The sequence below is a fragment of the Ceratotherium simum genome, chromosome 6 (assembly GCF_057802395.1).
Source record: "Ceratotherium simum simum isolate JZ-2026a chromosome 6, ASM5780239v1, whole genome shotgun sequence".
NCBI classification, from domain to species: domain Eukaryota; kingdom Metazoa; phylum Chordata; class Mammalia; order Perissodactyla; family Rhinocerotidae; genus Ceratotherium; species Ceratotherium simum.
The window spans coordinates 63,487,299-63,596,395 of record NC_141905.1 but is presented as its reverse complement, the minus strand read 5'-3'; the positions used below and the strand labels follow the sequence as shown (position 1 = coordinate 63,596,395).

General features: G+C 46.8%; 6 protein-coding genes across 9 annotated transcripts; 4 read left to right on the top strand and 2 right to left on the bottom strand.

Annotated features, from left to right (window-relative positions):
• The first annotated feature begins 8,732 nt into the window (after positions 1–8,732).
• CALHM3 (calcium homeostasis modulator 3) lies at positions 8,733–14,951 on the top strand. The gene is made up of 3 exons (XM_004428037.3): positions 8,733–9,159; positions 11,132–11,387; positions 14,060–14,951. The coding sequence occupies exons 1-3, from the start codon at positions 8,873–8,875 to the stop codon at positions 14,549–14,551; spliced, it is 1,035 nt and encodes a 344-aa protein (XP_004428094.1). The 5' UTR covers positions 8,733–8,872; the 3' UTR covers positions 14,552–14,951.
• Positions 14,952–26,810: 11,859 nt separating this feature from the next.
• On the top strand, positions 26,811–30,014 carry CALHM1 (calcium homeostasis modulator 1). Its single transcript, XM_004428036.3, has 2 exons — positions 26,811–27,362; positions 29,532–30,014. The coding sequence occupies exons 1-2, from the start codon at positions 26,811–26,813 to the stop codon at positions 30,012–30,014; spliced, it is 1,035 nt and encodes a 344-aa protein (XP_004428093.1).
• A 3,131-nt stretch (positions 30,015–33,145) lies between these two features.
• Positions 33,146–39,919, top strand: CALHM2 (calcium homeostasis modulator family member 2). Of its 2 annotated transcripts, none has more exons than XM_087432540.1 (3): positions 33,146–33,518; positions 34,840–36,277; positions 37,618–39,919. In XM_087432540.1, the coding sequence occupies exons 2-3, from the start codon at positions 35,723–35,725 to the stop codon at positions 38,032–38,034; spliced, it is 972 nt and encodes a 323-aa protein (XP_087288666.1). In that variant the 5' UTR covers positions 33,146–33,518; positions 34,840–35,722; the 3' UTR covers positions 38,035–39,919. The 2 variants fall into 2 exon arrangements, with proteins under 2 accessions (XP_087288666.1, XP_087288665.1); XM_087432539.1 differs by having other exon boundaries at positions 34,790–36,277.
• A 41-nt stretch (positions 39,920–39,960) lies between these two features.
• Positions 39,961–86,152, bottom strand: PDCD11 (programmed cell death 11). Its single transcript, XM_004428028.3, has 36 exons — positions 86,034–86,152; positions 84,573–84,685; positions 83,320–83,451; positions 82,133–82,300; positions 80,478–80,639; positions 78,427–78,550; positions 77,749–77,930; positions 73,579–73,686; positions 71,928–72,134; positions 69,487–69,611; positions 69,245–69,305; positions 68,441–68,587; positions 66,852–67,103; positions 66,130–66,264; positions 65,384–65,578; positions 64,271–64,441; positions 63,024–63,243; positions 62,060–62,209; positions 61,526–61,641; positions 59,397–59,938; positions 58,163–58,225; positions 52,921–53,029; positions 51,425–51,514; positions 51,112–51,214; positions 50,173–50,350; positions 47,433–47,489; positions 46,687–46,809; positions 45,676–45,798; positions 44,977–45,274; positions 44,654–44,770; positions 43,810–43,959; positions 43,339–43,589; positions 42,437–42,605; positions 41,690–41,843; positions 41,069–41,234; positions 39,961–40,309 (listed from the first exon to the last, which is right to left on the bottom strand). The coding sequence occupies exons 2-36, from the start codon at positions 84,672–84,674 to the stop codon at positions 40,138–40,140; spliced, it is 5,622 nt and encodes a 1,873-aa protein (XP_004428085.1). The 5' UTR covers positions 84,675–84,685; positions 86,034–86,152; the 3' UTR covers positions 39,961–40,137.
• A 101-nt stretch (positions 86,153–86,253) lies between these two features.
• On the top strand, positions 86,254–91,717 carry ATP5MK (ATP synthase membrane subunit k). Of its 3 annotated transcripts, none has more exons than XM_004428034.2 (4): positions 86,254–86,372; positions 89,975–90,070; positions 90,161–90,253; positions 91,615–91,717. In XM_004428034.2, the coding sequence occupies exons 2-3, from the start codon at positions 89,984–89,986 to the stop codon at positions 90,248–90,250; spliced, it is 177 nt and encodes a 58-aa protein (XP_004428091.1). In that variant the 5' UTR covers positions 86,254–86,372; positions 89,975–89,983; the 3' UTR covers positions 90,251–90,253; positions 91,615–91,717. The 3 variants fall into 3 exon arrangements, with proteins under 3 accessions (XP_004428091.1, XP_087288664.1, XP_087288663.1); XM_087432538.1 differs by lacking the exon at positions 86,254–86,372 and adding an exon at positions 86,936–87,030; XM_087432537.1 differs by lacking the exon at positions 86,254–86,372 and adding an exon at positions 88,446–88,529.
• On the bottom strand, positions 91,713–105,709 carry TAF5 (TATA-box binding protein associated factor 5). The gene is made up of 11 exons (XM_004428030.3): positions 105,143–105,709; positions 102,624–102,861; positions 99,062–99,377; positions 98,145–98,308; positions 97,904–98,039; positions 96,817–96,937; positions 95,942–96,071; positions 94,298–94,462; positions 93,449–93,626; positions 93,088–93,265; positions 91,713–92,769 (listed from the first exon to the last, which is right to left on the bottom strand). Exons 1-11 carry the CDS (start codon positions 105,699–105,701, stop codon positions 92,552–92,554), a joined length of 2,403 nt encoding a protein of 800 aa, XP_004428087.1. The 5' UTR covers positions 105,702–105,709; the 3' UTR covers positions 91,713–92,551.
• Positions 105,710–109,097: the final 3,388 nt, after the last annotated feature.

Below are 109,097 nucleotides of genomic sequence, written 5' to 3'. Positions count from 1 at the left end.
GCACTGAGGTACAGCACTAGGATGGCACGAGTCTGAGTCCCTGCGATATTGCACCCACCCCAGAATGAGATTCCTTCAAGTGCCCAGCCTGAGAAAGATACCTGCTGCAGAGAAGTTGTCCTCAGTGAGTTCTTGAACCAGCTCCCTCCTGCCTGAGACACCCTTAAGACTCCCAGAAGTTAGCCAGGGAGCACACAGCCACTAATGAACACGAAATAGATTTAAAATAACAAAACTGAAATCAAATAAAAATGCTCAAAGTGGTGGTAATACCCCAGCATCCTTTTTCTCTCATAGATGTTTTAAATGACCTTTACTTGGCAGGAAAGCCTTTCTAAGAATGTTACAAGGACCAGAGAATCATAAAGGAAAAGTATGATAAATGTGACTACATAAAAATTTAAAACTCCTTCATGGCAAAAGTTGAAAGACAAATAGGAGTCAGGAGGCACATCTTCAATAAGCCAACAACCTTCAATCACTTCAAATGCCCTTCATCCCTAGACTCAGAATGGGAAACAGACGTTTCTCCACGACTCCTAGCACTGTGACATCTCACTTCTATTCACCTTTCCCAAGAGAGGTCCCAGAGGCACTCACTTGTTCCAACCTTCATCCAAAGGTGCCTCAGGGGGACCTCTCTTCCCAGTGAGGGTAACTTGTGGAAAGTTTTCTCTCAGCAGAGGAGCAACCCTCTGTGTCCCACCATCTCTTCCCCCTCCCGTCTCCTCCTCTCAATTTCTCTCTCCAGCCACACCACTAGGTAGCGCTAGAACTCCATTTAGAATTCCCTTTGCTTCTGGCAAACTTTTTTGGGGGGCCCTCAAGTCAATCAAAACACCTTAAAAATGTTTACAGGTTGCTCTTTCCCTCTTTCAAAACAAAAGGAGCTTTTAGGGGGGAAATATATATCCTTATAGCTTCCATTAGCTACTATGTTGTAAAGAAAATATTTCAGTGAGGAAATTAACCCTACTCTTTAGCGACTGAGATGTTACCTTCTGGGTATATTTGCTTCACTGAGGCCACGTTCTCATCTTTCACCCTGAGATTGGTTGGATCTCCGGAGGATCCCTCCCTGTCAAGGTTGCTAGACCAAAGAAGGTCACACCCACCAACGGAGACTCTTTCCCAGGACTGAGGGAGAATCTCCCCAAACTTAAGCCAAATCGAGGTCCTCTTCAGAGTGCCCAGTCTACATTGAGATGCCCCACTGGCTGCATCTGGTCCCTGATGTGGCACCTGTGTATGCCCTGCACCAGCACAGCCCCTGGCACTCTGCAGATGCCCTGTGAACATCTGTTGCTATATGGCCAGAGCTTGAGGGTGTGTGGCCAATAACAAGGGCACTTGCTAGCTTGACCCTCTGAACACCCGATTACCCTCAGAGCTGGGACTTGCCACTCCCAGCCCAGCAAACACCTCTACGTTTACTCAACCACACTAGGCAGTCCCAGAAGTCTCATGAGTTTGTGCACGCAGGCGCAGGGAAAAGTGGGGCCCTAGAGTCACTCTGACTTTGGTGTTTATGGAGTAGAAGTGGTAGAATTCAGAAAATCCAGCTAGATGGGTGCCCCTCCCCCCAGAGCAACCCACCTGTTTTTGCCCCCAGGTCTCTGCATTTGGCCCAACATCTAGTGTCTGATGCCAGCCCTGGTAGAATCTCCACACCAGAAAAACAGCCCCCTCAGCAGGGTCTGGAAACAACTTCATTTCAGTCGGGTCAGAAAATCCATGTTTGTAGCTTGTCAGTCACGTAAAGAAAAAAAAAGAGAGCTGATACTAATATTTTTAAACCGGCTTACTTGTTTCTTCTCCTGAGAAAAGGAGTGAGAAATGTATTGTGAACCAAGGAAATTGTTCCACATTCTGTAACCCGTGGGGTGAAGACCAAAAATTTAAGTGTGGAAGAATGTTCAGGTTTTAACTTGGTTATTTTATTTTGTGTCAGTCATATATTTTAATCCTGTTTCTTAAAAATAACGTTTACCTATTTACATATGGAAACATATTTTAAAAATTCATAGATCCACTGCCCAGATAACCTCTGTTGATCTTTTAAAAATAAAATTCATATGTACGCATTGTCTGAAAAGTCAAACAACACAGAAAGGTATAAAACAGAAAGAAAATAAAAGTCCCCCCTCCCCGGCCACCCAATGGTAATACATTTCTTGTGCATCCTTCCAGCAAAAAGTGTATGCATAACACCAAAATTTTTACATATTTATGTTAGTTTTACTTAGAAGGGATTATATACTATGCATGGTATACTAAACTGCTTTTTTTAACTTATCAGAATCTGTTAGAGATCTTTTCATATGAACAAACAGATTTGCTTCATTCTTTTAATGGCTGCATAGATTCCATTTTATAGCCGTGCCATAATTTATTTAAGCAGTCCTCTGTTGATAAAATTCAGGTTGTTGGCCGGCCCCGTGGCTTAGCAGTTAAGTGCGCACGCTGCGCTGCTGGCGGCCTGGGTTTGGATCCCGGGTGCGCACCAAGGCACTGCTTCTCTGGCCATGCTGAGGCCGCGTCCCACATACAGCAACTAGAAGGGTTGTGCAGCTATGACACACAACTATCTACTGGGGCTTTGGGGGGAAAAAAATAAATAAATAAAATCTTTAAAAAAAAAAATTCAGGTTGTTTACAGTTTTATTGCCATTGAAACAAAGCTATAGTGAACACCCTTGTTCATTTATCTTGGTTACTTCTGCAAATCTATCCATAGGGCAAATTCAGAGCTACGTAATTGTTAGGTCAAGGGGCATGTGTATTTAAGTTTTTGCTTTAAATATATTGCCATATTGGCCTAGAAAAACTGTACAAATTTGTATTCCAACCATTGGTGAATGAAAGTGACTGTTTCCCTAAGCCCTCATTGACACTGGGTATTATCAATCTTTTAGTTTCTAATAACTTGGTAAGTTTAAAAAGGCACTTGGTTGTTCAGATTTCTATTTAATTATAAATGAGGATTAGAATCTTTGCAGGTTTTTGGCCACTTGTCTTTCTTTTCCTGTGAATAGCCTGTTCACATCCTTAGCCCATTTTTCCATAGGATTGTTCATTTTTTTATTGATTTGTATGATCCTTCAGCAAATTAAGGAAAATAGGCCTTTGTGTGGCAAATACCTTTTTTCAGTTTGTTATTTTTACTCTACTTATTGGTATTTTGCCCACAGAAGTTATGAGGCCTACTTTATCCATCTTCTCCTTCATAGCTACTGAATTCTGTGCTCTGTTCACAAAGGCCTTCCCTCGCTTCTGATTATGAATCAATTCACCTACATTTTCTCATAGAATTTTTTTGATTTTAATTTTTATGTAAATCTTTGAGCCATTTGGAACTTATCTTGGTGTAAAAACGAGGTAGAGATTCAGTTTAAGACTTTCCCAAATTCTCAGCCAGTTGTTCCAATGCCTTTTGTCAGATAGTCCCTCTCTCACTTTCATTCTCCTTCCAGTCCCATAGGGGCCACATGGCTCTTTATAGTCGCCAGAGTGGAGCCCACATAAGTGCCACATTGCTTTTCCCCAGGTCTGCCAGAGAGGGACCAGAAAGGCCTGTCACCCGGATCCCACGGAGGCCTCTGTCATCCAGGTAGAAAAGAGTCCAGTCTCTCAGGGATGAAGAGGGCACCACGGCTCTGCTAGACACGAGGGAACAACAGTCTCCCAGTCCTGAGAAAGAAGTGGGACACCCATCCAATGTCTTTCTTTTGAAGGAAAAAGAAGAGAAAGAAAAACCTCAGGGGAGAGTGTACTCACTATATAGAAAGATGAAACACAACCACACCTGTATTTCTGAAAACACACACTACACACATATGTACCACACACACGTGTACACACATGCAACCACAAGTACACACACCAGATACACTGAGTTTCTCCAGTAGGGGGCACCCAGTCCTAAAGAGCCCTCTCAATCACAGGATGTCTAAGAATGGTAAAGCCACTGTTTCTCAAATAATATCCAGACTCCTTTTAAAGGAAAGAAATCTGAAAGATTCCCCAACAACATATCTGCAAGTTCCCAATTTGAGAAAGGAAAACAAAAAAACCAAAGACTTGTTCTATAAAGATCTTCCAATTGCAAGTCAACACGTTTAAAACTGCTAAAAAGATTTGTCATCATTAAAATGAAAATGTGAATTTAAAAAATTTTTCCAGAATTAAAAGACCCAGAGGAACACAGCTGCAGACCCCTGGGGCGGGGTAGGGAATTAAGCAAGTCTGGTCTAAGGCATCACCATGTAGCAGATATACAATTTAACGTCTTTCCACACACATGAGTAAAGTAAGCCTTTCTCCCTCTGTTCTTTCTTCTGTTTCTGCCTCTCCTGGTTCAGCAGGTCCGGGCTCCAGGCAACAAAACGTGATCCTCTCCCCTTTTAGCTTGTTCCTTAATCCCTTTGAGCTTTTCGAGTAAAAAATATTTTTGATTTTTATAGGTAAATTTGAAAAATCATTATAAAAGTAGACCATTTAGAAAATACAGAATTTTTTTTACAAAATGTAAAGCTACCCCCTCACCCTAAGAGATAATATCCCTTTAAGTTGTGATGGGCTTTCTTCTTGCCTTTTTCTTTGCTTGAGTATTTTCCAGTAAATACCCAGCAAGGGCCAGTGCAGTCACACAGCACACCATTTCCCTGGGGGCCCCTGGGCCCCAGCCTGACCCAGGAGCTCCATCTCACCTCTCAGAGGCTGGAGTTGTGGCCAGGTTGGCCTGGGAGAGGCTCTGTCCTAGTCACCTGCAGTGCTCTCCCAGGAGCACTGTTTGTTCTTTTCTGGAGAGTCCCTAGGTTAGAGGAGACTAGAATGGGAGAGAGGGGTACTCAGACCCTCTCAGCCTAGTTCTCTCTCCTGCCTGCTCAGGGCCCAGCTCTGTGGTTCAGGGTCCAGAAGCACGCCCTTGGGCCAGAACATTTCCCTTCCTGGTCAGCAGCCCAGTGGGTGACTAGGGCTGGAAGGCACAGAAGGAGGATCCCCACCAGGCTGTGTGACCTCGGATAGACCCACAGCCTCTCTGGGACCCGCACCCCACCTGAAGCCTGTGTTGGTGGTGGTTCTCTGCTTCATTAGGAGTCCAGGAGAATGAACAGGCTTGAAGGGTTTCTCCAGAATGCCCCGCCCTCTCCTTCACTCAGAGCCATATTCCCAGGCATGCCTCTGATGGCTCTCCCACCTTCTCTGGCTCCATCCCCATGTTCCCTCACACAGGTAATCCTGTCTCATAGGACCCGGACTAACACGCTAATTAGGTAAAATACAAATAATAAATAAGACCCAGGTTTCTGTCTGTTGCTACCTCTTCAGAAGTATAGATGCACAAATAGTTATGAAACTTGCAGGACATATTTAGGACAGTCTGACTTAAAATACAGGCGAAGTAACCTATACAAAATTTATTTTGCAGGTCCCAGGGGTATCTCAAACAGCTGGACTGTGATCCTTCAGGGAAGCTGGAAAAAAAACACAGTGAGAGGTGCCGGCCTGGTGGCGTAGTGGTTAAGTGCGCGGGCTCCGCTTTGGCGGCCCGGGGTTCGCAGGTTTGGATCCCAGGCGTGCACTGACGCACCGTTTGTCAAGCCATGCTGTGGCGGGGTCCCATATAAAGTAGAGGAAGATGGGCACGGCTGTTAGCTCAGGGCTGATCTTCCTCACCAAAAAAAAAAAAAAGACACAGTGAGAGACCCATGTCACGAGTGTTAAGAGAGGGAACAGACATGCCTCAAATGGAAGGTCACATGGGCAGCCTGAGCTGCCTCTCCCGCAGGCAACCCCGGTGCTCCTGGGTGCATAGCGGCACCCAGTGGTTAGTTAACAGTGGTTCACAGTTCTCCCAAGGAACACCAAGCAGGCCAGCCAGCATGTGTCTGTGTGGGCCCTGGAACAAGTCTGGAAGGACACACACTGAAGCAACCACAGGGAGACTCTCTGGGAGTTGCAGTGAGGGGAACACTTTCACATTTTCTATTTTTTAATTTTTCATAATGGTGTGTTTAATCAGAAAAAATGGAGATATTTCCATTTTCTAAAAGTTCTTTGAGAATATGGAAACAAGCGTGATCAGTGCAGCTGCAGTAGCCCAGGCAAGCTCCATGGAGATGGGACGGCTGGAGCTGGGCCTCTGAGGATGGGAAGGATTCAGAAGGACGCTTACCGCACGTGCTCTAGAGGGTTGGCAGGAAGTTGTGTTCATGACCATGAGGGCCCAGGGTCTGAGGAAACGACAACAGTGTTGAGGCATGAATTTAACTAAGGACGCCACTTGGAGTCCAGGAAGCCTGCTGGTCCAGGCTGGATGGAGCAGAGTCAGTGGGGTCAAGGCCATCCCAGATCCTGAGGTTTTCCTTTTCTCAGGGGTAACCCTGGGCTGAGAGCGAGGGAGACAAAGAGATGAAGATTGAGGCCCGAGTAGTCGGGGTCTGGATACCTCACCGGCCCCCAGCCCATGCTAGGGCCCAAGGCCCACTGATCTGTGACCCCAGGAACAGATCCCTGGGCTCCCGTGGCTGCCTCCACAACACTCCCGGAGCCAGGCTGCCAATGTCAGGGCTGGTGGCCAGTAAGACAGGGATGCTACAAGGTGGGCAGCAGGTGAGGAGGACGGAAAGATAGACAGGAAGAGGCAGCAACACAGAGAGAGGGACAGACAGAGAGACACACAGAAAGACTCGGAAACACACACTGAAGGACACAGAGAGTGACACACACACACACACACACACACGCAGAAAGGTAGAGTCTGAGAGACAGAGAGAGGGACAGAATGAGAGAGAGAAAGGGAGACAGACAGAGACAGAGAGAATTAAGGGCACGACCTACATTCCACTCATTTGCTTCCTAGGAGCAGACAGACAGGCAGGAAGGGACAGGTCAAGATGTGGGCGGAGAGGACAGAGGTGGAGATGAAATAAAGGGAGTCTGAGCATCAATGTCACAGAGAACAAACATTTGCTATCACGTGCTGTGTGCTTAGCACCATGCTGGATGCTGCAGGAAACAAAAAGGGGCAGGTCCGGGTCCCTGCACTAGTTGGGAAATCGACTCCCCCCACCTGGGAAAGGTGAGTAACAGGCAGAGGCTGCCTTTCCAAGGGCCACGTGGGAGGCAGAGGCTCCCTCGAAGCTGAGGTCACCAGGGCGGCTTGGTAACAGTGAAACCAGTAAACAGCCATTGATGATTAGGTAGCTAGTAACTACAGTTTTTTTTGCAATTACTAATTACAGCTTTTAGTTGTACCCCCCGACCCATTGTTAACTGTGCTCCTTAGGCAATATGCTATCTGACTCCCACTAGGTCCTAAAGATAACATCTCCCTGGCGCCTGGGTCACCATGGTAATGGGTGTTTGAGCTGTTTTCTGGAATTAGGACCCTTGTCCAGTTCAGGCCGGTTGAGACCACCAACCCATCAACTGGGCCCGTGCAAATGCTCGACAAGTGACCTTGCTGAAGTCAAGGAGCTAAAACTCCACCCTCAGATCACCCTAACGCCACCATTTTGTGAACACGCGTCCTATGAAGAGGCACGAAGTCTGACTACACTTGCGCAGATCAATTACCTCACCTCTCCTCACCTCCAATCATCTATCTCCACGTTTCAGACCACCTTGCCCCCCATCCCATAAATATCCCTGAGTCCCCATTTTCAGGGAGGCGGGTTTGAGACTCGATCACCCGTTCCCTCACTTGGCTGCCTGGTGATTAAACCCTCTCTCTGCTGCAATCTCATCGTCTCAGTGACTGGCTTTCGGGGAGACTGGCAAAAACGAACTGGGTTCGGTAACAACAGGGCTGCATTTGAGCTGCCTCTTGAAGAGCAGGTGGGAGGAAGTGCACAGGTTTTCAGTGGGGAGGACAGTGCCAGCAAAGGTGTAGAGGTGGGAGAACACATCTGGGTTCAGTTAGGAGGGCCTTGAACGCTGAGCTAAGGAGGCTGAGGGACCCTCCAGTCACATTTGTGCAGAATGATGTAGTGGATGCTGTGCTTTAGGGAGACCTGGGCCAGTCTGTGGCCAGACCTGGAGGGCAGTGGAATAAAATGGAGGAGAGGGTTGCAGGCACCTACTGAGCCCTCCCGCCCCCTCTCCTGACTGCCCCTGCCTGATGCTACATGCCAGCAACCCCAGACTGCTGGCCCACATGAGGCCGCTTCTCACTTCCATGCCCTTGCCCGTGCTCTGCCTGGAAGGCCTTCCCTTCCACAACCCCTATCACTGGCAAACACTGAAACATGGTTTAAACATTTCTCAAGGGTCTTCTCTTCCAGAAAAGGGTAAGGTGCACCCTCTGGTTCCTCCCAGCATGAAAGCCAACATGAAATCTCCCTGGGCTCAGCTGAGTCAAGTCATGTTTTTGACCAAAACCAGAAAATATAATAGGCTCCACCAGGGTTTTGGCCTTACCACACCCAGAATTTGCTTGTCCTCATGGGAAGCCCCACCAGCTAACAGGGCTCAGTATCCAAACCCTGAAGAGAGGAGGGAATGGGCTGGGGAGGGATGGAGTGACAGGGTGGGGCACATTTGCCTAGAGGTGCTTTGGGCTGGCTAGTCAGGGAACAGTGACTCACTCCCCCAGAGTGGAGGGGAGTGGCACTGGGGGACAATCAGGCTGGGCAGGGGAGCCTTTGTGGAGAGAGCCTGCCTGTGCCTGACGTCCTTGGCTGGACCCCAGGAGGCTGGGCTGGGAACTGGACACCGCCTCCTCCTTGTCCCCTCAGGCCCTTGAAATAGAAGAAAGAACCTCCAGAGGACCCCCAGCTCGCCCCCAGAGTGGCCTCGCATTGGCCAGGAAGGTGGCTGCAGCCTCGCTGCCCACGCCCACGGTTGCCCACGCACCCAGGCCGGAGCCATGGATAAATTCCGCATGCTCTTTCAGCACTTCCAGTCCAGCTCGGAGTCGGTGATGAACGGCATCTGCCTGCTGCTGGCCGCGGTCACTGTCAAGCTGTACTCCTCCTTCGACTTCAACTGCCCCTGTCTGGCACGCTACAATGCCCTCTACGGCCTGGGCCTGCTGCTCACACCCCCACTCGCCCTGTTCCTCTGTGGCCTCCTTGCCAATCGGCAGTCTGTGGTGATGATTGAGGAGTGGCGCCGGCCTGCAGGGCACCGGAGGAAGGACCCAGGCATCATCAGGTGCGGTCCCACACCACCCAGCTACCCGTGGGCATGCCAGGGGCTCCCCCACCTACACGGGCACTGCCAGGTGCACCTTCAAACCCTAACCACCCCTGTGGGCATCGTCAGGGGCTCCCTCAACTGCACAGGCACTACCAGGGTACCCCGCAAACCCCAATCCTCCCCTGTGGCCATTGTCAGGGCCTCCTCCACCCATTTACCCCCACAGACACTGCCAAGTGACCCCCAAACCCCAATGACCCCCATGGATATGTCAGGGCTCCCCCTCCACCCCCACAGGCACTATCAGGTGTGTGCCCTCCTTCCCCCAACTAGAGCATCATCAGTTCACAGAGACTCATTTGTCAGTTTCCACTCTGGAAACAGCTATTTCTGTTCCTGTCATTTGTCACCTTTCCGTGGCCAGTGCTGGAGACACACGAATGATACAGGATTCCCAAGAATTACCCAGGTCACATCTGTCATGCTGGCCGTGGATTATAACCCACCACACACATGAAGGCCATCCCATGACATGCGTAGGCAGTTTTTGCATGTAGCGAGAGGCATGATTGGCTTAAAGGCTGCGTCCCTTCTCCTGTAAGCTCCCCGAGGGCAAGGACCTCACCTGTTGCACCGCTGTGTCCTCAGAGCCTTGCCCCTGATTGGTGCCCTAGATAAGGTCAGTCGATGGAGTTTAGCAATTCATAATGATCCCCGGCCGACAGTGGTGCCAAGCTCTGTGCCACGTGCTGTGTGTTCACGGCCTCTTCATTCTCACCTGGGCCCTGGGTCTGCTCCTGTAATGGACCCATTTTTAAGGATGAGGGACCTGAGGCACAGAGAGGTTAGGTAACTTGGCCGAGGTCCCACAGCTAGGAAGATGCTCAGATTCAAACATAAGCGGACTCACAGCCCAGCCTGGAACTGCTGCCCTTAGTGTTTTGGACAAAATATCCAAGTGCTCTAGCTCTGCAGGCAGTGGCAGGAGGGGCTTGGTGGGTTTTGTTCTCCACCCCTCCCCTGTTCTTTGGTATGGACAATTGAGGTGTTCTCACACATATGTAATGTAACTTCATAACAAGGTCTCAGTTCCACCTTCTAACCACATTGCTGCCATAGAAAATGCTGGAGCCATCTCTGTCTACAATGCATTTATAATTCAACACTAGGTAAGCCATGCACACACACAGCATACACCATTTTATGTTTTCTTTACAATCCAAGTTAGAAACAACATCTGCATCCTGTGCATAAGCAGCCTCTGTTTCTCTGTTTCGTGTTCCATGGGGGTTCCATGCTCCCTGTGATTCAGCCACGCAGGGGGGTCACATGCACTGGGTGTGCCCTTTGCCTTCCTCTGGGATCCAGGGCATGCAGCTCCACTGGGCTCCTGTCCTGTGACCAACACCCAATCCAGGCCACTAGAGGGGCCGAGTAGGTCAGGAGAGGCACCTGGGGACCGTCGGAGGGTGGGCTCCCCAGACGCTGGGGGGAGGTGTTTGAGGTGCTGCCGCTGGGAGGGTTATTACACAGAACTGTCTTAGCCTGGGCTGCCCCCAAAAGCAGGCTCTGGGAAGAATGTGATAATGAGCAGGCAGCTGGGGCTCAGTCCTTCTGGGGACCTCTGAGAGGCAGGTAGAACACACCTGAGAATTGTCCCACTGAAGGCCTAGGAAGCTGGGGTGTTTATCCTCCAGGCCCCATCCCTCTTGGTTTGAAGGTTGATCTGGGGGTTGTTAACTCGCCAGCACTTCCAGCCCACCCCTCTGGGAGCAGAGCCTCTTCCCAAGCCCTCAGGCAGAGCCATGAAGGTGGTCGAGGTGGGGGGGTGGGGCCTGCAGTGGGAGCTGCAGCCATTCTTTTGATGTAACCACGCCTGGGATTTCCCAGCTCTCCTGGGAAGTCCATCCTTGCATCTCCCCTGTAGACCTCCTGCTGCAGCTGAATTCTGGCTGCCCTTGGTGACCCCTCCCTTCCTCTGCTCCAGGTATATGTGCTCCTCTGTGCTGCAGAGAGCACTGGCCGCCCCCCTTGTCTGGATCCTGCTGGCCCTCCTTGATGGGAAGTGCTTCGTGTGTGCCTTCAGCAACTCCGTGGACCCCGAGAAGTTTCTGGACTTTGCCAACATGACCCCCAGCCAGGTGCAGCTCTTCCTGGCCAAGGTGCCCTGCAAGGAGGATGAGCTGGTCAGGGACAGCCCCGCGCGAAAGGCAGTCTCTCGCTACCTGCAGTGCCTGTCACAGGTAATCCAGGCCGTCCCCTCCCAGCCCTGAAAAATATCCTGCGTTGGTTCCGAGGGGCGTGGGGTGAGGAGTTACACGTGGTTTCCTGAGGCCCCACCTCACTGCTGGAGACACAACCAGGGGGATCAGGAGCGAGATCCACGTATAGGACAGTGTAGGGCCTTAGGAAGTGGGCACTTTGCCATCAATGCTGACTCGCTCATGGGCAGAGGCCAGGTGCCCATACCCTCCAGGAGTTAGTTAGGCCCATCCCCGGAGGCTGGATGGCAGGAAAGCTCTGGAGATGTACTGCTCTGCCCTGCCCCCACCCCATACACACATTCTTCCCACCCCTCAGAAATAATACCGATTACCACTTACAGAGCTCTTATGTGTCAGGCCTTGTGATAAGCATTTTATATGCATTACTTCCTTTAACTCTCAGAACAACCTTATGAGGTGGAGGCAATCATTATCATCCCATTTTCCAGATAAGGAAACTAAGGCCCCGAAAGTTTAGTTCACAAGGCCAAAGTCACACAACTTGTAAGAAGCAGGGCAGGAATCTGAATATATGCGTCTAAGAATTACTCCAAACCCTCTTAATGACCTCCCTACAAAGCAGGTCCTCCCCAGAGACCTGGCTCCCCACAGGGCACCAAGTCCATTATCCTGGGAGCAAATCCCAGCCCAGACTCCAGATTCCACCACCACCACCACTCCCCGAGCCCCAACCTTGGGCTGTGTCCCCTAAACAGTATTTACATGAACCCACACATGCAGAGGCTCAAGGGGGCTACAGGGAATAAAAACACAACCCCTGCCCTTTGGGGAGCTGAGACAGGCTCACGGCAAATGCAGGCCCGTGGTGCAGCGGACAGAGGACCAGTGCTCAGGAAGCGCTTAATTCTGGGTCAGACTGTGATCTTGGCCACCTCACTCTCCCTCTGGGCCTCATTTTCTCCTGCACATAAAGGGAGGTTTGGTCTCCTCCACCTTGGTGGTCCCTGCGGACTTAAACACTCCAGGCTCTCACCGGTTACACTGGGATGAAGTGGATTTTGCCGTCAGAACACGGTTTGAATCCTGACTCAGCTGTAAGTTATCAGTCACGTTAAATTTAGCAAGTTGTTTGGTCTTCTGCTCCTTGTGTGTAAAATGCTCACACGAGTATTTTCAATTGGTAGGGGGAGGGGGATCCTGTGAGCGGCCAAATGAGAGAGCTTTATAAATCAAGGAAATCCCATCTACAAATGATAAGGATTCAAATACGTCTCTGCTTGTGGTTTAGAGGAGTGACTTCTCTGCTCCAGGTCTGCGCAGTTGCTCTGGTCTTAAGCCAGGCCTTGCAGAGACTATAGCTTTGGATGGGCAGACAGCAGGGAGAAGATCGGCCTGGTATGAGCTCCAGCCTTAGAGAACAATGTCCAGTATCTCGTCACTCTTGGCCTGGAACACTGTTCCCTGTTCCTATCCTGTCTATTATTCATCCTTCAGGTCTCAGCCTAAACCTCACTGTTTGCTGAGCTCTCAAGTTCAGGTTGGGTGTCCCTCCTCTGAATTCCCATGACTTCCCATACATCCCTCAACATGGCACTTAGCAGTCATCACCTATTTAATTTTTCCTCCACTAAAGTGTGAGCTCTATGAGAGCAAGACTGGGTCCTCACTGCCTCCTCCCAAATACAGGATGGACAGATGCACAGATGGGATGGACAAATATGTGTGAGGATGGATGGATGGATGAATGGATGGGAGGGTAGGGAAGGCAAGACTTTACCTCCACCCATCTTAGGTTTTCAGCTGCGACTCTTAACAAAAAGCCAAAATTATAAGAGGAAAACAAACAGTTTATTAATGTGTGCAGTGCACATCACACAGGAGAAACCTAAACCAAACAGTAATTCAAAGTGGTGGCTTAGAATTCGGCTTCTGTAGCATCTTCAACAAAGAGCAATACCTTTGTAGAGAAATGGCAGGACAAAGGAAAGCAGTTTTAGGCTTCTAAGGGTGGAAACTGTGGGAAGGTAAACACATGGGAGGAAACTAATGGAGTAAGGATTGTTTGACGATTCCTCTGGCGCCTCTCTAGGCTGAGTCTGTCTCCAATAAAAGGAGAATTTACATCCTGCCTTTAGCAGAAAAGGGGAGGGTAGAGAGAGCTTTTCCTATCTTTGTTGCTTCTTGTCTTCAGCTCAAGATAATTCTTATATTAAAGAGGCACACTTTAGGTTGACATATTCTGGTTTCCTTCAGAAGGAAGGTTGGAAGGATGGATGGGTGGGTGAATGGATGGTTGGAGAAATAAATGGATGGAAAGATGAGAGTATGAGAAGATGAATGCATGGGAGAGTAGATGGCTGGATAGGAGGATAGATGATGGGCAAATGGAAGGATGGTTGGGAGGATGCCTGCATAGGAAGATGATAGATATACAGTCAGATGAGACATTGGATGACTGGATGGATGGGTGGAGAGAGAGTTGGATAGACGAATGGATGCGAGGATGAGAGAATGAATGGAAGGGAGGATGGATGGAGGTGGTCGGTAGGATGGATGACTAAATGGGAAGATGAATAAATCTGAGGAAGGATGGGAGGGATAAATAAAGGGAAAGACTCTAGAATACCCCTGCCACACCGTACAGCACCAGAGCCCCACCCACACCCTACCTCGTGCTCCCCATCCTCCAGGCCATCGGCTGGAGCATCACCCTGCTGCTGATCGTTGTGGCCTTCCTGGCTCGCTGCCTGAGGCCCTGCTTCGACCAGACAGTCTTCCTGCAGCGCAGATACTGGAGCAACTACGTGGACCTGGAGCAGAAGCTCTTCGACGAGACGTGCTGCGAGCATGCGCGGGACTTCGCGCACCGCTGCGTGCTGCACTTCTTCGCCAGCATGCAGAGCGAGATGCAGGCGCGGGGGCTGCACCGGGACACCGCGAGCAGGGGCCCCAAGTCCCGCGAGGTGCGCGAGCCCCCCGAGGCCGTGGACGGCGGAAGCCGGAAGGCCCACCTGCGCGTAGTCTCCAGTAGGGAACAGGTGGACCGCCTCCTGAGCACCTGGTACTCCAGCAAACCGCCACTCGACCTTGTGGCATCCGCTGGGCTATGGGGGGGCGGCCTCAGCCACCGCGCCCCCATGGTGGCCCCAGGCACCAGGCTATCCCAGCACACCGATGTGTAGGGACCCCGGCAGTGTCCCCACGTGACATGCCCCTGCTGACAAGGGTCTGGGGCCTTTCCAGGATGTGAGGACCCAAGGCAAGGCAACCTAACCCTTGTTGGCCTCCTTTCCCCAAAATAGCCCAATCTCTGACCTAGTTTCTGGGCGTGGCCTCCTGTGTGCTCTAAAGCAGTGCTTCACAAACTTGAAAGTGCTCACCGTTCACTTGGGCTCTTCTTAATGCAGATTCTGATTCTGTGTATCCAGGACTGGGTCTGAGACTGCAATTCTAATAAGCTCCCAGATGATACTGATGCCTCTGGTCAGTGGACCAAACTTTGAGTAGCAAGAGTCTAAATAGGTCTGCCATGGGTTCTGGGTCCTAGATGTCCAGATTCTAAATTAAAAATAATACAATAATGACAACAACACATGCTTATAAGGTGCTTACTGTGTGCCAGGCAGTGTTCTGGAGTCTGTTAGTCTGCCCTCTAGATAGTTTGTGTATTTGTTTTAAATGCTCTGCTTGGGTTTCCTGCAGCTTCCAAGGTTCTCTGAGTAAGCTCTGCTTGTTGAGTTCCTCTTGAAAGTACTAATTAGTGCCTCTTGCTGTCTACTGCAGATGAATGGTTTTCTATTTTCCTGTTGAGGGGATTCTTCTGTTTTTGAATGTCAAGGGGGCTGACTCTTCCAGCTCCCATCTTCCGGAGTCCCACCAATTCTGTTTCCAGCCAGCCAAGGCTGAGTGGCACTGCCTGGTGCAGCCTCTTTCTAGATGCAGCTCCTTTCTCAGCCCAGCCTTCTGCTCACCTCCAGCTATCAGCGCTGCCTCCCTCACCTCTCCACTCACCACCATCCCCACCACCTGCAACCTGAGCCCTGAGCTCAGCATCTCTTCCTAAGGCTGCCTCCTTCCCCAGGCATCCCAGAGAGTATCTACGCCCTGCCCTCAGCAAGAAGCTGGCACCCTGGTGAGGATTTTCCCGGGCATATGGTGTATGGGCTAGATCTGCAAATCAGGGTGGGGGCAGATCTGGACGTCTCCACGCTGAACAAGCACCCGAGGTGATTTTATAAGCTCCAATGTTTAAGGACCTCTGGGCCAAGTGTGGGGATGGGGTCTGGCTCAGGAACGAAAACCCTTGAAACACCAGGGTTAAGTCTTGCTGGAAAAACTCCCACTCGATCTCTGGCGGCCCAAACAGGAAGCGTTGGGGAAGATCTAGTCGGTGAGTTCCTCTGGGCCTCCGCCGCTCCCTGATGACTCAGTCACTCACCACACACACACACACACACACACACACACTCACACACACTCACACATACATACACATCCTGCTGTTGCCTTCATCTGCACAGATGGTGACCACAGACATGCAGGCCTCGGTTCACCCCATGCTTTTCTGGGCCTCAGGGCCTGGGGTGGGACAGGGAACAGTGCAGGGGCCCCTGGATGCGCCCTGGAGCCGGCCCCTCCATATCGGGTAATCTCTGCTCTCCTGGGCTCTTACCAAGTGCAGCTCAGCCTCCCCCCATCTACCTTGCTGTGGTCAGGCCATGCAAATGTCTGAAATGGCACTGGGGCGGGGCGAAATTTAGGCAAAGTGTTAGCAGGGATTGGGGGGGAGGGAGGAGGGAGACCTCAGAGGTGGCCCAGTCAGCACGGGTGAACTCCCAGCCTGGGGAATGGAGGCTCAGGGACCCCACTTTGGGCTGCAAGGAAGCAGCATAGGGGCCAGTAAAAATCCACTGACTGCAATCAATAGGCTAGCCTTCTTCTACTGAACGCCTATAGAGCACCTACTGCGTAGAAAGCACTGTGCCAGGTGTGGATGCAAGCGAATAACCATTCTATAGATAAGAGAGAGAAGGTGAGTTTTACTTGAGCCAGGGTGATGATTGTAATCCAGGAAGGCAGTTTCCACAAAGGAAAAAAGCATTCTGGAGAAGCATGGTTTTCAGTGCAGTCTTATACCTTTTTAGAACAAAGAACATAAGCACACCCAGGATACATTTTCATCAAAGTTTCAAAGGGGTATTCAGTTGCAAATTAGCAGGTCAACGCGACCCTGAGGTCAGGAAAGGGACTAATACCAGTGTTAACAATAGGGCGTAGGAGAGAAAGTATGCATTCTCGTCTTGAGAGAGTGCATTCTTTACTGGTTAAAGCAGATGTACAGTGTATGTTTGATAGGACATAAGTCAGGCTTCTTTAGTTCAAGTTGAATCAGTTTTAAACCAGAAGTTACCCCATATACCTCAATATGTGAAAATCTCTTGTCCCAGGGAATAGGGAAGAGAGAGCACAGAGATGATGCGCCCACCCTCAAGCAGCTCACTGTCTAATAGAGGGACAGAGATGGGTACAGAAATAGTTATAATCCAAAGCTAAAGGTGTAAGGGATATAGTATAGGCAAGCCACGTACCACAGAGATTTAGCATGGAGAATAATGGCTCCAGGCTGGGGAACCAGGGAAGCCTTCTTTATGAATGGGTCTTGAAGGATGGGGAGTGTTTTAACAAGTGGAGGGAGAGATGGGGGTGGGGGGCAGAGCACCTTAAGGGAAGAAACAGCAAGAACAAAGGCATAGAGTTGGGAAAGGGGCAGCGCATGTTTCATTTATTCCTTCAACAAATATTGATGGAATGCCTAGAGTGTCAGGGAGCAGGACAGACATAGTCCTGTCTTAGTGGAATGTCCAGTGTCCAGGGGAGATAGGACATGAGCTAGTGAGCAAACAAGCAAGTGGAGAGGTGCACGGTCCAGCCTGGAAAAGTAAAAGACCTTGGCCAGAGGGCTGAGGAACCCGCTCCAAATGAGTCCCACCAAGAGATGCTCCCTGATCCGTGCATCTAGTGACACATTCTCAGGACTCTCTGCTGTTGACAGCTCTCAAATGTGTCCCCACCCTCTTCAGTCCCCAAATGATGTGGTTTCAACCCCCCAAACCTCTTTGCCATCGTCCACCCATACCACTATTCATTCACGTGCCATGAGAGGGAGATGCTGATACCAGCTCAATACAGGGTTGACATAAGGGAAGCCATATTGTAGAGGGGAAACCATGTTGTGACTTGGAATGACCTCTGACTAACTCTGGACTTTATGGCCCCTCCCAGCTGCTATAAGTTGATAACTTTGTTCTTTTGAGTTCCTTAGGAATGTGATGACCCCCGGGCAGAGACTCTATGATGATAGCCATCATCAATGCCAACTGAAAGATCAGAGTATAGGGCGTTGCTCCAGTCTCTGATGCATATCAAGTGAAACAAAAGACTGCCAGGAACTAAGATGCGCCACCCCCCCCCCCAGACCAGATGCCTCCACCCAGTAATCAGATGGATGCCCCCACCGTGGGACCAGATGCCTCCCCTACCCGGAGACCAGCCCTCTATATAACTGGCCTGTAGTCTTTGTTCTATAAGATGGTTCTTTGAGACATTAGTCGGCCATCTTCCCCCTTGCTAGCAAGCTGTAATAAACTGCCCTTTCTTTTCTACCATCTTGCCTCTTGACGATTGGCTTTTGTCTCACAGAGAGCAGATCATGCCCTTTGTGCAGTAACAGTGCCTGGAGCAACACACGCCACCCCATCTGGCAGTGAGAGACACAGGTGGGAGGCTTCCACCTGCTCCTAAATACCCTCCCCTCCCAAGAGAGCAGCTGTGCATTGCCAAGCTCACTCCCCAAGTCTCAGCCAACTCTGGGTGATAGCCCCCCTGACCCCACCTACACATAGGGCCTCTTTTGTGAGAGACAGTGGGAGCTGGACAAGGCAGAAGTGTACTGGAAGTGTGGCTTTGGCTGTGTAAGTCCCCCGTCTCATACAGCCTGGGCAGCTGCAGTTCTGCATGAGAAGGGGAAGATGGCAGGAGCCTTGAGGGTTTAGCTCAAGACTTTGACTTTATCCTGCAATTGGAGTGAGAGGAAAGTGCTTGCAGGCAAGGTCAGGAGGAGGGGTGATACTTGGGGTTCATCCACATGACAGTGATGCCTGAAGCTGCAGGAATGGATAGGGCCAGCAAGAGAGAGGCTTGAGGGAGAAGAGGAAGGACCAAGACCTTTAGACTTTTGGAGGAGCAAGAGGAGCAATCACAGAGGCGAAGAGCCCAGAAGAATGCCAGGGAGGAGTGAATTTCAAGATGGGGGAAGGATGAGCAATAAATCCAGAGCTTCAGAGAGACCCAGGAGGGGGAGGACTGAGAGAGAATCATTGCTTATTGGCAACTGCCCAGGGAGGTAGTCCCAGCGAAGCAGATGGGTGGGTTTCTGTAGGATTCATATAAATCCCTGGGCACCTGCCCCACCCAGGGTTATAAAGGAAGGGTGGGAGGTTTGGAACCTGCCGCAATTTAGGATATTGATGTGGGAGGGACCTTCAGCATCCCTGTACAAGGAAGGGCACCAGGACCCAAAGACTACAAGGGGAGCAGAGGACTCTTGTCTACACTAACATGCCTCCACTTCTAGGGTCTTGTAGAAGATGAGGGAGTCCTCTCAGCTCTGCCCAACCCTTTGAGGCCAAATGAAATGACCTTTCTTTGCCTCTGCTTGATCCCCCTCTGGCAGGGGGAGGGCAGAGGGGGCTGTATGAGGGGGAAAGTACCCCTGAGGGTCTAAAGAAGAGCAATGGGAGATGGTCTGGGGTGGCAAATGGTAGCAGAGCAGAGTGACACTGGTGTGCTGGTGGCTGTTCCCATGGCAGTGAGCTTTCCATGAGCACCAGCCCTTCCTGCCCACCCTTCCCACCCACCCACCTTCACCTAAAGGAGGAACTGCTCTTATCCCTCCCCACTCTGCTCACGGAACCTAACCCTGGAGGCAAGCCGAGAGCCAGGGTGGCGAGGACTGTCTCCTATTTGTGACTGAGTTCCTGTGTCCTCACACATTTATCTTGGTCCAAGGCTCTCTTTTCTCCTTTATTCACTTATTCATGTATTCATCCACTCAGCACTTACTCACTGAGCATCTACTAAACCAGGCACACTGTGGGGCCGGCCCTGTGGCTTAGCGGTTAAGTGTGCGCGCTCCGCTACTGGCGGCCCAGGTTCGGATCCCGGGCGCGCACCGATGCACTGCTTCTCCGGCCATGCTGAGGCCACGTCCCACATACAGCAACTAGAAGGATGTGCAACTATGACATACAACTATCTACTGGGGCTTTGGGGAAAAAAAGGAGGAGGCTTGGCAATAGATGTTAGCTCAGAGCCGGTCTTCCTCAGCAAAAAGAGGAGGATTGGCATGGATGTTAGCTCGGGGCTGATCTTCCTCACAAAAATAAAAAAATTTAAAAATAAACCAGGCACACTATACTGAGCACTGGGAACATAGCAGTGAACAAAACAGATGGGGACCTTCAGCTCTTGTCGTCCAACAGGAGCCCCAGATATTAAACAAACACACCCCTCCCAAACAAGCCACTGAAACTGCAACCAGTGCTGTGAAGGGGAAGTACAATTGGGGGCTAGGGAATCTGTATCAGCCTGAGGGTTCAGGAGCTTCTCTAAAGAAGGGACCATTAAGCTGAGATCTTAAGGATGAACAGGAATTTCTCAAGGGAAGAATAGGGGGAGAAGCATTCTAGGAATGTGCAAAGCATGTGCAAAGGGATGGAAAGGGGTTTATCCTGTTTGAAGAACTGAAAACTGGCAAGTGAGCTGGAGAGGTGACTTCGGGAGGAGAGTGGCGCCAGGGTCAGCTCTCACACGGCCATATAGGCCCTGTTAAGGGTTTTGGACTTTAGCCACCAGAGGAAATTAAGTATGTGGTAATTTAATCAGATGTCTGCTTTTAAAAGGTAACACTGTCCGCAGCCTGGCCATAGCTTGATGGGGACCAGTGTAAAGTGCAGGAGGCAGGCAAGAGCTGACGGAGCCCGGGTTGGGGTGGAGATGGAGAGAAGTGCAGATCAGAGAGATTTAGGTGGTGGAATGGACTCTGGATGCTCTTGTTTGTCAGCGTCCAGCTTAAAATGTAACCCACAGAGCAGACCACGCTGAATTAGTCAGGTTAGACCGGGTTGTAAAAATAAATGCAGTCAAAATAAACCCAAAATGTCAGCACCTTGACACAACAAAGATCTATTTCTCACTCAGGCAAAGTCTGAGGTAAACGGCAGAGGGAGGCTCCTCTGGTCACCTGAGGACTCAGCCATTGGAGGATCCCCCATGGTGGGACCCACCAACCAGACACAGGGTATTCCCCAGATCCTGAGACAAGGGAGTGAGTGCAAGTAGTTTATGTGGAAGTTGCTCCCAAGAAACACCAGGAAGGAACAGGGGAAGGAAAGGGAAGGAAGCCAGTAAAGGGTGCGGAGCCAGCCAATTGCCGCTGTGGGCCACTCTGGGAGCCCACACCCGAAGTCAGTCAACCCAGGGTGGAGGTAGGTGGAGTGTTTATCACCAATCTTCGACTGTCATTGGTTGGGGTGCTAACTGGGGCACCTCCAGCTTGCCTCGGGCCAAATGTCTCAGGTGTGCTGTGAACAGCCTTTGAATGTAGAGGTGAGTGCTGATGGGGATGCGTGGCACAGAGGCACCTGTTTCACTGGCGTCCAGGGTCCGAGAGGCAGGGAAGAGAAAGAGCAGGGAGGGTGGTAAGAGGTGGGGAGTTCTCTGCCAGAACGCAATTACATGGCCCCGACCTAACTGGGACAGGGGCTGGGAATTGTTAGGAAGCCCATGGAATATTTGGTGAGTGCTACCTTTTTTTGCCACAATATACAACCTCCCAATACAGTTTGGCCGATGCATAAAAGAATAGCACTATATCCTTCTTAGGTAAAGACCTCATACCTCTGGTAACACAGCCTGACAATACTCAAGCTGCCTCAGCAGCCTCCTCTCACTGACTGCTCCTGCCTCCTCCACTGCCCTGTTCTCTGGGTGCTCCCACAGCTGCTGGCTGAGGACAGTGCCCGCTGGAGCACCACACACTCGTGCTCTCCTACGCAAATCGGGAATTTTCCTAAAGGTACGGCACCTGCTCCCCAGAGGCCCCCTTTGCATGCTACTTTTCATGGCGCTCTTAACTCCTCCAAGCCGGGGGGGACTCACCAGCACTGGGGTGGGGTGGGTGCCAGGACAACACTCCTGAGCGCAGGAAGTGAAGGGCCAGGGCACATCCCACAGTGGCAGCTGTGGCTGAGTTTGCCGCCAACGCAGGGAGAAGTTTGAGTGGGGTCATGACATCCTGCTTTCTATTTACACCAAGTCACAAGTCACACTCCAGGACTTACGGGGGAGGGGCGGAGAAGAGCACTGCTACCTGCTGCCGAAGACCCTACCGGAGTAGACGGAATAACGGGACCCCAGAGGCCCCCTCCTGAACTCCGGAACCTGAGAGTGTTTTACCTGCACAAGGGACTTTGCAGATGTGATTACGTTAAAAATCTTGATATGGGGAGACTATCCTGGATTAGCCCGGTGGCCCCCGTGTAATCATAAGTCCTTATAAGAGGGAGACAGGAGGGTCTGAGTCCCTGAAGGAGATATGACTGCAGAGGCAGAGGTTGGAGCGACATGGGGCCACGAGCCAGGGAACGTGCGTGTCCTCTAGACACTGCAGAAGGCCAGGAAGTGGATTCTCCCCTAGAACACAGCCTGCCACCCCTTGATTTTTAGCCTATTGTGACCCGTTTTAGACTCCAGACCCCCCAGAACTATGAGAGAATGAACTTGTGTCAAGCCACTAAATTTGTGGTAATTTTCTACAGCAGTAATAAGAAACTAATACAAATGTTCAAAATGGGCTACTAACGCACAGGTGCAGAGACGGGAATTATTACTATTACAGGTGATAATGGCCATTTACTGAGAGCACACTGTGGGCCTGGCCCTGCGCTAAACTCTTTCCCTGCAGCATCTCCCTGACTCCTCATGACAGCCTGAGAGGTTAGCTCTTCTATTCTCCCCACTTCCCGGATGAGAAGACTGTGGCATCCAGAGGTTAAATTACTTGCCCAAGGTCCCAATGGTCTGTGGCAGAGTTGAGACCTGAACGCAGGTCATTGGCTGGGTTGTTCTTAACCATTCTGTGACATGGTTTCTTGCTAAGAAAAAAAACTTGACTGTTCGGTGAAAGAAACAATAAGCGAATGGGCAGGGCCTTGAAGTGGATTTGGGTGGGCAGAGTGAGGGCGGATGGTATTATAGGAGGGGGACAGCCAAGTAAAGGGGTGATGGCTTAGGAGTCTCCCCCAGGCAGCTTTGTGTCCCCTCTGTGGTGACTGACACAGCTCTGGCCTTACCTGGTGCTCAAGAGGCCAGGGCCGCCTTCTCCCTCACAGGCACCCGCCCCTGCCCCTCCGTCCTTCAGAGGCAGAGCTTCCTAACCTTCTTCACATCCCGGGGCATGGAGACGTTGATGACATTGGTACATGACACTGGGGCAAACTGAGGGGATTTGGAGACATCTTCATAGAGCCTGGCAGAAAAAAACAATTACATCTTCTTTATCTTATATAATTATGATAAGAAAGATGTAGTACAAAGCATTAGGAAAGATATTAAATACCGAATTGGTATAAAACATCCAGATGAAATCTCCCAGACTTCTCAAAATGAGAAACTTGAGCTTGCTTCCGTGAGCACAACTTTTTAACATCAGATTTTTTGCATGAAATGACCACAGCAATTCCTAGTCAAGGCTTTTTTTTTAATTGAGATATAATTGACATATAACATTGTATCAGTTTCAGGTGCATGACATTGTGAATCTATATATGTATATATTGCAAGATGATCACCACAATAAGTCTAGTTAACATCCACCACCACACATAGTTACCATTTTTTTCTTGTGAAGAGAACTTTTAAGATTACTCTCTTAGCAACTTTCAAATATACAAACAGTATTGTTAACCAGGGTCATCGTGCTGTACATTACATCCCCAGGAGTTGTTTATTTTATAACTGGAAGCTTGTAACTTTTCATCCCCTTCACTCATTTCGCCCACCCTCCACCCCTCAAGGCTCTTTAGTGATGATCTCTTCAAATGTGTGATCAACACCACCCACAAAAATCTTGGCCTAATGGGCTGGTCCCGTGGCTTAGCGGTTAAGTGCATGCGCTCCACTACTGGCAGCCCGGGTTCAGATCCCGGGCACGCACTGACGCACCATTTCTCTGGCTATGCTGAGGCTGCGTCCCACATACAGCAACTAAAAGGATGTGCAACTATAACATAAAACTATCCACTGGGGCTTTGGGAAAAAAAAAAATCTTGGCCCAAGGAAGTGATAAATTTAAAACTAATTTTTACAACCATTCAAAAATTTACAGCAGTTTGAATGATATGTAAAGACTCTGACACTCATCATTTCCTTTCAATAACTGTAACCAAAATTCTTGTGAGAATGAGAAGAATGTGTTTAGAATCCAATCAATTTGTTTTATATCAAGCATTTTAAAATAATGTCAAAGTTAGGATTTGCAGAGTGTATACGTGGTTAGAGCAGGCCCCCTGCAGCCAGCTTGGGTGCCACTAAAAGGGCCATCAGCGACAAACAGGGAGCCGCGTCCCCTATAGAAGACAGAGATTCCAGGCGGCCTCCAGAGCCACACTCCTCCTGGGTTCCTGGGCTCCTGCACCACCCCACCCCACTGCTCCACACCTGGGGCTGTGTGTCAGGCTCTGCCAGCAGCTCAAAACCCTTGTCAGCCATGCACATAGACACTGCAGTAAATGTCCAGAGCAGACAACTCCTTGGCTGGATCTCCCTCATCCTGCTCTCCACCTGTGGGTGCCCCTCTGCGGAGTCCCCAGCAAGGGTCCTCTAGAGGCCTAAGGGCTTCAGCCTTCAGGGCTTCAGTTGCCCCAGGCCCAGCCTGAGGGCCAAGGGTAGTGACATCCTTCTCCACCTATAACCTATTTGTGACACGCTAGTGTTTCCACCCAGAGTAGTAGAACAGGAGAACCTGATTCAGCTGGAGGAGAAAGGCCAGAAAACACTTCCCTACCTCCTCCTCCACTCCCCTACTCCCATCTAGCCTGGGTTCAAATCCCACTTCTCCAACTACAAGCTGTGTATCTGATGCTAGCTCTGATATCTGTTCCCCGACATTAAACCCAGCATATATGGAGTTAAAACCAAAAGCACCCATCCCCTTTCCCTGCTTCTCTAGTTCTAATTATGGGTTCTTGAAGTTTATTACAGGGAAACTGATATGCAGAGAATATCAAGAAACTGAAGCTTTCCAGACCCCAACTCCTTGGCTTCCTGACACCAGAATCCACTATCCACCACGGAGGCAGACAACCAAGGACACCCACCTATGGATTCCCTTATCTCGCCATCCCCCACCCTGCAAGCAGCTTCACAAGGCTAAACGCAGGCGGGTGGGAAGGCGCCAACCAGCAAGGCCACGGGCTTCCCCTCTCTACAAGCAGCCACATTCCTTACAACCTTTAAAAACCCTTGCCTCACATCTTCCGAGGAGACAAGTTTGAGGGCTTACTCTCATCTCCCAGCTGACGTCACCCAAAATAAACCCCTTTCCTTGCCATAAGCCTGGCATTCCAGTTATTTTGGCCCCTCTTGTGTGGTGGGTAAAAGAGCCTGTGTTTGTAGCCGGTTAACATAACCTCTAGCTAGTAACTTAACCTCTCTGAGCCTCAGTCCCCACCTCTGTAAAATGGGGATAATGGCACCTATCCCATAGGTTGTAGGAAGTTTACACGAGGTGATGCATGTAGAGCGCTGGTGTAGGGCCTGACCCAGGGGAAGCCCCGGTCAGTGCCAGTTCTTGTCGGTCATACAGAGACACAGAGACACAAGATCACTCATGCAGTCACACGAACACATGCAGATACACAGACACTGAAGCCCAAAGCCACAGCGAGCTCACAGGGGCACACACAGGATGCACTGATCTGAGGACCCGCTAGAGCCGCCCTTTCCAGGCTCTCGCTCTGCTTCAGTCCCAGGCCCACCCGCTCACCCCAGACAGGAGCGATCTGGTTGGAGCTGGGTCTGACCTGCTCTTCTGGGAAAGCTGGCAGCATCAAAGGGCGCCGGTTAAGCTCCTCCCCACTTTGACATGCCGATGGAGGGGCCCTGGCCTGGTTCCCACAGACACTCTGGAGGCCCGAGCTCCAGGCATGAAAGCCCACTGCCCCACCCTTCATTTTTGTTTTGTTTTTTGTTTGTTTTTTTTGGTTTTTTTCCACCCTTCATTTTTTTTTTCTCTGGGAGTAGAGGTAGGAGGTGGAGCCAGGAAAGGATTTGTCATCCACAATCCACAAACACACTGACGCACCCACAGAGACACAAGTGGACCAGACCAAAATGTACCTGCATTATGCTCACAGGCTGCAGCTCCCTGCCTGGCAGGAGGAGACGTGGCAACCTCCCAAATCCAAATCCTCTGACTCCAACTTCAGGGCTTTTTACTCCATGCCATGCCGCAGTAGCACTATCTCCACCACCACCACCACCACCACCCCCACTGTGACCAATATCACCACCATCACCATCATTATTGCCATCATCACCACCATCACCACCACCACCACCATCACCATCACCATCACCAACATCAGCACCACCCCTACCACCAACATTGCCATCACCATCACCAGCAGCACCAGCAGCGCCTTCATCTCCATCACTGCCATCAGCACCTCTATCACCTTCACCTCCAGCAGCATCATTCCCTCCACCATTATCACCCCCATTACAGCCGCCACCATCACTGCCATCACTTCATCATCATACCATCTGAACTGATGGAGGAGACCTCTTGAACCCTGATACAACGTGGAGGAAAGACCTAATGGGAAGGGCAGAAGGAGGGCGACATTCTTCCTAGGAGCCCAGAGGACACGGTCCAGAAGCTCAGGCCTCTGCAGCAACCCTAGGTTCTCCTAAACTCCAGCCCTGCTGGAGACAGTGTCTTACAACTGCGTCTGAGCCTCCTTGCCCTCTCCTTCCCCTCCCTGCCACCCTCCCTCCCTCCCACACCCACAGAAAACCGGTCCCCATCAGGTGCAGCTTTCATGGCTTCCCAGTGCCAGAGGCGGCTGTGGAGAGAAACCCGGGAAGCGTGGGGAGGGGTGGGGCAGCACCCTGGCTGTACCCACGGGATTGGCCAACCTGCACCCTCTCAGCCAGCACCTGACTAGAAGTTGCTCAAAGAGACAATGACCTCAGCCACCACCCTGAGCTCTGCCCATCTCAGCCATGAGGTGGGCACCCAGTGTGCGGAGTGGGCCGCAGGGACCATCCTTGAGGCAGTGGTGAGGTGGGAGGAGGCCACCGGGCCCCGAGGGGGCTACAATGGACAAGTTCCGGATGATCTTCCAGTTCCTGCAGTCCAACCAGGAGTCCTTCATGAATGGCATCTGCGGCATCATGGCGCTGGCCAGCGCCCAGATGTACTCCGCCTTCGACTTCAACTGCCCCTGCCTGCCGGGCTACAATGCTGCCTACAGTGCTGGCATCCTGCTGGCACCACCGCTGGTGCTCTTTCTGCTCGGCCTGGTCATGAACAACAACGTGTCCATGCTGGCCGAGGAGTGGAAGCGGCCCCCGGGCCGCCGGGCCAAGGACCCCGCCGTGCTGCGCTACATGTTCTGCTCCATGGCCCAGCGCGCCCTCATTGCGCCCGTCGTCTGGGTGGCTGTCACACTGCTCGATGGCAAGTGCTTCCTTTGTGCCTTCTGCACTGCCGTGCCGGTGACTGTGCTGGGCAACGGCAGCCTGGCGCCCGGCCTGCCTCCGCCTGAGCTCGCCCGCCTGCTTGCCCGGGTGCCCTGCCCCGAGATCTACGACGGTGACTGGCTGCTGGCCCGCGAGGTGGCCGTGCGCTACCTGCGCTGCATCTCCCAGGTGAGGGGGCCGGCGGCCTTGGGCTGGGTCTCCCCTCACAGGCCGGGGTCCCTCTAGAAATGGGGCATCCTCACGGCACAGTCACGTTTCCCCAAAAGACCAGGGCTGCCCAGACAAGGCTGGGTCTCCCCACTCAGACGGAGCTCTGTGGGGCAGGGGCATATTTTCCCAACTGCAGTCCAGGGCTTCTGAAGGCACAGCGGTGTGTCTTCCCTCAGATGAGTGCCACCTGGAGAGAGTGCTACGGCTACCTCGGTCCAGAGGCCTGTGCCCTGTCCTGAGGTTCCCAGAGAGGACCCCAAGGGCTCAGCCAGCCCCACCTCCTCCATCCTGAGCTCCAGCTCAGAAGCCCAGGGGAATTTGCATCCTTTTCCTCTTCCAGGTCTGGGCAGTGGTGAGGCCGGTGGGTGGCTGGGCCATTTGGGTACATTTCCCTGGCAAATGCCCCCAGCTGGCGCCGTCCTGCTAGGGGAGCAGGAGCTGAGGGTCTGGGTGGCCCTGGAAGGGAGGGCTTGAGTGAGGGGGATGCACTGCTGGGATGTGCCCTAAAGGCAGGGTTGGAGGGCCCATTGAGGGGAAATCCAGAGCTCGGGTCCTCCCCAGCCCCACTCCCACATCCTCTGCCCCTCTGGGCCCTCACTCCTCGCTCAGGCCTCCCCTATAGTCATTGCAGCAAGGGGAGACCGGCCCGGGCAGCATGCCCTTGCAGACCGTGGACCAGGACATGTCAGGGGAGGGGCAGGGGGCTGGGCCTGCCCTGCAAGAACTAGAGAAACATGTACACTCTGCTCAGGCAAGTCCAGACACCCAGGCGCCCCCTCTCCAACCCAGAACTCTCTCCTGGGAGGCCTGCATCACCGCCAGACGCTGCATGTGAGTCTCACACTCTGTGTCTGATCTGAACTCCACTCCCTCCAAAACCTGTACCTCCTCTCCCGTGGGCACCTATGCCATCGTCCCAGGCTCCGGGCCTGGGGCAGCTGTCCCTCTACCTGATCTTTAAACCATCACATCGTAAGCCAAAAGGGCCCCCAGTTGACAGGCTGCCTGGCCTATAGGCATGTTTCATTTGGCCTTCAGAGGTTGATTTTGAAATTCAATTTTAGAATTAGTTGGCATCATCTAAAAACCAGAAATTTTCACATAAAAATCAGACTTCCAGCTTTACCTGAAACACTGGGAAATCCAGCCCCACAGGGCCCACATTTCCTCGTTAAGAAGCATTGGAGGTGCCCCCCAAGACCAAGCACATGCTCTGCAGCTCCCCACTTGGTGTCTGTTCTGCCATTACCCACCAGCCCCCATTATTGGTGTTTGGGTTTGCTCCGTGTCCCCCATCCTGATCTGGCCAAACGCTTCTCTGTGCAGCTGGGGCTGGCCCTGAAGTGCAGGTTGGGGGAGCATCCTGTCCCCATCCCACAGTGAGTTATTGGTGGAACAGAGCTAGGACCCAAGTGTCCAGTGCTCTTTAGCACAGAGATTGAGTGATTGCCAGATTTGTCTCTGTGACCCCTGAGGGTGAAGCTCAGAGCTCACACAGAGAAGGTCCCATTTAGTGCTGGCGACTGAAAGGTAGACAATATCAAAGCCAAAGGAGAGGTACAGAACTCAGAGGAGGAAGGGTCACTATGGCCCAGAAGGTCAAGGAAGGCTTCCTGAGGGAAGAGGCATGGTCAATGAGGGCCCATTGGCATAATAATAACGGCTAACAGTTACTAAGCACTAACTATGTACCAGGCACTGTGCTACATTTATCACAGTTAGTCCTCACAACAACCCTATGGGAGAGATACTATCACTAGCCCCATTTTATGGGTGGGGAAACTGAGGCACAGAGAAGTCAGATACCTTGCTCCTAGCCAACTAGTAAGTAGTGGAGAAAGGATCAAAACCCAGGCAGCCTAATCCGGGGTCTGCCCAGTTAACTCCTGTGTGTTAAGTGCTAGGTCTACATGCAGGCCTTTTACTCACATGATCTTATTTCCATGAAATGGGTATATCTGTGCCCGTTTTATGGAAGAGTAAATGGAGGCCAAGAGGTGAAGTTACTTGCCCAGTTGGTACTCTTTTCCCTAAAGGCCCTGCCATCGAGAGTGCTTTGTGGGGTCTGGACAGGCTTAGGAGGCCAGAGGGCAGCGTCTGGCTGACTCTCTCTTCTCTCCCCTGCAGGCCCTGGGCTGGTCCTTCGTGCTGCTGACCACACTGCTTGCATTCATCGTGCGCTCTGTGCGGCCCTGCTTCACGCAGGCCGCCTTCCTCAAAAGCAAGTACTGGTCCCACTATATCGACATCGAGCGCAAGCTCTTTGATGAGACATGCACAGAGCATGCCAAAGCCTTCGCCAAGGTCTGTATCCAGCAGTTCTTTGAGGCCATGAACCATGACCTGGAGCTGGGTCATGCCCACGGGGCCCTGGCCACATCCCCTGCTAGCTCGGCTGCCCCGGCTACCGCCAACAGTGCTGAGGAGGAGAAGGAGAAGCTGCGTGGCATCACCGATCAAGGCACCATGAACAAGCTGCTCACGAGCTGGCACAAGTGCAAGCCGCCTCTGCGTCTGGGCCAGGAGGAGCTGCTGATGGGCAACGGCTGGGCTGCAGGGGGACCTCGGCCTCCACGCAAGGAGGTGGCCACCTACTTCAGCAAAGTGTGAGCCGTGGCCAGGTGAAGAGGCGGGAATGGGGGTCTGAGCCCACAGACCCTCAGACCCCCAAACCAGATGGAAAAATGAAGGCTGCAGGTGCTGGGCAGTAGGCCCCTGTGGGAGCAGACCCACAAGCCCAGGCATTCACCTGCCCATTTGAGGCCGGAAATTTGGAGCTGGAAGGGGACCTCCAGCTGTGCCACTGCCCTGGAAGGCCCTGGGGCAGCGGGGCCATGAGCAGTATTAGTCAGAGGGTTCAGACTTGGCTTGGAGGAGGCAAGCTCCCATCTGCCCAGCCCCTCCCAGGCCACTTCATCCTTGGTTGTCTATCTCCTCTCAGGTTCTACAGACATCCTTGCCCCAGTGTCCATTCTTGTCTGTGACTTTTTACTACCTCTATTCCCTTATGCTCAAGGGACTGGGAGGGCATCCAGCTATCTCATGAAGCAAGAATCCCTTGATTTTGGCCACTGTCCTGAGCTAGGCTGAGTGAGCGAAGGTGGGCCTAAGGACGTGACACCCAACCTTACCTGTTGGGATACGCCTGGGGTGACAGGTGATAAAACAAGATGCCAAAGGTTAGGTCCATTCAAGAGAAGCCAGCATGTGTGGTCACCATGGAGGCCACTCAACAATTGTCAAAGTGGACTACACATTTATTTAGGACCAAGCACAAAAAGCTTCCTGTCTTAGTCTGTTTGGGCTACTATAACAAAATGCCACAGACCCGGTGGGTTATAAACAACAACTTACTTCCCACCGTTCTGGAGGCTGGAAGTCCAAGATCAGGGTGCTGGCATGGTTGCATTCTGGTGAAGGCCCTCTTCCTGGTTTATAGGCGGTGCCTTCTCAGTGTCCTCACATGGCAGAAAGGGCTAGGGGTCTCTCTGGAGACTCTTTTATAAGTCACTAATCTCATTCATGAGGGCTCTGCCCTCACGACTTAAGCACCTCCCAAAGGCCCCACCTCCTAATATCATCACCTTTAGGGGTTAGGATTCAACATATGAATTTAGAGGGGACACATTCACACCATAGCACGTCTCATGGAAGGCTTCTGGAGCCCGCCTTGACACCCCGCTTCCATCCAGGTCTCAGGAGAAAATCAGACCATCTCTGGGACTTGAGCAGTTAGAAACAGGTCTTCCCATTTTCGCAAAGACCACACCCCCTGGGGAGGGAGCTCTAAAGTCTAAGAGGCTCTACCTTGAAGTGGAGATGAGGGTGGAAGGGGGTGAGGGGAGGTAGCTATGTGGAAACCGCTCAAGACTCCAGAGTGAGACAGAACTGGCTCAAATGCTGGCTCTACCACTTCCAAACTGTGTCTCTTGGGCCAGTTGCTTCCTTTTCTGTGCTTCAGTTTCCTCATCTGTACAATGGGGATGAGGGCACCTACCTCCTGGGGTAGTTGTGAGCATTAAATGAGTGAAGTGGATAAGCACATGGCCCATGCTGGGCACTCAGCACGTGGTGCTAACATGTTTGTGGATTTCTGGACTGAGGGCTTAACCTCCCCCTGCCCCTGGACATAAGAGGAGGGGGACATCAGGAAATGGAGCCCTTTGTCAAGGAGGAGGATACAGGGCCAAGAATATAGGTTTCTTGCCCCCTCAGATATCTTTGAGATGTAAGTCCCACTTTGCTAAGATTTCATTTTGATCTTGAGCCTTATAACGTTGTTTTAATAATTTCCATTCTTCCTTATGCACCCTTCCCTCTATTCCCACTTCTGAAATCCAGTCTCCCTCCTTTAATCATTTGTGAGGAGGACGAGCCCTGAAGGCCAAGGTGCACTAGAGGCTCCTCCAGGAGATGGGACTTTTTTGTGTGTGTGTGTGGTGAGGAAGATCAGCCCTGAGCTAACATCCATACCAATCCTCCTCTTTTTGCTGAGGAAGACTGGCCCTGAGCAAACATCTGTGCCCATCTTCCTCCACTTTACGTGGAGGAAGCCACAGCATGGCCTGGCAAGCGGTGCATCGGTGCGCGCCTGGGATCCGAACCCAGGCTGCCAGCAGCGGAGCGCGCGCACTTAACCACTACGTCACAGGGCTGGCCCCCAGGAGATGGGAGTTGATCTAGGCCCTGAGTGAGGGGGAAGATTCAGATGAGTAAGGGCCAGGTGTGTGTTGGTTGGGGGAGGCTTCCAGTGGGAAAAGACAGCCCAGAGGTATTGGGAGGTACAAATGTGAAGGAAAGAGTAAAGCTTTGGGTCAGGCAGACCTGGGTTCAAACACTAGAGCTGTAGGACCTGTGGCAAGTCACCCAATCCCTCTGAGCCTCAGTGTCTATCTATAAAATGGATATTAAAAGATATGCTTTTCAGGATTATGGTGAGGATAGAGGAGGATAACTTTTGAGGAAGAATCTGGAACAGTGTTCGGCACATTAGGTAGGATATGAAAAATAAACACTGGTCCTTTTCCTTCATACCACACATGGACAAGTCCAGCTCAGGGAGGCCACTCTGTCACTCAGCAGTTCCACTGTCATAGAACCACAAGCATTGCAGAGCTGACAGGGGTCTGGGAGGGTGGTCTCTCCCTTGATCCTAAGGGTCATCTAGCCTGTCCTTGCACAGGGTTACCCCTTTCAGCATTCTTAACCTGTGACTTTTCAGCCTCAGCTTGCACAATCCCACAGATGGGGAGCTCATGACCACTTTCTGGGACAGGCTGGGCAGCTCTGATCATTATAAAGGGCTTCTTCAGAAACCTGCCTCCTTGTAATTTCCACCCAACAGTTAGAGCTCTGCCCACAGGAGCTCAGAGAATCCCTAGACTCCAGAATTCACTCATCAGCCCTCCCAAGATCTGAAGCAGTATGAGGGGTGTTAGCTGAAGTATGGATAGAAGAGCCAGCAGGGTAGGGCCTGTCCAGTCAGTGGCCAGATGGCTCTGAGGGAGAAAGGCCAGAATAGGGTAGGGGGGCTCCTGGCCTTGTGTCTCCTGTTAGGAATCAGCATCGTGATGGCATCTCACCCCTAACCCTGCTGGGCTCTCGTTCTGGCAGCTTCTATCTGGTGGGAGTCAAGCAGGGGGTGCTCTTGAAAGTGGCCTGGAGGGCAGGCCCAGGCCAGATCTCCCGGAAGGCCCCCTGCCTGGCCCCTGAACTGGTCCAGCTGGTGCGGAGCACAGCAGGCCGTCCCAGGCAGCTCTGCTCAGGAAGGCTCAGAAGCCCCGACTTCCTCTCCTCTCGCACCGCCCTCGCCGCCCGCCCGCCTCTGCCTGGCGCCTGGGAGCTGTTTTCCATTCGCTGGCACTCACGTTCCATCCCGCTGTTTCCCCTTTTCCGGAGTTAAACTTTTCTGAAGACACCACCTACCCCAAGCCCTGCGGGTCCCAAGCGCCCTGCTCCTGGGCAGAAGCGGGAGGGAGCCCCCGCGGACGGCACAGCGGCGGCACTTCAGGCGGCCCGCCCTGAAAGCCGACGCCCCAGGGCTCCGATGTCTGCGCAGCTCTGAGAGCCCAGCCCGTGGAGGCCAAGGCCACTGGTGCCTGCAGCTGGCCCCAGGTAAGGAAGGGCCCCTCCCTGGGGTGTGCCAGGTGAGGCTGCCCAGAGGGATTGTGCGGGGGAGTGAGGCCTCTAGCTGAGGCCCCCCACTCTGGGCAGGGCCAGTCCTGCCCCCCTTCCCCGGGGCCTGTCTCCTGCTCTGTTGTTGGAGGAGGTCCCATCCCTGGCCTGGGGAACAGGGGCAGAAGTCTTAGAAGATGGCCTGGTCCCTCCTCTGCTCACCACCCACCAGTGTTCAGACATCTTGTACCCCACTTTGGGCGGTTTATGAATCCAGGGTCCCCATGGGGAGCTCATTAGGAGCCTTGAATCCAAAAGGGGAAGACAAAGAGGGAGAGGGGTTTCCCTTTGACCCATGCATCCTCAGCAATATTACAAACTCCCTTTCCCAGGGAGTTAGACTGGAGCCCCGGGGCTGTGAGCTGGGGAAAGAGTCAGATCCTTCCTCCTCCTCCAGCTCCTGGCACCCCACGTGGCCACCTGCTCTGCCCCGGCCCATCTGGCAGCCTTGGCAGAGACTGTGAGGGGTGGTGGTATAGAGAGGAGGCACAGAAGGAAATATGGGGAGGTCTCCCCACCTTCGTTTGCTGCCACCCCATCCCTCCACTTCCCTCTGTGGACTTTTGCTTTTCACCCACGGGATGGGGAAAAAGACATGGGGCCACACCCTGGCCTGTCTCTTGGCTTGTGTAGGTGGAGCCTGGGAAGGGAGTTGGGGCAGATCATGGCTGTAGCCTGAGGTCATGGCCACTTCCTGGCAGGCTGCCAGCACTGCTGCAGCCCAGGCCAAGGCAGAGCAGGCTCAAGATGGGCTGGTGGACACGGCCGAGCCTTAGCCTTCATCCAGGCTTCCTGTCGCTGGCAGGCTGGGCGCTCCCCAGGCCCAGGGCCCTGGGTGGAACAAGGCTGCTGGACAGGGAAGGAGTAATGGGTGGGGAAGAGGAGGTGCGCTAGGGCTCTCACAGATGGGGACAGAGCAAGGTCAGTAGGAGACCCAGAAAATGGAGGACTCAGTTTAACCCACCCGTGTCCACTTCCCAGGCCTCAGCTCGTGGTCAAAAGTCCTGCCCAGGCACCCCCATATTTGAATGGCCTCGAGCAGGGCACTTGATCCTCTTTAGGCCTTAGTGTCCTGATCTTTGCAGGAAAGAGAATCATCCCCGTCACCTCACCTCTGGGAGCCACCCTGAAGACTCGACAGGGTGAGAGATGGAGCTTTCACACGTAGGACAATTATCAGGCATCATTTATTCCCTTTCTTTTCCCTGCAGCATCCCTAAGAGGAGAGCAAGGACCAGAACGATTTATCCTCTTTTCACAGATGAGGACACTGAACTGAGACAAAAGTCATGAAGTATGTTGAGAGCCAGGATCTCCTAAACCAGCCCAGAGCCTGAGGCCTCCAAAATGAAAAGGTTCTTATAAACTCCAGGGATGCTGCCCCAGGCTCATCACTGACTCAAGGCCCCTTCCTCGACCCCACCCCACATCACAGGGTCAAGTCCAAGTCCCTTTTCCACTAGGATACCCACTCCAGCTTTTATACCCACAGGGCTAGAGGCCTTGAGGACATACCCTCCAAATAGTCCTAGGTCTCTCAGTATATCAGCACTACCTGGAATCCCCAAGGGAAAGCCAGTCAACATCCCACACTCCCCAATGCCACAGGGCCATTCCTAATCCCTGCCTCAAGGGAAGCTTGTGGTACTGACAAGAACCTAAGTGTCTGAGGGAGACAGACCTGAGCTTGAATCTCAGCTCTGTCACTTATATGCGACCCTGGCAAGCCACCCCCCTCCAGGAAGCCTCCACCTTCTCTATCTACACTAGGGATATGACAGCTCATATCCCTACAGTGTGGGATCCTGAGGATGGGCAACAAGGGATGTAAAGTGCCTGACACACAGTAGGAGCTCAGTGAACAGTGGCTACTGTCATTCCTCCCGGGCCTCAGGGCTTCCCGAGTCTCCTTCCTTTCTCACCAGCCAGGCCTCAATCCCTGTTTTCAGAGGCAAACATTTATCAGTCACCTACTGTTCCATAGGAAGCAGCAGGCCGGCCACTGTAGGGGATAAATGGCAAGACTGTGCCCTGCCTTCAGGTGCCCACCAGCCTGAGCTCCTTCCTAGTGCCACCAGGAACCATTGATCCCAGTCTCCTGCTGCCTCCACCCCTGCAGTCAGTCCCCCAGTCAACCTGTCACCATGGCAGCCCTGATTGCAGAAAACTTCCGCTTCCTATCGCTCTTCTTCAAGAGCAAGGATGTGATGATTTTCAACGGACTGGTGGCACTGGGCACAGTGGGCAGCCAGGAGCTGTTCACTGTGGTGGCTTTCCACTGCCCTTGCTCACCAGCCCGAAACTACCTGTACGGGCTGACAGCCATTGGTGTGCCTGCCCTGGCACTATTCCTCATCGGCGTCATCCTCAACAACCACACCTGGAACCTAGTTGCCGAGTGCCAGTACCGGAGGACCAAGAACTGCTCAGCTGCCCCCAACTTCCTCCTTCTAAGCTCCATCCTGGGCCGTGCGGCTGTGGCCCCTGTCACCTGGTCTGTCATCTCCCTGCTGCGCGGTGAGGCCTATGTCTGTGCTCTCAGCGAGTTCGTGGACCCCTCCTCACTCACGGCCGGGGAAGAGGGCTTCCCACCAGCCCACGCCACAGAAATCCTGGCCAGGTTCCCTTGTGGGGAGGGCCCTGCCAACCTGTCAGGCTTCCGGGAGGAGGTCAGCCGCAGACTCAAGTACGAGTCCCAGGTAAGGCTGTGTAAAGGGATGCTCCTTTTCTTTCTTGCCTAGGTGGCGGCTGGTGGGGACGTGCCAGCATGGCCCCATGTTAAAGCTGGAGTTGGTCCTCAGAGGCTGGGGTCTCCAGGAAAGCACTAGATTATCAGTGTCATGTATCAGAGCTGGCTAACTGTAGGTTAGTGCTTGGTGGGGCAAGGGTCAATTCCAGTCCCAAATAAGAGAGTTTTAAACATTAAAGGAACATTCTCCTGGCTTAGACTGATCCTTCATCCCAGTCACAGATTAAGCCCCTTATTCCAGCCAGATTGAGCATGAACCCCTGCAAGCTTTATGAAACGTCTGCTGTCAGCCATGAGTTGATAATGGAGTGTGGCTGGCTCTGGGGATGAGCTTGTTCCTATCCCAGGAAGGATAGGACTGAGTCACTGAGTCAGCCTCAAGTGTTGTTGACATAAGGGGAGTCCCTTGAGCCAGGAAGGGGAGTCAAGTCAGGAAGCAGCAGCTGCTGCCCCAATCCTAGCCTCAGCCTTGGCTTAGTTCGGAGGGAGCGGAGGTTGGCCAGGGGAGAGAGGGCAAGGGCAGCGACCGAGCAGAAGCAAAAAAACTGAGCTGGAAATGTTAACTTAGGGAAGCAGAGGGTGAGGGAGAGACAGGAAAGAGCGCAAGATTTTCTAAAAGGTCTCCTCTCAGGTGCATAAGAAACACAAGTAGACAGAGGAAGGGCTAGACACAGCACTGAAGGAGATGGAAGATGGTAGATGGAGACAAAAATTTTACTTGACGATGATCTGTACAGGATTGAATGGGGAAACAAAGATGACCCTGACTGCCCTAGCCCTCAATAGGCTCACACGCCAGCGAGCATTTGAGACGAGCCTATGAATGATTTCCAAAAAAGGCCGAGTGATGTGTAAGAGGAACCAGGCCATTGGGGACTCGGAGAAGGCAAGATTGCTCTCAGAGGGGCCTTTGAAGGCTTCCTGGAGGTGGCATCGGGGTTGAGCCTGCCAGTTTGAGCTGGATTTTGATGGGCTGAGATGATGTGGAGGGGGGCCCTTAGGGCTGAAGGAATGGCAGCAGAAAATGCAGGAGGCAAAGGCTAAGAACAGAGCAAGTGTGAGTTCAAGGGAGTGAGGACAAACAGGTGGAGTCACAGCCAGAAGGGCCCGCTTCCCTTACAGAAGCAGAATCTGCGGCCAGGTAAGTGCCAGAGCCAGCTGTCCGGGGGCTCTGAGGCCCAGGTTTGGCCCAGCCCACCCCTCCTGACCGGCTCCTTCTACTACTTCTTGGGGCGGGTGGGGGTCAGGCAGCTCCTTGCCCCTCCTCAACCCTGCCCCTTCTCTGGCCAGCTCTTCGGGTGGCTGCTCATCGGCGTGGTGGCCATCCTGGTGTTCCTGACCAAGTGCCTCAAGCATTACTGCTCGCCACTCAGCTATCGCCAGGAGGCCTACTGGGCACAGTACCGCGCCAACGAGGACCAGCTCTTCCAGCGCACGGCCGAGGCGCACTCGCGGGTGCTGGCTGCCAGCAACGTGCGCCGCTTCTTCGGCTTCGTGGCACTCAACAAAGACGATGAGGAGCTGGTTGCCAAGTTCCCAGTGGAAGGCACACAGCCTCGGCCACAGTGGAACGCCATCACCGGCGTCTATTTGTACCGTGAGAACCAGGGCCTCCCACTCTACAGCCGCCTGCACAAGTGGGCCCAGGGTCTGGCGGGCAATGGCACAGCCCCGGACAACGTAGAGATGGCCCTGCTTCCCTCCTAAGGGGCCTGTTCCCACACTCTTTGCAAATGACAGAACTTGGTCCCAAACTGAACCCCACTGCCAGCTCATATCAGCATCTGAAGATTTTTTTTTTTAACCATAGCTTTTTGGGGAAACAGGCCAGGAGAAAGGCACACAAGGTAACCTAGGGTGCGGAGGAGAGAGCTAGCAGACAACATAGTCAGCTCAGACAGGAAGGCTCTCAGACCTGAAGAAACCCCTCTACTGTTGCCACCAGTCACTTGGTCAACAGCTTTGGTGAAAAGACCCTTTCCCGGAACTGGTCCTTCGTTAACTACAATGTGGATGACCTTTTACTGGTGGGACTCCCAGGCTGGGAAGCCCTGCCAGCAGAGCCAGGTGACAATGAAACTCACCAGTAGGCTCCTTGTATAGGATATTGTGCAGTTAATTTGTGTGGAATTACATACAGACAGCTGCCTTCCAATGTATGCCTCTGGCTTTACTTTGTATACTTAAATTTTTGATAAAGGCTTTTCTTAGTATAAAGGACTATCTTGGTGTCTGCATGATTGGATAAGCCATGCCACAGCAGGCTGGTAGTCATGGGGACAGGCCCAAATCCTATCCCCTGTGGGAGGGAAGGGGACAGAGAGACTCCGGGCAAGACTAAAATGGACGGACGGGAGGGCAAGGGTGCAGGGAGAGCCAGGTGCTCCCTCCCACATGTGGGAAGGCCTTGGGGCTGATGATCCCTTGGCAACTGGATTCAGTCATCTGATTTGATCTGGGAGACAGACAGAGCCTGGCCTTTCTCAGAGGGAAGCTCAACTTAAATTTCATGAATTGGAAGATCCTACACTCAGTAGGGCAGACTAGCTCTTGTAACCTAGCGCTGTTGGTCATCAGACCAAGAACCAGGCCCGCCCTGGCTTCACCTCCCTCCCATGCCCGCCCTTGCCTGATCACCTCCACCACCTCTAAAACCTCTGAGGCTCTTCCCTGTCTCTGTCCTGCTTCCTGGCTTATGACTCAAGTCATTTCCCATGGAAAAGCTCTCCAGCCCTCAGGACATTTAAAGCTCTGCTAAAGAAAACGTTTAATTTTCTCAAGACCAAGTCAAAAAAGAACTGGCTTCAACAACTAGCTGGGTCTGTGCTGGCCTCCAAGAACTCTGGAACATACAGGATTATTACTTATCACAGGAGGCAGAGAGACTGTCTCTCTGGGAATTTTACCAGCGTCACAGGGAGGTGTGGGTGTGGTGGGCCCGTCAAGTCCCCTCTGCCTCAGGACTTAAGAACCACCACCAAGCCAGTTGATACCCTCTGCCCAGCAACCTCTCCCCAGAGGAGCTACAGAGAATCTGTGGGGCTCTCCCCAAAGCCACACAACACGGCAGTCTAGGTCCTCATTGAGCCTCCTCCCTGCCAGGCCCTGTGGCAGCACACAACATACAAGCTCTCCTTTAATCCAGAGAACAACCCTTCAAGGTGGGACTTTTTAACCCCATTTCACAAATGAGGCGCCCGATTTGGAGAGCCTGGGTACTCTGGCCCTGGTGGGCCTGAGAGGAGACATCACCAGGTGGTTTAAGCCAGTATCTGCGGCTTTCCTCTCAGGTGCCCAGGTTCTCCAATCTTCCTTTCTGGGCTCTGCCTCTAGAGTCCTCCTGTCCCAGTTTCATGGCCTCCCCAAAAGGGCACAAGGTACTAGCTGAGCTGAGGCGGAGGGAATGCCCAGAGACTCCAAGATCCAGGGGAGGAGGCCCACTCCCTGGACCCTGCTGACCCTCTCTGGCTGGACCAAGAGCCTCCTAGGGCCAAAGTGGGATCCCGACCACAAGATCGTCAGGAGTCAGCCCTCAGCTTTTCTGGGAGTCCAAGAGCCTGCTGCCTGCAACCACTGAGCAGCCCCAGAAAAGAAAAAGGAAGAAATAAATTGATACTTAAAACGAGCAAAAAGTAGTTATAAGAAATCTCAAACTCTTTTTTATCCTAACAGGATTACCCCAAGGGTACTGCAGAAAAAGCAGCACTTAAATAGAGTCCTCAGGCACCACAGGTTTTCGACTGCCCAGACGCCTGAGGTTCGGCTGGGCTGGCCCGCTGCTAACGGTGGCCATCCGGAGCCGGCCTGCCGCTAGTCCTCCAACACAGAGCTCTTAGCCTCCACGTATTCCAGGGCCTTCGTCTTCACTGCCTGCACGTCCTTCTCAGAGCCGTGCTGCTTCTCGTAGTCCAGGTAGCGCTTGAAGAAGAATTTCATTCGCTTGGGGGCCAGGCTCAGGTGAATGACCCGCTCGAAGATGTCCCTGTGAGGAAGAGCAGGGTAGCATTTGCCTCTTGGTCCCCGGACACACGATTCTGGGCAAGCCTTCCCCCACTTGCTCTCAGGCTCTGGACCAGGGCCCTCTGTTATCCAGCACTCCTCCTTCTATCTTTATTTTTATTACCTTCATAAACTCCCATCATGTGCAGGAGGAGAGAGACAACCCCACCCTCACTTTTCAGATGAGCAGACAGACACCCAGAGATATTAAAGGACTTACTGGCCTGAAGTCACATAATGAATCAGGACAAAGCTACTGGGATGGGGGCAAACAATTAGATATGGATCTGTGAGAAAAGCTCTGCTTAAAACTCAATGATGGGCTTGGGCAAGGCACTAGCTCTTTCTGGACCTCAGTCTACCCATCTCTAATCCTTCTCGCCTTGTGGGGATGCTGGTGGACAACAGTGGCATAAGGCCTGTGAACACTCTCTACAATGAGCCAGGCACAGTGTTAATTATGATGGAAACCCAAGTCTCCTGACTCCCAGGCCAAGGCCAGCCTGGTTCCAGACACAGACCCAAAGTTCTAGACACAGACCAGAGGCTGGCCCGAGGCAGAAAAAGAAGTTGGAAAAGTGAATGCCATAGGACCTGTTATGTCATGTCAAAGCTGTCTTTCCAGATAGAGTAAGAGAACTGGGGAGGCTGGGAGCTGCTGTGGGGCTAAAACTCATCAGCTTGGCCCATGTCCCTAACCCCCTCACAGGGAATTCAACCCTGGTCTGTCTTCCCCTCTCACCGGACTTCCTTCTGGCTGCCATGCTTGATGGCCATGTCAATGTAGACCGACCAGACATCCGTGCGCTTTGGGTAGGTGCTCAGCGTGTTCTCAAAAATGGCTTTGGCCCGCTCTGCATCCCCCAGCTGGAACTCAAGCTGGGCAAACTTGGCGATCACATCCACATCTGCAGGGAGAGGACACACAAAGCAGATAGACCTATCACCACAACACAACGTGCTGCAGGGACAGAGTCTGACTCATGACTCCCTGCTCTTGGGTCCCAAGATCTAGGTGCTGACAAGAGGGACAGGGTGAGTTTAGGACCAAACACACAGACGGGCACTGATCTATGACTCCAACTGCAGACACCCTACTCTCTGGGCACAGAAAGGGGGGACGGGCAGGGGCAACAGAATTAACGCTAATGGCTTTCTGTTCCTCCACCTTCGTAGTTTAGCATTTGAAATGCAAAATGCATTAAGTTCCTGAGCATATAATCAACAGAGAGAGAACTATGTACCCTCGTCAAGGCCTTCCTAATACCATCCTCAGATGAGAACACCCCCAATCCCCATGCCCACATATCAGAGAGCCTAACATGTTCAGGAATTGGGCCAGTAGGTGGGAATGAGCACTCACGCTCTTTATTAGGCAAGCACTCGAGGGCTCGCTGCATCACACGGTGACTGGCCCCAGCCTGGCCCCTCCGCAGAAGAAAGGCACCATATTTGATCCAGACAGTTTTTTCCTGCCGGAAACGCTTCAGCATCCGGTTGTAGAGTTCACCAGCTTCCTGTGGGAAAAACGAGGTAAGCTAAGAGAGTGTGATACGACACAGGGGGCAACAATAGAGATGTTAGCTACACTCATGGAAAGGTGGACATGGGCTCACAGACTCCAATCACTGTGTAGGCCCAATTCTAGATACCTGAGGGGAAAGGGCAGACTCACAAAGATGGGGAGACCACATGAGGAGGCCTAACACAACGGAGAGGCTCCCTACTAAGGAGGTCCTAAGACCAGAAGAGAGAATATGAGAATGACAAGAGGAAACAGGAGAGATGGAAAAGGGGACACTGGGCTGAGATGTCTGTTGCCTTCTGTCTATAACACCCCTGTCAGCAGCCCAAGGGATACACACCAGGGGTCCACTGTCCCTTCACTTCCCTCACCTTCACCCCTCATTCCTAAAGCAGAGGTTGGGAGAAATGACTTCCCCTACTTGGAAGATGAGCAAGTTAGGGCCCAGATGTCACAGAGCAAGCCTGGGGCAGGACTGGATCCAGAAAGCGGGGGTTCTTCCCTGATGCCTCTGTGACTCCCAGGAGTTAGTTTCCAAGCGGCTGAGGACCCTCCAGCAGCATGCCACCTGGCCCAGACTCCTACCTGGAATTTCTCTGACTTGCTGTAGATGTCAGCGAGATGGAGAAAGACCTTGAGAGGCTCATTGTACTGCACGGCCCGCTCGAAGACCTTGTTCAGTGACTCCTGAGAGCCGTACATGTTTTCTAGGTTCAGCAGTGCCACCCACACGTTCAGCTTCTCCTGCTCCTCTCTAGAGGGAGAGCAGGCAGCATGTGAGCTCCATCATCTCAGCCCAATGAACCCCCCACACTCATCTGGGGATGTCAACTGAAACTACTTCTTCCTTCCCAAGCTCCATCCCTGTCCTCAGTTCCCACACCAAGTGCAGGTACTGAGAGACCCTGTTCCCACTGCAGCTCACATAGAAGTAGGAACCCCGACCCCTCAACTGCCGGGTCTGGGGCTCCCCTGGTTTCTGCTTCCATTCCCAGGAAGGAAGCCTACCAAACCTTAAACTGGCCTGAGGGTAGGGCCGGAAGGAGCAGAATCTCTGGTCTGATTCTCTCCCCACACTAAGAAAATGAAGCAAAGGATCACCATTATTTTCACTAGCCTTCAGGAAACTCCTGCTACTCTCTGCCTGGAAAATGGCCAACTACAAGGTTTTCACCCAAGCGTGGGGAGAGATGTTTCCCTGTTCTACTTCTGCTCCAAGTTGGGCACCTTATTTAAGTGTAGGGACTCTTATAACTGTTACCCTTAGCTATTTCAGTGAAGAGGACTATAAATTATAAATAAGCAGATCTGTTTCACAGGTGGCCCATCTATGAGAGAAAACCTGGGAACCCATGGGCCCCTAGAGGCAGCCACCCAAACGGGCTGCAGAGGAGGAAATGACCCAGAGGCGGCAAGCCCTGCAACCTGGGGAGACAGGGTCCTCCCTGTCGAAAGACTCCCCCCAAAGCAGGGGTGAAAGCTGAGACCTGAAGGAAATGGTCTTGAGAGCCCTCTCAGCCACCGCCCGGGCCTTCTCGATCTCCGTGGCCTGCAGATGGAAGGCCATGTACTGCAGCCACAGGATGGAGCTGTTGGGGGAGCTCAGCACGAGTCGGTCAAAATCATCTGCTGACTCTGGCTGTCGCCCGGGATCCATCAGCGCCTCCTCGATGCGGGACAGCTCTTTCTCTGCCTTCTGCTTCTCCAACTCCCTTTCCTTCTTGCTTTTCTTCTTTTGCTAGGGAAGGCAGAAAAACAAGTGAGTAATCTGCTCCTCAGACCCTGCGGAGGGCTGTGGTGGAGACTGAGAGTTGGCAGGGCAGTGCACGAGCTCTATAACCACTCCTTGGCCTGAGACTGCCCCACCTGCCGGAAGAGACACCCAGGCTAGGACAGAGCACAGGGACTGGCACCAAGGGGTCCCTGCAAAAAGGGCAAAGCCCTGCAAAATACGACACCGTGGACTGCTGAGGCTTCTCATCCTCCTCGCTGTCTGAGCTCTCTCCTCGAGGTGGCAAGGCCGGGGTCAGAGAGTCCAGCCCCACGTCCCAAACGAAGCCGGAAGACAGCTGCAGCCGGGGCACTTCTGCTGGCCTGGTCTGCTTCTCCTGGAGGAACACAGAGGTATATGAGGAAAGCACTCCTGTTCCCCAGCTCCTCCCACCTGGAAAAGCAGGGACTCCCACCGTGCCCAGACACCTCTCTCTCCTCCCAGGGCCAAGCCAGGACCCAGTCCACTGGCCAAACTTTATAGTAGTGATGGAAAAGCTTTCTTTGTAAATAAATTCATTTAGGTAACAAAGTTTCAAAACAGATATGTATGCATATACACATATACATACATGCATAAAATAACATACATGTATAAAATAAGAGTAGAGCCAGGACAGAGATAGGGCAAGTGTTCTGAGGGTGGTAGGGATGTGAGTACCTAAAGTCTGGGAAGCCCCTACATACCCAGTCCTCTCAGTTCAAGTAGAGTTATTCTCATTTTTCAGAGGGGGACACAAGCTCAGAAAGGCCAAGTCCCCTCTTTATCTGCCCACCCCACTAATTTAATTAAGCTCCACTCAATAAACATTGATTAGAATTTATTTTATGCAGCCCACTCTATGGGTAGGACAGGGTCCCTGTCCTCAGGGAGCTGATGACCAACTGAGAAAACTAGTAGCCCCACCTTCCCATATTTTACAGGAAATTAGAGAAGAGGATGGTGCCAAAGACAGCCCAGCTCTGAGGCAGGAGACCAAGGACTTCCCTCCCCAGAGCAGCCTTTTCCCCCCATTCAGTGTCGTCCCTCACCTTGGGAAGCACACGCGTCTCTTCTATCTCCTCTTCTCCTTCCCGATAATACACTTCAATACCACTGTCATCCTCCTCAGACGGAGCAGCTTTCCTTTGCTTCTTGTTCACTGTTTCCTGAGATGACAGGTGGGAAAAATGCCGAGCCACCCTTCCTGCCCAGCAGCACCTCCGGCGGCCTGGGGCAATGCCCTCCCGGCACCACCCAGCGCCTGGCCTCCAAACTCACGCTGCTCTCAGTCCAAGTCTAGGCAGCTGCCTGGCTGAATTCTGAAGGACCCTCCTTTTCACGTGAGGGGAGGCCACCTCCCTGGGGGACGCACCTGTTCACTTCCAGACTCCAGGTGCGGCCGCTTGCCCTGCTTCTTCACATGTGGTTTCTGGGGATCTTTCTTCTTGCCGGGCAGCTGCGCCTCCTCCTGCCCCTTCTGGTTCTTCTTCTCTTTCCTTTTCTGATTCTTCTTCTCCTTCTCCTCTTCTTTGTGGTCCACCTCCTCTGCCTCTATTTTCCTCTCCTCTTGCTTTAGAAGTGGCAGTTCTAGGGAGGCAGGAAACACATCCGGCTTCCCAGTGTCGCTGGGGAGGAATGACAGCTCTACCAGGTTCTTCTGGTGATTCAGGCTATGACAGGGAGAGAGGGAAGGTGGACAATGAAGACTACAGACTACAACAGAGACAGCAAGCAGCCCAGGCCTTTCTCTCCTGATCAGCCCAGAATTTCCTGGGCCCTGACCCACTTGCCTTGGAATCCATTCACTATTCTTAGGAACGATTCGTACATTTTACCGTGCTGAGCAGAAAAATAGAGGGGGCAGCTGTGATGTCCCCTACTTCGTCCCCAAAAACAGGTGCCTATGCAGAGAAAAGTTTCTACATCTGCTTTTAGAAGATGAGGTAGAAAGCTCCAAACACAGGGATTTCATTTATCTGAACACTGCATTCACCACTATGTCTAAACTTTACCTCTAAATCTCCTCCGAGGGCTCCCAGAGAAAGGAGTGAGAGAGAGAGAAGGCACCTACCTTAGGACCTTGGCTGTGAGCAGCTTCCCTTCAGGGAGGTATGTGTCATACAGGGTTTTCTTGGACGGGCTGTACTGGGAGACTTGCGGGTACCGGGCCAAACCCACAACTGAGGGGCCAAGGCTGACAGGAGAGAGACAAGGGTCCTGTGGTCACAAATACAGCAACAGAGTCCCAGCCAAGCCTAGTGCCTCCACTTTCCCAGTGACCCAAAATTGTGACAAGATTTAAACAGACATAAGTTCCTGGCATCCAATAAGATAAAGAGGGCTTTATAAACTGGAAAAAATTATCAAGCATAATGAAGATATGATTGAAGGATTCCCCCTACCCCACATCACAGCATCACAGTGTATAAACCACAAACTGCTAGAAAGAGAATGAGGAAACATAATTATAGCAAGGAAGGCTGTAAAGTCTGGTGGTTGTGAACACTATGTGATTTCACGGGACATTCACAAATCATGATCATGGACATGACATATTCTCTGTCCAAAACACCAAACAAGATTAATTCAACACTATTTCTATCTATCTATCTATCTATCTATCTCTCTATCTATCTATCTAATCTACCTAATCTATCTATCTATCTATTTATTTTTGTGAAGAGAGCAGCCCTGTGCTAACATCTGCCAATCTTCCTCTTTTTTTGCTGAGGAAGACTGGCCCTGGGCTGACATCCATGCCCATCTTCCTCTACTTTATATGGGACGCCACCACAGCATGGCTTGCCAAGCAGTGCATCGGTGCGCGCCCGGGATCCGAACCGGCGAATCCCGGGCCGCCACAGCGGAGCGCACACACTTAACCGCTTGCGCCACCGGGCCGGGCCCCAACACTATTTTTAAAGTATAAAAAAATTTGGAATTTAAAAAACTGGGGGGAACTCAAACTCTCTCCTTCCTTCATATTCCGTTCAGAGAAGTTGACTGAGGGATGCAGTGGACCGCAGACCAGGACAGGCCCAGGGAGGGCACTCGGGTCTGGCCCAGGTCCCACCTCACTCACCTGAGGAGCACACCACGCAGCTGGACGGACTTCACGTAGCCCCTCAGGAGCTGCCCTTCCTGAACGTCCTGGATGGAGTTAATCTCAGGATCTGCTATTTTGCTTTTCGTCTGTGGGTTTGTCCTAAAGGAATAAAAGAGACCCCATACAGAGACCCCTGACCCTCTTTTTCCCACTCTCACCGCCAACTCACCTGGGATAATCAAACTTTGTATGTAAGAATATGACTCTGGACCAGTCAGTAGGATATACCCTTCAGAGCCCAGCCCTACTCTCTCCTGAAGTCCTGTGAGCCAGGGACATGTGTCTGTGAGCCGGCTGTGCAGAAACGGGGAGAGGCTGACCAAGCCAGAGAAAGGTCAAACCTAAAGTCTCAGCCTTATAAACACCCACTTCTAACCATGGAGCAAGCTGACCTCAACCAATCCACTTCATGACACATTCACCCCTACTATGGAACCCTGGGGACTAAATCATTTCCCCTCACTAGGACCACCATCTGGCAACCTAGAGCACCCAAATTTGGATGTTTGAACCTTTCCCTGGGAAACAAGAGCCTAGCAGACAGGTTCTTCCAGCCATCTGAATGTCCTCAGCTTTTCTGGATAAAAATGGGGCAGAGTACAAAGGGGACGAGCAGAGAAGAAAGGTGGGAAGCCCAGGTTCCTCGTCAGACCCATGGAGCCTCTCCTCAGTCCTCTGAGTGGGCCCTCCTCCCTTCTTGTCCCAACAACACAGATACCCACCTGGACGATCGCAGTGACAAAGTCAATACATGGCCTGCAGTGGACAGGACATAACACCTGGAAGGAGAGCAAAGAAGGAAATGCTGACTTCTCAGCATCTCAGGAGACAGCAAACGGCCCCGGTTTCCTCTCCACACGCTGATCAACAGGCAAGAGCAAGGAGACATGAGACCTGGGCTCTGGTCTTCATTCTGTTGAAAACCTACTGAGGGATGAGTCACCTCTCTGGGGCTCAGTTATCAAGTAAAAATAACACTACCTGCCCTTCTTACACAAGAATGGTGCTGGGAGAAGAAAATAAGAGGAGACACGAAGACCCCTGGAAGATGCACAGAGCCACGTGGTGAGTATTCAGGAGATGAGACAGCCCTGTGTCAGGACCAAGAAGTGTGTGATCTCAGTGCAAAGACAGACTAACCACAGGAAATCGCGACCAGAGGACGACCTAGGTGCTAGTCAGACTTACAGCATCAGTTCACAGGAGGCCCATCAGTGAGGCCTGAGCAGGGGAGCTTCCGGGAGCAAAAGCAGGGTTTACTCTTCGGTTGCATTTCCAAATTTATTTCATCTAAAACGTCAATTAGTAGCCCAAAGTCGCAAAGTATAGAATCTTAGCAACAGAAAGGATCTCAGCAACAACATAGTCCAAATTTTCCCAACAGGCATCTGCCTCTTACAACATGGCACCATAGCCCTTAAAGCAGGAAAGGACCTCAGGGATTGTCTGCCTTTAGGCAATTAATTTATTACCCACATTTGACAGATGAAGGAATTGCAACTGAATGCTACTCACAGGGCTGGCTATAATAAAGTGTATTTAAAATAAATATTTTGCTAAAAATCACACCCCATTTTGTAAGCCTCAAGAGATAAAGCAGGGATGATCTTGGATTTCTATGACTCATTCTTTTTCTCCTCCCAGGCCCTGGATATTTTTGTGCTGTTTAGCTCTAATAAGTGGTTGAGAACTTTGGCAGGTGCTAGTGGCTGGAACACTCAAGATGGGAAAGAGCAATTACACTTTCCAGCCTCTGCCTCCTGAAGGCGTCCGCTCCACTGTTAGCTAACTCTGATTCTCAGAAGGCTTTACTACATCAAGTTGAAGTCTTCCTCTTCAATGCTAGTTGATTCGGGCTATAAAATGGTTTTAAAACTGAGGTAGGTTCATTTTTGTACATCGAAATAGTTCATAAAGCAACCCCAACTGCAAAAAAGGCTACTATCCTTTTACAGAGAACACCTACAGATCAGTTTTTAGAAAATTAAAAAGATGAATGCGTCAGTATAAAAACGAGCAAGCAACCTGGACAAGCAAAGAAGAGAACAAATGTAAACAGCCAATCAAGGGGAAAAATGACCAGTAGGAGAAAAGCCAATTAAAATGAGAGATCAATTTCTGCCTATTCAATAGCTAAGATTAAAAATTAAGGGGCCGGCCCCGTGGCTTAGCGGTTAAGTGCTCGCTCTCTGCTGCTGGCAGCCCGGGTTCGGATCCCGGACGGGCACCAACGCACCGCTTCTCCAGCCACGATGAGGCCGCGTCCCACATACAGCAACTAGAAGGCTGTGCAACTATGACATACAACTATCTACTGGGGCTTTGGGGGAAAAAAAATAAAATAAATAAAAAAAATTAAAAAAAAAAAAATTAAGGATACTCAGTGTTGGTAGGGGTGTGAGGAACTGACAGTCATATTTGTTAATGGAGATAAAAATTAGCACAGTCCTTTTGGGGGGCACTTTGGCAAAACATATAACATCGTTTGACCCATAAAATCAATTTTACTTCTAGGAATGTACTGCACAGATATACTTGCACTAGTATCCAAACATATGTGCAAGGATATTCACTTCAACATTACTGTCCATCAACAGAGAATTGTTTAAATAAATTCTTTTTTTTTTTTTTTGTGAGGAAGATTAGCCCTGAGCTAACATCCAATGCCAATCCTCCTCTTTTTGCTGAGGAAGATTGGCCCTGGGCTAACACCTGTGCCCACCTTCCTCTACTTTATATGGGACGCCGCCACAGCGTGGCTTGCATCAGTGTGCGCCCGGGATCCGAACCTACGAACCCCCGGGCCACCACAGCAGAGCACACGCACTTAACCGCTATGCCACCGGGCCAGCCCCACGTTTAAATAAATTCTGATAAAAAAATACATAATGGAATACTAAAAAAATGTTAAAAATAAGGTAAAAGAACAAGGTAGATTTAGATATACTAACATAGGAAAAGAAAACGTCCATGATAAACTGCTATGAGAAAAAAGCAAAAGCAAGTTGCAGAACAGTATATAAAATGAGATTCTATTATTACATAAACGAAAATTATACCTATATACATGTTAAAGTCTTTTATTATTCTATTTTATTTTGTTTTATTATTATTATTTTTTGTATGTGGGACACTGCCACAGCATGGCTGGTGAGTGGAGTAGGTCTGTGCCTGGGATTCGAACCTGCGAACCTGGGCCACCAAAGCAGAGCGCGCAGAACTTGAACCACTCGGCCATGGGGCCGGGCCCACGTGTTAAAGTCTTAAAAGCTAGAGACCAAAGTATATAATGGTGAAAAGTGGTGGAAAAAGAGATGAGCGACAAAAATTTTCACTTTCTATTTTATATACTATTTTTTTCTGGTACAAAATCATGTATTACTTATATAGATACATAAATTTTTCTTCTTTAACTCTACCAACCCCACAGATAGCTGAAAAGAGGAAAAAAACTTGGCCTACCTGACAACCTTCTGTGGGGTGAAGTCTTCCAGGGGTGTCTCCAAGTAGGAGTCACTCACGTGAAATATACTGACTCTTCCGATCTTCCCAAAGGGGAAGGAGACAGTCAGCCCCTTCTTGGGAGTCACCTTCACCACTCGGCCCATGGCCACTTCCCCTTTCTCAAGCTTGTGAGGACCTGGTAAGAGAATGAACCTGACTCAGGGAAGAGGGGAGGAGCCAAGAAAGAAGCTGGAATGCTGGCCAACCACAGGCTGGGGAAGGTGGAGGCTGTCCAGACTTGGGGCGTCTAGGCTGAGTGGACCAGAATGATCATGAAGACCCAGATTACCACACCATGTAGTCAAGAATCCCAGGGCCATGTGGTGGACAACCCTTTCTGAGAGACTTGAGAAAACCATTGTGTAGGTAAAGGTGACTCAGACAGTAGCAGAGTGACAAAGGCCAGAGAACAAAGCCCCAAGAGAAAAACTGTCCCAAGAAGGCACCAACCACACTAGGCTTTCTGAGGCCTCCAAGACCAAAGGCATCCTTCAACCTGGGCAATAACTCAAGACCCCTTCCCACTCCCTTCCACCCCTCCCTTCCCTTTTTTTTTTTTTCCTGTGAGGAAGATCAGCCCTGAGCTAACATCCATGCTAATCCTCCTCTTATTGCTGAGGAAGACCGGCTCTGAGCTAACATCTATTACCAATCCTCCTCCTTTTTTTTTTCCCCCCCGCAAAGCCCCAGTAGATAGTTGTATGTCACAGCTGCACATCCTTCTAGTTGCTGTATGCGGGACGCGGCCTCAGCATGGCCGGAGAAGCGGTGCGTCGCTGCGCATCCGGGGTCCGAACCCGGGCCGCCAGTAGCGGAGCGCGCGCACTTAACCACTAAGCCACGGGGCCGGCCCATCCACCCCTCCCTTCCCTGAGCAGGTAATGTTCATCACCACACCTATGAGTGAGAGGCACAAGAAGGCCTTGGAAGAATCTGGGTTAACCACGGTGGCCTTCAGGGCCTGGCCAATCCGGAACTTCTTATCTGGATGTTTCAGAACCTGGAAGGACAAGAAAATTCCTCTAATGTTTGAAGAAAGATGTGTCATTTATCCAAAACCACAGTATTTAAGTCTCTATAGTAAGCCTCTCCCAAACCAACCCCTGAACAAGCACACGGTTCCTTGTACCCACTGTGAACACACCCAGCAGACACTGCGTCGAGCTTAGGGAGCCTGGGTTTCCTCTCCAGGGATCTCAAGCACACTGACCTTGAAGCTAAGAGAAGTGAGTAACAAGGGAATTCTCCCCCGGATGTCTGGAGCAAGCTCCACCTCAAGCCACTTCTTAACGACGTTGTACTGGGAGGAAAAAAAAACAGGAGAAATGGAATGGGGCAGATACAAGCATCTCTTCTTTTCCCTTCACTAAAACAGACTCTCCTAAAATCACAGCGTTGAAAGGGCCCCAATCCTACATTTTTCCAAGGGACAGGAATCTACCCCTACATCCCACTGCCCCTGCCCAACCTCCACTTCTCACAGGCTTCAGTTAGAGTCTAGCTCAGAGCCTTCACCAGCCTAGCATCCCTCCTGGTGCCTCAGCTGATTAGGAGGCAAAAACGACCTCAGAGATGTCCTCCAGCAGTAGGACCAACCCCAGTGACCTCTGTAGCCGCCTCCAAGCTCAGCTGTGCCCAGTGATTGTTAATTATCTCCAGGGGCTGACCTCTGATTTCTAAATCAATTTAGATTTTGATCCTTCACTGTTTACACAGGGTCCTGCCCTAAACACATCCCTCAATTGTCAAGTCAATTCAACAAAACATTTATCAAGCAGCCTCTATGCACATGGTATCATAGTGATAAATAAAAGCCAGGCCTTGCCTTCAAGGAGATCACAGTCTACAAAGAGTAGGTCAAATAAGTATGCAAATAACTAGAGCAGTGGAAATACAATAGGGAGAAAAATATGCTATGGGAATATATAGGAGAACTAGTACTAAGGGAGGTTTATCTGTGCTGGACCTTGAAGGGCTGTAGGTAATAAGCATAGAGGGTACTCCAGGTACAGAAATAAAGACAAGAAGGGAAAAAGATACAGGTTTTCAGGGTGACTGGTACAAAGGGTGTGTGAGGTTAGCATATGAAGAGCCTTAAGTCCCACTCTAAGGCATCTGGGGTTTATGAACCCTACCTGTAGACAATAGGTAACCTAGGGGATCAAGCATCAGTGACATGCTCAGACAGTGCTTATGGAAGAAGAATCTGGCAGCAATGAAGAGGAGTTATCCCCAAGGTCAAATCCAGTTCAACTTTCTGATATATTCCAACTGGTACCGTTCTCATTGATCTTTTCCCTTTCTTGAACTCCTGTTCCACTTGGGGTTAGAACACATAATCTGGCAGCCAATTACACATTGTTTTGTATTGCACCTGAGCTTTATGAAAGGCAAGAACCTAAAATCCAATACTGACTGCATTTATTTAAATCTTGCTCTATGATATATATTTCTTTCTAATTTGTACAATTAATCTATAAACATGTTGAATCGTGAGTTACTTGTTAACTGTTTTGTAAACCATAATTTTAGCTCTTTGATTAGACCAGAAGTTTTCTAGGAGCAGAGGCCTTATATGGTCTCCCATAATCAGCATAGTAGCAACACAGAATCAAATGCCTAGTGCTAGCGACCTTTGTCTCCAGCTTCTCCCCCTTTCCTCCTGAAAGGAGGATGGCATCGCACTGCAGGGCGTGCACTACTCACCTTCTTCAAGAAGCAAGTCACGGTCTGACCCGCCTGGTACTGTTTAATCTTCTCCAAGGGGCTGACAGAGTGAGTGTTGAGAGCAGTATGGCCATCCTTCTCCAGCTCACTGTTTGCAGAAAGGCCATGGAAAGAGTAAACCAACCTCTGGAGAAGCTTCTAGCTTAGAAACCATTTCCCCCTAGTGGCCACGGATCGATTGTACAGGACTCCCCTAACTCCCACACACCTCTCACACTCCCATTTCTCTCCTTAAAGGGGAATGGCCACAATACCGCATGAGAGCTAATCTGTTCCATCTCACTCGCCTAGGTATGAACAAGCTATAAAAGATGGAGTAGCCTACAGCAATCTTTATAAATTTAAGAAACAAAATTGTTTTACTTTTTATATAATACATGAGCTATTGCTTTCCAGTTTACCGAACTGCTTTCACAAATAATCTCTCACTGAATGTGACCACACTCTCATGTGTGAATTAGGCAGGGTAGATATTATTCAACTCATTTTATGCTATTGAACCAGGAGTTGAAGTCAGGGCTCTGACTCAAAAATCCAGGGCTCTGTCCCCTATGCCCCCTGCCATTACCACTTTCTTGATTCTCTTTTTCTTCTCAGAAAAACAACAAGGGATGTGGTCTGAAAGTTATCAGTCCACAAATCACTTCAAAGGAATCACAGAACTCCCACCCTGCACAATCAGCCCAGCTTACCAATTCAAATAATTTCTAAAATAAAACAAAACTCATCAATAAAATGGTACAAGTAATACTGACAAAACTGTAACATATAGTAGCAAGTACTGGCGAATATAGAAAAATGGGAAGCTTCATATACTAGTAAAGTTAAAAATGCAGATAGCCTATGACCCAGTAATTCCACCCTAGAGAAATCCTTGCACAGATGCACAATGGAATAAGTTCAAGGATGTTCACTGTGGCATTACTCGTAAAAGAGAAAAACTGGAAACAACCTTACATGTCCTCCGTCAGTTTGAGAATACATATAGTTTGGCACATTCATAGGATAGATTACTATTTTAACTATAGGCACAAAAACGGATCTCAAAAACAAATTTTGAGTGAAAAAAACAAGTTAAAAATATTAAGTCAGCATACCATTTATGTAAAATTTGAAAACCACATAAAGTAATTTTTTATAGATATATATGTACACATATATGTGTATATATAATTAAAGTATAACAGCAAGAGCTGGACATAAAATTAATAAAATACATAAAATTAATACTGGGGAATTCATCCTCTGGGGTGGAGGGAGAAGCCTAGGGAAGGTAACATCCGTAAAATGTAATTTCTTAAAACACACACACAGAACATCTATGTGCCTGGCAATTCTAACAGACAATTTACATACATAATCTATAATCCTTATATAGTTATGATGAAAAAATTTATTCACTCAACAGCTGACACTAGAATGTCTCTGTTATAGGTGAGTGTATGTCCCCTTACTCCAAATTCATGTTGAAGTACTCACCCCCAGTACCTCAGAATGTGACTGTATTTGGAGATACAGAATTTAAAAAGTAATCAAGTCAAAATGAGGCTGTTAGGGTGGGCCTTAATCCAAAATGACTGGTGTCCTTATAAGAAGAGATTAGCCTACAACTCAATAACAAAAAATCAAATAACCCAATTAAAAAATAGGACTTGAATAGACATTTCTCCAAAGAAGACATACAAATGGCCAAGAAGCATAGAAGAAGGTGTTCCACATCACTAATCATCAGGGAAATACAAATCAAACCACAGTGAGATACCACCTCACATCTGTAAGGATGGCCATTATCAAAAAAACAGAACATAACAAGTGTTGGCGAGGATGTGGAGTAAAGGGAACCCTTCCTTGTACACTGTTGGTAGGACTGTAAAATGGTGTAGTCGCTATGGAAGACAGTATGAAAGTTCCTCAAAAATTTAAAAATTTAACTACCATATGATCCAGAACTCACACTTCTGAGCATACAATCATGCGCTGTGTAACGTTTCAGTCAACGATGGACTGCACATACAACAGTGGTAAGTACACTCGATGATGTCTGCACACCACGAAATCGCCTAATGACACATTTCTCAGACTCCGCATCATTAAGGAATGCATGACTATATATCCAAAAGAACTGAAAACAGGATCTCAAAGAGAGATCTGCACACTCATGTTCACTGCAGCATTATTCACAATAGCCAAGATGTGGAAGCAATCTAAATGTCCATTGATGGATGAATGGATAAAGAAAATGTGGTATATAGATACAATGGAATATTACTCAGCCTTAAAAAAAAAAATAGAAATCCTGCTGTATGCTACAACATAGATGAACCTTGAGAATATTATGCTAAGTGAAAGAGGCCAGTCCAGAAAGACTGTGCATGACTCCACTTATATGATGTACCTAAAGTAATCAAACTCAAAGAAACAGAAGGTAGAATGGCGGTTGCCAGAGGCTGGGGGGAAGGTGAACAGAGAGTTGTTCAGTGAGTACAGAGTTTCAGCCATGCAAGATGGAAAAGTTCTAGAGATCTGTTATACAACAATGTGCATATAGTTAACAATCCTGTAATGTACGCTTAAAAACTGTTAAGAGGGTAAGTTTATGTTATGTGTTTTTACCACAATAAAAAAAAAAGAGAGATTAGGACACAGATGTATACAAACGAAAGACCATATGAAGAAACTAGGAGAAGACACAACCATCTGCAAGCCAAGGAAAGAGGACTCAGAAGAACAAACCCTGCCAACACCTTGATCTCAGACTTCTAGCCTCCAGAATTGTCAGAAAATAGATGTCTATTACCACCAAAAGCAAAAAAAAACAACACACAAAATAAAACACACATACATATACAATGGGTATGTGTTATCGTTTTTTCTTTAAACTGCCTCTCTAAAAAGAATAACCACAGGGGCCGGCCCAGTGGCGTAGTGGTTAAGTGCGCGTGCTCCACTTTGGCGGCCCAGGGTTTGCTGGTCCAGATCCCGGGCGCGCACCAACGTACCGCTTGTCGGGCCATGCTGTGGTGGCATCCCATATAAAGTAGACGAAGATGGGCACAGGTGTTAGCCCAGGGCCAGTGTTCCTTGGCAAAAAGAGGACTGGCATTGGACGTTAGCTCATGAGGGCTGATCTTCCTCACAAAAAAATAAATAACCGTAGAAAAAGAAGGATGGGCATAACTGAATTAATGCTAGAAGAAAACTCACTGACTAGGAGGAATCCCAGAGATACATTTCAGACTCTTGAACCGCTCTGCTCTCAGAACTCCTCCCCCTCCAAAATAGCAACTGAGTAGGAAGCGTCTTATCTAGCCTGAGTGACCCTCCACAACCCTGCCTTAGCTCTAGTACAGATGGCATTCTCTGTGCACAAGATCTCCACAGATGAGTGGGAATAAAAATATGACATTTCCTCAATAGTCGACACCAACAACTAAATAAATTTCCTCCTGACTTCAAAATATGCATTTTAAAACATAAACATTGGAGAAATATGGCAATAATACCACTATCATATTTATACTATGTTTCTCAGGGGCCTTCATTAAAATAAAATAAGTAACAATACAACATAGGTGAACAGAGGTGGAAGATGTGCTAGAGTTTACCTGACCATCTGTCTGTCTGCTATTTTAACTCTCCACCCCTACCTCCCCAATAAATGCACTCATTTCCTGGCTTGGCCCACACTGCTACGGCTAAGTACCACCACTCTGGTTCATATCAGTCTCTCGAGACCGGAGGGTGGACCAAAAACAACAGTGTTAGTTAATGGGAGGTTCTAGCACTCTGAGGGTCAAGAACCAGTAGGATCACAGTGGGTCTTCCCACGAAGTTCAATGACTCGTCCCTTGAAGTATTCATTAATTTAAAATATCTACCCTTAGCCTGAATAAACTACTTGACCTCAACCCTTAATTAAACAAGACACCACACCTCAGAGGTGAAGAAACTGCAGACTAAAATGACTAATAAGATGAAGTCTCCTGGTTTTCACAACAAAACTAGAGGGGGAGACAATCAAAATATACAAAATTAAGGAAAACACAGATGAAACAAATAGGAATGTGTGCATCCAGCAAATCTCATTATTCTGGAACGAAAGGGCTTACTTTGAAGTTCTAGGAGTGTTGTTAGCATTTGGAACTCAATGTTCCAGGAATATTTACCTATCTCAGACACAAGCTTTCTCAGAAATATTCTATTTTTTTTTTGGTCAGGAAGATTAGCCCTCAGCTAACATTTGTTGCCAATCCTCCTCTTTTTTGCTGAAGAAGATTGGCCCTGGGCTAACATCCGTGCCCATCTTTCTCTACTTTATATGGGATGCCGCCACAGCATGGCTTGATGAGCGGTGTGTAGGTCCATGCCGGTGATCCGAACCTGTCAACCCCAGGCTGCCGAAGCAGAGTGCACAAACTTAACCACTACGCCACTGGGCCGGCCCCCTCCACTTCTATTCTGATCCCTTCAGTACACTGACCAAACCTTACCCTCTGAAAGTTACTTAAGAGGCCCTTCCATAACACACCCCAACCCACACAAGACTTACAACCTGGATGGATCCCGGGGCTGACCCTGCAGAGCCATTCTCACAGTCATGTGTATCTAGCTTCATTCATTGATGGCCTATCAATTCTGAGAAGCTGTTTTGTTTTTCATTTTTTTTTTTAATGGAGGAAGCAGAAGCAGATAGGCCCACGGATCAAACTGCTTAAGACCATCTGAAAAAATAATCCCAGACAAACTGGATCCACCACTACATGGAACTACTAGTTTTCCTGCACCCAGAATCCCTCATGGAACACCCCTCTGCAGAATCCACTAGAGCATGACCTAAAATTCCAGTCACCAAGCAGTAGTCTACACTCAAAGAACAGGTATTCTTGGCTATGTGTTGTTTCTTTAGGGAATTACTGAGTTCTAGAAAACTGGGTTGAGGAAAAAAAACGTTTCTTTTTGTTACATGCCGACAAACAGAACTACAATCAGCCTTTAAACTGATACTTAAACTCCGAATACAGTTTTTACATTAGTTTTCATATTATCCCTCTAACTAGCCCTGTAAGAACCAGACAAATTCCCTACTAGAGAAATAGGACAACCTGGACAGAGAGAGGCAAAGTAAGTTACAACACTGGCAGAATCAAGGCTAGAACTCAAGTTCCTGACTCCAAAGCCCAGTGCTCTTTTTATGAGACCGTGCTCCTGAAGTTCCCCTCACCTTGGCCGAACGCTCAGCTCCGGGATGGTTCGGATAAATCTGGGATGACTTATTGGGAGAAACCTGGAGAAACAAATAAGGTCAAATCATTTCTCTTAATCTTTGTAACACCACAATCTGGAGATCATAATTTCTACTCCCCACCAAACCAAGCTTAAAAAAACTACCTGCTGCACTACCATACCACCCACTGGTGATGCGTCAGGCGTGAGGGTTTCCAATCTTATCCTTTGCTGTAAATGTTAAGGAGATGGCTCATCTGATCCTTTAGGATTGTCATACTAAACCCTGAAAAGAATTTTCTTTACAGCCTATATATACTCCAACTCTTTCATTCTACAAATAAAGAAATTGAGGTCTAGAGAGAATAAATGACTTACCAAAGATGCCACAATTAGTTATTGAAATAAATATGCAAATTATTGGCTAGACTTTGAATTCTTTTTTTTGCTTTCCTTACTATAGCAAGGATTTCTGCTACAATAACATACTGTAACTAGATTTAAAATAAATGAGTATATTGGGCCGGCCCTGTGGCTTAGCGGTTAAGTGCGCGCGCTCCGCTGCTGGCGGCCCGGGTTCGGATCCCGGGCATGCACCGACGCACCGCTTCTCCGGCCATGCTGAGGCTGCGTCCCACATACAGCAACTAGAAGGATGTGCAGCCATGACATACAACAATCTACTGGGGCTTTGGGGGGAAAATAAATAAAATAAATAAGATCTTAAAAAATAAATAAATAAATAAAATAAAATAAAATAAATGAGTATAATTAAGGTATGCAGTGGAGAATGGACCATAATAATTCTGATAGATACCGAACAATAACTATGTGTCAGGCAACCTGCTAGGCACATTACATACTAGCTGTTCTCTCCTTCAGTCTTCATAACAGCCCTAAAAGGTAGTCACTCCCACTGCTCTAACTTACAAATTAGGAAAACAGAACTCAGAGAGTTAAGTAGCTACTTAACTCACAGTCACATAATTTTAAGTGGCAAATCTGGAATTCAAACCCAGGTCTGACTCTAAACCAAGGCTCTTAACCACTACACTATATGCCATTAAAAAAAAAAAAAGACAAACAAAAGAATTCTTTGTGAATGTTTTTCTTAACTAAAAGAAAATCTGATTTATGTGCAACTTTTGGGAACCTGCCTCCATTCCAATTCCTTCTCCCACAATTACAACAATCTCCCCTCAAAGTCAGCCCATCCCCCAAAGCCTCCATACTTGAATGTCTTCATGTCTCGCCCGCCAATCACTCGGGCAGTGACCGTCTTCCCAACTTTCAGCTTGGCAGTGGGAGATGTGCCCACCGGAACATCATCTAGAATGTGGGAGGCATGGATACAGCCAATGATGCCATCTTCCAGGGTCACAACCACATGGGTGGGCTTAATGGACTTGACAGTCCCTGTGACCATGTCTCCAATGGACAGGGTGTGCTTCTTTACAGTTCCAACAACCAGAGATGGATCCACTTCCTCATCCTCGTCAACTCCCTCAGAGTCCTTCCGGGTCTGTCTCATAGTCCTCTTAGCAGCTGGCCCCTCAACAGCCAAAAGAAGACCAGTCACTCCCGGTTCTGTGGTTTTGAGGGTTAAGGAGACACCCTGTCCCACCTGCAACTTCTCTGAGTCAAAGCGGAAGGTGTCATTGAGGTGAGAGGTCAGGGAGAAAGCTGCCAGGTGGCCAGTCTCTACCAGGGAGGCAACGGCAAAGGAATCCTCCAAGTGCTGCACAATCGCCTGGTGTTCACCGCCTTTCTTCAGCTGGAAAACAGAGATAACCCACCATCCCCACTTCTTACAGAGCGCAGGTACTCGTTCATCACTCACTGGCAAAGTGGGGCTGGGGAAACCCTCTGGAGTCCAGGGGACCCAAGGCTAGTTTGAGCTGTAACAAACTAGCCTTCGCTCCCTCGACCTAGCTTTCCCCTCCTGTACACTGAGATGACTTAACAGAACTCAAGGTGCCACCTCAGAATCACCTGGAATTACTGTTTGTTTTGCTTTTTTTTTGCTGAGGATGATTCACCCTGAGCTAATATCTGTTGCCAATCTTCCTGTTTTTTTTGCTCGAGGAAGATTGTCCCTGAGCTAACATCTGTACCAATCCTCCTCCATTTTGTATGTGGGTTGCTGCCCACAGCATGGCTGACGAGTGGTGTAGGTCTGCACCTGGGATCTGAACCCGTGAACCTGGGCTGCCAAAGCAGAGCGTGCTGAACTTTCACCACTCGGCCACGGGGCCAGCACCCACGTTTGTTTTGTTTTGAATTCAGGTTCATAGGTCCTATCCTAGAAGTAGTGAAATCAGAATTGTAAGTTATTTAGGTGATTCTGATGCATAGCCTGGTGACCTCTAACAGTTCTCCAGCTGTAAGACACTGGGTCTTGACCCTCTTATTCCCGCAGCTCTCCACCTAATTTACTCACTCTTTCAATCATTCAATGAAAAGCGTAGTTACTGAGAGCTTATTGTGTGCTAGGCATTTAGCCTGTCTTTCCTCCAAATCCAAACTGTGTTGATGCTCTTTTATGTACAAGCTTCACTTGGATGATAAAATGGAATAGGGACCTGCTGGAAACTTAGTGGGGGGTTAGTACTGTTTTCTAATTCTTTGTCTCTCTTAAAGTCTTAGAATTATAAGCAACTGGAAGTTAAGAATTATATCTATATAATTGTCTATACCATACTATATGCAACTAGGTGCTTAATAAGTACTTTAGATGATGACCAAATATATACATCATCCAGAGAAAAATACTACTAATTTTGAGTTCTCCTTTGAACTCGTTCTTCTGTCACATAATAGCATACACGAGAGGGTGTGGATGAGCAGCCTGGATGTCAGAACTACCCACAGACATGTTTTGCTTGATTCATATGTTTTAAAAAAATAGTTTCCAACATTTCCCACATTTACAAATAAAAATCCAAATTTTGCCTTCTCTTAAAAATCAAAGATACTAAACCCAGATGTTCCCACCTGGCAACAACCAGAAGGAGCTGAACAGTCTCTGCCCCTTGTGGGTAGGGCACACGCTCTTCGGTCTGTCAGAGTCCTATTGTTACAGCTCCCTAACCCGCCTGGCCCACCTCACTCATTTACATTACCTGCCTGGCCCTAAAGACACAGTGACCATATAATTTATCATCTGAACCAGAGTGAAAGTCAGTGCTATTAATAACCACAGCAGGACACGAGATAGAAACTGGGAATGTCCCAGACAAATTCAGGTATACGGTCACCCTATCTATAGGAATTTGTATTAGAGCCCCTGAGCAAAGAGTGTCAGATGAAGGGGTGGGTGACACATTTGAAACAATGGAAACGGAGTCATCAGCAAGCTTACCTTTTTAGCTTTTTTATTCACCAAATCGTGGCAAAGGGAAACATGTACTTCCAACTTCAACATATTGACATTTAAGATTACAGCCTTCTTTTTCTGCCCAGATTCCACCTCCTGCCCTGCAGTGCAGAACCAAACACAACGTGATCACCCCCCTGGAGCAGGGTGAAGGGAGACAGGAGCCCTCAAACCCTTAGGCACAAAAAGAAAAGAAGACATACGTCCTGAGTCTATATGTGCTGGGGAAACCAAGGGTCTAGCTCCCACAGTTCCAGTTCAGGGGCGCCTTAATTTATACCACCTGATATATAAAAATCTGGATTTACCCAATTATAACAATGAAAGGATTCACACCTAAATCTTCTTTAGTATGCTGTCAGTGGTTCTGATTTGCATTCACACAAGACAGGCATGCCCAAAATTTCTACTGAATCAGCTTATCTATCCTATGTATTTGGAAATCTTGTAGCCAGGAGAGGGAACAAAGGGCAAAAGGTTTCCTCCACCAACCATGATGGGCGAGGCACAAGCACTCACCTGCCCGATGGTATTTGCTGGCTCTCAGGACCAGGCCAGGCACCGGGCCCTCACTGAACACCACTGAGCCATCCTCCAACACCTCCTGCACTTCTAGGTCAAGGACCATTCCTGGGGTCATCTCAGCCAGTGTCTGGATCAACACAGAGTCTGCCAGAGTCCCAAAGGAAACAGGGATTAGCAACACAAAACAACAGTCAGACCATTCTTCTCCTCTGGAAACGTCCTGCCCACAGAGGACAGTGGAGCACTGCAACCACTGTGAAGGTAAAATCACTTTTGGTAAAAATGTCCAATATCCATGAAAACTTCTATCACAGGCAGACACTTATGTCCCTCACTAATCCCACCTGGCCATAATTCACGAAAATAGCCAAAAAAATACCAAAACCATATGCTTTCCTCCGGTTTCTGAATTTTCATTCCTTCTGTTTGGAATGTACCCTCCCATGCCTCTTGTTCTCAAATCCCATTAGGGTTCCAACAATCCTACACAATGGTTCAAAGCTTAGGAGGGTCAGAATAATAACCCCTCATGAAGTCTTCTAGCAGGTCTCTGTTCCATTTCATCATCCACATATGATCCACATATAAATTTGTTGAATAAAGGAACAAAAGTGAAGAGATGAATAAATTCCATAACAAATGCAAACCCGAGGCCACAAAACAAAGGGAAATTGTGATTCTGGACTGAGAGGGAGCGTAGGGGGACTTCTGGGATGCTGGTAATGATCTACACCTGAATCTGGATGGTAGTTAAATAGCAGTGTTCATTTTATAAACATTTACTGAGCTGTATACTTAATGATTTGTGTACCTGCTGTAGGTCATACTCCCATTAAAAAGTTTACTTATTTTTTTTTTTTTAAATTCTAGGAAGCCTAATAACTCATCAGAACAGACAGGCATAACTTACAACACACACTCTCCGCCCAACCCTCCTCCTCTGCCCTCCTGCCCCCACCTCGGTTGCTCATGAGGCTGCGCACGCCCTGCCGCTCCTCCAGGCACTGGCTCAGGAGGAGGAGGCTGGTGGTAGCCAGGTCCCCCAGACCACAGTCCGACAGCCGCAGCGACAGCAGCATCCGCTGCTTCTCCTCGTCCACGTTGGTCACCTTTGCAACCACCGTCTGCCCCTCGACAAAGTGGTCACTTGTGGAGGTCACAAACTTGTCACTCATGATCTGAGGGGAAGAGTGGACAGAAAATGGAGAAGGCAAAAGAAGTCTCTATTAAGATAACCCACTTAATGCACCCAGAAGAGTGTGGGACGGGGGAGATGGGACCCAGGAAGTTCCCCCCAGCCCTCCCTGAGTACAACTCTACTCTCCTTCCATAAAAACGTAGGAGAGGCCCTGGCTGCCCAACCCAGCCTTCTAGAGGGCACCCAGCCAAGAAGGCATATCACTGGCAAGCCGGAGGGACACCTCACTGTCCATGTCTCTAACACCCCATGGCAACCCTCTGCCCCTTGCTATGCATGTTTCCAGGGCCCTCTTCTTTGCCTCCATTTTAAAAATTGTTCTGGCAGGAGATGCAAATGAGATTTGCCCAGGCAAAGCAACAGGGAGACAGTCCTACGAAGGAAGAAATATTTATGACTCATCTGTGGCAGGAATGAGCAATACCCCATTTGCTCACCACCGTCTTACACTGACTTTGGTAAGACTCCTCCCTGCTCTGGGTCTCAGTTTATTCAGCAGGCATAAGCAGGGGTTCAACTGTGGGATCACTAGGATCTTTTCCAGTCTGAAAATTTTATGATTCAATGATATTGGGGAGGCGATAATAATTTCAACGATATTCTGGCATCTTAACACCTCAAAAATTCCAGGAGCTACAAAATCTGTATGCAGCTGCTCAGGAAAATCCATTTCCAAGTCTAAACATGCTCAGAGTATAAAAACAAGTTTGGTATCTCCACACTGGAGAACAGTCTTCTTGGCCACCACCTGCCTACCCAATGCTGTAGTGTGAAGTAGATAAGGTGCCCCTTCCTCCAGGAGGACAGAGCCTCGAGCCAGGACACCTGGCTGGGCAAGAGGAACAAGGACTGAACCTCAGCTCCACTCCCTGCTCAGCCAGGTGCCTTTACGTCATGCCCCCGAAAATCTTTCAAGTGATTAAACTATCCTGCTCCTTCCTACCAACCCTCAGGTTCTATGACCCTGTTGTCTCCTCAAAGACCCTGGTGCATGGAGCTGAACTTACAGCTTTGGGGGCCAGTCCACTAAGACCTGAGGGGAACTGGACGAACACACCATAGTCCTTGATGCTCTTCACAAAACCGATGAGCAGCATTCCAGGATGGATTTCTGAGAAGCTCTTGGGATCCTGGCCACCTTCTACTGTGGAGACCAAAGCTGGCTTCCTGCAAAGGAGCTAGCGGCACTTCATTAAGGAATGTTCCAGAAAGGACAGATGAAATGTCCATCTCTCCCATCTCCTTTTTCTACTCTACACCGTCTCCTAGTGATTCTGTAAGTGTGCAGACCAGCAACATCACCATCACCTGGACCTTGTTAAAAATGCAAATTCTTAAGCACCACCCCAGACCTACTGAATTAGCAACTCTGGGGTGGGCCCAGTAAGCTTTGTTTGAACAAGCCCTCCAGGGATTCTGATGCACACTCAAGTTTGAGAATCACTGTTTTACTCCTTATTAATTCATCTTCAGATTATTGGGGGGGACCAAAAAGGGAATGGCTCATCCCTGTGGCTTGGCAGCTGAATCAGCCACGACACAATCCTCCACTGTCCCCATCTTCATACTGATCAACCCTATTTCACCTCCTCTGCCTAGCTTCACTCTAAGGAGATTTTAGTTTACATTCTGTGAGAAAAGAGGCAGTGTTCTCCTTCAAAGCGCCCACACCAAGACCAAAGGGAATATTCTGAGCCCTAAATACCTGGTTGGCTGGGGGAGGTCGGGCAAGGAGAAAAAGGGGAAAGGGAGAAGAGGAGGACCACAGCTACCGTATCCATTGTTCCAGCTCAAGGGGCAAGCACTGAGTGCCTGAGAAGACTAGATGTGCTCCTGGGAATATCCCACTGGGCCTGGCAGGCCACACTGCCCCCTCCCAACACCCTGGACTCCCACTCTGCCCTGACCACCAGCATCTGCTGGCAGTACTTCAATCCCGCTCTTACTTTCCACCAAGAGAATAGAGGGAAAGTGCAGGCTTGGCCACTGGTTCAGTTTTATGGAGGAATTTCTGAAGTCAAATGGCCAACTTTTTTCCGTGGAGTTTCCACCTAAGAGCAGAGCCTGACCCAGAGTTTCCTCCCAGGGCCCATAGCTCCCCAGATACCAGTAAAGGATACAACATGTCCCTCACTCTGGCTCAGACACAGGACTCTGTGTAGGGTGTCACCAGCCTGCAGCCAGTGATATAACAGTGGGCCGTTGGCGACGTGGTCCGACAGATGAGGTGTGGGGAGGAAAGCAGGGATGTTGTGGGGCAGGACAGCCACCTCCAGCCCATCTTTGGTCTTCCCTAAAACCTTCACATCCACCAACTACCCAGGAAAGAGAAAGACAAAAAATAGCACGTCTTGAGCAGAGAGCAACCTCATCTGGGTCAGATGGAGATCAGAGGCATCAAATTCCAGCACCAGGGATGACTGAGAGGTCAAGATCATAGAAGTAGCTTTCTTCCACACCCCACACCATCCCCCCAAAGACCCAGCATGCATGCACACCCGCACACACACCAGGACCCATGTGTGCACTCACATCACCCCCCCCAAGCCCCTCCACCGGGTCCCACAGGAAAGACCGTCTTGCTGGTTGGCCCTAGGGACCAGAGAGGAAACAGGGCAGCAGTACACGGCTGAAAAGCCACACCACAACAGAACTTTCCTTTCTTGGACAATTTCCATTTTCTCTGACACACAGGAAAGAACATATATGAGGTCCTTTCTCAAGAACCTCAATTCTCACCAGCCCCAGAATCTTTGCTAGCTACCTTGATCATCCCCCTCCATGGGTTCCAGTACCCCATGTGTCAGCAGCACCCTGCTCTCTGTCACTGTAAACTAAAATGACTTGTCTGGACAAGTCCAGGTACCTGCCCAACGTTAACGGCTCTTCTTTTCTTCTGACTGGGTCCCGCACACTCTTTCTTTGAATCACTCAACAGCTTGAAAGACAACAGCATCCTCTCTTTGGATGGCTCACAGTTCAGCACCGCAACCTTCACCACCTGGTGAGAAACCACACTTGCTTGGCTAACTCCTCTCAGTGGGCCTGTCAGGCTCTGGAGACAGGTGCCCTCCACAAGCACTGCAGAGGCCTTAGGAGGTCCACCAAGACCCTGGATCAGATCAGAAGGCAGTGAAAAGAAATATACTGAAATCTACACAGAATCCCCACAGGTCAGCCTTTTGGGTGAAAGGAAGACATGAATGAATTTTTTGGTATAACTCCAAGTTTTAAAAAATTATTTTTCCTAGACAGACCCGGACTCACCAGCTTTAGGGCAGTGCCCCCTTATGGTGACAGAACAACTGGCATCAGAACAATTTCTGATGTGAGGGACACCAGTGCATTATAAGTAAAGACTGATTGCTTTCAGGTTGTGGGCTTGAGGTCCATTAGTTTGCCAGCTTCCATTTAACCCCCTTGAGGGGTTCTCTCTGGTTTGTTCCCATCTCCTCCACTCAGCTGGCTCAGGCCCACTGCCCCACATGCTCTCTTTCTTATCCCTTAAAAAGTAGCTCTTCCACTACTCCTTCAAATCTGTGTTCACGGGGTCACCAAGGGTAGGAGCCCGTCCAGGGAAAAGGTTACCTGGCCAGTGTAGAAGACCCTCTCTGGGTCAGGGACATACTCGGCACTGAGCTCATGCTTGGGCACCAGTCCCTGCACATCATTGTAGAACTTCACAATACAGCCATAGTCCTTGACCCTGAGGATAAAGCCGTGTGTCTGCAGACCAGGCTTGGCATCGGCATAGCAGGTAATGGCAGGTAGTTTGGACTCGACCAGGGTTTTCTTCAGGGTCATCATCAGCTTCTTGGCTTCAGGGTCACAAAGCAAAACCTAGGGGAAGGATACTGGCCATCATTAAGTCACCCATTATCAAGAGAGCCACTGAGCTGGTCTCTGCAACTCCCTGAACCCAAAGGCCACAGTCAGTCTCTAAGAACCTGCTCTTTCCCTCTGAGAATAATTTCAGCTGCAAATCCTCCCTGCCTCTTGCTGGATGACAATCTAGGGAGTGCTCATCTCTATTTCAAATGTACTTCCTCCCCTAAGATTCCCCCTGGGCCTGCAGCAACACTCATCATCTCACTGCACCTCCGTGGAGTCCTGCATCAGTTACTTCTACACTGCCTCAGCTCCCTCCTAGACCATGTGCATCTGGTCCAACAGAATGAATGACTGAACCGATTTACCACCTGAATATTGTTGTATATTAGCTATACACTAAGACTGAGAGATCCAACCATCTCCCATCCCGCAGAAGGTCATCTCCTTGAGGACAGAGAAATTCCTCTATTTCTAACCTCCTGACCCCACTACTATAAAATTTTGCACCAATGGGTAATCAATATCTTTGCTGACTCAATAATAATTAAATAAAATGAAAATAAGAAAAGCTAACATTCTGAATGCACACCACTCCTATGCTAAGCACTGTGTATTATCACATTTAATCTTCACAACTGTGAAGCTTCTCTTGGGATTCAAGCTTTTGTTATAAACCACTCAAGTTCTGGCAGCTTTGTCTGGGCTATTTCTGTGCCTGGCACATCCTTTACTCCTCCTCAACCTTCCAAATCCTACCCATCCTTTCTAGTTCAAGTCCCACCTCTGCCAGAAATCTAGAAGACATTATTGTCATATAGAGCTGATCCGAAAACTAGTTCTGCCATTTATCAGCTGTGTGACTTTGGGCAAGATAGTTGGATTCCTAAGCTTTAATTTCCCCACCTGAAAAATGAGAGCAACAGTTCTTACTTTATAGGGTTGTTTTACGGATTAAATGAAATAATGCATGTCACGTGCCTAGCACAGCAACTGGCACAGAATACACGTTACACGGTAGTTGCTATTGATGTATATCATCAGTGATTCTTACTATCCCAGCCCACCCTCACCTCCCCTTTCTGAGATATGACCACAGCACCAGCCTGCACCAAACCATGTGGCACAAGGTCCCACACTGGCCTGCTCTCTTCTTGTATGGATATTTACCTCTCAATTATATACACAGTTCTCAAGGGCAGGGACCCAGTTTCCTCTTCTCAATGCCAGGCACAACATTGCAGATGTTACGTGGTCATTTTGTGGAAAGAGGCAGAAACTTTAGCTGAGAAGCACTGCTCTCTTCCCATCTGGTCAAAACCCCAATAGAGACCCTTCAGGAGGCTCACCCGGCACTTGACCTCATCCCCAACGTGGTACTTCTTCTCTGGATTCTTCATCAGGATGTCAGCCAGGTGCATGGGAGGTACCAGGCCCCTGATTTGCTCGCCCACCTTCACCAGCATCCCGTATGACTTTATGGTCAGCACTGTGCCCTAGGGAGTCCAAAGAAGAGATGCCATGATGCCTCAAAAACAGTCTTTCCTCCACCTCTTACAACAAAGCATGTCACACCTCTCTTTCAAAGCCCAGCTTCCTGGGCTAACTGTGTCTGTTATTCCAGATCTCATAGGGGTAAAGCACACACCCCACACTGATCTGGATGCAGTCGGGTTCATTTATGGTAACCTTCACATCTTTCTGTGTGAGCATGTTCTTTCTGTCTGCCTTACAAGTACATTCTCTAAAGGAGGGAACTGTCTTCTAAGGAATAAACTCTACACATAAAGGGGAGCTGCTCTATTGGGGCTAAAAGGTTGGACTGGAGAGGCAACTGGAACTGGCTTCTTACTAATCTTCCCGCTAGCTCAATTATCACAGAACTAACTTTTGACCTGGTCTAACAAACAGCATCAAATCCCAGGAATTATGACCTACTGCCTCTGAGTAGTTGGGTGGTACTAGTAAGACCTTACCTTGAAAATAATTACAAGTTACCCAAGGGAACAAAAAGAAATTCCAGTTAGCAGGCAGAGGCAAGGAACATGACTTTAAATGTGTTCACATGAGGACTAATGAGCTGACTGTTAATCTGTGAACCAAACAACATGTGAAGTTGGGGGGGGTATCTAATTATATGCTTGAGGTCTCACCTTTACCAGTGCCCCAGGTTTGATGTCATGATATCTAAGATATTGAGCTTCAATAATAGACCTAGAATAAAAGAAAAATACAAGATTAAATAAACTAGGACAGAGGCTGCCTAAAATTCAGGGCTACTGAAATCATGTTGGCAAGAAAGGAAACCCTCACAGGGCAAGGCCAGGAGAAACTTGAATGTGCATCTGCACAGGAGCACACCTCTGCACCCCACACCTGTTAATGACAGACTTACGTCCGCAGAGAGAGCAAAGCCAGTTCATCCATTTGGCTGTAGTCGATGACTCTACACTTGTGAGTGTTCCCTGGCTTGAAGATCTCAGGATTGAAGATGTTCTTAGGATCGGAGAGATGGCTGAGCTACAAAGGACCAAGTGATTAAGGACAAGCCAGAGACATCAGACCTGAGGCAATCAGATATTAAAGTACATGGAGATGACTCAACACATTTATCACCTACCATAAAAACCTGTTACTCCTCTAACTAAAAAACTAAAAAACTGCTCTTTATGATCAAAGAACCTCTATAAGGTCAGAGGACAGTCTAGATGACGGATTAGTAAATTACAGCTCACAATCAGTGCCTATTTTTGTAAATACAGTCATGCGCTGCATAACAATGTTTTGGTCAATGATGGACAGCATATAGGACGGTGGCCCCATAAGATTAGTACCATATAGCCTAGGCGTGTCGTTGGCTATACCATCTAGGTTTAGGTACTGCAGGGAAGGAAGAAATTTTCTTCTACTCTTCTAGGTTATTCTGGCTGGTCTAAGAATTAAATTGATATGAGACAGATTAACGGGAGAAAAACAAAAGTTTAATAACATGCATACATGAGAGAAACCCAGGAAAACCAAGTAACTCACCAAAATGGCTGAAGCCCTCATCTTAAATACCATCCTCAGCTAAAGACAAAAGATGTTGGCAGTGGGGAGAGTCAGGGACTTCAAAGGAAAGGAAGGCAAATCATAGGGAGGTAAAAAGGAGCAAGCACATGTTTGGAAAACAAGTATTTGGCCACACAGAAACAGAAGAACATAGAGGGGAGCCCAACAAACAGGCTTTTCTAGGTTCCTCCCTGTCCCTGTCTACCACCTTGCTCATGTCATGCTAAGATGATAGCTTGCTTCTTGAGATAGGATTTTTTTTATCTGCTTTTTTTTTTTTTGTAAGGAGGACCAGCCCTGAGCTAACATCTGCCAATCCTCCTCTTTTTGCTGAGGAAGACTGACCCTGGGCTAACATCCATGCCCATCTTCCTCTACTTTATATGGGACGCCGCCACAGCATGGCTTAACAAGCAGTGCGTCAGGGTGCTCCCAGGATCCAAACCAGCGAATCCTGGGCCGCTGCAGCGGAGCACACGCACTTAACCGCTTGCGCCACTGGGCCAGCCCCCTGAATTCTTTTAAGCAGTTAAGGGAAGGTAGTAAGAAAAACTTTCTGAGTCTTTTGTTTCTTAAAAACAATCAGCCTATATAATCACCAAGACAAAAAAACAACAAATGTTGGAGAGGATGTGGAGAAACAGGAACCCTCATACACAGCTGGTGGGAATGCAAACTGGTGCAGCCTCTATGGAAAACAGTACGGAGATTCCTCAAAGAACTAAAAATAGAGATGCCCTATGATCCAGCCATCCCACTACTGGGAATCTATCCAACGAACCTGAAATCAACAATCTAAAGAGGTTTATGCACCCCTATGTTCATTGCAGCAGTATTCACTATAGCCAAGAAGTGGAAGCAACCTAAGTGTCCCTCGACTGACGACTGGATCAAGAAAATGTGGTATATATATACAATGGAATACTACTCAGCCATAAAAAAAGACAAAATCGTCCCATTTGCAACAACATGGATGGGCCTAGAGGGTATTATGTTAAGTGAAATAAGCCAGAAAGAGAAAGACAAACACCACATGATTTCACTCATATGTAGAAGATAAACCAACACATGGACAGAGAGAACTGTATGGTGGTTATCAGGGGCAAGGGGGCTGGGGGGTGGGCACAAGGGGTGAAGGGAGACATATATATGGTGATGGACAAACAAAAATGTACAACCCAAAATTTCACAATGTTAAAAACTATTAAAACATCAAAAAAAAAAAAAAAACAATCAGCCTAAAATAATCTTCAAATTAAAGAGACACATTTTGGGGTGACAAATTTTGTACACTTCAGTACAATCTATGATGTTCATACAACAACGAAATCGCCAATAATGCATTTCTCAGAAGTATCCCTGCCATTAAGCACGACTGTAAAAGTTTTATAGGAACACACCAAGGCCCATTCATTTACATACTGTCTATGGCTACTTTCAGGCTATAACAACAGAGTTGAGGAGTTAGGATAGAGACTGTATAGCTCAAAGGTCTAAAATATCTACTATCCAGCCCTTTAAGAAAAGCTTTGCCAAGCCCTGGTGTAGATCCTAACTCATTCTTGTACCTTCCATCGACTAGATATCAAATATGTCAAACTGATTCTAAGGCATTCTAATATAAAAAATAGACATTGTTCTAGTCCCTATGAACAGTCTGCCTCACTTAGGGATATTCAAAAATAGGAAACTAATACCAAGGGATGAAGGAAGCAGAAAAGGACCCACATGTCCCAAAAGTCCTTCTAGTAACAAGATCCCTGACGAAATAAAGAGCCTCCTTACCCGGGCATAGGCCAGAGCCCCATCCTTCAGCCTGAAGGTGGCCCCGGCCTTGCTGAAAAAGCCCTGGACAGGAACGTCATCCAGCACAGCTCCCAGCTGCTGACAAGAGAGCCGGGTGAGTGGGCGCCCAGGCTGCAGGAAGACGGGACGCAGGCTCAGCCGCACGGCTCTGGTCCGAGGATGGACACAGAGGACACAGGCCCTCACCTAGACAAGGGAAAGGGCAAAATGAGCAGGAGGAGGCACACAGGCGAGAAGGCACCTAGAGCAGACTTTCTGAGATCAAGACTCTCCACGTGCTGACCAGGTTATGGATATAAGTACTAAACAACAGAAACCACGTACTGGCATCACTACATCAGAGGCTCATCTGAAACACCAGAAACAGCCTGCTCGACCACAAGGTTAAAGCACGTAAAATGTCTCAACTCCACACACAAATATGACTATAGGGAGAAAAAATTACCAGAAAGAGGTTCACCAAAATGTTAATAATACTATCACTAGGTGGCGAAAAATCTTATTTTCACTTTAAAAAAAAAAAGGCTCTATAGCTTCCATTAGCATGCATTACCCTTAAAAACAAAAAATAACAGAAAGAAATCATTTTAGGATTTAAAAAAAATTCTGAACAACATAAATTGGGATTCTCTTCCCAAATATCCACGTTCATTGTAGAAACTCCGAATATTAGATAAGGGTAGAAAAATCACCCAGAGTTAATCACTATTGACTGCATAATCTTCTAGTATTTTAACCAGGTGTCCTCTTTTTTAAATTTTTTTCAAAATGGGATCTATAGCACTCATAACACTTTTTTTGTGTGTGTGTGAGGAAGATCAGCCCCGAGCTAACATCTGCCAATCCTCCTCTTTTTTGCTGAGGAAGACTGGCCCTGGGATAACATCCATGCCCACCTTCCTCCACTTTATATGGGATGCTGCCACAGTATGGCTTGACAAGTTGTGCGTTGGTGTGCGCCCGCGATCCAAACCAGCGAACCCCGGGTCGCCGCAGTGGAACACGTGCACTTAACCACTTGCGCCACCAGGCCAGCCCACTCATAGCACTTTTTAAACCACATTTGTCTGTCTAAACATATATCTACTTCTCTTATGTTAAATATTCTTATAAATCACTTTAAATTATAAAAGCAAAAGATTCACTACCAAAAAAAAGAAATCAAACTATATAGGAGAATACAAAATAAAAACCAAAAGTTCCCTTCTTTTCCACAGGCTTCTTCCTTAATCTCAGTCCCCAGAGATAACCGCTGGTAGTTTCTTTTTTTTTTTTTTACAGATTTTATTTATTTATTTTTCCCCCAAAGCCCCAGTAGATAGTTGTATGTCATAGCTGCACATCCTTCCAGCTGCTGTATGCGGGACGTGGCCCCAGCATGGCCGGAGAAGCGGTGCGCGCCCGGGATCTGAACCCGGGCCACCAGCAGCAGAGCACGCGCACCCAACCGCTAAGCCACAGGGCTGGCCCACCGCTGGTAGTTTCTTGTGGTCCTTCCAAAACACGTTTTATTGCCCTCATCTCCTCTCTGACACTTGTACACATGCAGCCCTAGGACCTGCCCCGTAACTAGCTGTGATACTGGATTGGGACACACTGGAATCAAGAAGACCGGTTTAACATTTCTTACTGCTTGATTTGAGAAATATTTTCCAGCTTTCTTGGGATCCAGGTGCATAAAGTCAACCAGGCCACTGAAGAATGAGAGGAAGTTTAGCGTAAGGCCAAGTGGAGTCACCTAGAAATAAAAAGAACAAGTTAGGAAAAACAACTCTCTAAAGGAACTAAGAATGTGAGAGACACTGTTCATACTAAACACTCAATGGCACATTTCGCACGATAACTGTGTCTCTCCTCCCCCAGCTAAACTATATCAATCATTCTGCCTATCAAATTAAGTGGCAGGACAACTCCTGGCACTGGCTGTTTCTTTATTCAGTAAGCTCACCTCCCTTCTGGACTGAGAGGACATCAGTCTTCCTACCCTCGGGATTTCCCAGTGGGACGGAGGGTGCTTTGCACAAGGATCCTCGGGGAACTGCCTGACAACTTGGACAAATTGTTGCCAACTTGGTGATTTGCCCAGACTAAGAAGGTAAAACCCAAATGCTTGCAAAAGGGAGATACTAACGATGAGCAAGCCGATTCACCCTAGAGAGACCCCAAAAGCTAAGGAATTAAGAGGTGACAAGCACCTCAAAAAAGAGCAATGAGGCAGATGACTGAAATCAGGGAAACTAAGTCAGATCCCCAGGTGCTCTTTTTGCCTTATAGGTCCACTCCTCTCCTATCTCCACAGAAAATGGGAGAGTTATCCTCTGGGAAAACTACACCAGACTCAAAACACAGGAAGAGTGCAAACACTGAAAATGTGGATAAAGAAAAATTCTGAATGTCATATGGATATAGATACAGAGACATCCATCCCCTTTCTCTCACCTAGTTCTCAGGCAGCCAGGTTTATTTATACCCTCCTGGGTGGAGGTTAGTAGATCCTTTCTAGAGAAATCTAACATGCCAGAGGAGACTTATAACAACGGTATTTGGAGGTTGCCCAGAGAAAGGGCACTAGCCCCTGATCCGGACAGTGAAGTCAGCCAGTCAACAAGCCCCAGCCAGGCACGCAGACTTCCTAGTAGTTTTTTGGTGCCTCACTCATACCATGACAGTCAAAACCGAAATTCAACAGAGAATGGGAAAGTTGAGAGACTCTCCCAGAAGGAATGATACAGACAAATACATGCACAAAACAAAACAAAGATAAGAATAGAGGAAAAGATAAGAAAATCAGAGAACTGACCCATGAAGTCCAACATCATATTAACAGGAATTCCAGAAAAAGAAGAAATTATATTTTAAAACAAACAAAAACAAGATCTGATAAGGGGCTAGTATCCAGAAAATATAAAGAACTCTTACAATTTAACAATAAAAAGACAATCTAATTTTTAAACGGTCATAGGACTTTTGAATAGATATTTCTTCAAAGAAGATACACAAATGGCCAATAAGCACATGAAAAGATGCTCAATATAACTAATCATTAGAGAAATGCACATCAAAAGCATACCCACTAGGATGGTTATAATAAAAGAAGGGTAAGAACAAGTGTTTGTGAGAATATAGAGAAATTATAACTCTTACATCGCTGGTGGGAATGTAAAGCAAGGCAGACACTTCTGCTGTTCCTCAAAAAGTTAAACATAGAGTTACCAGGTAACCCGGCAATTCCATTCCTAGGTATATACCCAAGAGAAATAAAAGTGTATGTCCACACAAAAACTCTTACACACAAATTTCATAGCAGTATTATTCATAAAAGCCAAAAGGGAAAACAACCCACCAACTGAGGAATGGACAAACAAAACGTGCTATATCCAGAAGATGGACTATTATTCAGCTACAAAAAGGAATAAATCACTGATACATGCCACAACTTGGACGAACCTTGAAAACATGCTAAGTCACATAATCAGACACAAAAGACCACATGATGTGTGATTCCATTTATATGAAATATCCAGAATAGGCAAATCTAGAGACAAAAAGTAGATTAGTGGTTGCCAGGGGCTCGAGGGAGGGAGGAATGGAGAGTGACCACCAGTGGGTACAGGGTTTCTTATTGGGGCCATGAAAATGCTCTGGAATTAAATAGTGGTGATGGCTGCACACCCTTGTGAATACACTAAAAAACCACTGAACTATACACTTTAAAAAGGTGAATCTTACTATATATGAATTATATCTCAATTTAAAAATTGAAAAAAAACACAATAATACAAGAAACTTTTCCAGAACTGAAGGATCTGCATTTCTGGATTATAGGAGTCCAGCACAAATAAATGGAGAGAAATCTATACTGAAGCACATCATCATGAAATTTTAAAATAAAAAAGACAAAGACAAGCTCCTTGAACTCTTTCAAAAAGAAAAAACATACACAAAGAGGAATCAAAATAATATCAGACTTTTCAGCATCAGAGGCCAGATGACAATGGAAATACTGACTTCAAAACTCTTCAGTTATTTCTGACCTAGAATTCTAAACCCAGCTTAACTACCAATCATACATGAGAGTAGAACAAAGATGTTTTCAGATATAGTAGGTAGGCAGAAAAGAGCTAACATAGCAGACCCAAGACTGCGATCCTTAGAAAAGCCTGCTTGCAAGGTTAGCCCTTGGCTGGTGTCTGGGAACTTAGATTCCAGGAGGGTTCCCACTACCCCCAGAACCGAGCGGCTCACTGTACCTAACCCGTTTGGGCAAACAATATGGTTTATGCTAAACACTCACATTCCTTATGAGAGTCTGGATTTTGGTACACGCCAGGCAGAGGGTGCCTACGTGACCAGCCCCAATAAAAACCCGAGTTTCTAATGAGCTTCCTTGCTGGATAACATTTCATATGTGTTGTTATAACTTGTTGTTGGAGGAATTAAGTACACTCTTTATGACTCTGCTGGGAGAGAACTCGTAGAGCCTCGTGCCTGGTTTCTTCTGGACTTCACTCCATGGGCCTTTTCCCTTTGCTGATTTTGCTTTGCCTCCTCTCACTGTAATAAATCACAGCCACGAGTGCCACTATGCTGAATCCCGTGAGTCTTCCTAGTGAATCATTGAATCTGGGAGTGGTCTTGGGGATCCCTGACACACTAGGTCAAGAAATTGACCTCCCACGTTCCTTTTTGAGGATGCTTCCGAAGATTGTGCCACCCGAAAATGAGGGGGTAAACCAAAGAAGAGGAATATGTGGAATCAAAGAAGGCTCCAATACAAGAGAGTGGGGAAGGATCCAGGGTGACAGAGAAGGGAAGCCCTAGGATATTAGCTCTGCAGGAGCTCTATACAGCAACCGTCCCGATGGAGCAGGATGACAGTAAAAGGGGCTCCAATTGGGAAAAAAGTAACTAAGAGATTATTTAAAGGGTTTGAAAACATGGAAAATTGTAGTGAGAGGAAAATAACTACAGAATGTATAAAGATATAGTGATAACAAGAAGACAATTTAGCTAGTGACAAAAACAAAGCTGATTATCAACTCCAGAGGAAAAAAGCTGTTCAAGAAACAGTCATATTATACTACCTAGCTCAACAGTAAACAATATTTACAGTCATCACAATTTAAACATTGAATAATGATTTAACCAAAATTTTAATATACCACTGTTGGGAGGTTGGGGGAAGAGAAGGGAAAATTAAGAGAGCCAGATCAAGCCAGATCTACCTTGATAAGAAGTTAAAACTCAATGCCTACAATTGATAAACCAAGAGACACCAGCAGAGGCTTATTACTTAGAAATATACAGGTAAATTTCAAAAGATAAGCTAATAGAATTAAAGATGAGGGTTAAGAGGGATGAGACAGTTCTTCATTAAAAGCCTTTTAATACCATTTGATCTTTTAGACCAGCTCTGTCCAACAGAAATCTAAGCCACATATGTAAATTTTCCAGCAGACACATTTTAAAAACTACAAAGAAACAGATGAAATTTATTTTGATAGTTTATTTAATAGTCCAGAAGAAACCAAGCACAAGCTTCCAAGAGTTCTCTCCCAGTGGAGTCACAAAGTAATTCCTCCAACAACAAGTAATGACAACACATGTGAAATGTTGTCTATCAATATATCCAAAATATTATCATTTCAACATGTGGTACTGGCTACATTTCAAGTGCTCAATGGCCATAAGTGACCAGTGGCTACCTTACTAGACAGCACAATTTTAAATTGTGTACAGGTATTATTTCAATAAGAAGTACTGTTATTTTAGAAAATGGTAGTAACAATGAATGGCTTACCTTCTGTACCTGGGCTTTGACCACTAGCCCTGGTAGCAAGTTATTAAGGGTCCAGTTTTGCTCCTCAGTAGCAATGGCAGCAGAAACTTCTGAACGACCAATAGACAGACTAACAACTCCTCCGTTGCCTTTAACCTCTTCAATGATGCAGTTCAGGTACTGACCCACCTTCAGTTTAGCACCTGCAAGCCCAGCCCCCAAATGGAAAAATACCTCTATGAGAAGGACCTTTAACATGGGCTCAAGCAATACCTGAAAGGATCTATGGCTACTTGCCCAGCTACCACATAATACTCCCCATAGTCCTAAACTAAGGGACCAACTACAAGAAAGGAGGGAAGTGACTAATTGATCTAGAATTAACTACCCCACAAAAATATGAAATCTCAACAAGGCAGGAGAATGCCAGTTCAGAGGCCCTGGGGGCCCAAATTTCAGTGGAATCTTCTAGGTGAGAAAAAGGGAAACTAGTCCATCAGATCTTAGTGACACCTTACTACCCCCTGGCCCTTCACACATCTTCCCTTTTCTATCAGCTGGATTAACTACTGATTTTAGCAAAGCCAAACAGCCTTCAGGGTCACCATTCTGTCATTTTACTCACCAAAGTGGCATTTAAATCTAATCCCCACATGTACTACCTCACTACCACGCACTGGCCCCTCTTCCTCCCCTCACCTTTGTTCTTCTGTCGGATATACTCCTGGGCTTTCTGCAGTGGCAGAAAAGCTCTAGTGCCAACAACACCAATGTCCACTAGGTACCCATGGTCTTCTAGGCTGGACACAGTGCCTGTGAGCAGCTGAAGGAAGAGAAAGTATTCCCAAAAGTTAAAGAGTCGAGGCAATGGGACACACGACAAAGATCCATGACCAAACATGAATGTTCCCACCATCGACGTCAACATCATCCCATAATCCTACCCCACCACCCCCAATTTTAACTTTAAACCTCAATCCCACTAGAGGATAGAAGAGGGAAAGATATTAACTTTAATTCTCCCAGGGCTTGAAGGATCTTATGGTTTGCAGACAGTGAGGAGTGTTGTACACAGCTGAATAATGGAATGACAGAGAGGGGTCTCTCCCCTGGAGAATTTTCAAAAGACAGAAAGGACTTTCATGTTACGCAAAGAGAGATAAACCAGATGGCCCTGCAGGGCCACTCCCAGCGCCACGACTAATGAAAATCCAGAACCACCCTGCTAATTCTCATCATGTCTTTTCCAAGCCCCTCCAAGACGTCAAAACATAATCTTGCCAACCTCCTTTACATTTCACGGGAAGCAGTGTGGCATTCAAATCTGGCTCCGACACTTACTAGCTATTTGGTCTTTGGCAAGTTACTTAAACCTTTCTGAGGGCCGGCCCTGTGGCTTAGCAGTTAAGTGCGCACACTCCACTGCTGGCGGCCCGGGTTCGGATCCCAGGCGCGCACCGACACACTGCTTGTCCAGCCATGCTGAGGCAGTGTCTCACATACAGCAACTAGAAGGATGTGCAACTATGACATACAACTATCTACTGGGGCTTTGGGGAGAAAAAGGGAAAAAAAGGAGGAGGATTGGCAATAGATGTTAGCTCTGGGCCGGTCTTCCTCAGCAAAAACAGGAGGATTGGCATGGATGTTAGCTCAGGGCTGACCTTCCTCAAAAAAAAAAATCTTTCTGAGTCCATCTTCTCAAACATACAAGAGGGATAGCTGTCTGCCTCACAGGGTTGCTATGAGAATTTCCTCAAAGTGTCTAAAACAGCACCTGTCATACAGCAGGCTCTAAACACTTGTCAATTTCCTACAATTTGGTTTACTTTTATTCCCCTTTCTACACAACTTTCAAAGCCTGTCCCAAACTCCACTGCTTTAACCAAACATTACAAGACCATATTGATCTCCTTCCTCTGAATTTACAGGAGTGCTGACATAAGTGTAGCTTACTGTTTTGTACCTACTGGACTTGGAGGCTCTGAGCTAGGACATAGGACTGGGAGATTCAGCAGTGGGCCATCCATTAGTACAGCTGATAGACTAATATCCTGCAGGCCATAGATTGGTCAGGACGAGAGATAGGGCTAAAGGAAGGTTATGGGGGCAGAAGAATTCAACTGCAGTACAGCAGAGAAACCACGGGAACCAGAACTAGGTATAAGTGAGAACGGAAGACAGGAGAGGTTGGTTCTGAGAGACACTTGGGAATAAGAATCTAGAAAGGCTTGAGACTATAGAAGAGGTGACAACCGAGAGGGAACTGAAGATTTGGAATCAGGAATAGGTGTACGTTTCGCAGAAACAGGAAAGGGCAGAAGGATTTAGTTTGTTGGGAACTTGACCCTTAATCTCATTTCAGACATTCTCAGAGAGCAGCCCTCAAGCATTCCCCACAAATGCCAGCCGGCCTTTGAAAAAGACTTCATCTGGGAAGAAGTCTTGGTAAGCAAGGCACTTCGAGGAACTCCTTCTCACCATCAGTAAGTCCCCCAACAAAGCTCCTTGGAGGCACTTTTTTTTGCCACTAGCAAATCTTGGACTTTCTCCCCTCCAAGGTAATGTGATTAGGTTCAAGTCTTCAATTTCCATTAAGTACCCAAAGCATCCTGGAGACCTTCCCCCCAGGAAAAGACCCACGCCCATGTGTAACAGTTAAGCTGAAAGTAAAGGTCGTCTAGACACTCCCCAGGAGGCAGGGCAAGGAGAAGGCACATTGCTCGTCTTCCCTGAGCCCAGATACATACCATGCCTGGCTTCAGGGCTTCAGCACTCAGTACTTCATTGACACTTCTGGGGTTCAGAGATAGCTTGACATTCTTTTTGCCCCTCTCTGTGATGCCCAGACTGCTCACCACACATCTCACCAGCATCCCAGGTGAGAAGAGTTCAGGCAAGCGGACCAAGTCCTGCATAATACAAATGAGAAAGACCTGATACATACCCTTCCCCTGAATCAAGAATCCATTGCTCAGCCCTGGCTCAGTGGTTTTTCATCCTCAGACATCAAAAAACCCAAAAGGCGGATGAAGAGGGTAACTGTTCACCCACAAAGGAAGAAGGGTCTGTGACCAAGTCACAGTCTTGAATTTCAGCATAAGGCCTCCAAATATCTCCACACAACGGGCAGATGTAAAATGACTTGCCAAGAGTTGTCTATATTTACTGTCTCCACTTCTTCATCTCCTACTCGCTCTTTAGCTCACTGCATCTCCGTCCCACCTCTCTCACCCCACCACTTTATCTCCCAATAGAATCACCAATGACTTCCACGTCACTAACCCCAGTCCATTTTGCAGTCTTTCTCTTATGTGACCTTTAAAAAGCATTTAACACTAATGACTGCTTTTGCCTTCTTTAAACATTTTCTCCCTGGCTTCCAAGCCCCTTCATTTACTGGTTTTCTTCTCTATCTCTCTGGCCGCTCTTTCTTCTTCTGACAGCAACTCTCCTATTCAGCAATTAAAATACAGTATTTACTCCAGGCTCAGTCTTTTACTCTCTTCTCACTCTATCTGCTCCCTCTAAGCAACGTATTATCCCTTCATAGCTTCAATTACCACCTACACAAAGAAGTCTCATACATTTATGACTCTAGCCCAGACTGCCCTGAGCTCTGGAATCACCTGTTTACTGGATGTCTCAACTGTACCCGAAACTCAACATATCAAAAAATCAAATCATGATCTTCTCTCCCAATCCAGGGCCCCTTTCAGGGTTTCCTATCTCGATGGCATGGCTGACTGTCAAGTCACGCTTAACAGAAACCGAGGACTCAGTGCTGACACTTCTCTCCACCTCACCACCCATATTGAATCTATCACCAGGCACTGACTTGACCTCCTCAGTCCTCAGTAAATCCTGACTCCACGCTGTCATCAATCTCCAAGCCTGGATTACCACAACAACCTCCCAGCTGGTCTCTAGGCAACTACTCATGCCCCTTCCATCTACGCTCTATGCTGTCTACATGTCACTCACCCCAATGAGAAGATTTCAAGAGGTTCCCATTGATTCTAGAATCAAAAAACAATCGTTACCATGGTCTGGCCTCCACCCAGCTCTCCAGCCCCATACCACACCACACTCTCCCTCGCTTCTCTGCTCTAGACACACTAGCCTTCTCTCTGCTACATATTGTCTTCTTCGGCTTCAATTCCCTTCCTTCTTTACCTAGTAAACCCTCATCCTTCAGACCTCAGCTCAAGCATCCTTTCCTCAGGGAAGTCTTCCACACTCCCCAGACCAAGTCAAAATCCCCTTCTTTAAAAAAAAAACAAACCCCATTACAAACTCTCACGGCACCTTGTGCCTTTCCTTCTTAGCACTTAACAGTTGTAATTTTATATTTATTTGTGTACCACTTATCTCCAGTAACAGATTTCATCCAGATTTCCCTTACCTTCAGAGGTTCTTCTTGTACCACCTGCTCACTCAGCTTTTTGGTGTAAGCATCACAGATTTCAGTCACTTGCACAAAGCCCTGGAGGCCATTGGGGAGACTAATCACCAGTTCCAGTTCATTTACCTCTTTCACACAACCCAAAATCCGCATCCCCTCACACAGGGACTAGAAGAGAAAAAGTGAAGTGTGTACAATAGGGAAGAGAACAACGCCTGGGGAGGTTAAGGAGTCTGGCTTCTAGTTCCAACTCTGATATACAAAAGCTACAGAAATACATACGTGTATATGTCAGTGCACTTATCAAACATCTGACTGAGCACCGGAAAAGGTCTAAATCATACAACAGTGTTAACAGCACGAGGGTGCTGGAGGGCATTTTTGCGTTTTACTTTATTCCAAACAACCCAAACTCAAACTCAAATGCCTGGCAGGCAACAAAATGAAGGAAGCAGGCCAGTGGAGCCCATGACCGTCTGGAGTGTGCACGCCACGTCTGAAGGGCACAACCACTACTCAGTTCCATGCGACTACGAACACGAGGGAATGCGTGCTGGTGTTGTCAGCACTTTCAAATTTTTATCAGAAGCCAGAAATCACATTTTTATATGAAATTTTTCAGTTTTCTAATGTTGGCACCAAGTTAAACAATCATTTTTTTAAGTATCATCCAGGACAAACAAAACACGTCTGCAGGCTGAGTCTGAATCTTGCCCCTCAGCATCATTTGACTTTCTTTTCTTTTTTACAACTAACATATATCAGAGTTTTCTAAAAATTTAAGGAACATAATAAAAGCTCTTCACTTCTCTGAGGTAGTTTCCACATGGATGAAATGAAAGGGCAGAATTAGAATGACTGCTGAAGTTACTGCCAGTTCTAACCTATGAATCCACTAAAACATAAATTCCTTAAGGACACAAGCAGAACAGGGGACTCAGCAACTAAAAAGAAAAACAGATAAATCAAAAAACAACTCATGAACCCAGGTACTGGTTAATAATCGAGGGAAATAATGCTCAATTCTGAGCACAAACTGCAAGAATCTCTACAGACACAAACACACACTATATATAAAGAGGAAGAGAGGAAAGAAGGGAAAAAGAAAGGAAAAAGGGAAGGAAGAATATATACAAACTTAAGAAACCCAGACAGTTTGTTTGAAACAAAACCAAACTTTAACAAACCTCAATACTAAGGATATCAAACTTCTCTTTTATAGACTTGCTGCTTTCTCTCTTTTCGATTTTCAACTTTTTTGTTTTTGCTGGTCCTTTCTGGCTCTTTTTCCTTTTGGTGGATTCCTCTTCAGTAGAAATCTTAAAGGGGGAAAAAAGATCCAAAAGAATGAACAGAAGCAATCCTGGCCTTTCCTCCAACTTCAGGTCATCTGTCACCTTGCTTCGTTACTCCCCCACTCCACCCCACTCCCAATTGTTCCTTTAATTCCTGCTTCAATCCCAACTCTCTCATTCTGCCACTAATGCTCTCTTTGCCCAAGGTCTGGGCCTCCTTCATGTTCTCAAAAGCCCCTTCTCTCCTGTGTTCTTCCTCTCTTGACTGGGATGGACACTGAGGTTCCCCAGTCTGAGTAGCAATTTAGAACAGAGCACGAAAATGGAAGATGGAGTCATGGAGACCTGAGTTAAACTCCCAACTCCACCATAATAAGTTCTGTGGCTTCATCTAAGTTATATAACCTTAGTTTCTCATCATGGAGTGGCAAACGCTACTTCATAGTATAGTTGGAAAGATTACATAAAATAGACATAAGGCCATACAATCAAATGTTAGTTCTCTTCTCTCTAGCATTTGGAGCACAGCCTACTCTAGGCGAAGACTGCGAATTTCTAATGTGAATTCTGACCATTATACATGGCAGGAGCCCATTCAAAAATTCAATGATCAAACTGCTTTCTCTCCATCCTTAATCAAATGGCACAAAGTTCCTAAGAATAAGGAACAATGGCATTGCAAACTTAAATACTAAATGCCATGCTTGAAAAAATATAGCCTTGTGGTGGTATGGACTCTATAACAAGTTTGATTTATAAAAGCAGACTTCAAAAAGAAACAAGTCTGGGGCTGGCCCTGTAGCATAGTGGTTAAGTTCACACACTCTGCTTCAGCAGCCCATGGTTCACAGGTTCAGATCCTGGGCACAGACCCACGCACCGCTTATCAAGCCATGCTGTGGCAGGCGTCCCACATAAAATAGAGGGAAGATGGGACAGACGTTAGCTCAGGGCCAATCTTCCTCAGCAACAGAGGATTGGCAACAGATATTAGCTCAGGGCTAATCTTCCTCACCAAAAAAAAAAGAAAGAAAGAAAAAGAAACAAATCTGGAAAATAACACATTCTCAAACAAGGCCCATTCTTCACAAGGACGCTAGAGAGAAAATGTTCAGTGAGTCTTACCAAACAAATATACCACTTACATCAAATAAGTTGTCTTGTTCAACTGACTGCTGGAACGCTTTCTCTGATTTGTGGGTCTTTCTTGTACCCCCTCGGGGGAAGCTTTCTTCCACGGTTGCCATGTTCGGGTCTCCTAAAAACAACGCAAATAGTAACGGTGAGACATAGCTCAAGTGTCAGATTTCCTAAAGGCTGCCATCAGTGGACAAGAGACAGAGCCTTCTAGCACCAATGTGCTAGACAGCATTCAGGACTAAGAAACAGATCTTTGATGCCAGGTCTCAAATAATCCATAATTCATCTTTCCAAAGGTCTCTGCTTCAAAACCACAAGTCCACACATTTTCCCCCAGGAAAAGAAGTTATAGATTCAATGTAGTAAATATCATTAGGCAGCTACAGTTAAGACACACACACACAGACGAATATATAACCAACCCCCTACCTGCAAAGAACATCCACACTTTTAAGAAGATGAAAGAATTATGCAAATAATTTAAAACACAAATCAGATTACAAACTATCAACAAAGAGGTAGAAAGTGATGAGGCTTCAGTAAAGGAGGCAAACTTCCTAAAAAGGATGCTTTTAAGCTGAATGTTAAAAGTTGAATAACATTTTGACAGGTAGAAACGGAAAAGGAGAAGGAATATGAGAAAAAGCATGTAAACAGGAAAAGCCAATTATTTCACTGAGCACCAGCAATTTGTCTGTCAAACAATTGCTCAAAAGCTTGCTGTTCCCTTTCTATGAAGAACTGTTCAACTAGACCACAGAGCAAATAAAGCATAATAACTGGAGTTAAATTTTAAAAGAGAGATTGGGCTTTTTTTGTGGAAGACCTTGAATTAGATATGAGTAGTTTAATGTTTACTCTGGCCAGTCAGAACCTTAAGGGAAGAGACAACAATAATCAAGAAAAATATCCTGCAGGCCATAGATTGGTCAGGACGAGAGATAGGGCTAAAGGAAGGTTATGGGGGCAGAAGAATTCAACTGCAGTACAGCAGAGAAACCACGGGAACCAGAACTAGGTATAAGTGAGAACGGAAGACAGGAGGGGTTGGTTCTGAGAGACACTTGGGAATAAGAATCTAGAAAGGCTTGAGACTATAGAAGAGGTGACAACCGAGAGGGAACTGAAGATTTGGAATCAGGAATAGGTGTACGTTTCGCAGAAACAGGAAAGGGCAGAAGGATTTAGTTTGTTGGGAACTTGACCCTTAATCTCATTTCAGACAAGGAGGAAACTGAAGCTTCAAAGAGTAAGGCGATCCAGCAGCAAAGAAGGGACTTAAGCTGCTTCCCGGGGACAGACCTGATGTTACAGGGGCAACTAGAGCAGAGCGGCTTCTAAGCCGGGCTGGGGTGGCCGAACCACTCACCCGGCACTGCGGGTGGGCAGGGACCCAGAGGACCTAGCCCTGGGAGACACCTGGAAGCCGCGAGGTTTCCTCCCTCCTCGCCTTTGCCCTCACTCACCAGCCCGGCGATGCCAGCACCTCTCTACTTCGGAGTCGGCGCCACTGTAACCACACACGCGGAGACCAAGGCACCCGCGGCCCAACACCGCTCTTCCGGAAGCGTAGGCGGGATCAACGCCCTACTTCCGTTACTATACCCCGGAGTTTTACAGGTCGGGGGAGGAGCTTTAGGGACAGGAAGCGGAAGGGCGGGACTTCGAGCCGTAGCCAATGGTCGCAGAAGGGCGGGTCGCTGTGTCCTTTTGAGCGCGTGCGGGGGAGGTGGTTTCTTCCGGCAGGGCTGAGGGGTAGCTGGGTGCGTTGAAGGACATAGCCTGCGCAATCGGCGTTTTGCAAGGTGGGTGTGGAGGGGAGTCCGGGCACTGGACCTCGAGTCTCGGCTTTGCGGCGCCGGCCTAGAATCTGGCCGTTCCTGGTCCGGGAACCCCGGGAGGCCTTCGCTTTGCGGGGCGAGAGCGGTGGAGAATGGAGGAGGAACTAGAGAAGAGGGCCGGGGCGCGAGGGGTTGGACAGCGTCTCAGAAGCCTCGGTGTGAGGCGGATAGATACTCCCATGGTTCCCGAGGGCACTTAGATTGCGTTTTCCAGTGGAGAAAAACGAGGCCCGCAGCGAAGGGAGTCCCCCAAGGTCACCCAGTGACGTAATATTGGATGAGAACTCGGGCTTATAACCCCACGAGTTAACCTCTTTTCGTCTGTATGCCCGTAGCAGTTTGTTTCCACTGCGCTGTGCTTAGGAGGCTGGCCAGACAGGCCTCCTTTGGCTGCGCTGCAGCCTTTGTCCAAGCGAGAGTGAGTGTGGCCCGGGCCCTGCGTTCGCCAGGCCCGCGGTAAGCGAGTTAGATTTCAGTCTGTGTACGATCAGCGGAAGGCCTTTTCTAGGAGGTAGCCAGAACAGAGAACTGTAAACTCCTGGAAGGGCAAAAGGCTGCGTCGGATACCTTAGCGGCTCTCACTCGGCTTTGCCTCCTTTACCTCGTGATCTCATCGTTCCAGGTAGGCGTGCAGTCAGACAGGAGAACAGCGGTATCCAGAAACAAAGTAGCGAGGGGAATTGGTCACTTTGGGTCTTTTCTTTAATGTCCATTTCACAGGCGAAGAGAGGTATGGAAGGATTAATTATATTTAATAGCGGTTCACCGCTTAATAAGAAACAAAAGCTAAGACCCCATTCTTAGACTTTCCCACAGGCTACCATTTAACAGTTAGTACAAGTATTTGTCTTAGGTAATTTTCTCCTTCGTTAATGTCTTTATAAACTTAAATGTGACTCAAAAGGAAATAAAGTTTCAGTTCAGTTATTCCACAAAGGGCCCTCGAATGCAGGGGTTCCTGATCTTTGCCCAAAAGTAACCTGGGGTTTGCTGAAGGGTGCAGACCCAAGTGTTTCCAGGCTTTGCTGGCATTGTTTATCTCACCAGCAACATCCCACTCCCTACTCTTCCCTCTGTGTCAGCCTCTCAAGAGTCTTCAAGACCCAGACTAGGTTTCAGTTGCTATACCATGGCTTTCCCTGCAGTCAGAATTAGTTGTCTGTGGAATATCACAAACATCAGCTGTTCTCCTATATTGTGGAAAGTAGAGGGAAATTTAAAACACCTTAATATTGTTTCAGTTGGACACCACATCTTCCTAAAAATTTTTGTTAGACATAAGGCAGTGGGGGTTATCAGGCAATAATCTGACAAAGTGAAGCCCTTGTTTTTTGTGAGGTTTCTTCTAGAAACCTGCTTGATACTGTAAGAATCCAAAAATGTTTCATGAAGATGAATGGGAAAAAAGAGAATGCCTTTAATAAGTGTAGTGAAATGAAACAGTTAATATAAAAGCTGTGTCATAAAGATTTCTTTTAATGGAGACTTTCCCTCGGGCTGGACAGGCCAAGGTTCCTGAGGGGGCCCAAGCATGTTTGGATTTCCTTCATTGCTCCAAGAACCTTCTGGAAACAATGTTCAAAATTAAGGTCATTTGTCCAGATTTTCATTGCCAATTCTATGCAGCGAATGCCTCTGAAGGCCTTTGAGTGGTAAACAGGGGAGTGCCAGTTTCCATAGCAACTTCCTCACAGATCTCTTGCTCTTCCATTTCATCAAGAGCCACCTGAGTTACTGCCACTGCCTACCAATCTCGACCGGACCTCGACCGGCTCGTCTATGTTGCCAATCGACTCGGCGTGGCGTCGGTCGTGGTAGATAGGTGGTCATACGTACGAATTTTCAAGCGTTGTTCTGGTGACCTTTGAATGTGCCTTTGCTATTTTTTATTATAAAAGAAATACATGGCTTTGTAAAATACATAGGTACTATGGATACAACCCCTCTTGAAAGTTTGCTGCATATCCTGGGATTTTTTCCTATATAATAACTAATAAGTATTTGGTTTTCTGTTTCTGTTACTGCAGAGTTTTTCAAACTTTAGCGTACATCAGAATCACCTAGAGGGCATATTTAAATAAGATTGCTGGACCCCAGAGTTTCTGATTCAATAGGCCTGAGGTAGGGCCCGAGAATTTGCATTTCTCACAAGTTTCCAGTCATGCTGATGCTGCTGGTCTAGGGACCAGACTTTGAGAACCATTGATGTGCTCTATAATATTATGTCCTATAATATAATGTCCCGAAATAGGATTTTTTTTGTATTTAACATTATATGGGGACATCTTTCCATGTCGGTACATAAAGATCTACACATATTGTATTTCCCCCAATGGAAACCATCATTTATCAGTCTTCTGTAGTTGTTGGACTTCAGTTTTTCCAGTTTTTGCTTTTATAAACAGTAATTCAGTCACCATCTTTGAACCATATAGCATGCTTCCACTTTGTAATATTTCTGTAAGGCTAAATTTGTGGAGAACAAATGAATCAGCTAGATAAAAGGATACTAATCTTATAATTTGATAGATATTGCAAAATTGCACTTGAGGAAGGTTGTACCAGTTTATACTCCAGATAACAGAGGGAATGCTTGTTTTCCCACATTCTTACTACTACTGCTTAGGTTAAATATTGGTCTCATTTTACATTTCTGTGACTAATTATGAGGTTGATTATCTTTTATCTAAGGAGTTTAAGGATTCCAGCTTCCCCATCACCACCAATAGCTAGTATGTATCAACTGCATTTAATAAATGATCCCTACTCCCCCTTCCCATAGAGGTCCTAAATTATTTGTAAGAAAAATTATAAAAGTAGGGGTTGTGAGTTGACCTGTTTGTAGGTCCCTGAGAAACTTTGAAAAGTATCACAAGCTCCAACTTTCAACTAGTCTTAAAACTGATTAATTCCATATACAGTGTACCATGGTATAGATAGTGCCGGGAGTGAAAACATCAAGCAATATTGGGTCAGAAGGTGGACGTGGAGACTACTGTGTTCTCTTCCTATGCTGAATGGTTTGACTTATATTCTTTTTTGTTTTTTTGTGAGGAAGATCAGCCCTGAGCTAACATCCGTGCTAATCCTTCTCTTTTTTGCTGAGGAACACCGGCTCTGAGCTAACATCTGTTGCCAATCCTTCTCCTTTTTTTTCCCCAAAGCCCCAGTAGATAGTTGTATGTCATAGCTGCACATTTTTCTAGTTGCTGTATGTGGGACGCGGCCTCAGCATGGCCAGAGAAGCAGTGTGTCGGTGCGCGCCGGGATCCGAACCCGGGCAGCCAGTCGCGGAGCTCGCGCACTCAACCGCTAAGCCATGGGGCCGGCCCCTGACTTATATTCTGAAGTTGTGTCATAGCAGCTAAGGTAAAGTCCTCCTTCCAAGAGTTTCTCTTATCAGCAAGGCTTTTTCCACTTTGCTACCACTGTGTTGGGTACAAACAAATTTAACACTATTTATGTGCAGTGACTTTTCGAGTTTTTAAACTTAAAAAAAAAAAGAAAATTGTCTTTTAAATTACATTGAAACCAATTTATTGTTGCCTTCTTTCTTTTTTTAAAAGATTGAAATCATGGCAGGTCCAGAAACTGATGCCCAATTCCAGTTCACTGGTATCAAAAAATATTTCAACTCTTATACTCTCACAGGTAGAATGAATGTAAGTATTAATGATACCTTTAAACAGTTATATTTTAGAAGAATATAGATGTGACAATGACTCTTGTTTACTTTTTACTTTCTTTTTCAGTGTGTGCTGGCCACATATGGAAGCATTGCTTTGCTGGTCTTATACTTCAAGTTAAGGTCTAAAAAAACTCCAGCTGTGAAAGCAACATAAACGGTAAGAAGTTGATATTTAAAAGTTTATAACTTGGCCATTTTGATGTTAGGGATTTCCCCCCCATAAAAGTAAATTGTTGTCATTGTGCATTACATAAAAAAAAAAAAGAGAAATATTGCCTGTATCTTATCACCCTGACAATTTTTAACATTTTGGTTTAGCTCTTTTTTTATGTATTTTATTTGGTTTCCAATGGCTATGATTCATGTCTGTAATTTTGTCTTAAAACAAATATGCCTTCTATAATTTGAATGCCTGAGTGCTCATGGATTTATTTTGCAGAGGAAATCTAGTAGAATTTTTTTAATATAAATAAAACTAAAATGAACGCTTTTGAGCATGAAATGTTGTGTATGATTTTTTTCTTAGGCTGAAGTGCTTTCCCAAAGGGTTGTGGGGCACCCAGCTTTGTAAAAGGGTGTCTCTTTTGCCCCAGCCTATTTTGAATATCAGTTTGATTTTTGTTAATATGATGAGTAAAAATGATTTGTATCTTTTTGAAGTTGTGTATTTTTTCCATTTGTTTACCATTTTTCTTAACATTCTCTTCATGCGCTTTTCTAACAATTGGGACTTTCTCTTTGCGAAGACCTTATTTCTCTTGTGTAAGCTCTTTATGTAATAATTTTTAACCTTTTAAATCAATTGTAAGTATATCTTGGTTTTTTTGCCAGTTTGTTTGCTAGTTTCAAATTTTTATATAAGCAATTCTATCTTTTCCTTAAATCTCCATAGACTTCATTTTCTTATAGTGCCCCCCCAACCCCCCTTTGCCCATGCTTGAGTGAATGAATATTTGTTGTGTTGGCAGATGATGTGCAGAAAACCCAAAACCAGATCTTTATCTGATGTAGCTATCCACGGACAGAAAATTTTTCCTCTGCTCTTAAAGAGCTTTTGCAATCCTATAACTACTGACCTTAGAGGACTGCATATCCCAGAATGCAGTAGCCCGTGGCTTATTCATGACAAACAGGTAGTATTTTGCACAATTTTTCATATTAGGTACCTTGTAACCCCATTACAAAAATGGAGAAATTGTCTCTCAGATATTAAATAACAGATGTTTTCTGCTGTTTAAAATGTTGCTTTATCTGCTAGACTGTTCCTGTAGTATACATTTAGGATCATACTGAATTGTTGGCAGCTCTTTTATTAAAGGTGGAATGTTAGGTTAGATTGTATGAAGTGGAGAGACAGCTTAATTTTTCAGGGTTACTGACTCCTTTGTGAATCTGATGAATTTGCATTCAATTTCAGGGGGTTCAGAGGGCTAGATAGTCCTCTACTAGTAATTATTGAATGTCTTGAAAGTAGAGTTGAACACATTTGTGTCTAAACTATTTTTGCTTTGTTTATAGGATTCTAGACTGGACTTCATCTGTTAAGTTTCCATGCCTGAGAAGCTAATGTCAACTCATCATGTGATACTCAATTTATACAATAAATTATGAACCTGGAAAATCTGGTTGTCTTTATTTACAAGATATCAAAAATATAAAAACTGTACAAAATGCAACAAAGGCAAAAAACTGGCAGTGACTTGGTCTAAATCTTTTAGTTTCCCAAAGCAAGGCTCAGTACTGGAGGTAAGCAACTGAAATGTCTGTCTGACTTCAAGTGTACTAGGTTGTGTATAGCCATTTTAGCTGAAGTAGAACATGGAAGCTAAACTTCTTCACCTGGTTTATAGAGTGTTTGGGTGCACTCAAAATCCAATAGGTGTAAATTCAGATGTTAGCAGATGGTTGTACTTCACCTAGGTCTTAGAAAGGAATTGTAGTTCACCCTACCCAGTTATGTACATTCCACTAATCATGGGCCAAGCAGAAATGTTAGTGGATCATTTAACATAGTACTTGAGTGCCATACAGTAACTACATTTTTACAGCAGAAACATACATGCTCATTGAATTCTTCAGCTAAAATTCAAGATGGTACTATATTACTCAATTTGAATCTTGAAGCAGGATGAATTATGGAAATCAATTGATTTTTCTTCTAAACATAATAAATTAAAATAGCATTTTAACAGAAAATGCATAGATTCCACACAATCCAAAGCACCATAAATGTCCCCTCCACGAACATAATACCTCTTATTCAACTAACGGAAATTAGTTAAATGTGGTTGCTATAGAAATGTGGAACTGTCCTGTTCAGATTTTCCAAGCAGCATACTTCCAGATCCATATAGACAAAACATTCTTTATAGCTTAAATATTAATTACTGAGGTATTTGCTTTTAGTCTCCCTTTTTCAAACAGTAGCTTCCCAAAGGTCTTTAATACCGATGGTTTATTGTGGACTATAAGCTCCTGCAGCTAGAACCAAGTTTCTTCGAGTAAAATGGAGGTGTACCACTGGTGTTGATTTGGTCATATATGTTCCCAACAATAACTCCTGTGAATTCTCAGGTAAATTTATGTGCCCAGTGGCTGTAGTAAAGTCATCAGTCTCTAAATCTTCGAATGCTTTGACAGCATCCCATAACCGGACTGTATTATCCATTGAACCTAAGAGGAAGTCAAAGGAAACCATTTAGTAGCATCCACCATATTTAGATTCTGACATTTTGTCAAGTATACTTTATGTATTTACTGTATTTCTAGTGAAAAAAGTCTAAAGTTGATTAACAACTCTTCCTTCTAAAAGAGCATTTCAAGCAGTAGTTTAACCTGAGAAGTCAATGTACATGTAGGGTGATACTCTGGAATCATGGCTAATGAGAAGCAAAACCAAAACAGCAGGACTTAATTTTGCAATTGTCAACTCAGTCTTTGCTTTTAACATTCCATTTACCTTTCACCATAAAGCCATTTCTAGTCATTTACCTGATGCCAAAATTTCACCATCTCTACTAAACCTAAGTGAACAGACTGTATCAGTGTGGCCTTTTAATTCTCCAACCATCAAACCATGTCCAATATCCCAAAGGAGTACTCTGCCATCTGTTGCTCCTGTAGCCAGGAATCTCCCATTGGGAGAAAATGTCAAGGAATGAATTGGTCCCTAGAAAAGAAGCCCATGGAAAGAAAAGTAAAGTTAAAAATATCTAAGAAAATAAGACAAAGTTAGAATTTTAAAGTTGAGTATTATAAATAATATCTTTAACATGTATGTCACTGGTTAATTTTAAAAATATTTTATCTCAAAAGCAACCTTGTGTGCGGGAATAATGAAGATATAAAATACCTTGTGTCCAGTGAAGATCCTTACGCAGTTTCCATTCAGGACATCCCAGAGCCGCACAGTTCTATCTGCAGAGCCCGTAGCAACATAATTAGAATTTGGATGGAATCTGGTGCAATTCACATCAGCAAGATGGCCAGCAAATATCCTTAAAGGCTGATAGTGGTCTGTAGCCCAGAGCCTTTAAAAAAGTTTATTGAAAGCAAAAGATGATAATTAGTAGTTAACTATGAAATGCCAAAATTCTATCCAAAATAAATATAGAAACATCCTTGTGAAATATTAGCTCCAAATGGGTCCCCCTCACTAGTTACCTGGGGGAAAGAAGAAGGAATGATTGAGACTAAATAACATTCTTAGTTGATCTGGTACAAAAATTTTTAAATTCTAGAATTCTTCCTAGTTCTCTGTATGTACACCCCCCCTCCTCTCCTCTCCCACCCCAACTCCTAGTCTAACCCATAGAAAAGTATTTTTCCCTCATTTTGGCCACCACATAATTAGTTTCTAACCTGAGCTACCTCATCCTCAACTTTTAAGGAGATGACAGGAAAACAAAGGTGCTCACAGTGGTAGTGAAAAACGAGGCTAAGCAAAGCAAGAGTGTTAGTTAATAAGCTAACTTGAGAAAGAAAAGCAGGACTCTTAGGACTCGGTATACACATAATTGCAGACATAGTTAATACTCCTGTCCCAAATTCATTTTCAAAGAAGGAGTTTTAAATGTTGGCATTCTCAAAAAGTTGATCCTGAATAATAGAAGGGAAAATGAGTTTGGCTGGAGTTTGTAATTCCTAACAAGAAACCATTCTGTTCCTTGAATAGACCCAGTCGTAAAATCACTGTTCTTACCGAGCTACTCGGTCATGGCCGCCTGACACAAAATAATATCCATATGGAGAAAACTGTGTGTCCCATACTGGATAGTTGTGTCCTTTATATCCCACCAAGCAAGTAAATGTTTGAAGACTCCACAGTCTAACAGTTCCATCCTCTGAAGAGGAAAGCAGGTAGTTCCTGAGAGAAGAGAAGGTGATTTGATTCCCAGAATAACTTTTAGTTACCTGTCCAGTTTCTCTGTACTTTTGAATGTATTAAATATAGCTAACTGACATGCTATATCTCACTTTTAATTTATACATGGAATTCACAGTAGATAATAAGAGTTGAAAGTACTAACTAAACTAATGCTAGCCATGACACTCTCCATCTACTGAGCACCTACTGAATGAGATTTGATTGTTAAAAAAACCTATCTATTAAGGGGAAAATCAGAGTTCTTTAAAAAAATAATAACAGGGGCCGGCCTGTGGTGTAGTGGTTAAGTTTGCGCCCTCTGCTTCAGCAGCCTGGGTTCGCAGGTTAGGATCCCAGGCGCAGACCTATGCACCGCTTATCAAGCCATGCTGTAGCAGGCATCCCACATATAAAGTAGAGGAAGATGGGCACGGGTGTTAGCCCAGGGCCAATCTTCCTCAGCAAAAAGGGGAGGATTGGCAACAGATGTTAGCTCAGGGCTAATCTTCCTCACCAAAAAAAAATAATAATAATAATACCAAGGGGTAATAACAAAAAGTATAGTCAAATAAGGTCAACTGAGAAAGGCTTCTAAGAAATGTGACTAAGATGTCACTTAAAACACAACAATTTTTTACTTTAAAATGGAGATGCTATTTTCCTATCCTATGAGTTGCATAAGAATGTAAAAGGAAATGTCTTTGACAAAAGAAAAAACACTATAGACATGCGAATAATACTCTACCTTTTTCAGGGATAAATACAAAAGCTGAGCTACTCAGAAGGTAATATGGTTTTCAATGAAATCAGAAGTTTCCCACAAGTAAAATGGTATCATCTGGCTAAATCCTAACAAACAACAAAAAACTTCATTCTCAAAATTTCATAAAGATAAAAATCTTGATGGATTAAAAGCTATTATCTATCCAAGTAAGATACAGATGGTAATATGAATACAAAATACTCCCCCATTTCTACAGAATGTTAGAGATCATGAAAAATAAGCAAATACCTATTTGTGAGTTTCAGATTCCCTTTTAGTATCCTCTTAGTTCTTTTGATTATACAAAGATAAATCTTCAATTGATAGCTAATATCCCTTTACTATCAGGAATCTGTTGTGAATTTGGAGATGATGGAAGACAGCAGTAGCCACAAAACCCAAGGCAGGAACCCAAAGAAGCAATTCAACCCTTATTGGGGTTATACAAAACTAAAGCTAATTTTTAAAACCAGCAAACCCTGAAGCTGTCCATCTTGATTCTATAATTTGGGTGCACATTAAGTTGCTATCTAGTACGCCAGTAACCCAAGATGAATTAGCAAATGGTAAGATTCTAAAAGATAATGAATGATAGGCAACCATGAGATTTTTCTAACAGAATTTTTCCCAACATTTGCATAATGTTTCCAGCAGTTAACTTTTATATAATCTCAATATAATACATCAGTATTTAATTTTTATTGTTTGTATTTTACCTATCCGGACTGAAGCTGGCTCCATAGACAGGCCCACTGTGACCATACAAAATCTTCAATTCACTTGCTGTTTTCTCATCCATGATTCTTTCTAAGACATCATCTGATTCTTTGTCTATAAGGCTAAGATCTAAAATGGTCCAGAAATATTGATTTTTAGAAGTATATTCATTAAAACCTTTTAAGGCAATCACATCACAGCTCAGGAGAAAAAATAACATTTGAACAGTTCTTCCTACATACCAACCACTGTGCTAATGCCTCTAAATTAGGTGATATCATCCCAGTGTATAGGAGAGGAAACTGAGGTTCAGAATAGTTAATAATGTGCCAGAGTGCACAAAGCTACTCGGTGTTAGAACTAGGACTGAAACTCAGATTTATCTACAATATCACAATGTTTCACAAAAATGAAAACTATGGAAATATTAAATTATTGAGAATGCATTATCTTGTTTAAACAATACAGTTAGCAAGAAACTTTCTTTAAAATGAAATCCTGATCTTATTAATCCTTTTTAGCCATTTTTATGGCTAAAACAGAAAGTACTCTCCCATTATTTCCTTTAAAGGTTTTTTTTAAAAATTCACAAGCAATCAGAAAATGTTCGATTTTAACCTTAACGAGTTTTCTAGCCTAAGCCCCTCATTCTACAGATGAGAAAACTGAGGCCCAGAGAAATTAAACCAGTCTAGCACCCCAGTCTCCTGATTGCCACTCCAGTGCACTTTTCACTGTTGGGAATGAACATTTTGAGTTAAAGTAAAGTCAAGTGAAACTGTGCTAAGATCACAATCTCTTGTGTATATTCCATGGACTCAAGATTGGTGTAAACTAACGAGGAGTCTGCATTCTGATGGGTCATCTCAGTTACCTGCTGCTTGTTTGACACTACGCAGCTTTTTGGGTGTCACAGACCACACTCTGACAGTTGAATCGGCAAAACCTCCAGCAATCAAACTAGAATCATCAGTGACGTCCACTGCAGTGAGACCCTGCCAATAAAAAAAAGCTTTTTACTAAACAATATTGTTTTGGGAAAAAAATTGCAATCGCATCTTAAAGAATACATAATGATAGCTATTTTTCTCATATAAAAGATCATTTGAGATTTCATTCTCCTATGAAACCCATTGTTTGAAAGCACTTACCTTGGGAACATGTTATCATTTACCTCTTTTTTGCCCTCCCAATTTGGAGTGCATGCTATGAAGCAAATGTTAATCATTTTTGCACTTTACTAAATATATCCTCAGCAGCTTATTATACAAAGTCTATAAAGACAAATACAATTCTTAATAAAAAATATTAAGTTTACATAAGTACTTAAACCAAGTTCAATAGAGATGAACTACACAGCTTCCTCCTCAAAGGCTAGCAGAATTCTGAACAGTGATACGAGGGGCACATATAAGCAAGATTCTGGTACCTACAAGTTGCTAAAGGTCTTTTAAACATTGCCTTCTATCTATTCCTAGCAGTGTCCAATTCTCCTTTCCTAACACTGTCTTTTTTTTTTTTTTTTTGTGAGGAAGATCAGCCCTGAGCTAACATCCGTGCCAATCCTCCTCTTTTTGCTAAGGAAGACCGGCCCTGAGCTAACATCTATTGCCAATCCTCCTCCTTTTTTTCCCTTTTTCTCCCCAAAGCCCCAGTAGATAGTTGTATGTCATAGTTGCACATCCTTCTAGTTGCTGTATGTGGGACGCCGCCTCAGCATGGCCAGACAAGCAGTGCGTCGGTGCGCGCCCGGGATCCGAACCCAGGCCGCCAATAGCAGAGCACGCGCACTTAACCACTAAGCCACGGGGCCAGCCGCCTAATACTGTCTTTAAGCTATATTTATATCAAAGGTTAAATAAGAAAACTCCATTTTAGTAAACAAATTTAAGTTTCTTTTAGTGGTAAATCACCATTTTACCTGATTCTCTAGGCAGAAATTGCTCAATTATTTTACCAACCTGGTAAGCATTGAGGAATGTATAGAAACAAATGGAGGGTAAACAGTCTGGCCCAAGGCGTACTCGTTTGGTGGTTTCTTTCATATTCATTATCTTATCCAACTTATCTGAATCTTTCAACTCAGGAAGAGGGATTCTGTGAAAGAAAAACAGACTGGAAATTACTCTGAATATTAAGAAACTTGGTTCTATAATGTATCCTCTGACACCTCCACACATGGTCTTGAGGTTTTTTCCTCACCTGTTTTGAGGTGGAGCATTGGGATCTTGTTTTTTGCTTTTGGATCCAATACTGTCTTTTTTAGGCTTCTTCTTTTTAGGTTTTCCTTCTTCATTTTCTCCTTCTTCATCCTCATCATCCAAAGGCACCTCAATTTCTGGCTCTTTTAATAAACCAAAAAATACCTAAAAGTCAACAGAGCCAACATTTTTAAAATTAATTTTCTGTTCATTAACACGTCATTTTCATATCTTGATAGGATGAATCACAACTACAATATAGTAATTTATACCCTGAAGCAGATTCTGTACTTATCTACCCAATAGCCAATCTTCCCTTCTTCCTAACTAACAGAACCCTGCTTTTGTTGAAGCAGCAATATGCTCAGTTAAATCATTTCTGTTCCCAGGCTCTCTTGCAGCTAGGAATAGCCATGTAATATCATCTGGCCAACAGATATATACACAAATACACTGGGTAGAGTTTTAGATAAAAAGAGAGAGATTCAACAGGGAATATGCCTTTTGTCCTCCCCCTTCTGCCTTCCTGGAATGCAGCTGCAGTGCTGTAGCTGCAACAGCCATCTGTGAGCACAAAGAAGAAAGCCACATTCTAAAGATAGTGGAGCAGAAACTATAAGGACCCTGACTTGAAGGCATTGTGGAGCCCTCATGCCAGCTCAGGAGGGCCTTCCTCTGTAATTCATTTTATGTGAGAAAAATCCCTTACTTGTTTCAGCCACTGTAGTCAGGGTTCTGTTAAATGCAGCCATTCCCAAATTCTCACTAATATATACATCATCCTTAGAACATGAAACGTAGTATACAGTGTAAAATTATTCCCAAACTAGCTATAAGAAAAATGTGTAAATTATGTAGATGGAAATGCTACAATTTTTCATAATCTGCATTATATAGTTCTTAGTTTTATTCCCATACCTTTGATTTGTTTGCCTCTCGTTTAGCCTCTCCTGCCAAACTTCCCACCATCGCATCTATCTGTTGCTTACTACGCGGCATCCCATCAAAGATGTCAATGTAGAGGTGCTCCTGAACTATGTTCCATATCTGATTGTTCTGTTTCTCCTGAAGATGCCTCTTCAAGAGTTGGTACGAGTCACGGGAAATACGCAGAACAAATTTACTTGTTCGAAAATCCAACATGGTCTCATTCCCTTTCATGTGTTCCTTTTTGGTAAGACTAGATAATACTCGTAGGTCATCCTGGTAATAACATTCCTGATCTCCATGGAACCTGTTTCAGTGATTTTAAAAAGTCATTTTTCAATGTAATGATTAAGGGATCTGCCTCTCCCCCATATATTTATAAACATCCCAGAATATTTTTCAACGTAGTAGTCTGAATAATCCTGGACTATGCTGTAGGATCAGAAGTAATTCATTTCAAATTGATTACAATTCAGTTTCTGAATTCATCCTAAAAATGACAAATTTAACTCTCTAATGAAATGTATCATAAAGATTTTAAGAGAATTTGAAATAAATACCATAGTGAATAAAAGATATCTACCATTGGTAGACAGTCTCTTTTGAATGCCACCAGTGGTAGATATTTGAAAATGTCAGATTCTTTGTTTTACTGAATTTTATGTTCTCTCAAAACCCACTTTTAAAAACTTTTATTATGGAAAATTTCAAACATATATAAAACTAGAAACTAGTAATAATGAACTCAATGTACATATCACCCAGCCTCTCAACAATAATCAATACATGGCATTCTCATAAAACCCATAAGACATATTTTTAATGATTTCTTATATTCTTAATACCATACATATTTATTAAACATCAGCACTTTAATAATATGACTAAAGAACAAACAAATGTTAACACCAAAGAACGAGCACATCCATTTACTCACCAATACCAGAAGCAATTATATAAAACTTTCAGCTTTGGTGACAATTAGTAAATTTAAATGTACTTTTGTTTTTACAAATCTTAATTTTCCTAATAAAGTAAAATTAAAGATCATATGTTTGATCTTTCAATAACAAATCAATAACTAAGAGCAGCAAACAATGCAGAAACACTTAAAAAACAATGACTAAACATAAGATATCAAGGCTCTAGCTCTGACGGACACACAGGCAATAAGACTCCTGAACTGTCACCTGTGTTACCCTATTACAACTCATCAAGATATGAACTAAGGGTTTCTGTCCAAGATTTGAATGAAATTAGAAATCTCAGCCTCTTGGTGTTTGTATCAATCACTGCCCACAACCTCATCTGAGCATGGGGTCCTGGCAAAAGCTGAGACTGTCCATAACAAGGAAACAGCGAGCACCCTATGATATTCCAGCCTCCCATGTGAGGAGCTGGCTATACCATGAGACTGGAACAGGAAGAGGTTTTTTGATGACAGTACTATAAGAAAAATTAGCTTAGAGTAGAAGTTCTGTCACTATCAGTCTTTCTAAATTTTTTTTCAAAAACTGAGCTACAGAACATTTGCTTTATATACGTTCTATTAGACATCGTAGAATAACGAATGAGTACAAAGGCATAGAAACCAGGAGTCCCGAGTTCTATTATTCCTCTATTACCACTACCTGTGTTATCTGACAAGTCTTGGCTTCTGCTTGTACTAAAGAGCTCTTATTCATACAGTTGAAGCACTGCCTCCTTCTTAAAAACTCCTTTTCTTTGACTTCTATAACTTAACAATCTCCTGGGTTTTCTTCCTACTTCTCTGGCCTCTCCCTTTATATCTCTTCCACTTGGCCACATCTTCCACTCCTTTTATATCTCTTCTACTCCAAATGCTGGAGTTCCTCAAAGCTCAGGCCTAGCCCTCTCATTGACTTATTTCATACTCCCCCCTAGACAATCTCATCCATATCCATCAATATTGCACACAACTCCAATTTATGGCTCCAGTCCCTACCTCTCCTCTGCACTCCAGAGCCTTATATAGCATCCACCTATCAACTTGACATCTCTTAAATCGTCAAAGGCATATTCAAATCTGAACTCAAGATTATTCCACAACCTGACAAACCGGGTCCTCTTCCAGGGTTTTCTATCTCAGTGAAGGGCACCCCTATCAGGCTGGGGGAGCCAGAAACTTAGGGGTTATCAACGATACCTTCATCTCCCTCACCTCCATATCCAATCCATCACGAAGTGCCTCACCAATATGTCTACTTCCCTCCACTAACACTACCACACCCAGTCCAGTGTCCCTCACCAGGGATGCTACTGGCATTTTAGGCAGAACACTTCTTTGCTAAGCGGGACTACCTGCACATACTAGAACATTTGGTATCCAAAAGCTACCTGCTCCTGCCCCCTAGTCATTATGATAACCAAAAACACTTCCACACACTTTTAAGTAGCCGAGGGGAAGGAAGAATATTACCCCCAGTTGAGAACCACTGCATTAACCTCCAAAACTGGTCAATCTATAGTCATTCTGTCCTCCCAACATCTGTTTTCCCCACTGCATAAAGGTCCTTTCAAAATGCAAATCTAATAATGACATGGTCCTTCAATGACTTCTGTAGCAGAGATGCCTCACTGTTCTCAAATATTCATTCTTTTCTTCCTCCACAATAGAACACCTGAATATTAGCTGAGCACATAGACACCAAGGTAAAGACCACATTTCCTACGTCTCTCATAGATAGGTGTCGCCAGACTAATGACATAAAAAAGAAAGAAGTGTGTGCAACTTTCAGGAAGGATGTGTACCCTCCCTGATGACTATAACACTGATGTGATTGCTTAGAGCTGGAGAGCAATCCTGTGCCACGGATGGAAGCTGCATGACAGCAAGATCAAGAGAGCCTGGGTCTCTGATAATCAAGGACTCCATACCAGTCCTGGACTGCCTACCTTCACAAGATACAGACAAAAACTTATTGTGTTTAAGCCTCTTTTGTTTGGGTTTTCAGTCACTCTCAGTCTAATCTAATCCTAACACAGCTTCCTATTGCTCTTAGGATAAAAGCAAAACTAAACTGTTATTTTATTTATGCCATTATTGTTTGAGTTTTCAGTGAATCTCAGCCAAATCTAATCCTACCCAATACAACCCTCTTCTGCTCTTAGGATAAATAAAGACCTTCGACATGGCCCAAGAACCTCCCTGTTCTAGCCCCTAACCAATTGTCCAGCTTCATGTTGTACCACACTCCACCCCTCTACTCCACTCCAGCCACACTGGCCTTCTTTCAGTCTCTGCACCTACAATGATCCCTCCTGCCACAGAGCTTTCATACATGGTTTTCCCTCTTCTCTTCATCTGGTTAACACCTACCCAATCATCAGATCTCACTTCAAGCATCACTTCCTGTGGGAGTCTTCCCTGACTTCTCCAACTAGATCAAACCCCCTCATTTTAGGTTCTCATAGTACCAGGTACCTCTCCTTCATAAAGTACTCTTTGAGTTGCAATCTTACATTTGTGTGGTTACAGACATGTACATACATTATATATACATATACATAATATATATAAAAATTCACATACTTCTCAAAGAATGATTTTGCTTCATTCTCATGTTGATTGTAGACTAGTTCCAAGTACATGTGTACAAATAGAGGATAAAAGAGTTGGGATAACTCTGCCCGATGGCAGTCCAAGGAACATTCAATGAAGTGTTTCAGTCCACTATAGTATTCTTCATACATTGTGGGGTCTCCTTGTTGGTTGTAGGCTGACAGCACGGCACTGACATCCGGCTGGTCTTCCACAGCTACACTTCCAACTGTTTAAAAAATGAAAACAACTTTCAAGAAAATGACATGTTATGTACCAAGTAACTGGGGCTATTTTGCTAAGGTCCAGAGATGAATTGTTTCTCAAATGTTTGTCCCACTCCTCTCAAGCTCTCTTCCCCAACACAACCACGTGATCTTTAAATGGGATTTTCACTTTGTTTCCGTCACCCATCCAAAACTCCTTCAGCTTGTCCATATCGTAAAATAAAATTTTCAAATCAATAACAAAAAGGTCCACTATTTTTCCTGGAGCTACCTTATATTAAAGACAAATTTTATAAAACACGGTATGTGCAAATCAAAAAACTATATTAATCTTCTCTCAAGGCTCAGTGCAAACGGCACTCACCACCACCAACTCATGCCCTGGAGTAATAGTCCCAGCTCTCTGAGCTACGTAAGTACTTTGTATCTTTCCTGTAATACATCCTATCATATGTTACCGTCACATGTGTACATCTATTACTCTTCATAAAACGTAAGCATTTTAAGAGTAGGAAGGACCTTGCCTTATTTATATTTCCAAAAGATAATTCAATTTTATAGGCTTAAAACAATTTCCATAACCACCATTTCAGGGCAGAAAACATGAGTATTTATTTGTAATAAGCAATCCCAAACAATGATACATCTGTCAATCAAATCAGTTTGATGGTTGGCAATTTTTAAGTTGCAACTGTTATGTTATGCTCTTTACTGCACAAATATTATAAAATCTGTTAATCGCTTTTATGGCCTCTTTTCCTCCTTACTGGTTTCTGAGTTATGATCTAAAAAAATAGGTCAAGTTTCTGAAGATATGAGAGATTACAGTAAAATAACCAACAACATAATTCATCCATCTTATAGTTCATGTGCAAAATTTAGCATTCAGAAAAGATTCCTCTCAATCATATTTTCACACATTTCTTTTAATGAGTTACAGTGCTATCTAATTATACTTCACTCTGACAATGCTGCAAAAATTAGGTTTCATAAATACAGATTAATTTGCCTAGAGGCTCTGCACTAGATAATTTAATTCAATAAATGTTTATTATCAACTCAGGATCACCTTTAAGACCTTACATTGTGTAGGAGTTTTACTGCATGGACTTGGAGACAACAGTTGCTGGGAAAAGGGGCGGGGGGCCCTCAGATGTCAGGGATGGACACCTAGGCATAAACTTATCAGTGCTAGGCATTGTACATATATTATATCCAAGCCTCACAATAACCCATTTAATAGAAGGGGGAAAAGCTCAAGCTTAGGAAGAATAACTTAATCAGCATCACACAAGAAAAAGCAACAGAAACAGAATCTGAACCCAGGTCTCCCCAACCCCTATTCCTTTGAGGAAGACCAGCCCTGAGCTGACATCTGCCAATCCTCCTCTTTTTGCTGAGGAAAACTGGCCCTGGGCTAACATCCATGCCCATCTTCCTCTACGTTATATGGGACACCCCCACAGCATGGCCTAACAAGCGGTGTGTCGGTGCGCGCCCGGGATCCGACCCCAGGCTGCCAGCAGCGGAGCTCGCGCACTTAACCGCTACGCCACGGAGCCGACCGGCCCCCAACCCCTATTCCTAAACGAACGGTTCTCAAACTTTGCCATACATCAATACCCCCTGGAAGCATTTATTAAAAATGCAGATTCCCAGTCTCCACTTCCACAGGATTTGATTCACTTAGTCTGAAGTGATGCCCAGGAATCCGCATTCCCCAAAAGATTTAACACTGGTGGTCCTTAGCCTATATTTTGAGAAATACTGGCTACACCAAGTTCCATCACTCCCTGGCTGTGTGATCCAGAGCAAGTCTCTTGGCCTTTCTCAGTCTTTTTTCTCATCTCTAGAATAGAGGTAACGTCTACCTCACAGTTTGAACTGTAAGAATTAAGATACACAACTTAAAGTATTTATAGTACTTAAAGTATGCTAGTACAGAACTGTACAAATATTGCTAGTGTTAAGGTAGAGCTGCTAAAAGCTCCACAGCCCAAATAAGAGGAAAGGGACCGAGAGCATGAAAGTCCCCGCCTCTCCGCGCCCACCTTCCCCATACATCCCTCTGCTCAACAGCTCTCCTCAGCCTCTCGCTGGAATTGACAGCTCGGAAGACGGTTTGCGCAGCCGGCGCACTAGAGAAAGGGGCGGGCATGTGGCCCTAGAGGCGGGCCCAGGAAATTCAAAACAAGCCCGCAGAGGTGCAGGCCTGCCATCCCCTGCCTTCCCGGCTTGCTCCCCTTCTTGCCGGCCCTGCCTCCCCGAGACCCCGCGGCTCACCTTTCCCCGGAGCCGCGGCACCTGTGGCTGAGCCCGAGACGGCGGCAGCCCCCGAAGTGCCGGTGCCCGGAGGGTCGGGGGCCGCAGGGCCGGGGATCGAGGCTGTGACCCGGCTGAGAAGCGCGCTAGCCGCCTCAGCGCTGGCGCCGTCCGCCTCTCCCGGGGCTCCGGAGCCCGCCACTGCCTCCTCCAGCAGCCGGGCCTCACGGCGCAGCGCCTCTTCGGCCTCGCGAAGGTTGCTCTGCCGTAGGAACTGCAGCACGGCCAGCAGAGTCTGTCGGTCGTGAGGAGCGCCGGCCTCCGGAGCAGCGGCGGGCACCGGGGCCGCCCCCGCCGGGGCAACGGCGGAGACAGCCACCGAGGGTTTGGGGGTCCCGCCATCCCCGCCGGCCGAGGACGACGCCGCAACGTTCCCGCCGCAGCCGCTGGGGCCGTTGTTGGTAGTGCCGCCGCCACCCTCACCAGCGCCGTCTCCCGCCTGCGGAGGTAGCAGCGTCGGCGGTCCCTCAGACTCTAACTTGACCGCCACCTCCGTCTGCTCCTCCGCCAGCGCCGCCATCTTGCGGCTGAGCCACCTCGCGCCGTCAAGCGTGGTTGCGTTTTCGCCACATGGAGGGTGGGGAGGAGCATTTTACGACAGCTCTGGAAGGCAATTTACGGCAGTAGGAGGGGCGAGAAAGAAGGAGAAGAGAAATGGGAGCCAGGGCAGCTTTCGAAAGTGACAGAAAGGCAGGAAGTGAGAGTAGGCAGCCGCCTATTACGTTTGCCTGATAATAATTACCATTTATTAGAGACCAGCTATATTCAGGCACTGTGATAGACGTTCTACATTATATGACCACCTTTAATTCAACAATCTTATAAGGTACTGTTATCCTCACTTTACAGATTGTTCGTTGGAGATCCAAAGAGGTTAAATAACTTGCCGAAGTCACACAAGAAGGAAGTGCAAAGTGTCAGGATTCGAATCCAGGTCTTTAACTCAAAAGCATATATCATTTGTCAGAGGGAGGCTTCTGAGATAATGGTAATGTTTTATATTTTGATCTAGATGGTGTTTATTTTTATTTTTGCAGTTTTTCTTTTTGTAAAAATCGAGTGCACGCTTTAGCTTTGTGACCGTTATAGCATATATATTTCAATAAAAAGTTTTTAAGTACCTGAATTTTGTGATTGTGAAATATGTACATTCTGTATTCGTGCTATATTATCCATTATTACAAATAAACTGCATTTTAGTTGTATATTTTTAAATAGTATATACCGTTTTGCAATAAGCTTCATTCATACGCATGCTTCACTGCTGTGTATTTTATCTCATTTGAACCTCACAACTCTGTGGGATAGGTACAGACAAGAAAAGTGAGCCTGGGACATCGGGAAGATCTGGCACAGTTATTCAGGTTGTTGTTTTGAGGTCTTACTGGCTTCCTTGAATGACCTGGAACAAGTTACTTAACTCACTCTACTCCAGTTGCTCAATTTCTAAAATAGGGATGATAATAGTACCTACCTTATAGAGTTGTTGTGAGGATTAAATGAGGTAAAGCGTTATGTGATACCTAAGATAATAAATAGCTATTGGTTATTTTTACTTCACCTTAAAAGGTGTTCCTTTTTTTTTTTTTTGCTAAGGAAGGTTGGCCCTGGGCTAACATCCGTGCCCATCTTCCTCTACTTTACATGGGACACCGCTACAGTATGGCTTGACAAGCGGTGCGTCTGAGCCCGCCGGGGATCCAAGCTGGCGAACCCAGGCCGCTGCAGCAGAGCGCAAGCACTTAACAGCTGCACCACTGGGCCAGCCCCTAAAAGGTGTTCTGTAAATGTTTGTTAAGAAAGTCCAATCATAATGTTCAGGGTGATCTCAAGACTGAAATATAAAACTAATTTAATTGGCTATCTAAAGTAAGAATATGAAACATGGGGTTGGAGGTGGGGGAGAGAAGATGAGCAAGAATTGGTTAGCGTTCACTCAGCACTGGCCCAGAGAGAGAGAACCTGAATTTGATGGTACACTCTTATGAGGTGGGGAGAATTCATCCTTTTCTTCGGGATCATTCAACTCACTTTTTCTGATTCAGTATTCACTAATTAACTTAATAATTAATTGAACATTTAGATAGGTGAGAGATGCTGTGAATAACAAGCCCAGGTGTGTTTACTATTCACTGAAAAGATGTTTTACCCCATTATGACTAGGAAATTAACTTTCTGATGCATACATTAGTCTCGTGAATCAAGTCCTGGGAACTGGATCCACCTGTACAGCTGAAGCCCAGACACTAGGACTCACAGAAGTACAGCCACCTCCTTTCCATCTGTGGCGTCTGCTTTTTACCTGACTTTGTCTCTTAAGTTCCAAAGAGTCTGGGTTGAGACTTCAGCCAAGGTTGCCTACTCCAAGTAGAGTGGTTTTGTGTTACACCACAGTAGAGATGTTTATTGAATGCCCGCAAGTCCCATTTTTAATTTTTGTTTCTCTTTTCTGCTTCCTTTCTGATCCCTACTCCCATTCTCCGCCTACTCTCTTCCTGGGATGCTTTAAGAAGTCTAGTGTCAATCTATATCTTATTCCCTTATAGAACAGCTGCTCTTTCTCTCTGGATGTTTTTCTTTGTCTTGGATGTTCTTTCATTTCACTCTACTGTATCTAGGATTACCTTTTTCCTGTCTATTCCGATTGGCCCTTTATGCACCCATTCAGTCTGGGATATTTTTTTTTTTCGTGAGGAAGATCAGCCCTGAGCTAACATCCATGCTAATCCTCCTCTTTTTGCTGAGGAAGACTGGCTCTGAGCTAACATCTATTGCCAATCCTCCTCCTTTTTTTTTTTTCTGCAAAGCCCCAGTAGATAGTTGTATGTCATAGTTGCACATCCTTCTAGTTGGTGTATGTGGGACGCAGCCTCAGCATGGCCGGAGAAGCGGTGCGTCGGTGCGCGCCCAGGATCCGAACCCGGGCCGACAGTAGCGGAGCGCGTGCACTTAACTGCTAAGCCACAGGGCCGGCCCCTGGGATATTTTTTTTAATTCTGGAAATTTAGCAAGCATTAGATCTACAAATATTTTCTCCCCTCTATTTTTCCCCTTCTTGTATTCTTGTGATGTAGATATTGATACTTATACGTCTCTCCTCTAGGTCTGTTAACTTTCATATTTTTATGTTCACCTCTTCCTGATACCTTCTAAAAGCGTTCCTCTACCTGATTTTTCAGTGCAGTAATTCATTCTTGGCCTAGATCCATCTTGCTACATAACCCATTTATTGAGTTATTTACTTCAACCATTATATTTTTCATAGTATTTTGAATTGGTTCTTCATGATTTATTGTTGCTGCTTCATGTAACCCAGTTGAGTGATTTTTGTCTCCCCTGAGGACATGTGGCAACGTCTGGAGACACTTTTGGTTGTCACAACTCGGGGTGGTCCTACTGGCATCTAGCAAGTAGAAGCCAGGGCTGCTGCTAAACTTCCCACAATGCACAGGACAGCCCCACCCCTGCCACAACAAATTATCTGGCCCAAAATGTTGATAGTGCCAAGGTTGAGAAACCCTGATGTAACCAATATGAACTCTTTTCTCTTTGAGGATATGTGTTATTTTTTTAAAATTATCTTTCCATCTGATGCATTTAATCTGTTTCATCTAGTCTAGGTTGTTCCATTTTTTGCTTTAATGGGAGTTGCACCTCCTTCTGCATCTCATTACTTTTCTCCATGCATTTGTATTTTCCTGGAGGTATCAGCTACCTTGGCTGATATGTATACCCAGAGGGAGAGGCTGAAGCCCAGCACTGGGAAAAGGCAAAGGATGCGCCAAAAGGAGGAAAGACTGGTGTCACTGTCTGGGCTGCGTCACTCCCTGTTTGCCAACACACACGCATACATGCAAACACACGTATCCTCAGGTTTTCACAGTTTTTACAGATCTATAAATTACAATGCCATCTC

What these genes read in the sequence shown, in the direction of transcription:
- CALHM3 (XM_004428037.3), top strand. Translation starts at nt 8,873, where the DNA reads ATGGATAAATTCCGCATGCTCTTTCAGCACTTCCAGTCCAGCTCGGAG. An exon ending in AAGGACCCAGGCATCATCAG is followed by an intron (nt 9,160 to 11,131) that starts GTGCGGTCCCAC and finishes CCTCTGCTCCAG; the next exon opens with GTATATGTGCTCCTCTGTGC. An exon ending in ACCTGCAGTGCCTGTCACAG is followed by an intron (nt 11,388 to 14,059) that starts GTAATCCAGGCC and finishes CCCATCCTCCAG; the next exon opens with GCCATCGGCTGGAGCATCAC.
- CALHM1 (XM_004428036.3), top strand. Translation starts at nt 26,811, where the DNA reads ATGGACAAGTTCCGGATGATCTTCCAGTTCCTGCAGTCCAACCAGGAG. An exon ending in ACCTGCGCTGCATCTCCCAG is followed by an intron (nt 27,363 to 29,531) that starts GTGAGGGGGCCG and finishes TCTCCCCTGCAG; the next exon opens with GCCCTGGGCTGGTCCTTCGT.
- CALHM2 (XM_087432540.1), top strand. Translation starts at nt 35,723, where the DNA reads ATGGCAGCCCTGATTGCAGAAAACTTCCGCTTCCTATCGCTCTTCTTC. An exon ending in GACTCAAGTACGAGTCCCAG is followed by an intron (nt 36,278 to 37,617) that starts GTAAGGCTGTGT and finishes TTCTCTGGCCAG; the next exon opens with CTCTTCGGGTGGCTGCTCAT.
- PDCD11 (XM_004428028.3), bottom strand. Translation starts at nt 84,674, where the DNA reads ATGGCAACCGTGGAAGAAAGCTTCCCCCGAGGGGGTACAAGAAAGACC. An exon ending in AACCTGGGGCACTGGTAAAG is followed by an intron (nt 68,588 to 69,244) that starts GTGAGACCTCAA and finishes TGGACTCCCTAG; the next exon opens with GGCACAGTGCTGACCATAAA. An exon ending in TGACTTGCTTCTTGAAGAAG is followed by an intron (nt 51,515 to 52,920) that starts GTGAGTAGTGCA and finishes TTTTCCTCCCAG; the next exon opens with TACAACGTCGTTAAGAAGTG.
- ATP5MK (XM_004428034.2), top strand. Translation starts at nt 89,984, where the DNA reads ATGGCAGGTCCAGAAACTGATGCCCAATTCCAGTTCACTGGTATCAAA. An exon ending in CTCTCACAGGTAGAATGAAT is followed by an intron (nt 90,071 to 90,160) that starts GTAAGTATTAAT and finishes TTTCTTTTTCAG; the next exon opens with TGTGTGCTGGCCACATATGG.
- TAF5 (XM_004428030.3), bottom strand. Translation starts at nt 105,701, where the DNA reads ATGGCGGCGCTGGCGGAGGAGCAGACGGAGGTGGCGGTCAAGTTAGAG. An exon ending in GCAAAATCATTCTTTGAGAA is followed by an intron (nt 99,378 to 102,623) that starts GTATGTGAATTT and finishes TCACTGAAACAG; the next exon opens with GTTCCATGGAGATCAGGAAT. An exon ending in GAGAGGCAAACAAATCAAAG is followed by an intron (nt 98,309 to 99,061) that starts GTATGGGAATAA and finishes GTTGACTTTTAG; the next exon opens with GTATTTTTTGGTTTATTAAA.